We start from the raw sequence: 144,179 nt of genomic DNA, 5'->3' as shown, positions 1-144,179 counted from the left end.
CGCTGTTTGTATTCTTTGCCTACTCATTAGGCGCTTGCCACTACAGCAACTTGGGGTATAGTCAGGCTTACCTGCACGATAATTGTTTTACATCCGCATTTGGCGGGACTTAGGTAGTGGGGTCCCTGTTTGTGGTGCTCCGACCGCCATCTTGGGTGGGTGTTGACGCTTGGCCCACTTTCAGGCGCCATATTGGTCGGGTCTAGAGGCTCTAGTAGCCGGAAGCCCGCGCGGCGTAGTATCATAAATAGGAATGGGCGAGCAGGCGTGCAGCGGACGCGCCGTAGGCGCGCCGGAGGTGTGCCAGAGGTAAGCCCGTTTGCGCCCGTTCGCGTCCCGATTGCTCCCGGTGCGTCCGTCACATCCTCTCTCCAGTCGGTACACCCTCGGGAGGATCTCTGTGCCTCGCCGAGCTATACTGACTTAGGTAAGCTCTGTGTGTTGCCTCCATCTTCTCATACGACCCTCCTTTGCGGTCTGCTGAATGTTCGCTCTCTCGTTAAGCATCATGCTGAGATTGCCCTTTTAATAGAATCCTCAAATTTGGATATACTATTTTTAACTGAGACCTGGACAAAAGTGGACTGCGGGGTGGAGCTCGGTTGGGCCTGCCCACCGGGTTACCTCATAAGACACATTCCTTGAGTTTCTGGTAGAGGTGGTGGAGTGGGATACATCTTTAGAGACTCACTCTCCCTCTCGCAACTTGGGGAAAAAGAGGTGTTGGGGTTTGAGCTCATGGGTTTCTCTATAACGGCCCAGGGTGGTACTCTGGTAGCGGGTCTTCTCTGCTATAGACCGCCTTCTCTGACTACTTCGGCCTTTCAGTCACTGGTCGATTTGATCTATGACCTCTCAAACTCCCATGCTAGATTTATAGTGCTGGACGACTTCAACCTCTGGCCCTCTGGCCCGCAAGATTTGGCCTATAGAGAACTCTGGCAAGCATGTAGCAATATACAACTTGCGCAGCTTGTGCTGTCACCCACTCATGCTAAAGGACACACTTTGGACTTAGTATTTGCTGACAAGGAGCTGGTTGCAGTTAAGGAGGTCGTGGATCAATGCTGGACCGATCATGCACTGATTCTCATGTCTATCTCTCTGCCTGGAGGTCCGCTAAGTATAAATGGCCCGGGCGGGACCAAACTTAGTAGGCAATGGTCTCGCTTACTAAGGGAATCAAGCCTACCTACATTACTACCCAGAGCCTTTTCTATGGAGGACAATGTGGATAAGAGCTATGCCGCCTTCTGCCAGCAAATTTTGACATCATTAGATGAACTTGCCCCCTTGCGGAGGGTGAAGGATAAACCTAGGAGAGTCAATGCCTGGTTTACCAATGATCTTGGACAGCAGAAACTCCGCTGTAAACAGGCGGAGCGTGTCTGGAGGGGAGGATACAGGGAGTCGGATAGGGTAGCGTATAAAGAGGCCTTGCAGGAATACAAAGCCCAGTTAAGGAGGGCCAAAGCACAGTTTCTGGAAGACACCTTGGCTAAGGCTTCCAATAAGTCGCAGACCCTTTTCAAGCTAGTTAATAATCTAGCTAACCCGACCTGTGCAGTACCAGCCATCCCGGCCTCTCGGGAACTGTGTGACTCCCTGGCCTCTGCGTTTGAGGAGAAAATCAAGACAATTTTGAATGGACTCCTGGTTCCCAGTCCGTCCGCGTTCACATTGCCTCGCCCCTCAGAACTCCCCCATCATCTGGGTTCTGAGTGGGATGACGACAGGGAAGAGTCTCCTCAGCTGTCCTGTTTCCCTATCCCCTCCTTGGAGGAATTTTGCGTCCTGGCCAATGGCGTCTCCTCAGGTTCACCACTTGATCCAATGCCACATAAGATCTGGAAGTCATTCCAAGCTGAGCTGTTTCCCCCGCTCCATACCATCTGCTGTCAGTCGTTGGCTACAGCGTCAGTCCCAGACAGTTGGAAGTTGGCAATAGTAACACCTTTGCTAAAAAAGGCTTCTCTGGACCCCCTATGCCCGGCCAATTAGAGGCCTATTTCGCTTTTACCATTCGAGATAAAAATCATAGAGAAGCTGGTTACAAGAGTATTATCCAACTTCCTGGAAACCAACTCTTGTCTGGATGTAGCCCAATTTGGCTTTAGGCCGTCGCATGGTACTGAAACCGCCTTGGTCACCGTGTTGGATGATCTACGAACGCGTGTCGACAGGGGTAAGTCAGCATTTTTGGTGCTGCTCGACATGTCGGCCGCGTTCGACACGGTGGACCATACGGTCCTACTGAGCCGCCTTCGGAGTGCGGGAGTAATTGGGCTGGCATTAAGCTGGTTAACATCTTATCTCTGCAATAGACAGCAAGCTGTGGCACCACCACCATTTCGATCAGCCACACGTCAGGTGAACCAGGGTGTCCCCCAGGGGTCAGCGATCAGTCCGGTCCTTTTTAATTTATATCTTCGACCCCTAGTAAGTCTGATAAAGTCATTCGGCATGTCAGTCATCAACTACGCCGATGACACTCAACTGATTTTTTCTTTTGAGGGTAAAGAGATAGTGTCGAGGGACACCTTCCACCGTTGCATGTCGGCAATGGCAGAATGGCTGCGAGTTAACTCGCTTCAATTTAACGGGTCAAAAACTGAGGTCCTCCACTGTTCCCTAGATCGACTCCCCCGCCCTCTGCCGGATAATTTCTGGCCAACTTCCACCTTGGGCACAGTGACTGCCACAGAATCGGCTCGCAACTTAGGGGTTCTGTTTGAGCCTAGTTTGCAGCTCGATGCCTCTGTTAACAGGACTGCGGCGACTTGTATGGGCTTGCTTCGAGCCCTTTGAAAAATCTTGCTGTTACTTCCCTTGGGAGCCAGAGCAGAAGTGGTGCGTAGTTCCATTCTCAGTAGGTTAGACTACTGCAACGCACTGCTTCTGGGAGCTCCTAAGACTCTGATTTTTAAGCTACAGAGGATTCAAAATATGGCAGCCAAATTGGCTCTATCTCGCCCACGATCCGCATCTTCATCTGCAGCATTAGCTGACCTCCATTGGCCACCTGTCCAGCAGCGGACTGCCTTTAAGGCTCTATGCCTTGTCTTTAGGGCTCTGCACGGACTGGGACCAATGCCGCTCCAAAACCTCTTCTCCTGGTATCAAGCTGCCAGACCTTTGAGATCCTCCTCAGTGGCCCTGGTGACGGTTCCCAGGATTAACAGAGTGAGGATGGGCGGCCGTGCCTTCAGCTTCACAGCCGCCACGTTATGGAACACTCTACCTCTGGCGCTGAGGAGCAGACAAGATCTGATTTCTTTCAAGAGGGACCTTAAGACTCACCTCTTTCCAAGAGCAATGTAGTGTATTTCATCTGATGTATTGATATGGTCTCAGCGCCAGGATACCCTTTGGGTGACAGCTGCGCTTAACAAGTATCTATACATTACATTATCTACACATTACATTACATTACCCATAATATATCCAGGTATGGAACTACTTATGCAAATCAATCTGGATCTTTAAGTTGCCTGTTCCACAGAGATATCATGCTCCTTGTGTGCTTTATAAGCCCACACCTCCTACATCCTGGTAATTGTAGCGCTACTCTTTTATAGTCTTGATACAGGCAGCCTCAGCCATCTGTCACAGTCAGCACTCATACAATACTACATGAAGTGGGCTTTGGGTCAGCCCCCTACTCATCATCAAATGACTTTCTTGTCTTTCTCGGTTCCCTGTTTTTCATCGTATGGCTTTCATCTCGATTTTTGTATTTGTCCCACTCAATAACTATTTCTTCTTTACCATTGCTTTTGATTGGCTAGCCTGTATCTGCTAGCGACGTTATTGAAGAATTTCTTTCCTTTTTTTAAGTTGTCACTTAGCACTCCATGCAAGTGGGGTCCTGCTTCTTCCTCTGGCTCTTTCTGGCTACAGAGTGTGTTTGCAGCATGGCGTGATGCAACATGGCAAGCATCTTGGAAGTACAGAAAATAACAGGCATGCTTTCAAAATGGCTCCCACATTGCATTATGCCACATCGCACTGTTCAACATGGTGGCCATCTTGAAAGTGTGAACATGTTATTTTCTCAGTGTTCAAGAGTGCATATGCCCAGACCAAGATTCTACTGAGTGGGCAAGGGCTGCAAGTAGCTTTTAGAAGTGACTGTGGACAATTGAGGTAATCGACTCATCTTCAAAAAGAGTTGGGCTTGGTTCAGAGTTATTTATGTCAGTGCTTCTCCCTGTCTCCATGTGCTGCATATGCCACATTCTGTCAACAGAGAACAGCTGTTTGACTCCTAAAGTGATACATCAGCACACTGAGACCTGTTTTTCATACTGATCTCTCATTGGATAACAGGGATTAGTGCAGCATTCAGTCTATTCAGAGAAACTGAACTGGGGAAGAAATTTCGCCTATGCTCCTTAATGGATAAGGCTGAGATGCCTTTTCATGCGGTCTCACAGCAGCCACAGGGACTTGGCATTAACTGTGAGAGTTATTTTTGTTTACCACTGGTGTTCTGTGCCACAATATTAAGGCAAAAAGTGTTACAGCCAACAAATGATGGACGGAATGCTGACAATGCAAACATTTTCCCCCAGTCAAAAGATCTGGGTTAAATCCATCGCTCTTTTGCCTCTACGCCACCCCAGTTTGGACCCATCCATATGCAAATCATTCTTGACCCTGTGCCTCATGGGAACAGTCCAGGTCGAACTGCCAGGCCAGGTCCTCCCTGGACTGGAAAAAACTAAGGCAGTCATACTGAATAACTACATTTTCCCTTTTATAACCTGAAGCTTTCATGGTAGCAGGATAAAGGCATTCTCCAGGTTGTTGTGTGGGGCTGGAAACTCAAAATCAATGTGACTCAATAAATAACAGGTAATTATTTTTATATCCAAAAGCTCTTAACTTTCATAAAAGGAAAGGACTTTGCTTGCAGGTTAAGTAAAGTTTCTACATTTTAATCCCAGATAGATGTCTGAAACCAGAACTATCTAGCACCTTCTGGCCAGAGAGCAACCCTAAATAGTAATGCACCATCTGAATAAGTGACATGGGAACTAGTAATGAACCTGGCCTGTTTGACCAAATCAAAAATAATTAAATAATAAAAATATATAATATTAATTAATTAATGGGTAAAAAACAAATATGATATGGGTATGTATCTCTCTCAATATTTGTATACTTACTAGTGGAAAGAAAAATAAATACATACTTTTTTAGAATATCATAAAGAAATTAAAAAATATAAATATTTTATACCCACATATATCATTATATCCATATATCAGTAGATCAACACATCAATATTATATATGGTGATGAGTGTATGTTTATGGGTTATTTTTCCTATAATAGCGCATATCTGTCACAATGTGGAAATATGATTATAGAAATTGTATCTGAAAGTACTTCACAACTGAAATATTGGGGAGCAAATATATATAAAAAACATAATAATGAATGAAAACAAATAAAAGCCTTAATTTGCAACAAAAATAGAAAGACCGAGTTTGTAAATATTTTTCCATGCATGTACATGTGGGACTTTATCTAGTACAATTTCACATCTCCCGATTATTTTACATATGTGTATTATGTTAAAATCTCTATAAGTATACCTCTTATGTGTGGTTATATATCTAGATATTTATAAATTTGACTTCCACTGCAGGGAGAAAAAAATTACCTAATCTCCAAAAACCTCATAAAATCACGATGGGGCGTGGCTTCGCGGCAGACCAGCATGGTCGCTTGCTAGGGCTTCTTCTCAGCCCTCCTATCCTGCCTCATCGATCCGCCGCTCAGATCCGGTTCCCAGGTGCCACATTGAGAACCTGAGGGAAAGCGGTGCCCAACATTGTAACCCTGATCAACAACGGACATCGTGTACTGGAGATATCCTTGAGGCCCACGGCGAGGACAAGCCGGGACCTCGAGTAGTGGAGCCTGCCGTCCTTAAAGTTGAGGGTGCCGGCGTGCCCCTCCTCCCCCATCCCCGGGGGTCTGGGAACCAAGACCGCGAGGCTCAGCGATACCTCTGAACGCCCAGTACCAGTGGCGCTGCTGCCCCATATCTTCGATTGAGACCTGCTGCTGGGTGTTGGGACAGGAGGGGCTGGGCCGAGCCCCGACCACCGAATCAGTGTGATGTGGGTGGTTGTCGGCAGTACCATTGCTGCATCCTGCCATCGTGGTAACAACAGCCTTGCCATTCCCTACGCGAGCGATTACCTGCTGTGCCCGCAATCATCGTAGTGGTGCAACCCTTTACCGGCAAGCCGCCATGACATCATTCCAGTGCCACAGCGGCTATTGAGTGCGTTGCCTGCATTGTGAGAATTGCGGCCTCCGGTCCTGTGGCTTCATTGGCTTGGGCCACCCCCAGCATAGCGTGTTGTTTCCTGTACAGGCCAGTGGGGAACCCAGGAGTGCCTGTCCTGGTGTGGGCAGGCTAGGCGCCCCGTACTTTCTGCCCTGAACGCACCACATGCTGAGCCACTGCGCATTTCCCCCTTCCATCTATGCCCTCCTTTGATTCCTCCACCTGAGCGACGACACCAAACCTGTGTTGGAGAATGTCGGGAGACCCTGTGCTTGCTGGGTCTTGCAACGCAACATTTTAGGCCAAACGAGCTGTGCCTGTTGCAAGTGGCTTAAGGGGCTTTCACAACATGTGGAAGAGAGGTGACCACCACAAGAGGCTGGTTGGGGTACGTGAACTGTCTCCAGCTTGCTGGGCGCCCGTCCTCAGGTGCCTTCTGACTCATTATGCTGTGCTGACTTTGGTGGGGTGGCGACTCTGGCCGAGAGTACTTACCTTTCAGAGCATCCTCGGCCTACTAGCTCAGCCTTCATAATGTCTAACGCCAAAGGGACGAAGACCTCCCAACAGAGCATGCTTGACTGCTACACGTGCCCGAAGGCGGACCTACCCGACAGAAGAGGAGCGGGTGACAAGCAACATAGCGGTGTGGAGCAGGATCCCACTGAACCCACAATGAAGGACCTATTGGTGGCGATAACTGGGGTTCGCACATCCATCGATGCCCTATCATCTGAAGTTACTGTGATCAGGGATGATCTCGCCAAGAACAGGGAAAAAGTTAAGCAGTTGGAGTTCACCACCGCCAGCCTTGTGGAGGACACCTCGCAATTGCAGACTTATGTTAAAGAGCTCCAAGCGTTCTGTAGGTTCACAAGCCAAGCTGGACGACTATGGTGGGCGCTTGCGACGCAACAACATCCGCGTCCTCGGAGTTCTGAAAAAATCAGAGGGGCCGCCATGGACCTGTTCATCAAAAATCTGATCACCTCTAAGCTGCAGCCGAAGGGTCTGTCCAAGCTGTTCATGATCGAGAAAGCACACAGGGTGCCCGGGGGCCGTCCGAGACCGGGTGCCCCGCCCTGTCCGATACTGGCACGGTTGCTGAACCGTAGAGACAGAGACCCCTTTCTTTAAGCAGCCAGGGTCGCTCCTCCAGTCCAGCTAGACAATTCAGAAATTACCTTCATTCCCGACTTCACTCTAGCAGTTCAGATGCGTCGATGCTCATTCTTGGATGTCAAAAGACGGTGGTGGGACAAAGGTCTTAAATACGCCATGCTCTCTCCAGCTCGATTGCGTGTGGAGGAAGACGGTAAAACCAGATTCTTTGACTTGCCGGACGTGGCATCTGACTGGCTGGACACCTTGAGGACATCACCAGAGAAAAGCCCCAGCGACCATTGAATGGAAAGTATACTCTGATCGGATGGCCTTGGGTGGTTCCGGACCTTCCTTTCACTCCATGTTCTGGACTTAGCTCGTGGCCCCTCTATCACTCGAAGATGCTGTACTGGACATTAGTGCACTTAAGTACCTAATATCGATTGTTTTTGGCTTTCTATTCTTGTAATGCACATATAATCCATAAAGGTGGGCGGGGAGGAGTTGTTGGGATACTAAGGCCTCCCCCCACGTTCTTCTTTTAGTCATGTTGTTGGGCGACAGGCACTCTGCATTTTTATTAATGGGCAGTTCCGAGCCCAGAGTGCAGGGAAGCAGGGTGGGGGGTTGTTGGGAGGAATTGTTTTTTCTTGTTTCTCAATTTTTGCGTTATCTCGATGGTACAGTCCTTGTATACAACGCAATTTGTCGCACTTCACACGCATATCCATGGGTGGACAGCAGAACAAAGAAGTCAAAGTTCTAAGTTGGAATGTCAACGGGTTGGGGGACAAAATTAAGAGAACTGTGGTGTTACAATACCTCAGGAGACTTTCGCCAGACATTGTATTACTTCAGGAAACTCACCTTATAGGCAATGTATGCAGGGCAATGCACAGATGGGGATACACAATGGTGGCACATACGGGCTTCACGTCCGTCTCAAGAGGAGCGGATATAATGCAAAAGAAATCATTTCCCTTATCTGTCACATCCACCTATACAGATGATCGAGAGAGATATGCTAGGATCACGGGCACCTGGGAGGGCCGAACTATCACCTTTATGTCAATATATGCGCCCCTAGGTTACAAGCTGTAACATTCACTGACCTCAGTGCTATATTGCTAGCACTGCCTGATGGACACTTAGTGCTTGCCGGTGACTTCAACTCAGTCTTATTGGGCGCGCTCGACAGGCACCCTCCTCGCACAATACCCCTGGTCGCCCACGCTTTCTCTAGATTTTTAGAGGCAATGGGCTTAGTGGACGGTTGGAGGACTTATAATCCAGATAAGATACAACACACTTTTCACGCCGGGGTGCACAATAGCCTTTCCCATCTTGACTACATAATTGTCCTAGCGACACAAGTCTCTGATATCCACGAGGTCTGACACCTGGCCAGAGGTATCGCCGACCACTCCCCCCTATGGCTGCACATGGCCCTTAATTATATGCAAGTAGGGCATGTCATACTGTGAATCCCTGGTACCTCAAAAATCACAAAATCCGTAAAGACCTAAACAAAAAAATAGATAACTACTTTTTGGAAAATGAACATACCGTTGAGTCCCCTCAGGTGTTGTGGGAAGCTTTTAAAACCATAGTTCGAGGCCAAGCCCTCTCCCTAATAGCAGGTTAAAAAAAGGACAGGCTTAAAGACATCTCTGATGCTGAACAAGAGATTTACCGCCTCGAGCAAGAAGTTAACTCTAACGCCACCCCGGAATCCCTTCACTCACTCTGTCTGTGCCAAGACAAATACCAAGCTCTGGTCACTGACCGTGCAAAGACACTGGGGCAGGACAGACTGGGCCGCATATATGACTGGGGAGATAAAGCTGGGAAACTAGTTGCCTGGCTTGACAAAAAAGAGTTAGCCAGTAGGATTGTTCCAGAACTTAGAGGCGCTGATGGATCCCCCATAAAGACCCCCAAGACATAGTCAATCACTTTGCTACCCACTTTCACACATTCTACAGATCGGTGGCGCCCTACATGCAATCAGACTCCTCGGATCTTATCAGAGACATCTCCCTTCCCACACTCTCTGAGGCAGACCGAACATTCCTAGATAGTGCCCTCACCACCAACGAAATAGCACTGGCGATTCGAACACTCCACCCAGGTATGGCCCTTGGCCCAAACGGAATCCCAATCGACCTGTATGAGTTCCGTACTGATAGACTTGCCCCATATTTGAAATCCATGTATGAAGATAGCCTTGAACAAGGATCACTACCCAAGGATCAGGGAATTGCCACTATTGTCACAATCTATAAGGACGGTAAGCCCAAAACAGACTGCGCCTCCTATCGCCCCCTCTCCCTCCTACATGCGGAACGCAAAATCCTAGCTAAAGTACTCGCAAATAGACTAATCAAGGTAATAGGGGAACTGGTACACCCTGGCCAATCTGACTTTATGCTACACTTGAATGGCCCTATCTTTTCGCCGTCCTCGCAAAAATGGAATTTGGTCCGGTTTTCTGCTGATGGGTGTGCCTGCTATTTAGCGTACCTATGGCCCAGGTAGTTGTGAATAATAAAAAATCTGAGACGTTCATGCTCAGCCGAGGGACCCGACAGGGGTGTCCTCTCTCCCCTTTGCTATTCGCTCTGGCCCTCGAACCCCTTGCGGCATGGATACGTAAAGATGTAATGGTCCGGGGGATGCGATGGTCAGCGGACTGGGAAGACCGCATCTCACTTTATGCAGATGATATCCTTCTTTATCTCACATCCCCAAAAGATCCCTAATTGCAGTTTTTGACATCCTTGACACTTTTGGCAGATATTCCGGATTCCGTGTCAACTGGCAAAAATCTTTCCTATATGTCATCTATGGGGGTCCTACTCCACTACCCAGGGTCTGCCCCATACCTATAGTTTTCGGAGGGCTTCAAATATTTGGGCATATTTATTTCTCTTGTGCCTTCCTGCAGAGACTAAGAAGTGACATCAGGCATTGGAAGACACTCCCGCTTTCGCTGTTGGGCAAGGCGGCCCTTTTTAAAATGATGTCTTTGCCCCGTTTTCTGTACGCCCTGCAAAACACGGCTGATCTTGTCCCAAACGCGTATTTTAAAGAGATTGAAGGACTCCAGAGCGACCTCCTATGGGGTGGAAGACTGCGTATCGCCTTGCAAAAGCTAACGATCAATTGGTACGGCGGTGGCATTGGGCTGCCAGACATCAAAAGATACTATTGGGCGGCGCACCTTACGGCAGTGAACCATTGCACCTACGGCCGCCCTGACAATCTGGGTTACGGTATGGACCGCTGGCTCCCTCCCAACGGAACATTTACCCGTGCACTGTATTCCAAGCCTGACAGATACCCACTCACTGGCCCTACCAACCACACAGTTAAGATCTGGCACGCTGCAACCAAGTCTCTCGGCTGGAACAATAAGTTGACTCTTGCCACTCCCCTATGGGACTCGCAGCATCTGGGAGACTTGGGTAAATCTAAGGGTTTTAACAAGTGGGATCTGATTGGCATCTCCCACATTAGAGACCTTTGGAGCGCGGAGGGTGTGAAGCCTTTTACCACTCTCCAGAGCCAATACTCCCTTACTGATGCAGAGCATTTTTGATACCTCCAAGTCCGACACGCACTACAGGCATCATTGCCCTGTGGCGTGCCCCCACCGGACAGCTCCCTGCTAGAGGACATACTACTAGATGGGCATCTACCCAAAAAGGCTATTTCCCTTACCTATCGGAAGCTCATCAAGAACGAGGATTACCCCCTACTGTCACTAAGTGAGAAATGGATTGGAGATGGTATCGAACTGGATGATGAAACCTGGTAGACGGCAATCTCCTCCCCTAAAACTGTTGCTATCCCGGCACAGCTACGCCTAGTGCACCTAAAGATCCTTCACAGGATTTACCTAACAGGCCCCCAATTAGTACACATGGGTGGCTGACAGATGGGTCATGTAGGCGGGGTGTAAACAGATGGGCACTTTCATGCACATTATTTGGCATTGTGAACCAATCCAGGTATACTGGCGTGCAGTCCACACAGTCATAAGCGATACATTGGGGATCAAAATTAAGCCAGAAGCACCCCGATGCCTCCTCAACATCTGGGAACCGACTGACCTTAACATGCACACCACACAGTGGGTCACACTCGGTTTCATGATAGCCAAAAGGACCATAGCGCAGCTTTGGGGGGGCCTCGCATGTGCCTACGATTACTGACTGGGAAAAGGACCTGGACTGGTGTATGCTAAGAGAAAAAACTGTATATTTGGCCTGGGGTTGTCCCCGGAAATGGTCCAAGATATGTGCCCCCTGGAATGCCTATTGTGGAGACATCACTAACCCTCCCCATGACCCGGGCAGCGTTGACCCCCCGTCCTCGTGATTTCCAATGAATTATCCTATTGTAACAGCATGTGTTTCTTGAATCCACTGTACCTTAACAATTGCCCATAGTGGAACTGTGCCTGACATCGAGTTTGTTTAATAAAAATATATATTAAAAAAAACTCGATGACTCATCCTATTCCTTTTCCGAAATATCCCCAACATCCACTCTCTGACTCATCCCAAACCTCTATTACTACTAAGAACTCCAAAATAACCTTTTACAAGCTCCTCCCTCTTCTGTCCATCCTTTATCCTTTTAATCCAACTAACAGGCTCTCTGATACATTCCAAACCTCTCTTACTACTATGACTTTATAAATAATTGTTTCCAAACACTTCTCTCCTCTAGTGATCCTTGATCCTATATCATCTGACTGTAAACTCACATGTTAACTGCTCCCTCCACTCCCAATAACAATTTATATTTCTCTCTACTAATTCACCCATAATCCACCTTTGTTTTTCTGAGTAGTGTGCCGAAAAGCTCTTCAACTCCTCGTCAGGGGTAGTGAAGACTATATAAATGCAATTTCAATTACAATAACATTATAGAAATGAAGATTGATTCCTACAAACATATGCAGTATTTGCCCTTATGAAGTCTAATATGACAAGTCCTCATCATATCACTGTCATGCCAGAAAATGTATATGCGAGGGGATAGTAATATTAGCATAAAAGAATTGTTCTCTACATCGTCTATTAACCATCTTGCTAAATGAATGCCTGGCATGAGAACTGATCTTGAAGGTAACTTAATGTTTATCAAAGCTTTTGAGTAACCAGATTGAAGTATTTAAAAAACATTTGTACCATAATGACCACCATACTAAGAGGAGAAATAAGAATCGTTTATCTCACACAGCAAGTACTGAATCATCTATAAACACACAAGTATAATGAATGGATGATTGACAAAGGCAACATTTTATGGACGAGTGGATTTGAACACGCTCCCTCTACTATTCGACATTATGAGACTTTTCCATCTATGAAGCATTTATGTGCTATATACTAAAGTATGTACCTCTACTTGCAAAGAAAAATACTTTGTATGGATTAATAATTAATAGATTCTCTTTGGATTATTTTGGTTACTTATTTTAACTAAATGTTTTTCATATCCTCCTCTCTTCTCAAAGTACTTTATATTAATGATGATTCTTCATTAATTGTTTAGCTGTATGTGTAGTTCACACCTTCCGTTTTGTACTATTGCAATTAGTTAGCAACATACTTTTTTAAAATAATCGCAAGTGGTTAGTGATTGCCTTTTCTGTGCATGGCTTAGGCTAATGTCTTTCTACCTTCAATTCAGGCAGGCATATCAACTCTCCTCGTTAAGCATATATTTGGAGAACTCTAATAGAGTTGCAGCTTCAACTAACTACGCTACACATAAACTGTCAGAGTAACAAGGTAAAAGTGAATATCGCAAAAACTAAAATTGTCCCGTTTGGTAGGAAACGTATGGATCTTAAATGGATGATGGAGGAATCTTGACCACAAGAAGTTAATCGCTGCAAATGTCTGACTGTAATAGTTAAAAGTACTCTTTGCTGAAAAACCAATAGCGGGGTGACTTTTTGAAATGGACGAATTAATTTATTATAACACGCTTTATGCTGGGTTATTTCTACATTAAAGGTTTTTGCCAAAAAATAGATTCTGTGTTTTTGTGTGGGGCACCTCTAATTTGAGATAAAGTTGCCGATTCTAAACAATTTTAAAGGAAATGTTGGAAAAAGACCCCCTAGTTTGTGTTTCAATAGGTAACCAATTAGCAAGCCTTGAACTTAGCTTGAGATCTTTGCAGCATGCCAAGGAAGGAGCAGGTGTAAAAATCCTATTTTTTTGCTATTGAAAAATCAACTTCCATTACAATTTCATGCTACTAGAACGTGTGAGTTTCCGAAGGTCAACGCTCAAGAACATGCAGATGCTGTATCTAAAAATGATTTTGCTTACAGGTTATTTGAAACACCGTATGGTCCTCGTGCTTTGAAAATTAGTTTTAAAAAAAAAGTAGCAAAGCAAGTCTCCCTTTATAGTGGCCATAGACATGTTCTTAGGAAAGCACATTTACATCATTTGAGCTGTTATAAAAGGCACAGGGAGACAAGTGAGCATTTGCCATTTATTCTGAATGTTGGCATTGGTCTTTTACTCCTTTGAAGTGTCTTGGGAAAACGAACAAAAAGAAAGTATGCAGGATGCATGCAAGTTTATGTTTTTATAATGTTTTCAAATATCTGAACTGTTCCAAAAAGCAAGAGGCGTGGTCTGTTCTAATGAAACACTAAATTAACAATGTAATCTACTTCTCATTGGTCCCCAACTTCTACAATAAAGACGTTGAAATTGTAGCGTCCAACCAGCCGGGGTACCCGTCAATGACTACGCCGCACACAGCTTAATATTACACAGCTTTATTCATGTGAGTGTAATTGTGAAACCCACATTCTAAAACAAGCTTTAATTGCATTCCGCTCTGACACCTACATCCCAGCTCTACAGAGTCCATTGGGAGTAAAAAGAGTTCCGTCATAAAACTTGCAAAACAATACATCATTCCCTCTGTTAAATAATATTTTTTTTCCACAAATCAGAATATATATATATATATATATATATATATATATATATATATATATATATATATATATATATATATAAGTTGAAAAGATGTACTTGTACATACATATATGTGTATATTCACTGAAAAAACCATAGGTTTCAGGCCTTATATAGTTAGGAATTAGCATTTAAAAAAACTTTGAAATTCACTGAAAAAACCATAGGTTTCAGGCCTTATATAGTTAGGAATTAGCTTTTAAAAAACCTTTGAAATTCACTCCAAAAACTATAAGTTTTAGGGGTGTTATAGTTAGCTGGACATTTCAATCATACAAAACCATTGAAATTGCTCCTATATAGTTAGTTGTACTAACTATATTTCGCGCACCGGCAATCCACTGCTGATGATGTCACATATTAGATCATTCATGACATGGTCAGTGACATCACTGATGACATCTCAAATTACATCACTGATGACATCACTGATGACATCATCCAGTGAATGTGGTTTGCTTCGTTATTTAAATATGCATTATATATATAGCAATGTGCATTGAAGAATGAGTGGATATATATAAATACATATTTGGATGGAGGATTTAGTAGCAGTGTAATTGACTGTTTACTTGACCAATTTACAATGTCTCACTAAATATAGTGGATAGTGACTAAACTGTGTGAATATCTGTATCACTTTGTCAGTTGTTGTGTAAACTGATTCTACAGTTGGTTACTAGCTATGTGAAAGTCTATATTAGTTATTGATTAGTTAACTGAGTATTTGTATGGGAGTGTGAAACTGTGTGTGGTTCGGTGGGGGGTGTGTGACTGTCCAAAGATGTGTGTATAGTTGATTCAGTAGATATATGAAGTTAAAACTACATGTTCTAACAGTTTGGGTGAGTGAATCTCTTTATGGGTGTGGTGATGAGCAAATATATTTCTCAATGGTACATGTCCAACAAACTAGAAAAAGAAAAGGCAGTGTATGTGTCAGTTGTTGTATATAAATAAGTATACATAAGACTCAATGATTGTGTGAGTGACTGTATGGATAACTGTATACTTGTAATAATGATTTTTTAATTCACTAAGTATGACTTACTATCTAAATGAATATATGAAGTGGTGTTTGTAAGTAAGTAAGTAAGTAAATATGTAAGTATGATCCATTGTTTGCATAAGTGAGTAGGATGACTTCATATGTGAATAGGATGTGTGCTGTTGTTTAATGTCGATATACGTGTATAAGTATTTTTGATAGTGTTCTATTGTTCATTGACAGCATGTATGAGTGAATCTACAGGTAAGTGATTAGATGTGTGTATACATCTATGAATCACTGAGTGGATTTTTAGATTCTTGTATTGCTGTGACAATGGATTCAAATATGATACTCTGTATGATACTCTGTATTTTACAAAGAGTGATGAAAAACTTTTAATAGTGTATGAAAAGGTGTAAGTGATTGTCACGTGGGTGATGTCATCAGTGATGTCATTTGAGATGTCATCAGTGATGTCACTGACCATGTCATGAATGATCTAATATGTGACATCATCAGCACTGGATTGCGGGTGCACAAAATATAGTTAGTTGTACTAGGAGCATTTTCAATGGTTTTGTATGAGTGAAATGTCCAGCTAACTATAACACCCCTAAAACGTACAGTTTTTTGAGTGAATTTCAAAGGTTTTTTAAAAGCTAATACCTAACTATATAAGGCCTGAAACCTATGGTTTTTTCAGTGAATTTCAAAGGTTTTTTAAATGCGAATTCCTAACTATATAAGGCCTGAAACCTATGGTTTTTTCAGTGAATTTGCAAGGTTTTTTAAATGCTAATTCCTAACTATATAAGGCCTGAAACCTATGGTTTTTTAAGTGAATTTGCAAGGTTTTTTAAATGCTAATTCCTAACTATATAAGGCCTGAAACCTTTGGTTTTTTCATTGAATTTCGAAGGTTTTTTAAATGACAATTTTTAAATGTATTAATTGTTTTTTTTTTTATACTGATTTACTACATTTTTGCAGGCAGGTGTTCAGAGGGCATGCCCCTTTTTTACAACGTTCTGCAGCGCAACCCCTGGCGCGTTTGCAGAGGAGGAACTAATTCCCCTTGCATACTGGGGGTCCCTGGGGGGCAACTAGCCCACCAGGAGCCTCCAGTATAAGCCAGGGAGCTGCATTACAGAGAGGTGTAATGAGGCCACACCCTTTTTTACACCTCTCTGCAACGCAGCCCCCGGGCGTGTTTGCAGAGGGGGAACTAATTCCCCTTGCATACTGCGGGTCCCTGGGGGCCAACTAGCCCACCTGGAACCTGCAGTATGCACCAGGGGGGCTGCATTGCAGAGAGGTGTAATGAGGCCACACCCTTTTTTACACCTCTCTGCAGTGCAACCACTGGCGTGTTTGCAGAATAGGAACTAATTCCCCATGCATACTGGGGGTCCCTGGGGGCCAAGTAGCCCACCAGGAGCCTCCAGTATGCGCCAAGGGGCTGCGTTGCTTTGCCCCGGGGGCAGCGGTCCCCGGGGCAGTATGGGGGGGATTGTGGACCCCCACACTTCTTTATCACTATGCCGCCGCGATTTGGTCCCCCCGGGGGGTAATTTTTTAAAAAACAGACCAGGTTTTTTAAAAAAAAAATGTGGCCCTTTTTTGTCCTTGTGGGACCACCTGGGCAGGCCTAGGGGGTCAGGGTGTATCTACCCTGCCCCCTTTTTGTGTTCTTCACATTTGTTTGTCTGCTTTCTTGTGCCTCGGTCTATCTACACGCACAGATATACACATATATATATATGCATATATATGCATTTATATATATGTATGTGTATATATATATATACATACATATATAAACATATATAATCTGCATATCTATATAAATACAAATATAAATGCATGCATACATATACATATATGCATACATATGCATGTTATTTACATGAAAGTTTGAAAAACACTATTAAAAGCAAAGCTAAAAAGCCACCTCATTACAAACAGAATGGCTTTAACTTAAACGAGGGCGAGATCTATTGCATTTTCAATGCTTGTTTACTTTGGTTCCATCAAGAAGGCATTCAGATGTGTCACACATTTGCCATAAATTCTGAATGTTAGCACTCTAGTTGCTCATTATATCACTGTAGTAAAGCTACTGCTCACCAGGGAAGTCTGCTGCTGTTATTCATAGTGCATGTATCAGTCTGCATGTCAGAATGTTTTTAATGAAATAGAAGAGGATTTGAGAAGTCACTCAAAATGTGCCCTAATTTTTCTTTCTGAAGCACTAATCATACTTACTATGGCAAAATGAACCCCCTCATTTTGTTCCTTTTTCAAATAAATGTTTTCTGACTTACCACTTCATTCCAATCAAGATGGCTTCTGGTGTGCCAGTCTTTTGTCATAAGTAAGACTGTTAGCGCTCTAGTTGTTCTTTAGAACACTCTGGGACATTCTGTCATAGTTTATACTTGGGCTACATCTGGGTGCTATTTGGGCTACATTTGGGCTTTTTTGTCTCTGGTGGCCATCTTGGGAGAATGCATGTCAGAATTTTTTAATGAAATAGAAGAGGATTTAGGAAGTCACTCAAAAGGTGCCCTAATTTTTCTTTCTGAAGCACTAATCATACTTTCTATGGCAAAATGAACCCCCTCATTTTGTTCCTTTTTAAATCAAATCTTTTCACACTTACCACTTCATTCCAATCAAGATGGCTTCTGGTGTGCCATACTTTTGTCATAAGTAAGACTGTTAGCGCTCTAGTTGGTCTTTAGAACACTCTGGGACATTCTGTCATAGTCTATACTTGGGCTACATCTGGGTGCTATTTGGGCTACATTTGGGCTTTTTTGTCTCTGGTGGCCATCTTGGGAGAATGCATGTCAGACTTTTTTAATGAAATAGAAGAGGATTTAGGAAGTCACTCAAAATGTGCCCTCATTTTTCTTTCTGAAGCACTAATCATACTTTCTATGGCAAAATGAACCCCCTCATGTTGTTCCTTTTTAAATCAAATGTTTTCAGACTTACCACTTCATTCCAATCAAGATGGCTTCTGGTGTGCCATACTTTTGTCATAAGTAAGACTGTTAGCGCTCTAGTTGGTCTTTAGAACACTCTGGGACATTCTGTCATTGGGCTATACTTGGGCTACATCTGGGTGATATTTGGGCTACATTTGGGCTGTTTTGTCTCTGGTGGCCATCTTGGGAGACTGCATGTCAGAATTTTTTAATGAAATAGAAGAGGATTTCAGAAGTCACTCAAAATATGCCCTAATTTTTCTTTCTGAAGCACTAATCCTACTTACTATGGCAAAATGAACCCCCTCATTTTGTTCCTTTTTCAAATAAATGTTTTCTGACTTACCACTTCATTCCAATCAAGATGGCTTCTGGTGTGCCATTCTTTTGTCATAAGTAAGAATGTTAGCGCTCTAGTTGTTCTTTAGAACACTCTGGGACATTCTGTCATAGTTTATACTTGGGCTACATCTGGGTGCTATTTGGGCTACATTTGGGCTTTTTTGTCTCTGGTGGCCATCTTGGAGAATGCATGTCAGAATTTTTTAATGAAATAGAAGAGGATTTAGGAAGTCACTCAAAAGGTGCCCTAATTTTTCTTTCTGAAGCACTAATCATACTTTCTATGGCAAAATGAACCCCCTCATTTTGTTCCTTTTTCAATCAAATGTTTTCAGACTTACCACTTCATTCCAATCAAGATGGCTTCTGGTGTGCCATACTTTTGTCATAAGTAAGACTGTTAGCGCTCTAGTTGGTCTTTAGAACACTCTGGGACATTCTGTCATTGGGCTATACTTGGGCTACATCTGGGTGATATTTGGGCTACATTTGGGCTGTTTTGTCTCTGGTGGCCATCTTGGGAGACTGCATGTCAGAATTTTTTAATGAAATAGAAGAGGATTTCAGAAGTCACTCAAAATATGCCCTAATTTTTCTTTGTGAAGCACTAATCATACTTACTATGGCAAAATGAACCCCCTCATTTTGTTCCTTTTTCAAATAAATGTTTTCTGACTTACCACTTCATTCCAATCAAGATGGCTTCTGGTGTGCCATTCTTTTGTCATAAGTCAGCCCTCTAGTTGTTCTTTAGAACACTCTGGGACATTCTGTCATAGTTTATACTTGGTCTACATCTGGGTGATATTTGGGCTACATTTGGGCTGTTTTGTCTCTGGTGGCCATCTTGGGAGACTGCAGGTCAGAATTGTTTAATGAAATAGAAGAGGATTTGAGAAGTCACTCAAAATGTGCCCTAATATTTCTTTCTGCAGCACTAATCATACTTTCTATGGCAAAATATACCCCCTCATTTTGTTCCTTTTTAAATTAAATGTTTTAAGAGTTACCACTTTATTCCAATCAAGATGGCTTCAGGTGTGCCATACCTTTGTAATAAGTAGGACTGTTAGCGCTCTAGTTGTTCTTTAGAACACTCTGGGAAGCTGCAGTAGAACACAAAGGAATCAACTGACAGTCTCTGTCCTTGTTGGATGTACATGTTTTACTGAGAATGTCAGACTTCATTCTCACATGACTGAGAAAGATAATGTGAATTTACAGAAAATATGCTTTCAGTTTAGCTTATAGATCCCCTTCCAAACCACTGTGGGAAAAGCATGAGATAATAGTTTTCTTTCAAACATGATTCATGGCAGAAGGCTTTTTCACATGGTAAAATCACCCTAGAACACACCACAATTCCTAAAATGAGTATGGTACCATCAACAAATGATTTATAATGTAACTAACGTCCTAAAACCTTCTAATAACTGCAATGCTTTTTAATGAGGTGCTATCATGTATATTGGTCCCAAGATGGCTGCCAACACTTCTTGGATGAAGAATTAGAATTTTGAAAAATGTTGTTTTTTTTTTGCCTTGGGGATCCTTGTGGGACCCCCTGAGCAGGCCTAGGGGGTCAGGGTGCTTCTACCCTTCCCCCTTTTTGAGTTCGACATGTTTGTTTTACAGCTTTCCTGTGCCTCAGTCTACCGAGGTACAAGATGGCTGCCAACAATTTCTGTTTTGGAGTGTTGACAGACATTGGCAGCCAATCAGAATGCAGCTCGTACTCCGGAAGGTTCAGAGTACTGTAAGCTTACAGTAAGCTTACAGTTAGCTTATATAGATATATATGTGTTTTTGAAGTTAATTTTCATAAAAACCACTGGAGCAATTTTCACCAAATATAGAAAAGGCACTTCTACGTACCTGTCCCTACAATTTTGCAAAGTTTGGTGTAATTCCATTCAGCGGTTCGGGCTGTAGCCTTGTCTATTCGTCCTATGGAAATTAACATGGGGAAAACACGTTTTGGGACCCCCCTTTTTTCTCAGCCCCCGCATGACGAATCCCCCCCGAAACTTCCAGGGAAGAAGCGGAGCGGAGTTGGCCCAAATTTTTGAAAATTACACGCAAATTCCTCAACCGGCGCCAAAGTTATTCTCAATAGAATGTTGCGGATTTCCTATGGTAGCTAGGTCCTAACTATATATACCTACTGGCTATCGCCAGTAGGTAATATGCATGTATATGTGTATGCGTGTGTGTGTATATATATGTGTATGCGTGTGTGTGTATATATATATATATATATATATATATATATATATATATATATATATATATATATCAAGATGGTGAAGAGGTAACAGCAGTAACTGAGTTTTTCAGGAACAGTTTTCCTTCACCATTTCGATCAGAAGAGTGAGGAATCAAATGCCAAAAGGGAAAAGAGTCTCTGGTAACAAACTTTTCAGGACACTGGGAACCTGCTGTCCACCATGTGTCTCTTGGTAGGGCTGGGCGTAGTTCGCGAAGTAGCGCTACGCGTAGCTACGCGAAGTGCACTTTGCACACTGTCAACTACAAGTAGCACTACGCGAACTGCGTAGTACCCTGTTCGCACTGTGCAAGATGCCGTTTTCAATGATTGCACAGTGCGGACAATCATCCGGTACTGTGCAATCATTGAAAACGGCATCTTGCACAGTGCGAGCTGTAGTTTTCTGCTGCTCGAGTAGATTTTTACTTGAACGGCAGCTTTCTCAATGCGGACTGGTAGTTTCTCATTGCGAGCGGTCGCGAGCATACGCGACTACTCGCAATGAGAAACCTCGCGATCGGCAACTTGATGAAGAGGACCGCGAGCAAGCAAAAAATGACCGCTGCACTACGCTACGCATGTTTGCACTGTGCTACATGCAGTTCGCGTAGTGCGAAGTAGCGCAAACTTTTCATAGTACGCAAGCGTAATGTAGTGCTTTGCCCAGGGTTAATGGACAGTAGGTGGAAAGGTTCTGCATTAAATGGACCATCGTATTTCCTCCTTCACATTTGTCGGGCAATCACTAGATTTCCTCTCTTAAACTCAATGTTCTTCTTTGCATATCACCTGTTGTCTGGTCTTGCATTTTATGCATGTTAACCAAGTCTTTTGTACGAGCTGTGGTCTCATTACCTTATCCTTTTTTTGGTCCACTGTGGTCACTTGGTTGCCATTGCTCTCCCGAACATCAAAGTTGCAGGACTTTCGCCAGTGGTCGATGAGGTATTGAACGATGGGCCCGTAGAGTGGAATTCCATTTAGATTTTAAATTGAGCCTCTCAAGAGTTGCACGCTACACTGCTTTCTTTAGCCTACTAATAAAATGCTCAACAAATCAGTTGACCTGCGGCCACAAAGGTGTACCCTTCTGATGCTTTATGTTCAGATGCTCCAAGACATCCTTGAATTCCCACTTGTTAAATGACAGGCCATTATCAGACTTCAAAATGGCAAGAACATCCATGTGGCAAAGATGCCGTCTAGTCTCTCAATTACTTGTTTGTGATTTGTGGATGAGAGCTCTTCTATTATTAGAAAACAGGAGTACTCGTCCACAGTTACCATGAGATGATGTCCCTTTTCAAGTGGACCAAAGAAGTCAATGGCTATTCTCTCCAATGCATGCTTAGGGAGTTTTGACTTGTTAAGAGTATGTTGAGTAATATTTGTAGAAAGGCAGATGAAATCAAACTAAGTCTCAGAGAGCTCTTTTGGTGGCAACAACACCATGATGCTCCTTCCTGAGTTATGGACAGTTCATCTTTAACATTTTTGTATTTTGGGTATTCACCATCACTGGTGAGATGTTGGGTGTGTTGTTTCCATGGCTGATATGTAATTATATCTTTTAACTGTTCTATGCCACTATCATAGCAGTGATGATCTGGGCAAATGATCTAGCAGCTGCCGTTTTTGATTTTGCAATTAAATTAATGTAAGCTTCAGCTGTCTTGATTGGAGTACTCGGACCTTGTATTGCCACTCAGGAAAAGTAGTCAGCAGGGTTTTGTTACTTCCCTGCATGATGATCAATGGTATAATTGCACTCTTGTAACCACAGTTCAATGTGAGGAGGCAGCTGGCCTTTTGGATTGCAAAAGATAGTTAGCTCTGCTTAATGATCAGTTACCAGAATAAAAGGCTTTCTGTACAGGAATAGATGGAAATGTTCACAAGCCCTTACCAAGGCTAAACTTTCTTTCTCAGGATGTGAAAAAGCACATTCTGTCTGGGACCAACTTCTACTGGCATATTTAACAATATGCCTTTGAGGATTTGGGTGTCTGCTGTGCTGTGCAAGAATGCGATACAAAAGGGGATGATGGACGGAGCGTTTGACATAGCGCCTCCCCCGGCTGGGCTAGTGTCAACAACAACCTCTGTATGAAGTTTTGGAATGAAGTAGGTCATTTCAGCAACATTTTCAATGGCTTGTTTGATTTTCTTGAAATCTCTCTTGCATTCTTGTGCAGTGGCGGGTCCTCCGCTAAGGCTGAGGAGTGCCACACCACTGCTCTTTGAGCAGTGCAAAAAATAAATAAAAAATGATAATACCAAGATGTTATTATCATTTTATTTTTATCTGCGGACTCAAAGCCAAGTTAGGGCAGGTGGGGCTAGGCTCGCCGCCATCAGAGGGAGGAGGAGTGGTTTGCACTCTCTAAGTGCGCATAACGGTTTCGCCGGCCCTCTGGGGCGACAAAAGGGTTCCACCATGAAACTTGCAATCTAGTACAGTACTTATGATCTTGTTTAAAACTTGAAATGTTAGAATCTTTAACTTGTTTTGAATGTTTTTTGTATATGATCCATTCCGGTATTTCCGTTGATTTTTTTTAAACGTGGCTCATGATCTAAAGTATTTCTTCTCATTTCCCCATCCCTAATCATTTTTAATTCCTTACTAGATATTTTAACTGTGTATTGGATGCCTTTATCATAATTGCCTGATTCATTTTGCATATATTTAAATAGAGAATGTGGTCAGCTTAATTTTTTTGAATAAATGAATGAGTAAATGGGTGTTCATCCATCTTGAAGATTACTGATACAATCTACAAATTTGAATGAAAACTGAGGAAAAGCAATAATTGTGAACACATTCTTTATCCTGCTTTGTTCTGTGAAGTGAAAATCTTCAATATTATTAAACTAAAAATACAAAAAAATCGAAAATTACAACTAGTATATTTATTAATTGAATGTTTTACACATTCATATTTTTTCAAAAAGCAAACCTGTTGTGGGTAACATACTTTTCAAACAGAAAGTGGTTTACATTCTATAACAAATTTCTAGGCTTCTTGCACAGGCCCCTACCTGAGAAAAGTGTCACTTAAAAAGGCTTATGTATTTTTCCTCTTTGAAAGCTCCATTATTAATAATAATTATAATGGAATGAAAATGAAATTCCATGCCTCGTGTTCTCACCAGCAGCTTATATTTCCTCACAGTCCTCGAACGCTTCACTTTATTTAATGAAAAAAGGGAATGCACCCCGTTCACCACCAAATACGTATCTAAGCCTAGGTCCCATCACATATCCACAACCACCTTTCCATTCTGCATGGAATAATAATGATGCTCATGTAAAAGGGCCCAGGCCTGTGAGCTCTCGATACTCCCAAACACCTACTGCCTGCACGCTCAAAATAATGTTGTCGTTTTTTGAAACATAATATTGTTTTTCAATTATATAATCGTATTATTGTATTTACTTTTTATTTTGCACTACATTAAGACTCTGAATAGTAATATTTTATTTAAATGGTTTATTTTGTAACACATGCTTTACTCACGTTTGGTTTCAAATATATTGCTATTCTCACTTTTTCTAAATTTCTTTTTATATAATCGAAAATGACTTTTTAGTGTTACACTGTTTTCTAATATCACAATTACATGAATATTTTTTTATTTATTTATTTATGCTTTATTTTGAAATCTGGGAGGCCCTAAAATAACAGCGTAATAGGGTAAAGAATAGGTGCCAGGCCCCAAGTTGTGCTTAGAAGCCCACAGCTGAATCTGCCAAAGGTTGGGGTGCGGAACATCAAGGCTTGGTATTCTTGATTCCATCTCCTACCTCTTTAGTCCATCACAGGTAATGTCTGCTTCTTAATCTCACTCACACAGGGTCTCTTTCAATCCTGCTTTCTCCATCTGCTACTGTTTTTCTACCTGTCCCCTCCTACTTTTTTCACTTAGTATGTTTTTCTCTTGCGTGCTCTGAATCAAAATCTGTTGAGGAAAAATAAGTGCGAGTCCTCAAAAATGAGTGCAGGTGCACCGCCTAAAATTAAGCACGGCTTAAAAGTGTACCTTACTTCTGTTCATGAATCAAGAAATAGATGTTATAGTATATATAGATACAGAAGTGGCTTATTTTGTTACACCGATTCCTGAAATGGAGAAAAATAGTAACTTAGGACCTGATTATGATCCGGTCCCACCGCCATCCAGCCCATTAGATCCGACAGCCGCATTAGAATGCAGGCGGTGTAGTGTAGTTCCTATATTCCTAATAGGCTCTGCGCATTGGAATAATAAATCCTGTAGTTTAGACGTAAGACTGAGGTCGACTAGGTCTCTACGGAATCTATTAGACTTAATTGTGAGTGCCAGCTAGCTCAGAGGTCACTAGAAACTTTCCCGAATTCACAAGAAGGGATTAGTTTCTGACAACAGCATAAACATGATAACTTTGTTTCCCAAGAATAAGAAATCAATCTCTAGAGTCGCGGAAACAATAGATAGCTATTTTACTCAGTCATTCGTGCATGCTTTGTTCCACCAGAGGTGCTGAGAAAATAGAGAGACGGGTGTTTTCAATAAAAAGTATTTATTGAACAGTCTTCTTTCTCAAGCATAAGAAATGTACTGCTACAATCGTAATACTGGTAATAAAGTACAGAGTATATAATACGAACAGTATTATGAAGTAGTACTGTAAAAGCATGATATGGTTTCTAAGCCATAAATTGCCTTAAACCGGATAAAATACACACAGTGTTAAAATGATGGCTAAAAGTACTCAACTGGTGCTTCTAAAATACGCCTACCCCGGTGTACCTGACCTACGCCTAGCACAAGGGAAGAAGTAAGTGAGGAGTAGTTTAAGCTTTGTATTTTCTGCCAAGAATCTAATCAAGAATTCTCCTAGGGTCTAATCAGCTCCGTACCTTGGTTTAGAATGAAGGAGGTCTTGTATCTCTCTCTCAGGACTCGATTCCCCAGCAACCCGCAAGGGTAGCCTGGAAACACTGGAGCTGGATTTCTCGGCAGGAGAAAAGACAGAGTCTCTCAGTGCATCAGCTGGAGGGTCGGCTTCCTTCGGCACTTGGTGCTGCAGGGCGTCGGGCAAGTAGTTAGTCGATCTGCTCCAAACCACAGTATGTCTGCTTGGGCAAATCTAGGCATATTTATACTATGAAGGTGCCGAGTTTGACGTGTGATTGGACTTAATAACGTCATAAAAGACTTTGTTCTTCGAAAACTCCATGATTTCCTAGATAAATTAGTATTCAGGCAAGGGGTTGTCCCTAGCTGCTGAAGGCGGGTTTCTCTAAGAAATCGTTGCTGATTCTTGGAATAGTGGAAGTAGCCATGCCGTATTTGGGCTGTATAGGCTCAGTCTAAATATGGTAATGATTTCTTTTCCTATATAAGGATAGGACAATCCGTATCTATATAAGGGCATGAATCGGGAAAATTTACACTAGGGACCTAGATTCATTTACAACAGTGGAAGGAGCTCAGTTGTTGGGGAATGACTTGCGTCCGATAGGATCAAGGATCCCGTCAGGGCAGCGGTCGGAGTCCTACTACCTGAAAAGACAGCGGTGCCTACTCTGGCACTGCCGTAGGTATTAGGATGTCCATTTCCATCTGCCTTTTCATGGCTGTTCACCTGCCATGAAAAGGCAGGCAGAAAGTGACTTTGAGGGCCCCTAAAAGGATTCCCTGACCGTCCCCCATGGGGTCTGGGAGGCACCTTTGGTCCCCCCTAAACATCCCTGCACCATGGGGCAGGCCCCAAGTTTGAGGGAACCAGACCTGATTCTACTGTGCAGTAATTCCGCTTGCTAAAATCTCATGAGGCCTTGCTGCAGCAGCCAATCCACATTTCCCTTTTTTCCTCATGGGGGCATACCTACCTGAAACAACCTCTCCTTTCCCTCGGCTAATACCCCCACAGACATTTGCCACCTGGCAAGAGCAGATGATAAATGTATGCACTACAGCTGGGAATTCTGTGTGGATTTATGACAAGAAACATTGCCCTACATAGTAATTACTAATTTAGCCTGTATTTGTACTTTACTATAGTACTCTATTGATCTAAGTGTTTGACATCCTGTCGGAGAGGGAGAGTATAAGCTGGGTGTTGTTTGTATAACATATGATGTTGATTCCGTGGGCATGGATGATGCTGGAAAGTATGGTCATGTAGGTGTTGCACAAAGTGGGTCTGGGTGATGATCCTTGTGGAACTGCACAGATAAGATTGATAACTTTCAAGGAGAATGGGGCCTGGCTTACCCAGTGGGCACAGCCTATCAAGAAAGAGCAAATCCTGTAAAGTGCGGGACCCTGGGTGCAGCCCCTGTGCATTTGTTGGATAAGGATGGGCTGGGAGACAGTGTCAAGGGGGGAGAAATATCTAGTAGTATGAGGGCTGGGGTGTAACCTCTGTTCATGATCATCCAGATGTCATATGTGGCAGCATCACGGGTGGACTTTATACTGTGGTTTGGTCAGAATATGGATTGAGTGGTGTTAAGAAGGTGATTGTCAAAGAGGTCGATGGCTAGACATTTTAGTTAATTTTTTCCATGACTAAATCTGGGTAGGGTAGCAAGGAGATAGACTGGTAGTTGACTAGTGTCTTAGGGTCTGCTTGGGGAGCTCTGTGGAGTGTTACCAGGCATCCACTTAGCTGTCTGTGATTATTGAGTCATTCAGGATCAGAGTGAGAGCTGTGCTGATGTTATCAAGTCCTTTGATGAAGATATGGTGAGGGCAGGGTTCTGACAGTGCTCTGGAATGCATCAACTGTATGGTCGTTGCTGATTCTTGAGTGGTGATGGTGGGCCTGGTGGTCAGGATGGTCCTCTGGTTGTTGTTAGGGATGGACAGCAGTGCTATGAGGGTGAAGGGTCCAATTGGAACTCAATGTTTTCACAGCTTCTGGTTATCTTTTTGTTGAAGAATAGGGACAGCGAGGTGCAGAGGTCCTGAGAGGGGAGGTTACACTGATGGAGCTTGCTTCCCAAGAAGTGAAGTCTTTCACTATTGCAAAGATTATCTTGGTGCTGCATCAAGGGGCTCTGATTTGCTGATGGTAACATCTGGGTGGATTTGTAGGTTCTCTTGTTGGAGCTTAAGGCAGTTGGTTTTAATCCATCTGGTGAGTTGGGACATGCAGGCAGAGAAGTTGTTTTGGGTGTTTGCTGTTTTGTCAGAGAGGAGAAGATGAGCTGGTTGTAACCTACATAAGATAGAGTGTTGATTCCATGGGTGCGAATGATGCTGGTGAGTGGGGTAAGGTAGATGTGAAGAATGTGAAACTGAGCGAGTATCATTGTGGAACTCCAGAGAAGAATTTGGTGAGGGCAACATGAGAGGAGTCACCTAGGCATGGCCTGTAAAAAAGAGTTTGTTCAGAGGAGCACTGGTGTCTGAATGCTACAACTTGGCTCTGTTTCATGTGGTGGAGACATGAATGTCAACAGCTGTGAGTAACGTTACACTTGTAAATGATGAATAGCCAAAAACTGTAAAATTGCACAAACATTCAAGAATAAACATACTTGTTACTCATAAGTGTAGGTTACCTTTGTGAAAAGCCCTGTGAATAATCAAAATTAAAGGCAAGAGAAACTGAGAAGTCTGGTTGATGACATAAAAATTACAGACATTTATTACATAGTCTCTGCTTCAACACAGTAATCCAAAACAGTAAAACATGATCCATGACTTGCAGGAATGGATGAAGTTGATAGGTCTGGTCAATCAATCAATCAATCAATCAATCAATCGATCAATAATCTTTATTGGGCAAAATCTAAGGGCCGAAAAAACACATAAAATAAATACAACCTTCACAATCACAGCTGAAATGAAAATGTACAATCACTTAAAATATTAAAAAACACAGCTAATTTTGACACAATAATTTATCATTTAGGATGCATAATTTTTCCTTAGCTTAATAGCAGTGATAATATAGCTAAGTACAGGAAAACACATTTCTGGTGGAGCTCGAGATTGCAGGTATCCCAAACCTTCTTTGTGTGATGTAAAGTGCTTGTACACAAGAACAGAATGTAAAACCTGTGCTCATAGCGAGTGGTGCAAGGCGCAAAATAGCATAAAGTGCAAAGTGGATTGGGAGGATGTGTCATCTAAAAGACAATGCGAAAGAAAGACAACTCAAGGGGCTGCCACAGGGAAGGCAACTAGATGATTAAACATATTTAATCTTAACCTTGTCAGGTAAAATCTGTGCTGTGGGTTAGTAAGCCAGGTTAAGTAGGAGTTCCTGCCAGGGTCATTAAACATTTCCATATAGCTAATGATTGAATCCATGCTAAGAGCTCTTTCAATTCCCCTCCCCATCCTGTGTGAAGCAAAGATCTTTTTAATCATATCTTTAGTTTGAGAGCCAATTCTTGCATAGCAGTCAAAGAGGGTACTCAAGCCTAGATTGCGGAAGCTGTTTTTAATGTAAACCAACCATGGAATGGCAGACATGTTATTGAGATTTAAGCAGTCCTCAAGGACTTCCCTTCAGATATCAGTCTTAGGGTTCTCCATAACTTCACCCATAGTAGTAGATGAGCTATACCAATAACATCCTCTAAGTGAGTGTCTGATAAAACTTGGGGAAGTTTTAGGTATAGCTAGGAGTCTACACAAAAATGTGTTTTCTGATTCCTGTAACTTCCCTGGAGCAGTGCATCCCCACACTCCTGTACCCTTATACACCAATGGAAAATTACTTGCTTATATAAAGCTGGGTCCTCTCCTTGATTGGTTTATAGCCTTACATGTTGGCAAATCTGAATCTAGACCACAAATCTAGACACATGCTTGAAAATAAGTGAGAGCAGGCGATCTCCTATATGGGCTGCAAATTGGTGTCAGCACAAACCAGGGACAGAATAAAGGAAACATTGATAGAAACTGCACCAGAATTGGGTGAATCTTTAGTGCAATCTCACAATTGGGCAGTACTTATTGCAGTACATATTTGCGATGCCAAAAAAAATTACATGAAGAAAAGTACAAATTAAAGTCTGATGTGTGAAGAAACTTGCAGATGTGTGCCGTATGGCTTGAGAGCATATTGTGAGTAATTAATGCCACATGCACTTGGACCTCCAGTAAACACTCACAAACCAAGAGCTTTGCATGCTGAAAGCTGCATGCAATTTATGTTAAAAAGGGTGAGAAGCCAGCGCCATCACAGCAAAGTCAGCATTTTGAATGCATGTAACTGACAGGAAAGTGGGAACATACTTACTTCCAGGCATTGGTCTACTCATGCATAGGGAAGATCATTTTTCAAACTTAGAAAAACAAAAACAAAAATATTTTGAATATTTGAATTAATCTTAGCCACTAGTAATTACTATAGGCAACATGCCTGTCAATTATTTATATCTACTCAGTGACCACACATGCAAATCAGTCGTGTTCCTACTCCAACAGGAAAATTGCATCTCAACTTGCCACACAGGTCCCTTGCAGGCAGCAAGATAAGCAGCTTCAGTCTGCTTTTTAGGTTTCGCTGCTGTGCTTGAGAGATGTAGTATTTTCAATATAAACTTAAAGTGGACTTACATCCCGCATCTTCTCTTTCCTGGCTTCTAATTGGTTCCTGTGCGTACCACACACCTTTCCTCCATTTCTATTAGCTGTAGCATTTTTTTCTGAATTTTCCAATGCTTTTTCCTCATCTGCTTCTCTTATCAGTTTCCTGCTGCTGAAATACTGTTATCATTCGCTTTGGTGAAACTATATTTTTGTAATATTTTGGCTTTTACTCTTGCAGCATATTTATATAACAATTTATCACCTGGGGAGATTAAGTCATTTGCATAGAATCACAGGATGTTTTGCTGCACCACTGAGACTCGAACCTGGATCTTCAGCTCTCGAATCAGCAGCTCTGGCCACTGCGCCACATCCTCTCCACTCCCTTTTTATCTGTCAGAGAGCTCTTTCCTTCTCCCGGATGATGATTGATGAAAATAGCTCTTTATTCATTACTTAGGCAACACAATGGATTATCAATGTTTGTTGCCTTTTAGGCTTCATCCATGATGTGCAGCTTGAGCCCAATGGTACAGCGAGTTTGGGACCCACATCTGGGCATTTCTGTTGCAACTGGGGCTCCTCACTCAGGAAAAACAAAAAAGTAAGGGGTAAAATGCTTGATTTAAGCTCAGCCACTCAAAAATACTTGTGCTGCATTCCAATCCTGTGTTTTCAGTCTGCTATGCCACTCTAGACAGAGGTCAGCCATTCGAAAATCAGGTTGAAACCTGCTCCAACAGGAACAGTATTTTCTAAACTTCTGGGCCAGTTTCCTTATGGACAGAAACATAAGTAACCAGAGACTAGCTCTGGCCATTTTTGTAAGCAATGTATATGTGTTCCTCATCAATGTGGCTCCTACTGAAGCTATGTGAATCTCTACAGAACAAGTAGTAACCATTTCACCGACATAACATCACGCTACACATCCATAACAACTTAGGGCAAGCAGCACTTTGAGACTGGTTTATTAAACATCCTCCTCAAGAATGCTCAATCAACAGTCTGTACCTTTTTAATAGAATGTTTCTTCGCAAAGATATTCAAATGTTCATTTATATAATGTTCTTATGTAGTAGTGCTGCATTATATGGCATTAGTGCACTTTACAGACAACAACACAACAAAATACCACAACATATGAGAAGAGTTAAGTATTATATTACAAGAAACAAATGAGTAACAATAAAGCTACTTTTGAGTTAGGATGACTTATTTCAGTGGCTCTTGACCTGTGGTTGCTCTCCCAGGGGGGCTGTGACTGTTTAGAAAATTTAATATTATCAGCAGTCCGCCTCGCACCTCTTGGTGATCAATGAATGGTGGTACGGATCCCAGATGGACCCGGCCGATGCCGTGGGGCGGATCGCCATGGCGGGTACCTCTGTGCTTCATCTTCTATATAGCAGTGTATCACTTGATGCGCTCCATCCAGCGTGTCAGATAGTCATCCAGACATGGAGGCGGGTGGTTCGATCCACGGGTTGGTGGGGCAGGCTGAAGGGTACCACTCCTTTCTGGCAAATCACCCACTTACTGCCGGTTTCAACACTCGTGGGAATCCATGGGTGGGACTTTATTGGTATCTCCACACTTGTTAATATTATAGAGGGAACCACTCTCAAATCCTTTCAGGGGCTACAATCGGATTTTGATCTTCACAAGTCGCAGTTTCATCGCTATTTGCACCTCCACCATGCCCTGACCCCCCTGATCCAGCAGCTGGAGGCATTACCTAAGTTCCTTCCGTTGGAGAGTTGCTTATTGATGGGGAATATTGGGGCTCACAAAATCCGACAAATTTACCAGACACTCATCACACATACTAAGACCACTCTCCATAAAACACGGGAGGCATGGGCCGCCGACCTGCTGGCCCTTACAGACGATAATTGGGTCGAGGCACTGGCCAGTCCTCGATATGCAGCCGTGTCTACCTGATACAGACTAATCCAGTTCAAATACCTCCATAGGGTGTATTACACTCACCATAGGGTCTGGAAAATGAGGGTAATCTAATCTCCGATTTGTCTCCGCTGCCACGCGGATAATGGATCATTTCTACAAACGGTGTGGGGTTGCGTGGTGATTCGGCTGTTCTGGTCTGGCATGACGCCCTGCATGGGTCGTGTCCTGGGGTGGGATGTCCCGTTAAATCCCAGACTGACACTTTACACAGCACAAAGGACATTGGGTGGAATCTCTACAAAAGACATCTTTTATTTCTGGGCCTCACCTTCGCCAAGCATGATATAGTACAAAGTTGGAAGGACTTGTCCCCGCCTAGTGTCGCCACCTGGAAAAAGGCGCTTTACAGATGCATGTCTGCAATGGTTATAGTGTTTCAGGTGAGGGGATGCCCACAGAAGCACGGAAAGATCTGGGCCCGGTGGGCCGCCTACAGAGGTATCAAATTGCCCCCAGTGTCGCAGTCTGCCGCTTGTGACCCCATTGAACAATTAGTGGTGAACAACTTTTTAGTGTATCATTGCTAATGAAAAGTGGTTGGGAAATTCCTTGACATTTACTTGTACTGTTTCTTAAGTATGTATGGTGCGCTTCGGGAGGTGGGGGATTTTATGTTTCCTTGGTCTGATGTTTTGCAGGCTATTGGAGGTTTTGTATACTGTACCCAGAGATATCATTAGATGTGATTTCTTTGTACTTTTCTTGTTGGGCTCTGCCTATCTGGTACGCTGAAAATTCAATAAAATCTGTTATTAAACAAAATATATTATCAGCAGATCAATTGAGTATATACAAATAAAAAGCAAAACACTTTCTAATTGTGAATGAATTTAAAATTGAATATTACAAATTAAGTTGACATCTCTAGCCTAATTTGTGGGTGCACCATACACCCTGCAAACCATAGTATGGACGACTGTTAACCTCAGTTGAAGCACTAGAGCCCACCAACACAAAGAGAGGATACATTAAGAGCAAAAACAAAAGCTGATATGTTAGTGCCTTACATATTGCTTTGTACGGAGTAAAGTGGATCCCAGTAGGGCAAATCAAAGAAACACATGTAATTAAGTGCCAGCGGGCATTGACACACTTGTACACCAAACTATTTTGTTCAATATTATTTAATCATATTGAACACCAAGAAGATGTTCGCAAACCAGCAATAAGTCTAAAACAACGTAACAAACAAGTGCCCCATGTGGTGGGGGAGAAGGAGGGAAAGAGGGTATTGTGCATCCAGTGAGGATTGGGATAGTGGAAAAGGAAAGGTAGTGACAATCAATACATCACACGATTATTTAAATTAGAGCTGGCATTGCTCAGCCTTACAATTGAGTACTAATAAATACATTTAAATTAATAATATTGAACAAAATAGTTTGGTGTACAAGTGTACCAATAACTGCTGGCACTTAATTACGTGTGTTTCTTTAAATGGTACTTCTGGAAACCACTTTACTCTGTACTGTCCATTACCCAGGTCCCAGTGGCTTGTTGGGGTTACCCCCTTTTTTGTTGCATATTGCTTTGTCTTTTAGAAATAAAAAACTGAATAGCTCTAACCTTCCTTTAAAATTGAATTTGTAAAAAATATATTTTTGGGGAATTGAAAAAAATTGTTCTTCATTTGTGTTTTTGCTTGAAATATACTTGTTTCTGTTGTTGTATGTATTTATTTGATATTAAAATCATAGAATTTGCTCAGTGGGGGTCCACAGAAATGAAAAGGTTAAGAACTATTGACCTAGTTAGTTCAGGAATAACCTGACTTTTTATGTTGCTTTCCGAAGAACATGTGCTTAGATTGTTTATTTGATCTGATTCCAGAATGACATTGTCAATAATAGAAAACTTTGATTTTGTGCTTGGGAGGTTTTGAGCTTCAGGATTTCCGGGAAATTTTAGTCCTTGCATCTAAGTCCCCTTTGGCCTCCAGAGGGTGTGACTGAATCCATTAGGTGGGGAGAGTGCTTCAGATGAAGCCCTTGGTATGCCAGATTAGTGAATCTTAGGGGAGAGGGGTTGGCCTAACGGCTAAGGCGCTCGACCTCGGACCTGGGGATCTGGGTTCGAGTATCGGTAACAACGCCAAAAACCTCCTGTGATTCTGGGCAAATCACTTAGGGCCAGATGTAGGTAATTTTTATTTACCGACCTCTTAAATACCGAGTCACACCGACTCGGTATTTAAGAGGTCGGAAAATAAAAATACCGAGATGTAGGTAATTGCAGATGTGCAATTACCGAATCGGAAACAGTCGGTAATTTCCGATGTGGTAAATACCGACCAGTTAATGCCCATGCATTCCTATGGGCTTTGAAGCCCATAGGATTGATTGGGCATATACCGGTCGGTATTTACCACATCGGAAAATACCGACTGTCACAAGGGTGCAGGGGGTGTCACTTTGACACCCTCTGGCACCCCCAAAAGAGGCTCGGGTGCCATGTGGCAGGCATACCTGCCCTAAGGGCAGGTCTGCCTGTCATATGGCATAGGTGTGCATGCACACATGTGCATGCACACCAGAAACGGTATTTTACCATCAAGTAGTATTTGATGGTAAAATACCGATGTGGTACTGCTTGTGGGACTCAGAAGAGTCCCACCTACATACCAATTGTCCGGAATCAGTAATGATACCGACTCGGTATTTTACATACTCGGTAAATTTACCTACCGGTAAATTTACCGAGTCTGTAAATTACAGGGACCTACATGTCAAATTGCTTTTACCGGGTGGTAACGGCCGAATTCGGCCGTTACCACCCGGTAAAAGCCTACCTACATCTGGCCCTTAATCTCCCCGTGCCTAAAATGAAAGTGTGTCCTCATGTAACGTAACTGGTAAAGCGCTCTGATAACTGATTCAGTTCGGGTCTAGTTCGCGCTATATAAAACTCTGCAAAAAAAAACAAAAACTTGAATTTAATTCTGTCATCTGTGGGTTACCAGTATGTGTGTTTTAGTGCAGGTGTTACCTCCTTTCAGATAAGTAAGTGAAGACTCTGGAATAAGAGCAAAAATGGCATTACCAAAATGAAGCTTATAAATGACAGGTTCACAAGCCAATTTGAAGAAAACTCATGCTTGGTCTTTTTAGGGGCCCAAAGGTGATAGTTGCCACATTTGACTCTGTTGCTGATATGCAGGAAAGGAGAGTGGAGTCCATATTCAAAACAAAGCGGTCTGGAAACCAATTTTGGCTGATGCTATTTCATCTCCTTGTCGGTAAACTAAGGTAATGGTCGGTACACACCTTTTTACCACTGGATTATAAAAGCATGATCGTAGTGGTATGGTCCATTAAATTAATGTGCTGAGAAAGACACACATTGCAGTTCAGAAATCCATATAAAAAGCAGCTAAATCTTCTTAAATCTTCGAATTCCAATGTTTCTTTATTTTTCTTAAAACCTCGCAGACTGCGAGATTCAACAGACGACAGCTACAGATTCTGATAGATATTAGAGGATTTTTATGAAGAAGAGGTCTAGGTTATAAGAAAAATAAAAAAACATTGGAATTCGAAGACTTAGAAGATTTTGCCACTTGTTATTGACTGAAGCCCTGAAAAAGCGAAACACGTGTTGGCTTGGCTGTGTATGTTACGTTATTTGATGGAGAATTTTGATCAAGTGTATGAAATGAAGACAATTTTGAAATAAAATACGTTATATGGATTTCTGAACTGCAACCTGTGTCTTTCTCAGCACATGAATTAAAGTGGACCATATGGAGTATTCCCTGTGAGGCAAATCGGGAACTCAGAATCAGAGCCAGGCTAATTTTTTATTTCCCTTTTGTAAATTTATGATTGTAGTCATGGCAATGTATGACCAGTGGCAGCTGGCACAGATTAGAGTGGTGCGGTGGTGGGACAGGGTGGGATCAGGGAGGGGAGGGGGGAGTCGACAAACAAAGGGGTAGGTCAAATTAAATTTAAAAAAAATAAACCACTTACCTGCTGCTCGCTGCATCACCGGCTCAGCAATGTGGTGATTGCAAAGGAAGTGGTTTTTAATTGTTGTTATTTCATTTGCCCTTATCCGTCGTCTGTCAGTTGCCCCCCACCCTGCCCCATCCCACTGATCTTACCTGTGCCGGCCGCCACAGTGTATCACAAGAATGCTGGTGCTCATGTTTGTGTAGAATTTTGTTGTGGTGTTTTGTTGTTTTTGAGCTGCCTTATTTTTTTGTTGCATATTTGCAATGTAATGCTTGTGTGTTGTACAATGATTGTTGTTCTGCTTTCTGTTTTGAAGGTTTTGCTGTATTGAACCCTTATATAATTGTATTGCTTTTTATGTAGCTTTGTGTATGCAGTTGTGATATGTTCTGTTGTTTACTTGGATATGCTAACACATGTTGATACATTTACAGTGAAAAGTAACACGTGCTTTTAAAGTTACCATGATAAGCAACTATTTACCAATGTCTAAGGTGCTAAAATAGCAGTGCTCCAGCTCTTCAACTATTTATGACACCAAGGAGTCCAAGACGATAGCAGAGACTATATTTAGGTCTCGCGCCTAGCGATACATTGCGCAGTAGTGTTCGCGCAGCGAGAGACCTTTTGGCCGGGTTTTGGAAATGGACCTGGAAAATGCACACGCTCGTGTGTGTGATTTTACCGTTGCGGCCTGCTATTGGCCCTTCCCTGCGTGTTGTGTTGTAAAATAGACACCAATAGGCCAGAGGCGGGCGCATAGCTCTGCCCCTGGCCTATTGGTGTGTTTTATGCGCATTTCCTGCCATATGCTGTCAATTATCGTGCCCAGACACAGGTGCGATAATTGAAATCATATGGGCGGGCGCGCACCACTTGCGGCTTTGTTTTTTTTTTTAAAAGTGATCGCTTTCGGTTTTGCGAAGGTGGCATCGCTTTTTTCATCCCCAAGAACTTGCGTTTCTCCTGGATTCTTCCACTGTGGAGTTGTGGGTCGCAGTGCGTTTCTCCTCCATTCTTCTTTCGGTGTTGAGCTGTTTGCAAAGTATTTTTCTCCTAGATGGAGCAGTGTGCTCAATGTGCGTTTCTCCTTCTACAGATTGCCTGTGGTTGGCTCTTTTCGAGGAATGTTGCGGGTTGGATTTATTTAAATTTTGGGCTCCTGTTGAATGTCCGTTTGAAGTGTTTATTCGTTCGCGGTGCCTCGGCTCCCACTTGTCGCCAGCCCTCGGCATGTACGGTGCTATGGCCAGGCCCTGGGCCTCCCTGGTGGTCCGGGGAGCCCTGCTCCCAGCTGGAGCCCCATTAGTTCTGCCCCCAGTGGCCTGCGCGACCCTACTTAGATTGTTAGTGAGGTTAATTTGCTGCACACCTGCCCGGTAATCTCCTGCGCAGCTGCCTCTGTCCCTCGACCCAACCCACAGCCTTTTCACCAGGAGCATAGCCCTGATCTTCAGTTAGATGGAGCTTGTGCACCCTCGAGGTGGCCCCTTTGGTGCCCCGGCCCCTTCTGACTGCAGCAGAGTGAAAGCAGGCACAACAATATGTCCAATCATCTTTGTTAATTTCGGTGTGGACGGTCGGGGGCAGGCGTGGCATTTTGTCGCTATGATCACTGCAGAGGGGGAGTGCATGGTGTCTCTTATGTGTGGGGGTATCTCTTTAAGAATGGGTGAGTGCTTTAAGGGGGTATTTGTAGTGTATGATGCTGGAGGGCCAGTGTGGTAGTAGGGTGTGTCTATAGGTGGCGGAATGCAAGGTGGTTCCTTTTATCCGCTGAAGTGTAGGAGGTTCGAGTGGTGAATGCTTGAGCGTAGAGATGAGTGCAGGGTTATCTGTTAGTGCAGGGAGTGAGAGCAGGGTGGTGCCTGTAAGGTGTTGCGTGCAGGGGGGTGCCTTTGAGGCAAGCATAGTATATGCCTTCTAGGTAATTGCAGGGGTTGCCTGTGTGATTGGTTGCAGGGGGTGCCTGTCTGAGTGTGTAGACATACCTCTAGGTTAGTTTAAAATGTGCATACAGTAGGTGCCTCCAAGAGGGGCAGTAAAAGGGGTGCCTCGGCATAAGTGTGTGGGTTCCTATAGGAAGGGGGTGCAGCAATTCATCATAGGGAGTGGATGTGAAGGTTCCTGTTTGAGCGTCACACCCAGAAACACTTGCATGCTGATTGGGGTGTGCATTTAAGTGGATTAGTATGCCTGTTTGTGTGCAGGGTAAGTCTGGTGCCTGTTAGTGTGAGTGGGTGCAGCAGGTGTCGATGTGGTGGTGATCTAAGGGCTGTCTAGGAGGTTAGTGTAGAGAATGCCTGTTGTTGCAGGAGGGAGAGTGCAGGGGAAAGACTGTGGAGTGTGCTTGTAGCTGGCGAGCATAGAGGGTGCCTCTAGGGGGTAAGTGCCCGGGCTGGCTGTAGGTGAAAAGGCTGCACGTATGAGAGTGCAGCATGCTATTGTGTGCGCAGGGGCTGCCTGTGCAGAATTAATCTTGTGTAGGCAACAACCATGTCCGTCCACCTCAGCCGCAGTCAAGTTACAGACGGAGAAGGGAGGAGGCGGGCGAGGAGGTTGAATTTAATCTTCGAAGGCAACAGTAACATACAACGTCCTTCCTTCACATCTACCTTCTCCATGTGTACCTCGCTTTACACACTATTTGTTGCCACGGCCCCTTCTGACTGCAGCAGAGTGAAAGCAGGCACAACAATATGTCCAATCTTCTTTGTTAATTTCGGTGTGGATGGTCGGGGGCTAGCGTGGCATTTTCTCACTATGATCACTGCAGAGGGGGAGTGCATGCGTGCGGGGGGTGCCTTTGAGGCAAGCACACTAAATGCCATCTAGGATATTGCAGGGGGTGTCTGTGTGATTGATTGCAGGGGGTGCCTGTCTGAATGTGTAGACATACCTCTAGGTTAGTTTAAAATGTGCATACATTAGGTGCCTCCAATAGGGGGAGTGAAAGGGGTGCCTCAGCATAAGTGTGTGGGTTCCTATAGGAAGTGGGTGCAGCAATTCTCCATAGGGAGTGGATGTGAAGCTTCCTGTTTGAGCGTCACACCCAGAAACACTTGCATGCTGATTGGGGTGTGCGTTTAAGTGGATTAGTGTTCCGGGGCTGGCTGTAGGTGAAAAGGCTGCACGTATGAGAGTGCAGCATGCTATTGTGTGCGCAGGGGCTGCCTGTGCAGAATAAATCTTGTGTGCAAGGCGTTCCTGGTGACTGCAGTTTGTGCCTGTAGGGGGTGAGTGGGATGTGATTGTGTGTGAAGCGGGTGCTTTTGAAGTGAGTTACGACAAGATTGTAGGAGTAGAGCCCCAAACATGGCTATAGGGGTTAAGTGCATGGGGGTGCATGTGTGAGTGTAGGACTTCAGTTCATATTATACCTGTATGAAGTGAGTGCAGAAGCCCCAGTAGTGAGGCAAGTGTGAAGGTTCCTGTTGGCAGTGAGTGCAGGATGCACACATAGGATGGTATCTGGAAAGGGGTGGAAGTGAAAAGGTGCAACTATTGAGTGAGTGCAGAGGGTGCCTTTCTCCGTGTTCAGGATTTGCCTCGGTGAGTGCAGGAGGATGGGATGGAAATATGGTGGAAGAAATGCCTGTGTGCAGTGGGAGTCCAGTGCCTTTGTGCACAGAGGGTGAGTGCTTGGAATTGGTGAGGGGGGTGTTCTCTGTGAGTGGGTGCCCGGTGTGAGTACTCTGGGAATACCGGCAAGGAATGAGTGCTGTGGCCGTCTGTAAAGGATGCTTGTACGTTTTAAGTGCAGAAGGTACCTATAGAGTTAAAGTGCAAGGGTGCCAGTGTCTGTTTAAATGCTATGTGGATGGTTTTCCTGTGTGAGTAAGGGTGGGTGGTGTGCATATGTGTACAGGCACTGGGTACCTTTGTGTGTACAGGGAATGCCTGTCAATTCGTAGGTAGTGCCTGGAGGGGGGCAGTTGGGAAGTTGCTTGTTGGGACTCAGGACAGGAGTGCCTGTGTATGTGCCCTGGGGTGCCTCTGTGCTTGAAGGTTGTGATGAATTATCTCGATTTGCTATAGACGGGCCTGTTTGGAGACCACCCAGGCACGAAGGACTCTGTCATTCTGCCAACTGGAATCAGAAAACCAGTTGTACTGCAAACATTCCACAACCTACTGAATGCTTGATCAAGATCTGAAAGTAGGAATAAGATACTGAAGATTGCTAGAACGCAAATGATACATTTTAAAGATTTATTTTAAATCCTAGTTTAGTGTACGTGTTATGAATAGTTACACCGGTAAAATAGCTGCAGCAGCGAAAGTGTAGTAAATAAGAGGAACCACTCCAATGTGATTGCCATTATAAGTCTATAGCAACAGTACCCTCGTTCTGCTACTTGTAAGGGTTAATCTAATTCATTTGTTTTTAAAACCTGTAATTAAACATAAACACGCACTTTGAACGTATAGTCCTTGCTTACGATGAGCAAGGATGGCAGTAAAAGAGACTGCCAGCCTTGCTTCTCATAAGCATGGACTATAAGTACAAAGTGCTTGTTCGCGGACTGATGCAAATGAATAAAAGGCATTGTCATTTACAATGCCAATAGCTCAAACTTTAATAATGCGAGACCTATTGCATTGTAAATGCTTGTTTAAATTAGCACTTGCAGTATTCACTTCATGTGATACAGTCCAGCGATTTTATTGAGGGGGACATGGATGAGGGTACTCCTTCAATATTTAGAACAATAGTCGTTGAGGAATCCAATTTGTTTTTGTGCTCAGATCTGATCTTTAGGAACTCGTTTTTTGATGGATTTAGCATAGGCAAATTGTAAGACGTTAGAAAGATTATGCATTACAGCTTCTGGGACCATGAACTTCCAACTATAATGTAGTTGGCTAACTGTTTTAGACAAGGAGAGGTAGTTTGGTAGTTTAGCATACATGTATATTATGTTATGTTTAGGAGTATTCTATAGTTTCCAACCATAAGCAGTTTGTGTCAGGTGGTTGAACAAATAGAACATTTATTAACAAATAATGGTAAAAAAACCAGCAGTAGCTGTCAAAGACAAACAACAAAGGCAATACAAAACAGACTGGATTTCAATGCCCTAGTTTCTTTCAACAAACTTGTATTTGTAAATTTGAGAGACACTATAGTTATATCTGCAATTAGACATTATCAGTCATCCGATAATTGAATAAACTTGGAGACAACATTAATGAGCTACGTACCAATCGTGATCTCCACTGAAGTTAGTTTATTTTAGCTATTTATTCATAGAAGTAAATCACTTCTGTTTCCATAACCTTTCACAAACTTTCAACGGGTGACCCGGATCCTGCAAAATCCCACATCCCAATAGAATACCCATTTCATAACATCATAGCACTCTCCGATACCTGTATCAATTGGACTACCAGCATTAATTGGATCTTGAAAAGGATCAGGGTTCGCAGCAGGTGTACTGGGGTACATAGCCTATGTTCCTAAAAGTAAACATGCATGAGAAAGACCAGGGCAGATAGAATTCTCTTTGCTTGGAGTGACAGATTTCTTCCAGATTCATTTAAAAGCGATTCACTGCATATAGTTTTACCATGCATATGAGCTGTTAGGCAGTCTTTATGTGCATTTGTTGGATGTTTTAAAGAAGTACTATTTGGATAAAAGTTGCATTGAAATTTGTATTGGGCTCTATGGAGGGAAGACAAGTGAGGACGTGCTGAACCCCTCTCTTCTCTTCAGTCTGGCAGAACAGGGTTTGGCCAGAAAATATTGGTTACAGGATCCTTAGGTTTCTGAATATAATTTGTAATGTAATCCACAGATTTTGGCTTGCATGATTTTTACATTTTGGGAAAGTAGCCTTAACTAAGAGTGTACATTCAGAGAGTCAACTGGCTACTGGGACACACCAGTTTTCTTAACACCCCATCGGAAATAGTGAGAGGACAGTTGGATGAGTAAAGCGTTGCATTAGTCACAGTATTTACTTTTGTCAACATGTTTCTGTGGTTGAGCCTCCCTCTAGTTGAAACCTTCTTGTAGTATTCTATATTCCAGCAGATGCTTGTGAATATTTTCCTTAAAACACTTCTTTTGTATCGGCTGGAAGAGCTGATGATGTTAAATTAATTCATTATTTTGGTTAAGGGACTCAATAATGTATGGTGAGAAAATAACCCTGATCACTGCAAGGCAAACAGTTCCTTAGAAGAGTGGAGCAAAAACGGACTGATTGGAGCATAAGCAACGGTGTTAGTTAATTGAAGATGGGTGGGGACAAGCCCAGGCTGCAGGCTACTCTAAAAGGCATGAGTTGGGGGATCTATCAAAGCTCTAATGTCTCCCATCGAGATTTGGGGGATCCCTAGAACCTACTGGTGAGATTTTGGCAGTGCTTAATTAGTGACAGTGGTTACAGTCAGGGCACTGGCTTTCCTATTGGCGGACCGGGACTTATTTCTCAATATCAGACTGACTTAGAGAAAGAGAGAGAACAACAAAAAAGGGGTGAATGAAAGAAAATATAGTAAAAATGACAAAGGGAGAAATCAAGGAACGAAAAACACCCGTAAGAATGAAAAAGCAGACAGGAAGTATATGGTAGCAAAAGAAATAAGAATGGTGTGGAAACAAGGCTTTGCAGCCTTGGTATTTTGCAATTTGGCTAGCTTAGCCTTCAGTGCTACTCATAGTGGGCTCCTAAGAGCAATTTTGGGTCACTGCAGTTTTTAAATTTTTTACTAAGTACTGGATATGGGACAGAAACAATAACAATCTTGCAATGAGTTTGCTTGGCCAATAATCACAGAAAGTTTCTTTAGTCTAAATGTAGAAATATGCACTGATTATAAGGATTACTATTACAGATGGAGATTTATTACTTTTGGATCAATTCCTTTTTCTTTGATTTATCAAGTCGAAGAGTTGTAGTGTGTACAGAATCACAACTGATGTATGTTGCATTAGAATGAGTCCCTCTCTATCAGGGCACATTTCCTAACAAAAGAAACGGGGGGGACTAACCAAGTTAGGCAGTAAGTTAGTGACTTCATGGTGTGGGACATCTTGAGTGATATCACAGAAACTGGCATCATGGCCCATGACCTCACAGGAAGTGACATCATCAGAAGTGAGATTACTACATTTAACAAATAAAAGCTGATCAATAGTTTAAGTCTGTGAACTGTGGCGGTCCAAGCTTTTGCTGCCCAACGGAGGCCGTAACAGCGTTGGGGGAATCCAGCGTTTGATGTCCCACGTGACTGCAGGTGAGAGTGGGGTGGGTTGCCCGCTGGAACAAAACCTCGCCCACTTGCTTTGTAACTGGACTTGAGTTCCCTGCCTAAAGGAATTAATAGCTCATATGTGGATGATGTTTGGTTATTAATTAACTACAGTATGAAAGCCACTAAGTGCTACAAGCTAGGCATACAAAACTTGGCACCAAGAACTAAGCACTGTTTGTACATTGCATTAAAAATGTTAAAAATTATATATGTGAATAGCAAACCTATAATATTTAGTAACCTATCTATCAAAACAAGAGAGAGAAAGAGAGGGTGAAAGAGAGAGTGAAAGAAAGAAAGAAGAAAGAGAAAGAGAGAGAAAGAGAGAGCAAGAGAGAGAAAGAGAGTGAAAGAGAGAGTGAAAAAGAGAGAGAGAAAGAGAGGGAAAGAGAGAGTTAAAGAGAAAGAAAGAGAGTGAAAGAGAGAGAAAGAGAGTGAAAGAGAGAAAGAGAGCGAAAGAGAGAAAAAGAGAAAGAGACTCTTTACACATTTCCTCTGGGATAATCCTGATTGCTCCGCCATGCTACCAAGTGGGTGAACAGGGGTTATCTTGGGTGTCTAACTCCCTTACTCTGACTAGAGTGGAGGGTTCTGCATGGCTTAGGTGCATATCCTAGCAAACCAGAAACCCCATTTCTAACATTAAGCTACAGAGGGGCGCATGAAGCCGTTTTCAGTAATGCCATGCCACAAGCAGTGCCATTCTCACCTAGCTCCAGTGCTTCTGTGTAAAGTGGTTTTAATCACTTATTAACGCCACAAGCGCTGTTTAGGATTGGTGTCACTACAACGCATGCTTTTACATCGCATGCCTTTACAACGCGGTTTTTACATCGCATACCATTACAACGCATAATGCTTTTAGGCGCTGGATAGTGAATTATTTAATTTACTATTCCAACTCCAGTCCCCGTGGATAGCAGGGAAGGTGTTGGATAGTATATTAAATACATTCCCTATCCTAGAGCGCCCCCCAGCGCATTGCGTTGTAATGGTTTGCGTTGTAATGGTTGCGATGTAATGGTAGTGCGTTGTAAAAAATTCGTTGTAAGTGATGTTCCCCGCTGTTTATAATGGCATAGACCAACTTCCTAGCCCGCTCACTTACCCCATGCAGCTACCCACCACCCCTCAACACTCACCTCCCACTAGCCCCAATACTCCACCAGGGTGATGGAGATATTCAGTGGGTGATTCAGGAGAGTTGTGGGAGGTACTATGGTGTCTGTCGAGATGCCCAACACTATTCTGCCACGGATACTGCCTTATGGACATAAAAAGGTGGCCCCTGCTTCCGAATTGTCTTCACCAGTGATAACGAGGGAGCTAAATACACTTCCTCCCAAGCCAGGGCACTATCGAACAAAGACCGGCCCTGGGTGTACGGCCAGAGGCTGAGGGGAGCAGCTGGCCAGTGGTGTTTGCCCACATGGTGGTTAGGGGTGGAAGCTGTGGACCTTTCACAACACCATGAGCCTTGTACTGACCAGCAGAAACTGCAGACCAAGGCGAAAATTACATGTACAAGTGTTTGCGTTGATGTGTCATCATCGCTTTGCCAGCGACGTGCAGTGCCGCGCACATCATTCTTCTTGGTGACAGTTCAAGGTGCCAACTCGAGGCAGGAAGGGGCTGCGCCTCTGAACACTGCTCTGGGCGGTAACCATCCTTCACAACGCGGTCAAAATACCGTGGTGCCATTACGCCGCGTCTTTTACAACGCAAGTCGTTACCACAACTTGCGCTGGAGGGCGCTCTAGACTAAGGAATAGTAGATTTACTATTCCAACACCTTACCTACTGTACGTAGGCTGGAGTTGGAATAGTAAATCTTACTATTCCTAAGTCCAGCACCCTACAACGCAAGTCGTGGTAACGACTTGCGTTGTAAAAGATGCGTTGTGATGTACCGCGATCATTTTGATCGCGTTGTAACATCATACATCCCTCTGGGCAGTGAATACTTGCCTGCTTCACCTGGTCCAGTAGCTGTCTCGAGTTACAGTAGCCGGAGGGGGCGCCCTATGCTCTTGTTTGGAGCTGAGACATCAGAAAGGAGTGGGTGGGGGCGATAAGTGCCCATCAGCACAGTTCAGCCCCATGATTCTCTGCCCGACAGATGAAAGCGCAGCCAGGGAATAAGAGGGCAGAGAGTACCAGGGTGGTGCCACACGAGGCCCTAAACAGGCCACAGATAAGGGTGATAACAGGACACTTCTCATCCTGGGTATACTTCTAGGCAGTACTTCATTTGTTAAAGAAAGTGCCGGTACACGAAGCTCTGCTCAGAAGCCGACGGAATTCTACATAGGCACGGGGAATACCAAGGATGGTAGCCTCATCCACTACCACACACACCCAGGCACTTTTCTCGCTCTTACAAGTTTTTCCCTAGGTGATGGTTTTGTAGCCTTTCCCTCCCTCAGTCTTTCCGATCTGTGCATATTTCCCCTTTCTTGCACCCAGTAAACATCTGACACGGGAAATAAGTGCCAGACCCAAAAACAAGTGCCGGTGGCATGCCTGGCTCAAATTAAGCACTGTTTTTAGCTTATGTAAGGCACAAGACGGAAAGGTCCTGGTAACAAGGGCGTCAGATAGACGCTACTGGCAGATATTAGAGTGGTAGGTGGAGCTGGGACAGGTCCGAGACATGTTTCAACCTCTGTAGTAGTCAGTTCTTGCAGTAGTCTGCTGCCTTTGAGAAACAACTGCAGTTTCTGCTGCTGAAGTGTCAAAAGCATCGGCTACTCAGATTTCCGCTCAACCATTAGTATGAGTGCTTGGTTGGCAGCCAACGTGTTCTTCGCTGCATAGATCCTGTTTGCTTATTTGGTGTGCGAAAGGACGTGCAGCCCTCCAGATTCTTCACCACTGACAACACAACTATGAATGACCTCATCTCCCTTTAATTGCCTTCAACTTGCAGAGCGTCCCCGTTTTAACTAAAGCCCACAGTTACAGTGCAACTAAAGCAAGCTGCAAAGATAGTGAGGAATCTGCTGCCAGTGTGCAAAACATGCCTTAAAGCTGGTTTTGTGCGAGTGGGCTTGGTGAAAATGGGTCCCTTGCTGTATCACCCAAGACCAGTGCGTGAGGACACAACCTCCGCCCCGTCCAGGAGTGTCTATGGCATGCATTGAAGGGATGGGACCAGGAAACTGGCTGACAAACCTTGTGACCTGCAAAATTACCACTATAGACGTTAAAATTGAAACAAGCGTGGCCGCGCCCCCCCCCCCAAAAAGTTAAAGCGACACAAACTCTTATGGAGGTGGGGTGGAGGGGACGCGCCTTTGAAACCTGACCCAAAACAGATGGCCGCTGCGCGCCGCTGCTGGCTCCCAAGAGCAAAATGCTCTGGGAGTAAACTTTTCCCAAGAAGCTGGGACATCCACATGCCTTTGGCCAATTGCGTACTAAAGCCAGACGCACAGGACAATAGCATGTGAGCACCACATGCACGAGCTACTACTAAAGCTGAAGTGATTCCAGGAGGTCGATTTCCTAGAGCAGCGCACGGGCTGCTCTAGGTTAAACCTAAAAATGCAAGCAGAAAACTATATTTGGTATTCCATGGAAAACAATATTCCCTATGACAGAAAGTTATAACTGAATAGTCTGCACATATATTAATTCAGACATCATGGATCATGCTATATTGGCACAAGATGTTCAACCATTAGAAATGAATAATTAGTGAGACCTTTTACTTCACTGAATTCCAAATATGTGGAAAACATATGGTATCTTTGTTATGATGGGTAGTAAGATCTACCTTCCTAGACTGAGTATCATCCACATGGTGATGAGCAGTCAGCCATCTGTTAACATATGGCAATGGATTCTAAAGAGGAAAAGGGCCTTTGCCCTGGAGACATGACCCCCCATCTGCACCCTCTGTGAGCGGTCACTCAAAAATGACAAAGTCCACAGAATGGCAAACCCTGTAATCCTGCAATCCACTCACCATTGCTATAACAGTTGATGATCGACCGTATTGCACGCTGCCGACATATCTAACAAAATCAGCATTGAAGATCTATTCTTATATTTACTAATAAAACGTATTTTCTACTTTCCTATGTTTGGGAGGTGCCTGAAGGTGGGACACATTTCCTCATGAATTTAAGGTTTAACACAGTGCCTGATCCAGTCCAATGTGGGAAATCTGATTGAGGTATATTTCGTGGTATCCAGATTTTGGGTACACCATTCTGCTCCCATGGGTATCTCCTTGCCATGTTTGGAATCCATCCAGCATGCATGCAGACATTCTGAAGTGGATTGTGAAGCAAAAGGACAAGAAGTATATATGCCAACACTATAGATTTAGGCAGAAGACTTGTGATTCTGTAAGTTACCTATCAAAAAAATTGGCTTTTGTCAGTGTAAAACTTCCTTTACCCAAAGACTGGACAAACTATCTTCACCACCGGCCCACTCCACCAGGTATAGTATTCCATCAATCTAGGTGCATATGTCGATTGACTTGCCTGTGGCTTCTGCCTGCCACCTCGCTCCAACCACATGTGCCAAGATTTAAAGACAAAGCATTAACCTTTAATGTAAAACAGAAGAAATGAAGAGATGCCCATTGCTGGACTGCGCCCTCTGCAGGGTCACGCCCAAAGTTATAACATTCAAGCCTCTTATTTCCAAAAATGTTTTTGATGGCATTTAGGATTTCCCAATGCGAACCAGTGCTGAAGAACTTGTGCTCTCTCCTTTAAACATGGTAACATTGGCTTATACCCAACTGGCTCATTAAATATGTTTTTTAGTCCATAGTAAAGTGGTATCTAGGGCTTGCAAATTAAATGCTACTGGTGGGCCTGCAGCATTTATTGTGTCACCCACTAAAGCAGCCTTTTTAAACATGTCTCAGGCCTGCCATTGCAGCATGTGTGTGCAGTTATAAACCGGTGTTTCTACCTTGCAAAATAAACCTTTTGTCATGCATACAATTTTCTTTATAATACATATGTCACCCCTAGGCGAAGAAACTTATGCTAAATGTTTGCCTTTGCATGGATCCGTTCAGTTATTTTCAGGGGTATACATGCTCTAACAAAAACACTAATCACTTACATCACTAATTGTCTAACTCCCTCATCCATAATTCTTGAAAACAGAAGTATTTCCCTCAGACACACATTTCCATTCATTATCACTTCGATTAGAGTAAAAAAAAAACTCCAAATTAAATCAAATTATGTTCAGAGAACAGTGCAAGAGACATTTACAGAACCCTGTGATGAGCTAAATGATACAGGCAGGAAACTGTTCTTATTTCGAAACATTCCAGCTGTGCCCTGCAGCACATAATTTATAAGGCATGTCACTTTCTTGTGTGCACAAGGACCTATGCGCATATAGAACATTCAAGTATCATAGCTAGAGATTTATATTGCACACAATGATAGCATTGCAAAGAAAAGTATATGCTTCTTAATCCACTAGTGGAGTTTGTCGACAAGTCGGACTAATTTCTTATTTAACGTCAGCATTCAGTACCCCTTGGTCCTAATTAAATTAATGTTATGTTTTTTGTGGTTGGTGCTTTTAACTCTTCGAAAACCTACGGACTGGGGTCACTGAAGGGCAGCAGGACTGAAGAACCAAATTATGCGGCAAGGCTGACAAATTTGTAGAAAATGAAAGGCACATTATTTATGCTGTCCTACACAGGAAAACTATGTCGTGAACACAACCCTTTCTGCCTCCTAAAGTCGAATTGTTTGATTAAAACATGCACGACATCACAGTCGGGAGAAAACAAGCCAGCATGCACCCACTTCCTCTATGCTATCGATTTTACACATATACACTTTTACACAGTCTCAATGTCAGTAGCCGATTGTATCAGTTTAAGAATTGGCGAGGATGTGGCGTTAGAGCCAGAGCTGCCGACTTTACAACTGGGTCTCGGCGTCGGCTTAACATCCCGTGATTCTGGGCAAATCATCTGAAAAGGGGGGGCCCTCGGCCCCCCCGCCCGCATGGCGGCGCAGCGACCGCTTCCCCCCTTCCCCCCTTTGTGCCTCTCGGTGGTGGGGGTGGGCCCTTGGGCGCGACCCACCACCGATTGGCCGGCGACCTCCCTGACCCGGATACCAGTGTAGAAGGTCCGGGTCAGGGGGGACGGGCTACTGGAGGGGTGGGGCGGGGGGGCGTTGCCCCCCCCGCCTGGCCCCTTGGGAATAAAGAGGCGGGGAGCGCCCAGGAGACCCCCTTGTCCCTGGACGCTCCCTCACAGCACGGTGTGCCCCGCGCTCGGGGCTTCTTTGTTTTGTTAATTTTCTCCTTTCTTTTTGCAGGTTTTTGAGGGTGGCGCCGTGTCCAAGCGAGCGGTTTCGGAGCCACGTTGAACGGGAAGGGTCGCCGCCGCGTGGAGCCAGCCGGTTTTCTCAACAGCGAGAGGAGACCCGTCGGGGAACTCGCGGCGCCAGTGTCCAGATCGGCTGGGGAGCGTGGTACGGGCCGCTCGAGGCTCCATAAGGACTTCACGTGAAGTTTCCCCCCTTTTTTGACAGTCGGCGAGAAGGCCTGGAGTGAGGCGTGAGCACGGACCGATATCGCCGGCGAGTACGCAGGACTGGTCGGTAAGAGGGGTACGGGGGGCTGGCATTCATCGCTCCTGGTGGCCGCCGGGTGGGTCTACATTAGGTTTACTCACCCCTTACATAACCGGATAAGCCGGTGGTGTTGCGGTCGCCGTTGCATGGTGCCGAAAGCCCCCTGGTGGTGACCCTCCATCTGAAAGATACACAGTGGTGACATTAGGAGAGTAGGCAACTGTTTGTTGGGGTTTATCATGCCAGGGCCACGGGGTGGTAAAGGTGGGTCCAAGATGGAGGTGATGATGAGGGCCATGATGCGTGAAATGGGCGAAATTAAACAGCGGCTGGGGAAGGTCGATGAACTGGAAGCACGGATTAATGAGAGGCAGATAAATATGTGTATATTTATTCATTGTTATTGGATAACAGGGAAATGGAGCATGCTAAGACACTGAAAGAGTGGATGCACCCAAGTGAATGGAGGGCTCAGTGTGCTAGATTTAGGGTTGAGGAAACACTACTCAACTGGATCAAGGCTTTTGCGGTATTCACGGCTATCAAGGCCGAACGACCTCCAGATTTACAGGCACCATTGGCATGCTACCAGAGCAGGATTGTGGGGTGGAGTGAACAGTATTCTGGGGATGCGTGGAAAGGGTACAATTTGAATTTCAGGAAAGCATTAGAATTTAATCGATCATTAGCATGGGATACGGTGGACTCCATGTCATGGCATAAGCAGCTTTCCGATAATTCACCCCCCCCTCAGTTTTCCGGTTCGGTCAGGGTGTTCTCCGTGAGACCCCAACAGCCCTTTCGGCCCCCCCAAGCGAGTGAGGTACCTGGGAGGCTTAGGGCCAGTGGGCAGAGAAAAAGGGGGTGTGCTGGGACTTTAATAGGCGCACCTGCACAAGGGCCCCGGGCGCCTGTAAGTTTAGACATGCATGTTCATCCTGTGGTCACCCCTCACACCCAGAAACATCCTGCAGGTCCAAGCACGGGAACACGGGTCAGAGGGGAAGGGGAAAGCCACTGTAACACAAACCAGTTAGGCACCCCCACGCCAGTGGATGTGTTAGCAATGGTACCATGGTTAAATAGATACCCGGACCACGCAACGGCCACCCTACTCCAGGAAGGTTTCTCCAAAGGCTTTAGGATCCCTGCGGCAGGATACACAGGCAGCACACACTGTAAGAACCAACTATCGGTAAAACACAACCCAGCAGTGGTGGCTGCAAAAATTGAGAAGGAGTTATCTTTAGGCAGGATAGCTGGCCCTTTTACTGAGGTGCCGGTACCCAATTTTGTGTGTTCACCATTAGGAGTCGTTCCCAAAAAAGAGAAGGGGCAATTCAGATTGATCCACAACCTGTCAGCACCTAGAGGCGCGTCACTGAATGATGCCATTGAGGAGGGTATTTGTAGTGTTAAGTACGCCTCTTTTGACCAGGCGGTTAACTTATTGCAGGCCATGGGGCCCGGGGCGATGATGGCAAAGTCAGACATTGAATCAGCCTTCCGTCTCCTCCCGGTACACCCAGCGGATCAACATCTCCTAGGTTTTACGTTTGGGGACAGGTTCTACATGGATAAATGCATGCCCATGGGATGTTCTATATCATGTGCATACTTTGAGATGTTTAGCTCTTTTCTTGAATGGGCCATGAGACAAGCGACGGGCCACCAGCAGGTCATGCATTATTTAGATGATTTTCTATTCCTGGGTACGGCGGGATCTCAGGAGTGTGCATGGGCATTGCAGGAATTTTGCGTGCTCATGCGGGCTTTTGGTGTCCCGCTTGCGCCCGGGAAGACTGTTGGCCTGACCACCTGCTTGGAATTCCTCGGCATTGAGATTGATTCAGTAGAGGGATGTTTCAGATTGCCCAGGGACAAAGTGGACAAATTCAGATCAGCGCTACGTTTATGCTAACGCAAAGATAAGGTCACCTTGCAGCAATTACAAGAGGTGGTAGGGCAACTGAACTTTGCACTGAGGGTCATCCCTATGGCTCGTCCTTTCTCTCGCTCCATCGCCCAAGCAATGAAAGGGCTAAGGGAGAAACATCACCGCACTTGGCTGTCATCTGAGATTCGCCAGGATATGCTTATATGGATGGCATTCCTGGAGGATTTTAATGGCAGGGTGGTATGGCCCGGCCCTCCCGCAACATCAGCAGAGTTGGGCCTATGGACGGACGCTGCTGGTAGTGTGGGCTTCGGCGCCATCCTAGGGAACAAGTGGGTCGCTCAACGGTGGCCGGAAGTATGGAGAACATGGGGTCTGACCACTAATATTGGCTTCCTGGAACTCTTCCCAATATGGGTGGCATTGAAGGTCTGGCCCGAACACCTATGTAATCAATCAGTGGTGTTTTGGTCAGACAACATGACAGTGGTGGAATGTATAAACCAACAGGGGGCACGATGTCCTTTCATACTTCGTCTGATAAAAGAAATTGTGTTGCAGTGCTTAAGATGGAATGTAGTTTTTAAGGCCAAGCATGTCCCTGGTATTCTCAACAATGCAGCTGACTCCCTCTCTCGCTTCAAAATGCAGGTTTTCAGGGAACATCTTCCTACAGCAGACCCCTCGCCAGCGCCCTTCCCAGCAGTGCTTTGGCAGATTGGTGCCCCAGATTACAGGACCTCGTGGTTGCTAGCTTAGCACCCAGGACCAAGACGGCTTTTGAAGGGGGGTTTGTGTCTTACTGTGTTTTCTTGGGTCAGCAAAGGGAGGGGCTATGGGTGCAGGAAGACGGCTTTGCGGCCTATTTAGAATGGATGCATAAGGAAGGACGCTCAGTGGCAGCGGCGAACAGGCATAGGGCAGCGGTATCATTCTTTGCTCAAGCTAGGGGCATGCGTGATCCCACTAACACCTTTATGGTGCGCAAGGCTTTGAGGGGTTGGCGCCGTTTACAAGGTCATCATAAAGATAAGAGAAGGCCCATCGGGCTAACACGGCTGACGACTTTACTGGGCGCGCTGGACAGTGTTTGTAGCTCGGAGTGGGAGGTACTTCTTTTCAAAGCAGCATTCTCCTTGGCATTCTATGGGGCACTGAGAATTAGTGAACTAGTGGCAGGGTCCAAGTCAGACCTACAGGGCGGCGTACAAAGGGCGGGTGTGAGGATAAAGGAGGACACCATGTGGGTGACCATTCAGAAGTCAAAGACCGACCAGGAGTCACGGGGTCACACCATAGTGCTCCATCGGGCCCTTGCCAACCCTTGCTGCCCAGTGAGGCACGTGGAATTATTTCATGGACGGCTGGGGGGCGCGGCGGGCGGGGCACTGCTCTGTCACGCCGACGGTACGCCCTTGACTAAGTACCAGTTCAGGAGGGTATTGGAGCTGGTGGTCAGGAAAACAGGTCTTGACCCTAAAGAGTTTGGCTCTCATTCCTTTAGAATTGGGGCAGCAACAGAGGCGGTGGCAGGGGGCCTCCCAGTGGAGAGAGTGAAGAAAATTGGGAGGTGGTCCTCAGAATGCTACAAACGATATGTGCGAATTGACATGTTGTGATAAGATGGTACTCACGCCTGGTTTGTTTCCGCTTTCTTGCAGTTTCTCAGACCTGTTACGCAGGGGAGGAATTTGCCGTCGGGCAGCAACGACCTACATCAGCGCGGACCAACAATCAGGATAAACTCAGAAAAATTGTTTGGATTGTGGGTCACTCCTATGTGAGACGGGCCGAATGTGTTTTTATTTCAGGTGACCGTAAGAAGAGGGCTGCACAACTAGGGTTTGACATCTCATTCTTCGGGAGAGGGGGTTTATGTCTCAACCAGTTTAGGGACTTCTTCCAGGGGCTGTTGGCGCGCCGGCAATTCCCCCCGTCAGTGGTGATACTTCACCTGGGGGAGAATGATTTGGCCAAACTGGGGAGGCGCATTCTGATTGAAGAGATTATTTCAACTGCGGGGTGGATAGCCAGGACCTGCCCGGGTTGCACGGTAGTATGGTCGCAACTCATACCTCGATGGCAGTGGCGGGGGGGGGATTCGGTCAGGGCGTTGAATCACTCGGTAAAGAGGATCAACACACAGTTGGACAAGCTGTTTCGAGCCCCCCTGTTACAAACGATACCTCATGGGTGTATCTGGGGTGAACGGTATTACTTGGGGGATGGAGTTCACTTGAATGGAGCGGGGAATGTCTTGTGGTCTGATAATATCTGGGCCTGGTTGGAGGGATTTGCCAAACAGGCGCGTTCCTGAGGTAGGGTCTAGAGGGGGGAGGCCAGATCGTCGGTTAACAATGCTGGCCTGTGGCGGTAAGGTCATGACCGGTGAGCACATATTTAAGGTCTGAGGGGGCGGGCATCATCCTATGGAGGTTCCCGCCCAGGGGGAGGGGCCTTTGGGCCACTCCTAGAACTCCAGGGGCAAGGTAATTGATGCTTCAAAGGGGCGCGGGTCGGAGTAGTCACGCTTTCCTTAGGCTGGTAGCCACCCCGCGCGCGTATACTCATGACGTCACCGGATGGCGCAGAGTAAGGGCCCTCCTTTAGTGGGTAAATGGAGTTCACGGCGTAGACCGGGCAATTCCCGGGGCACGACTGCGCATGCGCACAGCTCTAGGTGAGGCGCAGCTTGTAGGACCTGACACCGGTTAGCGACCTTGCCATATGGCCAGAAATGTACAGAAATCAAGATGAGGATGTTAGATTCGGTTAGGGAACAACATGTATTAGAGTTTTGTTAAGGTTAGCCTCTCAAACTTGTTGACGATATTTGTATCTAATGTCCTGCTGATTTTTGTATAATTGTTGACCATGCAATTAAAACCTTTTTCAATTTCATATCTTAATAAATACGGCCGGGGGACTAGCCCCCGCCTTCCAAAAAGTAAAGAAGTCTCATGTCCACGTTTCTGGGTGTTGGGTGCCGGATTGGGGGGGGGCGGCAGCCAGTCGCTGACCATGTGAAAAGGGGGGGCCCTCGGCCCCCCGCCCGCATGGCGGCGCGGCGACAGCTTCCCCCCTTCCCCCCTTTGTGCCTCTCGGTGGTGGGGGCGGGCCCTTGGGCGCGACCCACCACCGATTGGCCGGCGACCTCCCTGACCCGGATACCAGTGTAGAAGGTCCGGGTCAGGGGGGACGGGCTACTGGAGGGGTGGGGCGGGGGGGCGTTGCCCCCCCCGCCTGGCCCCTTGGGAATAAAGAGGCGGGGAGCGCCCAGGAGACCCCCTTGTCCCTGGACGCTCCCTCACAGCACGGTGTGCCCCGCGCTCGGGGCTTCTTTGTTTTCCCACCCACCATCCCTGGAACAAAAGACTTGTGGCTTCACTATGTCTGGTTTGAGCGTAATTTTGCTAGTATACTGTTAACATGTCTTACATGCGTAATTGAACTTGATCGGGTCGGTATATTTTGATGATGTGATTTGGTTTAGGAATTTTTCCCCTTTTTAGCGAACTATGTGTGAAGTGCTTTTGCTTTGATGCCAAGTGTGTTTAGGCCTTTTTTCCCTTTGTAGCTTTACGTTGATGCTGTTATTTTTTAGCCAGTGTAGCTGTCCTTTAGAATTTTTTCCCATAGGTCGTCGTATTTATTAGGTATGGGGCATGCGGTAAGGTCATGACCGGTGAGCACATATTTACGGTCCGAGGGGGCGGGCATCATCCTATGGAGGTTCCCGCCCAGGGGGAGGGGCCTTTGGGCCACTCCTAGAACTCCAGGGGCAAGGTAATTGATGCTTCAAAGGGGCGCGGGTCGGAGTAGTCACGCTTTCCTTAGGCTGGTAGCCACCCCGCGCGCGTATACTCATGACGTCACCGGATGGCGCAGAGTAAGGGCCCTCCTTTAGTGGGTAAATGGAGTTCACGGCGTAGACCGGGCAATTCCCGGGGCACGACTGCGCATGCGCACAGCTCTAGGTGAGGCGCAGCTTGTAGGACCTGACACCGGTTAGCGACCTTGCCATATGGCCAGAAATGTACAGAAATCAAGATGAGGATGTTAGATTCGGTTAGGAAACAACATGTATTAGAGTTTTGTTAAGGTTAGCCTCTCAAACTTGTTGACGATATTTGTATCTAATGTCCTGCTGATTTTTGTATAATTGTTGACCATGCAATTAAAACCTTTTTTAATTTCATATCTTAATAAATACGGCCGGGGGACTAGCCCCCGCCTTCCAAAAAGTAAAGAAGTCTCATGTCCACGTTTCTGGGTGTTGGGTGCCGGATTGGGGGGGGGTGGCAGCCAGTCGCTGACCATGAGTCTCCCCGTGCCTACAAAGTGACCCTGTGTAAAGTAACTGGTGCTCATGTAAACCGTTCCTATACCTTCAGGGCGAGTTCAAGCTATATAAAAACTGAACTCATGAATACATTTATAATTCGGCGGGTGAGCAGCAACATATCTCTATATTTTAAATATATGTTGTGGTTTCTCTAAACATTGGTGAGATTAAATAGTGTACTGGTAATTAAAGAGTTTGCTACTGTGCCATAATTTAGACTAACACTGTCTGCGCTGCTCAGACGTAATGTGTGTTCTTTTCACGTCATCCGGTTTTCTGGTTCTTGATGCTGTTTATCACTGAAGCTCATTTTGCGCAGCTGGGCTGTTTTTTAGCAAATTTTAGGACTCCTCCGGGAGTTCCGCAGACTTGAGAAATGCATTTTTTGCTCGGTAGGCTCGGCAGAGGGTCCTGTAAAGAGTATTGCTGATGTGTTGTCTTAATCGCCGGCATTCCGAGAGTGGAATTCTCTCTTTTTGCAGTTGCAAACAGTGTTATGTTTGTAAAACGTTATGCCCCCCAATAGGCTGTTGGGGGCATAACGTGCTACAAGGTCATCTGAAAACAAATGCACTGATTAATTACCCCAGAGACGGCATATGGTGGGTGCATGAATGAATGATATATGGATGCAGGATGGTTGGGTGGATGGATGGATGGGTGGATGCATGAATGATGTATGGGTGGATGCATGAATAATGGGTGGATGCATGATGGATGGGTGGATGCATGACTGAATGATGCATGGATGCAGGGTGGGTGGATGGATGGGTGGATGCATGAATGATGTATGGATGTATGGATGGATGCATGGATGCATGCATGATGGGTGGATGCATGATGGATGGATGGGTGGATGGATGCATGAATGATGTATGGATGGATGCATTCATGGATGCATGCATGATGGGTGGATGCATGATGGATGGATGGGTGGATGGATGGATGGGTGGGTGCATGAATGAATGATGTATGGATGCAGGATGGGTGGGTGGATGGGTGGATGCATGAATGATGTATGGATGGATGCATGCATGATGGGTGGATGCATGATGGATGGATGGGTGGATGCATGAATGAATGATGTATGGATGCAGGGTGGGTGGGTGGATAGATGGGTGGGTGCATGAATGATGTATGGATGGATGCAAGGTGGTTCGGGCTCGCTCGCTGCGGTGCAATATGCAAATTAGTTTACGCCCCACCACTTTCAAATGTCACCAGCCGCCCCTGATAATGTATGCAGGGGGGGGGGCGTTCCCCCGCAAAAAGCCTTGTAGAAGTGACTCAGTGAAATATATGAGATTTCAATGCGTCACTTCTAGGACGCAGTTGCGTCAAAATCTTGTGCCTGCCTCACAGTAAGACTGATGCAGGCCCTTTCACATCGGGCTTGCTCCATGTGAAAGGACGCATTGCTGGAGTTGCGTCACTTTTGTGACACACTCAGGAAATGCGTCACTTTTGCGCTTACAGATACATCTGAAATACTGACGTATCTGTAACTCCTTGCAACATGATGCGTCATACATTAAATATGACGCATCAGATATGTCGCAAGGAGTGCGCACTGAAAAGTGACGCATTGCTGCTTTCACGCAGCGATGCATCATTTATCAGAAATGAGGCCCAAAGTGTCTTCTGGAAATACCTGCTGTTTTTAGAATAGTGTCTATGATATTACGGATCTTTACTGACATAACTGAACATTTCCATTACAACGAGGAATTCTTTCTACCAACTTGAATTATATGTGAGTAAGGATTTTGCTTCATATTGCGGAGAACAAAATTCCACGTCCATCAATGTATTGATACTAACTCTACTTTAGAAATTGTCAACACTTTAAAGGCCGGAATACAGCAATCAACATCTCTCAGGTGCCCAATGATCTTTTGCACAGTGACTGGAATGGTGTTGCACCCTTTTTGCAGCTATCTTCATAGCTTTTGATCCGACTGAACCTGAAAATAGTTTGTTAGATTAGCAAACTTAGCAGCAGGTGTTGGAATAGGAAGCTAGTGCACCCAAGACAGGTGTGTGGAAAGCGTAGCTTGCACAGAATCAAGTGATTCCAAATACCCTGTCTGTGGGAGCAAATGACGGTGGTGTGCTGCTCTTATTTGGTTATTCTCTTCAACATGGTTCGTGTTGTGCCAGAAAATGCACTGCTTTGAGTAATCTAGCAGTGCAGGCAATGTCCAGAAAAGTGCCTTACTGTAGCAGGTTGTTTTGAGAGAGCACAAGGGTAAGCCTTTGTCTGCGCTGAGCAAATCTCAAGACAATGTCCCCAGGTCCTTCAGTGACTGCAAAAACCCAACACAGGAGAAGTAATTTCATGTTATTTCCATCAAGGGTGATTTATCATGCCCTCTGTGGCTCTTCTGAGCTGCTGTGTTCTTAGAAGCATATTAGGATGTAGTGTGCTTCCTGCCAGCAATATGATTTAGGGCCACCTGAACGGTTGGCATGGCTCTTGTCATGCACATATGGCATCTGGTTCTCTTTCCGTACAGAAGAGGACTTTCTTCCTTTATGTACCACTGTAGTCTGCACCAACTGATCATTCTCTGTGTGACAGTTGAAAGGGAGATGCATAGGGCTGAAGTTCATCACCAAGACTGCCATTTCACTGCAAACACTCAAAAACGGGCCCCTTTTTCTAACAAAGTTGCAGTGGCCTGTTTATTTAACAGGTTGCAAAGAGACACATAGAACCTACAGTGGCAGGATGAACGACCTTTCGCTCTCTTCTTACACTTCAAGGTAGAGGAGCTCATGGCAGACCATTGAGAAAGGGACAGAAGTTCGTCCAGGGTGCCTATACAAGTAAGTCACCCCAAAGGAGAGTTCCTTTTTAGGTAGAGGACCTAAAGGCTGCGCTTGCGCAGTCTGGGGTCGGAGATTTAATGTCCTTTAGTAGCGCTTTGGAACCCGCCTCCCTGCCCTGTCTCTCCTCCATTGGCTGGCATCCTAAACGGAGGCCAGCCATTGGAGGAGAGATGCATCACTCCGATTTAGCCCCGTCTTTTTCGGATTTGGGGGCGTAAGTTTTGCTGTTCTTTAGACAGTGACGTTGTCTGTCACTCAAAACAGCAAAACCACGCCCCCGAATCCGAAAAATTCGGAAGCTGGCGGGCGCCATTTTTTCTCATCTGCGGTGAGGTGAGGATCGATCGTCTTATGCCGCAGGACCCTGCCGCCGCCTCTTCTACCCAGTCCCCCCCCTCCTGTCCCCTAGGCGCCCGGAGAGCACTGCTGCCGCCGGCTCCGTTTGAAGGTAAAGCACATGATTTTTTTTTGTTTCTTTGCTTCAGCGCTACGAGGCTCCGACGACGAGGGCGCTTGAAACACAAACATCGAGTGACGTCAGAGTGAACTTTGTTTTTATGCATTTACATTTATATAGCGCTTTATATAGCGCTTACTACCTCTAATGAGACGTTGCAGCTCTACCCGCGACACATTTTGTGAAGCCAGATCCACTCAATACAAGCATTTAAACAAGGTTACCCTGCAGGCTGGCATAGGTATGTTAGAGAATAAATCGTGAGACTTGAGTGGGAATAAGGCCTGCCACGCCCCGCAGCATCTGCGGGCACCTTGTAGCAGAGGATGTCGAGGAGCTCATTGTTAACACTCTGATCCCAAACCCGCCGGGCGTGTGGATCGGTAACCCACGGACGATGACATTCGGGACAAAGGTGAAAACATCGAACAAAGTATCGGAAACTTAGTATAAGTCTTGTTACAACAAGGCGTGTAGGCGAAACTAGGAGTAAACTAGAACTCGTAAAGAAAAGCGATGTGTTAAAAGAGAGAATATGTGTGCCGGGTTGAGCCGATGAATCCTCACCTTAGCTGAAATCCAGAGTCATAATGCATTAAAAAGACTCCTTTAACAGTTTCAAGAAAGAAAGAAAGAAAGAAAAAGAAGCGAAATGGTGAAAAGATGTGAAAGAGGAATGAGTATGGCAAGGAATAAGTATGAAAGAAAAGGAAACGCGAGGGAGGCAAGAGAAGAGGAAAGAGTTAAAGGAGAGAAATAATCATGTTAGAGAAAGGAAGAAAAAAGAAAGCAACAAAGAAAAAAGACATTAAAGCGACGGCAAAAAGTAGAATGCCGAAGGGTAGCTGATTGTTTTACTTTAATGGACAGAAGGCCGTGTTACAGAAAAAATAGGAAGGATGGATGGGTGATCTGTTGTTAAAGCCTAAACAGAAAAGCGCAGAGAGTGACAGTAAAAGCAAATGATAAAATGCCATTGCTTATGAATGTTCCCACAGTTACACCCCGGTGCCAGCGACCTGGCAGGCGACCTTGAGGGATCATCCGGACCACGGGCGCCTCTGGGTGTCAAACTGGCACCGCACCCGCAAAACCATTTTTTTAGGAGATGCCTTTCAGGTGAGACGGCCTTCTACGCAGATGTCGCATCTGAAGCCTGTTGGCTGTCAGTGAAATGAAGCAATGGGCTGTGTTTTACGGCATTCTGTGCTTTTTTGTAGCACTCCCAACATTTGACCGTCTGCGGAGGTGAAAAGGATACTGGTAAGATCATGTGATAAAGTAGCCTGTGCTAAGTAGAGCGCTACAGAATCGCAGGACGGCTGGCAAATGCTGTAACATAAATAACATATCCCTTAGACATGGAGGTGGGAGAACGAGGGCTTATCAGTGAAGGCATGAAGGGTGTTCATTATTGCTCTAGATACACCTGTGTGTGTGCTTATATGTGTAAAGCCTCTATTAGTGATTAATTAGTGAACATCGTATTGGAAATATTACATATTCAAGGCCCTCGGTTTTCAAAAACCACTTTTCATCATCAAAACACGGCAGCAGCGTAGCCTCGCTTGCAGCCCCCCCCCAATTACTCAGTCTTGCAGTAGCTAACTTGCTGCACTGGGTGTTTTGCCATTTCTCTGTGGTGCCTCGGCCCCTTGCACTATTCAGTGCCTTGAAGGCTGCATGGGGAGCCCTACCACCTCTATGGGATGACAGCACAGCCGGCTCACACTATTCCTGTCTGTCACAGGGCGACACGTTCTGCTAAAATCATTGCTTCTTCCGCAGGTTAATTACTTATCCCATGTGCATCTCGTGTGTGGGGCGAGGTCACTTTCTGCACTAGGGGTGTTGTCTGTTTTCTGGGGTGGCCCCACGTACAGAGCGCACTTCTATTGTATACACACCCTGATGCGCGAGCACACACTGCTCCCCTCGCTTCATTCATCCTTAAGTGTCAGGCACGAGGTCAGTTTCAGCTGCAGTGGGACTGTTGTCTCTTTTCTGGGGTTGCCCGAGTACAGAGCGCACTTCTATTTCACACACACTCTGGCGCGCGCGCCCACCGTGCCCCCTTGCTTCTTTCATCGTTAAGTGTATGGCACGAGGCCACGTGTTGCTTCAGGAGTGCTCTCTCTTCTTTGGGCTGACTGGAGTGATCCATGTTATTTTAGTGGAATGTTTGGGAGTAAGTTTGGTTATAGAGTTTGGTTTTTAAACCCCATGTTAAGGTTTTTTTAAAATGTAAGAACCTCTAAAATTATTAGTGCTGGATAAGATTGTAATTCCCCAACCTGTGTGTTTATCACTGCAGGATCAGCCACCCACTTAGCTTTAATATAGATCATTCTGTTTACACACACTAACAGTACCACAAACGGCGCTCTGCATTCTGTGAAGCCCATAATGACTGCCCAGATGTGTGGGAAATGTTTCAAATTTATGTGGAGACATAAGTAAATTCAGCTGAAGTAGTAGTGGAAACTAATATTATTGTTCTTAGGCCAAAGTCAGAAATGAGAAAAGTACCTCAAACTGCACTTAGTGTATTTATTTTCAGCATTCCTTAACCAAGCTTGTTGAAATGTGAAGACTGTCTGTCACGCTCACACACATCTCTCTAAGCTATAGTTTGAGTCTTGATGTCAAGGTCTCTGTATCCCACACACTTCCCGACCACAGAAAACTTTCATCAGGCCTCCTTTTCAATTTTGTACACATGCTGCTGAATTTAATAATAGGGAATTGAGTTCTCCTCCTAACACATACTGTGTGTGCCTAGTGGTATAGCTGTCATTAGTGCAAGCTGAGCAGTGATATTGTAACTCGGGTGACTGAAGACTCCCATTATGCAGTATAACCAAAGGGGATGTGGCCCATTTTTTAGGTCGAGGACCGAAACATCTCACTGTCCATGAAGCAGGAAACTTAATAAATCTTCGTGTCATGTAAACAAAAATCCACTTGTTTGAATTTGGTGCCATATATTTAGGTGCCAAATTATGTCTTTGTTCTCATTATATCAGAGCTCTGATAATAACCTCTACGAATGTGCCACTGGATTCAAGCTAGCCTGGCTGAAGAAGGGTGAAACCCTGAAACTCTAATATGATCTTTACCACTCTTGGAAAGGTTGAAAACGTTACTTCTGACAAGGGCATAGGTAAAAAAAAAGTGTGGAAAAGGTGTGTGTGGGGCTCTGTGTGTGGGTGGCTCTGTGTGTGGGTGGCTCTGTGTGTGGGTGGCTTTGTGTGTGGGTGGCTCTGTGTGTGTGGGTGGCTCTGTGTGTGTTGGTGGCTCTGTGTGTGTGGGTGGCTCTGTGTGTGTGGGTGGCTCTGTGTGTGTGTGGGTGGCTCGTGTGTGTGTGGCTCTGTAGGTGGCTCTGTGTGGGTGTAAATGCAAACGGTCATGCATTTGCGAGCGATTAAGCTATTGGCATTGTAAATGACAATGCCATTTATTTATGATTTGAAAAAAAAAATGTCATGAGCAATGCCAATAGCCCTACCTATAATAATGCCGAGACCATTGCATTGTAAATGCTTGTTTGGGATGGGGCATGTTAGTATTGTTTGAGGATAAATGGCAAGTAATTCCCCAAGAAGCATGAATAAAGCAGCCCATACCAGGCTGCCAGCTGGACCTCACCACAATTCTTATTCAGCTAAGGTTTCCAAGGCTCACCAAGTTCAATCGAGAAGAGTTTCAGATGATGGACAGAAAGGTCAAAATACTGTTAGAAGAAGTAACTGCAACCGAGGTAGACTCAGCAAATCCAGGTTTCTTAACCGCATCCACGCTAAGCGTTTTACCGCTGTGCGCTAAAGGCTCTGAATTACCGCGTTACATGACGAGCTCAGCTCGGCATGAGCGTGCGAGAGGCGTACCTCATGATGAGCTGAGCTCGTCATGAGCGTGGAAGGGGTTAAGTAATCTATTTTTGATGGTCAAAATAGACTCCTTACAGAGGAGAGCAGTTATCAACTTGAAAGAATTGAATAGTAGGCTAGTCTACCACCAGTTTTAACTGGAGAGAAGCCACCTCCTTTCAGATGTTTTACATAGCGTTTGATGTGTTTGGATCTGAAAGATACATATCTACTGGTTTCGACCTGGGACAGGCATCAGACAGATTCACAAATCTCTTGAAAGCAATGGTTTCCTTTTTGAGGTGCAGAGGAGTCAGATTGATCCTTCATATAGAGAACAAGTTGTTCATGGCACAGGACAAGTGAATGCTTCATCAGCAGGTGGTGATGGCAGCTTCCTTTCAACTGAATTTAGGGCTTGTGATCATTTGAGAGAAATCTGTCCTGAGTCCAACCCCAGAGATACAGCTTTTGGGATTCAAAACAGACTTAATTTGGGGAGTTTTGCGTTTACCTGTAAAAAAAATTGGATCAATCAGAAAATAGATCACGAAAGTGTAGGCCTTACACAGATTTTGCTAAGAGGTCTGGCCAGAATTGAGGGCAGTCTATCAGCATCAATCATCAATATATGGAATATTTCTGGGGCCCCTTCATATTTGAGCCCTACAAAGAAAAAGCTACTCCATTTGCAAAAAGGCCTCTCATATATGCGGACAGGGTGCCTTGAGCAATGGTAGACAGGAGAGAGCTGCAGTAGAGACTCAGTTACATTGAGTCCTGGAATGGCTGGGCCATTTTTGGTGCCAGACTTGGCATGGTAATAGACCCAAATGCTAACTGTTTAGGCTAGGAAGTACCTTGTGGGGCGGGAGGTGAGGTGGGGGAGTGTCAACATGATGTCAGTGGTCAGAATGAAAACAGACACTGTAAATAAACTGTTTGGCAGTTTTAACATGCTGTTCTTTGATGTTCACCAAGTCAAAATACAGTACTGTGTCCTTCTAAAGATAAACAACGTATTAGCAGTGTGGGACGTCAGTCATCTAGGAGGTACAAGAAGAAGGTGGTAGATTTGGGCTGTTTTGACAAAGGAGTACTGGCACTTTTACCGGCATCGGCAGAGTTTACTGAGGGTGGATTATCTGCTGATTCTTTACAATGTAGTGGTGGATTGAGATTTACATCATTAGTTTGAGGGAAATGGCCTGTACAACATGAGCTGAGCCAAGCATGCCATTTCAACGCATGCAGAACAACACTTAACTGAACCACGCATATGCCATAACCATCCATATGTCTTAACCACGCATATGCGTGGTTAAAGCAGTCAGTGGTCTAGATATGCAGAATTGGAAGAATCCACAGAGGATGCTCTAAGACACAGCCTGGCAAGTTGGGCTAGGGCTGGGTTTTGGGGGGTAGTTTTAGGGCTGGGGCCAGTATTAGGACTCAGGGCATGGGGTCACAGTAGTTTTTAGGACTGGGGACCGGGTTTTAGGGCTTAGAGCATGGGGGAAGGGTACATATATCTGTGGTGGGGGGAGTTTTAGGGCTAAGGTTTGGGGACCGGGGTTGGGATAGTTTTAGGGCTCAGGGTTGTTTTTAGCGATGGGGCTGGATATTAGGGCTCAAGGCGGGGAAAGGAGCAGTTTTAAGGGATTGGGATCAATTTTTGGGCTCAGGCGGGGCGACTGGGGTGGGGTAGTTTTTTGGGGCTCGGGCCAGGATTTAGGACTCAGGTGGATTAGAGCAATTGGAAGCTGCAGCTGTCATTAGTGCAACAACTGCAAGAACACTAGGCTCCATGCCAGGTGGCCTGTTTGCTTTTTGGCTGAATTTCAACCTGATGTGGTATTTCAGTCGGGGACCCAATGAAGTTCTGACTATAGGTGCATTCCTGCAGAGTTGGGAGACACAACTGAGCTATGCATTTCCTTCTTTGAGGATGACTATGAGGACAGTAGTATCTGCAGGTCTGATTTTGCTTACTTTTTGGTGGCCAATTCAGGTACAGTAGTTGGACCTTTTCGAGCTGTTGGTGGATTTACTAGTACTTTTACCTCACAGCCCAATAATTGAGCTGGTAGCAGTGAAGTGGAGCATGAGGTTGGTCAAGGGTGCAGGACGGATGTTGGAAGAACTCGAAACAGCGCAAGTACAGACCCCTACAGATAGCTCCTCCACAACCGGCCCAGGTAAAGACAAACTTTGCCCACTATACATCCCAGTACGTTCATGGTGAGGACACAGCTCAGGAATTGTCACACTGCAGAAAACTTGTACATAATATGGACAGAACCCGCACTTTAAACTTTGGTCAGGGCAGAATTCCCCCTGAATACACCCTGCACTGTGTAGTTGTAGTCACGCACACTGTCTACATACAGCTTTGTGCAGCCTGACCCATCCATCCCTGTTATCTGGATCCTAGCACCTGTAATCACCTCGTTCAGTAGTTTTACTCACAAACGCACTACTTAGTGCTGCCTGTCTCAAATTCGTCATGTACAAATTCCATACACACTATAGATTGCTTCATGTACACAATGCTGTGGATAATGACCACTGAAGCATGACCAGTGTAGCCATTACCGTTCTTAGTCTAACTGATTTGTAGATACTATCCTGTTCAGTTGATTAGACATGTGACTTTAAATATATGTCCCTGTTTTTGGGGAAAGGATGGAGTGAGCTAATTTCCACTGGTTCTTCCACAGTGAGAAATTATGAAGAAGCCGCTCTGCATCAGCTTCCGTCCTGTAGCACAGTAGGAAGTCTGCAGGATCCTCAGTCCTCAATCCAAGCTCCTTGAGAGAGAGAGAGTGAGAGAAGGTGTCTGGCCCTGTTTTGTCTGTTGTACTTGTCGTATATTCTGGATGAGTACTTATAATCTATCTTGCATCCATATTCGCTGCCAGCTTCTAGTCCTTATTCTACGACTAGCTTGTCCTGGTGGGTCATTGTAGGGATATATAGCTATTTAAACACTCTATGTGGAATGAAAGAGTCAGGTTTTTTACCATCTGCGACATTATAAATGTTAAAAACATATTTAAAACTATTTGAGTGTTGCACTTGTCAATCTTTGTAAAAATGTTAATCATGTTAGACTTGGTTTAGAAAATGGCAACTGGATTCTTTCCAGGAGGCTGGAATTTTGGTGCCTATTGACTAATGATGACGCCTGACATAAAATGGCCACCAATATTCCTCACTCTTTATCGCATGTGTTCTAGCTACAGTTCTCGATTCTCCTTTCCCTCCCTCTCCGGCACGCACAAGATGTGACAGTGTCATACGCTTATGCTGTTCATACTGTCACGTGACACCTTAACAGAAACAATGCCCCAGAGTTTGGTACGTTATTGTATGGATGATTTTAGATGTTCTGAGTGGCAGAGTGAGAGAAGTTATATTAGGACAGTGTGGCAGCAAGAGTACTCAAGAGTTATATATATGCCATTAGCTACTGTGCAATAGTGACTGCACCAGATTCACCAATAGGGTGATAGTGTGACAGATAATGTGTTACATTCACTGACTAAATCACTAGCAGTGCTTCGGTATTATGTGCACAGACTGAGTTACAGTTAAGGAGATAGTATGTTAGATAAACTCAGGGCCTTTGGAATTATCAAACATTAAAGGGATAGACTATGCATCAGGGTTGACTACAAAACATCTAGGCAGTGATAAGATCAGTGATATGGCGGAGGAGCGTCGCCTTCCACCCCAAAAAATGGCAGGAAAGGAAAATAAAACAATAGTAAACACTCACTTTATTTTTCCTTTCCTGCCGAGTCATGGGGGCGGGCCTGGAGGGTAACAGGCACTGAGGGGAGAGGTAGTGCACTCCCTTCACGGCACATGACGGTTTGGGTAGTGCAAAATGTGCCATGCCATGCCACTGGTGATGTTTGGTACTTGCAATTAAGAAACAAAACACATTTCCTTCACTCAGTGTTCAGAATTACAAGCTGCCCTGGTGGTCCCAATGAGGACTCATTTGAAGCTTCACGCCCAGTCACAGGTCCAGGAAGCGGGATACAGTCTTTCAAATGTCTCCCTCTCTCACTCGGTGTGCCAATTACAAGAATGGGCTAAGCAAATGGGGGATTGCATTTCCAAGAGATAGCAGCCCTCACCTGTGGGCTGCTTCTTCTGTTCCATATCCCAGGTTGCCTATTTCAAAGTGGAATACTCTGCTAAAACAGTTTCCATTGTTTTAAAGCTGAAAATGGATGATTATGAGTAAAATAAAGTGCCTCAAAAATGATGCTAAATTTCCATATTTGTGCAGCTAAATTTGCTAATCACCCACTTTGATCTAGCAGGGATAAAACCCAGGTTTTCTGGTTTCACATTGTCAATCAGCCACTAGATGGGTATCTCTGTCCCTCTCCTTATTTACATCAAAAGATAATGGTTTTTCTTCAACTCTTGGCACCGGTTATAGCGTGGGTGGCAAGCAGGAACGTGTGGCCCGTTTTGTACTCGGGGTCTAATAGGACCTCAAGCTGAGACAAAGCCAAGCATCTGGTTCAAGCTGGACTGACCTTATAGTGGCTTGCCTACCTCTAGTTAGCACATCTTGAACTGCATGCACACGCAGCCTTGTGAACACAGCACTAATCTTTCAAACTTTAAAAAATCCAACCAAAACATTCATCATTGCCCCAAACATTTGCAATCCACAATGCTTATCTATGAACAACCACACTGCATCTGATTTTCTAATATGGAGCAGGTACCAACATGGTCTCTGGGAACATACCTTGCCTCCACTCCACTGTACTCACTCTATGCCACTCCTCTCTTTGCCAATTTACTCCACTCTGTGCAACTCTACACCACTCCACTCTACGCTACTCCACAAATTTTTTAGCCATGCTGAACAGAAGCCATACTGGGTTACACCATGGCTAAAACACATTGGCAAAAGACAATAGCTCTTGTTTCATTTGCCCTTGCTACACAGTAGTATCTTGTTTACATTGCATAGCGGACGCTTAGTTGATATCATTACAAATAATGTTAAGATACTTCGTAAATTAGAGCTCCAGCTTTGGCTAGTCAGATAAACACGCCTGTTTCACATGTTCATGCTTTGATTAAGAGTGAGTTGTAATTTCTACTTAATGTATTTCTGCTGTTTGTGTTTAGAAGAATATTCCATGTTCTGGCCTTATCAGAGTGGGTATTGAGCGTAAATGCCTTCGTACAACATAGAACTAACTGTGGGAATGCATCATATTTGGGTCTCCCTGAAAGGGTATAGCTAAATTGTTACGTGTTCAAAGCACAGCTGTAAGAACTTGTTCAATACTGAAAATAATGACAGCCTGCCTGTCACCTTGTGCCAATTTCACTAGTGAAAAGAGTTCACTGTAGTATGCATCATATAATTCTACCTTAAGGACCCTGGGCTTCTCAGGAAACATTTTCAAATATGGGCCAATGATATTCCTTAGATCTTCTTCAAAACTGCTTTTATCATCCTAAAATACAAGCTTAGAACTGTTGGTGGCAGAGCCCTTAGGATTCGGGGAGCTAAATTATGGAACACCATTGTATTTGATTTGTGAACAAGAGCTATTCAAGTGCTGCAAGAAACTGAAAACCTGACTGTATTTTTCTGTTAGCAATGGTGTTTCCTACAATGTTAGTTTCCCGCACCTGATTAGCTCTTCTTTAATGCAGAGACCCCTCCACTGTGTATGATATACATTAGAAATAACAACAGATATATAAAATGTTAAATACTAATAGCCATTGCCAGTCCTTTTACCATAAGGAGCTGCGATACCTTCCCCTCCAGTTTTAAAGATCGGTAAACCTTTATTATTACTGCAAGTGCACCAATAATGCAGGACCCACAACATGTTGTAGTAGTGCTCAATTGCTCTTGGGGAGTAGGGCTACTTACACATATCGAAGACAGAGGTCTCCCATCTGTTTATTGTGGTGTAAAGCTAACTGATGGACTCATACATACATAAATACATGCAGAGATGACAATTCATGTTCGTCTTTCCCTGCATTTTCTGTTCTTAATCTATGTTCATTTTTAATTCTGTCAGATGGGCAATTCTGTCAGATGGGCTCATTAATTAATAAACACGTTTTGAATAAGTTATGCTAAGTTTTGAATATCTTTAATGCAATTGTCTTTGACACATAGGCACAAATATCGCGTGTTTACATTTTCCATGTGGGGCACACCCATAAATCCATTCTACTCTGCAAAGGACAAACATGTTAGGATCTGTTTTTAGGCTTTTAACTATCTGTTGTTGAGGGCCTACTGTGGACAATACTGATATTTACAGTAGGCTTTTGGGTCATCCCAAAACTCACAAATTGATTTATTTTGTTTCACTCTCATTTGCTTGCTTCTTATTCAATGGTTTTCCTTCCTCTTCTTGTGCATGTCCCACCTCTGTGGCATAACTTCTTTACAATCCTTTTGATTGGATGACTTGTATCCTTTCACTGCTCACATTCAGACAAATGCGTGTTTGTTTTGCCATGGAAGTATATATGTTTTCTTACTCTCTGCTCTGGATGCCGTTTTCCCTCTCACATCCCCATCCTTCATTGCTCTCTGTTACCCCTCTGCCGCTTGCCTGTCTCTTTCTTCCACCTACTCAGCTTTTATTATAATTATTTATATTTTTTCTTTACTGCTTAAATATGGAAATATATATATAAATGGATGCAGCAGCATGTGTAAAAATGTGTTGTGACACATGCACATAGATTTGTCATCCTACTGGGCTTCAGTAGTTTCATGCAGGATGCATGCAAATGTAGGCATTATGGCACATACTTTACATATGATTGAGCTTTTTATCTCTCTTTTTTGTGTGATGCTGCATAGCACTGCCTAAAACCTATTTTTGAGCAGCATTGGCAAAAAGCAGTAGCAAGCCAAAATGTGGGACCTTATGTCTTTGCCCATGCTTCTTTAACTATTGGTGAGAGATTTTACTACTGATTCCATGCCTTTCCTCCATATTTCGAGGGAAGCCCCTACTAAACTAATCCCATAGGTGTGCTTTGTTCTACTAATCTTTTATTGAGGCCTCCCTGTTCCAGAATGCACCACACCGATTGCAATTCAGACTATGCATAGTTTGCAACAAAAACACAATAGTCAGTTTTTTATGAACACTGCTGTTGAAATTGTGGAACTGCACTTGTATCAGGGAGATTAAAAAAAAAATAATGGTTTGGTTTGGAGTTTTAATAACTTCAGTTTCTTACAGATTGGGGAAGTTGGAAATCTTATAGTTTAAGGCAGCTTAACCATTGACTTCTGTGGACCCCCATTTAATCATTACTGGAACTCGTGGACCCCCACTGAGTCAATACTAGAAGCTATGGAAACTGGACAAAACATCTTCGATAATTTGAACTCGCAAAAGAATACACAAAAAATACAGAAAGGAGCGACTGTCAAACAATTACACAACGGATGAAATATTATACTGAATTTACCATCAATTTTTTTTTTTTCAAATCAACATTTTAAAAGGATGGCTGGATCTTTTCTGAATTCAATTGCTGCCACTCATCATCCATAATATATTATACCTATTGCACTTGCACCACTCCCACGAATCAATGTGAGGACACTAACAATTTCTTGTTTCTAATTTAAGATTCCAACACATATACAGAACGATTTCAAGCTTTCAGCTTTACATTTTGCTTCTTTATTAATATACATTTTATTGCCTATTAATATTATTTAATTTTCAAAGCTGTTGCACACCCCTAGAGTAGGATTTCCGGACACTAAGGGGTCCAAGGACCGCAGGTTAAGAACCACTGGTTTAAGGAACTGGACTATGGGATGATCCACACTTGAAGGAACTAAAGCTGGACTTCTGTTTTTTCACTTTGCAAGTGTTATTGCCGCGTTTACACTTCTATTGTTTAATAGTCGTCCCTAACTGTATTAAAACAATAAAAGGAAATCCAATAGGAAAGGAAGCCATTGAAAAGTCTAAGAAGTGCTTTACTTCCTGTTTTTTTGATCTGCCTCATTGTTGGTAAAATTTATGCTACCACTTAGACTATGAATTGATATCCTTGCTGCAGTTTCACATATTTTATATGTAAATATGAAACGCCCCGTTGCCAGAAATTTGTGTCATGCATTTGCAGTATTGTTTCATGTATGATGATGTTATCTGACACAAAAAAACAACTACAGTTCATTTATTTTTTCAGTTATTGTACTTCCACAGACACGCGTTCAACTAGAGCCAAATTTCGGGGGGGGTGGGGGGGGCTGAAAAATATTTCAGGTGGGGGCTAATTCTTCCGACCATAGACAGAGTGGCTGTAAGAAGGGATAGAAACACAACAAAAGCCTAATTTACAAGTTAAATGGTCTTTTAAAGACCTGTTAAGTATTCGGGTGTGGCTGCAATTAGATGGTCGCCAGCCCACAAAGCTGTGTGAGCCCGGACTGACACACAAGACGGGGGCTGAAGCCCCGTGAGCCCAATGGGTGTTGCACGCCTGGCCTTAGAGTACACACTGTAAGCACAATAAACTAAAGGCATGTACAGGAGAGCACAGATTATCAGTGGACCTAGCACCATCCATAAAAATACAGGTATAACTTTAACAATGTAATTGTATTGTATTGTAGCATTTGTATAGTGCTTACTACATTCATTTAGGGTAGGCACTGAAGCGCTTATCCACACAGATAGAAAACTACTACGTGTGGTGTGTGTGTGGTTCAGTGGATCTTGTTTTTGTTATTATGAGCCTGTATGGCAAGTGTTTTCAAGTCATTCGTGGTGACCATCAAAGTGTGGTTATCATGTTGTGAGATGCAGTGCCTAGCTGTGTTATGACAAAAGGTACGTGAGAGACAGAAACACAAATCGCAAATATTTTAAGGACTAACTAGCTGAGTCACAGAGTCAGTGTGATGCTGTGTGCCCATGTACCAAATGGGGGGAGGGAGGGTAACCAGAGAAGGCCCAGTAGTCCATAACTTGACATGCAACAGACAGTGATGTTGTTGAATGGATAAAAGAATACCAAAATGGCAAGAATGGGATTTAGTGATATAAGCAATAGCCATGCACCATTTTATTTTAGTTACGTATTTTTTATTTTTAAAAGGGCATTGTCTAATGCTGTACAAATACATTTCATGAAGAAGGAAGAATGTGAAATAGTGTAATCAAAACTGGCAACTTGAGGAGAAACTATACAAACTTTAAAAGACCTGGGGCCATATTATCAAGAAGGGCGATAACATTATCGCCGCTTTAGCAGCAGGAACCTGCCACTAAAGCGGCAATAAGAGGCTTGATAATATGCCCTAGAGAATTCCAATAGAAGCCCAGGTTCCGGTGTGAAGGACCACATACCTGGGCTTCTATGGGAATCGACAAGGGCATATTATCAAGCCCCTTCTCGCCGCTTTAGCAGCAGTTTCTTGCCGCTAAAGCAGCGATAATGTTATCGCTGTTCTTGATAATATGGTCCCCAGATTACACCTACTCCCGCTAGGCAAAAGGAAGCCAAAATATTGAGCACACGCTCTTGTCCCAATCCCTTTCCTGGCTCTAGATGGTTCTCAGAGGTGGATGAACTCAAATCAGGAAAGCCCTACTTTAGTTGTATCTTAGACTCCAACTAGATCACCCCGCACAGCCGAGAGTGAGAGCTGAAACGTTTGATAGTTTGCTACCCTGACTCCACAAAAGTGTATCAGTTTCTGACATTAATTACCCTTCCATACATGCTCAAATCTTTTCTTGGATCACAAAGACCCTTTCTAGTACCTCCTGACCTTTTAGAATTTCTTTGCAGAATAACTTTCACGTTCATAATTAGCAGTGAATTATATTTCAGGGTACAAAAGTGACAATGTGGGGAAATTAGACTTACTCTGAGCCCTTTATTAACGATGAAATATAATTGCAGCAAGAACAACAAGGAGTGCATGCTTTCTGCATCATAGCAAAAAAAACTAAGAATGAAAGCTAACAATTAAATATGTAATGAGTCATCTACGGTCCAGTGGACGGGGAGCTCCATCTAAAATCCCTATTCCCTTGCCTCATTTAGAGGTGTGGGAACCACAGGGATTTGGATGGCAGATCTTCGGCTGGATCTGTTGTTGAAAATCCTTTACCCATGGAATGGTCTGGCACTAGGGCTCCTACTCACAATGGCATTCTTTGCACTTTGTCGTGTGGCGCTACTTCTCCTGAATTTTTCTCCCTGGCACAGCCATGCAAAGTGCAGTTGCTGAGACAATAAAACAGAGAAATGGTGCTGATGCACACGGATAGGACTTCCTGCGGGTCAAGGAGATTGATTTTTTCATTTGCAGAAACAAACCCGGTGTTGGAGGTTTGTTTCTGAAAATCAAAAAACAATGCAAGAGGACTGCAACAATATGTCAGCCTCTGCATTTAGGTTCATATAAATTGAATTTGCTGCTCTGGTGGAGGCAATTTCAGCAAAGGCAGGCGGATAGCCATCTTTAAAGGTGCAGGGTTTTCAGTCCCAGGTGGCACAGAGAGGAGGACCTCTAATGACCTGGTAGGTTTGCATGCCACCCATTACCCCCTAAAGGAGTCCCATTATGTCTTTTTAGGTCTCGCCTGGCGAAAGCAGCGCGTGTGCTGCTCTCGCCATGGAGAGGAAATTTTGAAATCAATTCAGCCAAAGCTGAATTCATGCCGTCCAAATGGACAAAGATGGCTGCTCTCGCCATCACAAAGCTAAACAAGCATGCGTAGGGACAAAAAAATGCATGCGCATCTGGACAGCCGGACGCCATTTTTGTGCACAAGCGAGTGCATTTTTTTGTCCCTACACATGCGTGCTTTCGCTTTCCCAGACAGGCTGAAGGGCCCGGCGGCAGTGCTGAGGAATCCACCGCGGTGCGCGCAGCCACCGCTGGACCCCAGGAGCTTGCGCAAGACTTCTCCCAGCATTGATTGTTGCGGATGTCAGTATATATAATATTAAACATAGCTCGCCCGAATTGTCATATTCTTGGCTGTGAATCTCTGCATTTTACACTTTTACAATAACTATTGAAAGCGCTGCTCCCGGCGCCTCGAGGAACTTTACGTTTCATTTCTTTAAATACAGGTGAGCTTAAACCTGCGTACATTTCACGCAAGATAACTCCACAGCGTTTTTCATTTCTTGTAAAATTGCATTTATAAAGAGCGCTTAGTCCCCCCCAAAGAGGGACATTTAGAAAATAAACGATAAACTGTAAGCAGTACATTAATTAAAATAAAAAAGTAAATGGCTAGGTACGAAAATAGCGCCCAGAATACCCCGTGCTTTGAAGGACCACTCTGCCTGGGGTGTTTTTTAAACATTACAGCGGCGGCCTTCCTGGACTCTAGAAGTTTGCAAATGAAACTCCCATGACTATGTCCATTGTGGGCTTCCGCACTTAGGGGGCCGATTAGGATGGCGGTGAATCCGCATCCTCTGGGCCGGCGTGAGCCACCGCCAGCCTGGAGGATGTGGGTTCACCGCCGCGGCCACAGAAAACACCCACCGCCAGATTAGGATGGTGGTGGGATTGCGGTGGGACCAGCAGCGGACGCAGGTCCGTCCGCCGCTGATCCGCGGGGTGTGGAGGGCTATTTGGTGGCGGTGTCTGCAAGACACCGTCAGCCAAATTACGATGTGCATTGAAACATGCTTTTCCATGGTGGCTTTTCCGCCGTGGAAAAGCATGTGGTCTTTGGTGTTTGGGGGCCCGTTGCGGGCCCCCAGGGTGTCGGGGGGTGGGGGTGCACATGGGGGGTACCTATGGTACCCCTCAGCATTTACATGCACAAAGCTTTGTGCATGTAAATGTAAAACATGCATTTTTAACCTTGCGGCGGGTGCTGGAGGGACTGCCGCTGCCCCTGTGGATGATCCCTCCACCTCGGGTCCGTCCGCCATCCTAATAGGCCACGTAGTACGGTAATGACATGCTGTGCACTAAAACAGCAAGAGGGTGGCAGTAAGGGATTTTCTGTTGCACCACCTAGCTATACACAGAGATTCAAGTAGATTACTCTACATATGCTGCCCACCTCTTTGGTCCACTGCCACAGGACCATACAGATATAGACAAACAACAAGCAGATAGAGAGGCAGCAATAGAAATGATTATATAATGTATCAATACAACAAAACGAAACACGTATCCTTCATTGATATGAAAAAGTCCTGTTTTAATATGTCTTCTTGACAAAAAATTAGACAGCCAATATTCTCAATATAGGATGATCGAAGAAACAGCTAAGAAACAGCCAACGCATTTCGCCCGATACGGGCTTCCTCAGGGCAGGTTTTCAGATTAACTCTAATAACACTGGTTTCCAGATGAATAAATAAACACGCATATAAGCTTTTTGAAAAAAGTATCCAGTGCATGTAACAACGAAACGGAAAAAAGGGGACGTGACTTGGACACGGTGTGAATCCAAAAGATTCTTTAACCAACGTAATTCTGTGTAAATCTTCCTTTTCCTTCACTGCTAGTACTCAGTTCCGCGATAAAGGTGTATACTATGATAAGCAACACTCCCAGTAGGTCCTCTGTTTTTCAAAATGCCCCCATGTCGTCCTAGGTATCTCGACTCGAAATCTGGTTTAACAGAATAGGACTTTTTCATATCAATGAAGGACACGTGTTTCGTTTTGTTGTATTGATACATTATATAATCATTTCTATTGCTGCCTCTCTATCTGCTTGTTACATGCTGTGCACTGTACATGGTCCATCCTTAGAACATTTGTGAACACTGCTAAATTGGTCAATAACTACCAAATGTGAGATTGTAATATTTTTAGCAGACAAACATATTGTCCCTCGTTATGCGCTCTCGGAAAATATGGGGAAAATGAATAAAATGAGCAGGCTTCCTCTTTATTAATATACATGTTACTAAAGCTGTCCTTATGTGCTGCAACAGGGAGAAAAGCTAGAATATATTATTGTTTTCAACTATTCCACACATAGTAAAAGTGTAAAGGCGTCTAGTCTTGTATCACACCAGATTCACTTGAAAAAACTAAAACAAGTACTTAATGGATATTTAAGTTTGATATTATTTAAGTTCGATATTTAAGGAGAGTTCAACTCACCACACTTAATAATTAAATAGGTAATTATCAACGGTGTAGAGTGCAAAACAAAACGGTACAACTCAGTACACGAACATAAATGCACACACATTTGTAAAACGGAACACTCTTTTACGTGCACCTTAGTGTGAAAGTGTGCTTGCTAAACTGTAAAATTTGTATTAATTTCCGTCTTCCTGATTTAGAAACACATGCTAATGTGTAGGCCCTGTTCTAAAAGTTTTTAAATGGAACCATTAGATGAGTCCCCAGTTCGCTGCACTTAAAGGCCTTCTAAATAAATTAATTTACTCAAATCATTTCACCCCGTTTGGGAACCCCGGTATATGTCTGAACGCCCTCTGTTGTCCAGGTGTGGTAAGGGCAGGTGGGGAACAGTGCTGCAGGAAGAGGCATGGCATCACGCAGTTTGCGTGCAAACCTCCCTCCAGGGAGTAATTGCGCTAAAGGTATTAGTGTTTGTAAATAGCTCTGGGCGCTAACCTCTGGCTTTGCCCTGGTTTTCTCGATTCGTACACTCACACAGGAAAATCACACCATGTAGATATGCATACAAAGAAAACAAAGTAACGTCAGTTGATTTAATTATATTGTATATTTGGTGGGAAACAATACTAAATGCGAAGACGCGAAAATATGGACGTGTTGAACATATGTAAAAACTAGTAGCACCCAAAAAAAAGCATAAATGCACAGAAAATACATACGCAGATGTTCCGAGTTTCTCTGCACTGTTTTTTTCTTTTCTTTTTATGGGGGCAGGGAGAGGTAGGCTGCTTCTCGTCTTCTTCGACAATTGAAAAACAAGCATTAAATATGCAATAGGTCTTGACTTTTATTAATTTAAAGCAATTTACTTTGCTATACAATACCATTAGCAAAGCAAATGGCTTTAACTTAACCAAAGGCGAGACCTGTTGCATTTTAATGCTTGTTCTAATAGTTATGAAAGTCTTCACACTGTGAGGACAGGTTTGCCATCCTGCTCTTTTTGAATATTCTGGCTGGCCCTGTCTTCTCGAAACCTTCAAGCCCACTGAAGGTGCTCCGTATTGTTTTTGATTGATCCAAGCCAACGCTGGTTTATGTGTTCCATAAGGGCTACCCAGACCCGCTATAGATATTGGCTTCTGAGGCCCCATCACATTTTGGCATCTCTGCTGGAGGCAGCTGAAGAATATGTAGGGGCCTTTTCACCTACACTGATGGAAAAGGCTTCTACAGATCCTCTTTATAAAATCTGTTTAGCTTGAGTCTGTTCTTCCCCCGAGGGTTTACTGTGTGGTTGTATGATATGTGGTAATTTTGGATACTTTGGGGGTCATTAGTATGGTGGGCGACCCCCGGGAATCGGGACCGCCCGCAATGCTTGTGGCGGCCCCGCACCTACAATTAGGATGCGCCCACCACACTGACGGGTGCATCGCGCATTTGAACATTGCGGTGGGCGGTGCTGAAAGCACCGTCTGCCGCAATGCCACAAAGGTAAGTTGTGCCTTTCAATGCCTGCCATGTTGTACATTGAAATACAGGGGGGTACCATAAGTACCCCCATGTGCAGCCCCCAACCCCCAGAGTCCCGGGGGTCCCGCAACGGGCCCCCACAAGAAAACTCTGCATGCTTTTCCCTGGCGGCAATGCCGCCACTAACAGGCATGTTTCCGCCCTCATTGTAATAACACTGGCATTGTCTAACAGACACCGCCACCATATTGAACCCTTTTCCGCCCGGTCGACTGGGAGGAAAAGTGGCGGACGGTCTTTCCGTCCGCCGCAGACACCCCAGCCACCATAATGTGGCGGGGGTATTTGCTGTATGGATGGCAGGTGGAACACCCCCGCCGGGCCGGCGGTGACTGCCGCCGGCCCGGCTGGGGCGATCCGCCCACCATCCTAATGGGGCCCATAGTGTACGATAATCACTGCCCTCTTTGGGGACTCAATGCATGTAGCACAAGATAGAAATCCCCGCATTAAGGTCAAAGCATTCTTGGACCCCCCCTTCCTTGCAAGAGCCAAGCAGTGCAGTGTGAATGCAGTATGAATGCAGTGTGAATGCAGTTTGCTGCTGCTCCATTGATTTGAAGGGCTGCATACTGATTAAATATTTAGGCAGAACCCATACAGTACTTTGAGATTTTAACGTAAAGCTTTTGATTTGAAGTGCAGGTTTATAGGGTGAAGTGGTGAAAGGATGCCGTCTCACCGAGCTTTAACAGAATCCAGAGAAGGGCCTCACCAGGCTTTAACAGAATCCAGAGCAGGGCCTCACGAGGCTTTAACAGAATCCAGAGCAAGGCCTCACCGGGCTTTAACCCCTTCGCCGCGGGGCGTTTTCACCTGCTGTGCGGGGGGAGGAGGGCCGCGCACGGCGGCGCTGTGCTTTTGACGAGCTCGGCTCGTCATGAGGCACAGTGGAGCTGCACTCATGACGAGCGGAGCTCGTCACGACAACACCCGTTTTGGAACATTCAGCACAGCGGGGAAATTATCCCCGCGTGTGAACGTTTCAACGGTCATGACTAGCTCAGCTCGCCATGAGCACAGCTCAACCGTGCATGGAAAGTGTTAACAGGATCCAGAGCAGGGCACTGAGGTGAAGAATTACCCCATTTCTGTCTGTGAGGTTGTATGGGAGCCCCCTCCTCAACTAGTGGGGACACGCCCCCAATTGCCACTCTACTGAATAAATGTCCTTGTTTAAAGAAGCATTTTGTTTCTCACATCTGAAACTGGGGGAGGGGTGGGTGCACAGCTCTCTAGATCGCAAGAAAGCTCCAGTATCCCATTTTAACACAGAGTTCATGATGCTTCCATGCATGGTCTATGGAGCGCATGCCTAGCCCCAGTAGGCACAAACAGTAGCATTAACGTTAATGTAATCATTAATGCAAACATTAACATTGGCCTAAGAATTCACATGTGTAAAGTGACATTACAGGGCTTTAACATATGCTATTTGCAGATAACTATACATTAATGACCCGTGAACATGCGCAACAAAACCTGAAGCACAGGCAGTCAGATCCCAAAAATCTTTAATACTTTACATTATGATTCTAACAATAGCTCTGTTGCTGCACCACTATTAACAAGCGTTGGCAAAGCCATAAGGCATAGTGTTGATTTGCAAGCCTTTTGATTTTGTCAGGGCTTGTTTTATTCTGTTAGTGTTTTTGCTAAATGTTATCGTTGGGCAAGCTGCTGGGCCCTTGCCAGTCTGTGACTAACAATAAAAATTATTTATTTTGTATGCCGTAGTTCTTTCTTCATTTTTGTAAGACATCCGCACATAATGAAGCAGGGCCACTCGTTAAACATCAAAATAATGTTTTTGTCTCAAAAAAGCACACATTGATTGCCACAGTAGTCCTTGACACTGAAGAGAACAACTGGTCCAAGGATTATTTCTTGAATTCTGTATGCCAAGTATTTGTTTCTTGGACCTAGCTGCAATGCTTCATGGCTGGTTCTGTTTGTTGCACTCCAGGGAGGGATCACTTAGGCGGCTTCTGAAAAGGTTTTGGCATTAAACCATGGGAAAAAAACTGTTTTTTTTCAAAGCACTCTTGTTATGCTTTACAGACCTTAGTAATGAGCGTGAAACACTGACAAGACTGGTTACGTGGCCGATTAAAATTGGCCTACAAAAGGGCAATTCTACAAGTAATTCATAAAATGGATAGAGATCACTGTAAAAAATGAAAACGCTATTAAATCGTAGAAAACAACTCTTTTTTGATTTTCTGCTGGAAAGTAAGAGTAGAAAAGTCATATTTCTGTTGAGAGCAAGAATCCTGCCATTAAAATCTGTCGCAGAGGCTTGGATAAACCTTCCATATGACAAATGAGTGTGGCATCTCTGTGAAGCTGAGGTTCATCATGCGTTATTTAATTGCTCTGCCCTAAAAGTACTTCAAAGTATGTTTTTAGGTTCTCTGTTAGGATAGTATTTGTTAAAATCATCGAGTGATGTTCGCATTTATATGAAGTCTCCTCCTTATGAACAAGTCTGTTGCTGCATTTTTTTAAAAAAATTAAGTTTTTTAAGTTTTGCCATGGAAATATTGTATATTTTTGTATTGGGGAGACTCCGGTATTTGCACCGTGGGGCCAAAGTGCTGTCCCTCACCTCTTGACTTGCGCTTCAGACCCTAGCGCCTCTGTATCCCCGCCAGCGCCGTCGCTGCCAGGACACCGCAGCGCGGCAGCCGGGATAGGGAACCACATTCCCCAGGAACCTCAGCGGCTGGACGCCGCCTCCACCAATCAGGGTGCGCCCGAAGGCGCTTGAAAGGAAGGACTGCCCTTGGGGGAGCGGGAGACTCCGGTATTTGCACCGTGGGGCCAAAGTGCTGTCCCTCACCTCTTGACTTGCGCTTCAGACCCTAGCGCCTCTGTATCCCCGCCAGCGCCGTCGCTGCCAGGACACCGCAGCGCGGCAGCCGGGATAGGGAACCACATTCCCCAGGAACCTCAGCGGCTGGACGCCGCCTCCACCAATCAGGGTGTGCCCAAAGGCGCTTGAAAGGAAGGACTGCCCTTGGGGGAGCAGGAGACTCCGGTATTTGCACCGTGGGGCCAAAGTGCTGTCCCTCACCTCTTGACTTGCGCTTCAGACCCTAGCGCCTCTGTATCCCCGCCAGCGCCGTCGCTGCCAGGACACCGCAGCGCGGCAGCCGGGATAGGGAACCACATTCCCCAGGAACCTCAGCGGCTGGACGCCGCCTCCACCAATCAGGGTGCGCCCGAAGGCGCTTGAAAGGAAGGACTGCCCTTGGGGGAGCGGGAGACTCCGGTATTTGCACCGTGGGGCCAAAGTGCTGTCCCTCACCTCTTGACTTGTGCTTCAGACCCTAGCGCCTCTGTATCCCCGCCAGCGCCGTCGCTGCCAGGACACCGCAGCGCGGCAGCCGGGATAGGGAACCACATTCCCCAGGAACCTCAGCGGCTGGACGCCGCCTCCACCAATCAGGGTGCGCCCGAAGGCGCTTGAAAGGAAGGACTGCCCTTGGGGGAGCGGGAGACTCCGGTATTTGCACCGTGGGGCCAAAGTGCTGTCCCTCACCTCTTGACTTGCGCTTCAGACCCTAGCGCCTCTGTATCCCCGCCAGCGCCGTCGCTGCCAGGACACCGCAGCGCGGCAGCCGGGATAGGGAACCACATTCCCCAGGAACCTCAGCGGCTGGACGCCGCCTCCACCAATCAGGGTGCGCCCGAAGGCGCTTGAAAGGAAGGACTGCCCCTAGCGTCGCGGGACGCGAGCGGGACGCCCGGGGCGAAGCCCGGGCAAAGGGCGGGCCCTCTACGGCCCTCAGCGGCACGAGAAGGACGGGGACGGGCCAGACCCCTTGGGATTTCAACTAAAGAAGGTACAGTGTCCATTCCCGTTTGTTGAAGAATTAAGGCCATCCTGTTTTATCAATTTCAATACACCACATACAGTATGACTTCCAAGGGGGCCTATCCCATCTTCTTCCAAAAACATCGCCCGGACCAGGAATTGGACATGTCCACCCAGAGCCATCTGACTCTCCTCACCATTAGAGACACAGATTCCGATGACTGCCGTCAACTCCTAGACCCAATTCAAACCCTCCCACAACCCTCTGCCAGGACAAAAAAAGTATCTTATTGGGAGGAATTAAATGCCTTATGCGGGACAAATTTTATCCCAGTTGTACCCCCTTCCCCCGTAAAAGACCCTACCATCGACTCCTGTGCGGATAAACATTGTGAGACATCCCGATCACCGAAGGAGGATAGCAGCCAAATTATTGGACTTACACAGGGTCACTGTGTAAAAAGGAAGCACAACGAAACAAACTGTACCGATTCCCCATCGCCTGTTATTATTTCAACCCCATCCAAGGCGCACACTGGAACATTGGAGAGTGAAGTAGCATCCTCCTACCTACCACTATTGCCCCACTTTGAATCGATGTTAAGATCTGTGCTATCACCCCTGCTTGACCAAATTAACATCTTAGGGGATAGGTTGACAAGCCTAGAGGCTATTATTAAAGCCAATTCTTCTTCATCTGCTATATCTATTTGTGCCCCACCTCCTACTGTCCCCAAAGTGCCTTTCATCACCAAAACTGTCCCAACTGTAAGTACTAAAATCGCCCATACAGCAGTGCGATCTCCTAAGAGAATATCTTCAACTACTCCGAATATTCCTTGTAAACCTGGGTTACCTAACTCCTCTAGTACTAGAGCAGAACCTAAGAGAGCAGCTTGCATAAATTTGCCCCCAGAAGCAGCACCCTTTGTGCTTGTTCTTGCAGGAGTACCTCCACTTGCCCACGGGAAACCTGAAAGCCACCAGGACCTATATCACAAAGTCCGGTTTTGGCTATCAAAAAATAGACCCCTCCCACCCAATAAAAACGGTGGCATCCTGAGCGTCAGAAGGGTGGGTTGGTTGGGGTCATCAGCCAAAGAAATTCCCGGGGACCTAATTTTAGTTAAATTTAAGGACAGACAGACAGTCCCCTACTTACGATCCTGCAAACCCCATGAAAAAGATGGCTCCATTTCCGTTTGGGATCTGCATGATTTCTACCCGAGTTCCCCACACATCCCCTTACCAAGATCAATAGCCCCACGTAATCACTTGTTAGGAAGGGATTCTATCAATTATTAACTTTCTTACTCCCTATTAGAACAGCTCTAGTTATGAGAAACCGGCAGCAAAATGTTTATGTAAATTAGTATCATGTAAATATGTACCGTGGTTTTATTGAAGTTTGTATTTATTTTCTATGGATGTATACTTTTATGATTTCTTTGTGAAATCGAATAAAGTTTGATTTGATTTGATTTGATTTGTATTGTGCTTTGCTGGCCTGAGATGCACTTTAGATCAATAGAAATCTGACTTTACAAGATGATTACTAATCATTGCGAAAAATTAAAAAAACTGCTTTGGAAATATCAAGTCTCTTGCTTCTTTTGCCTTCAACCAAAAAGGGGGACAGGTAGCCCAAGCCTGATAAATATTAAGCAAATGGACAGCTTGCACTTTCTCCCCGGAAGAAACCCTACTTTAAAATGTAATATGTACAGATCCTGCCTTTCAATGTTCCCTTGAGATAGGGAATATGCTATGGAACTAGTCATCATCGCTCATTTTCCTGATTGAAGAAGAGGGTTTAAATCCTTCCTAGCAGTTACAGTGAAAACAAAAATGAAATTGCAGCAACTGCAAGATCTACTGCCTTCATCATGCAAGTTTATACTGTCTTTCTACTGTTCATGATGTGTAGTAAAGATTTGTCCACAAAAAGGGGATTTGGGAAAAAGGCAGGAATACCTAGCACCTGCTTTGAATAAAAATATGTATATATAAGAGCAAGGGGCAACCCAGTAACCCTGGGTCCTGGGTAATCAAGTAATAAAGTAAAACAGTGGTCCCTCAAAGGGAAAATGTGAACCTCTCTTCCTTGGAAAAAATAGTTTTATTCAATATGCTCAATAACAGAAAGAATCATTACAAATGTATATACAAGCCAATTTGAAAGTCAAAAGGTTATCCCTGACGGTTCAGCAGCGAAGTGCAAGTAAAGTAAGTGAGTGTAAAGTGCACTGGCGTTACACAGGCTATGTACATCAATAGTGGCTGATTCAGGATGCAAAGGTGGCTGATACACACTCTGACACAGTGAAATGCTGTAGGATCCAGCATTTGGTCTTTTGTGTAGTTCGACCAATGTAGATACGGTCACATGGGTACTACACTAATGTTTGCCAAGGAAGTAGATGTTCCCACTTCCCACTCGAGGGACCACTGTTTTGCTTTATTACTTGAATAAAAATATTGCATCCACTCTGGAGGCTCAGGATTAAATTGCAACCTTGACTCACGAAAGGCCCAATCGCGGTCCACTGCAGCCATTCAGTTAAGACTGCCGGTCTAATGTTGAAACATTCCAAAAAACTAGATTGGCTTAACAATCACAGTGCCTGGTATGGTGCTTGGTAATTGTCAACATATTTTAAATAATAGGAATTAAAGTAACTCCTGATGAGACGTGCCCATCTTCAAGTAAGCCCAAAATGAGGCAGACTAAACCTCTAGTGAGAAGTTGCGTTATTAGCAGGCTTAAGCTGAGATGGCAGGAAACCAGAAGAGACAAGAAACCTCTAACAACAAACATTTTAGAGCCAATCACAACAGACAGAATGGAGGAAATAAAATAAGTCTCAGTCAATGGAGAATAACAATCATCACTTAAGCCTTCTCATTTCTGAACCAGCTTGAATATAAGGGGAAAACAGCTTATGTCTAAACAATGAGGTTGTGAATGGCACATACCTGCATCCTCACCTTGTGCTGTACACACTGAAAATAACAACAAATAATGAGGAGAACATTGTGATGTACTGCAAAGATGATCAGAGGTAAAAGGCCAAACATCCTAGAAAACTCAGCAAATAAAACATCCCTTGCTACAGATACTGGTAATCAGGTGACCTGCCATGGGTGAGAGTAACAGACCATCCATACAATTTGTGAATACTGAAGATGGTGGTTATGGCCCAGAAGTAGTCTGTGCAGAGTGATTCTTCTTTACTGAAGAGCTTTGCGTGTTAGCCTGCTACAGAAACCCCTCACCTATGATCATGTGCTTTGTGTTGCTACCTTCACTGGGAAAGCATGGAGAGTTATAAAGAACTAATACATGAAGTTGAGTGTACTCAATAATCTATAAAAAATACCAAATTGAATAATTGATATCATCGATTGTTTTCTGTCACGGCAAGATTCTGCTTAGATGAGGATTTCTCCTCCACTATCCCAGTCCAGACACCACAGAATGGCAACGTTAACTGGTGTGGCAACCAAAGGTTACAAACAATCGTTCGCACTATGTGAGGAAGACTATTTCGCACAGAACAACCAAAGTTAAAGTTTATTACACCTGAATTCGTTGGAGATGCTTTAGTAAGAGCATTGCTGCATGACCAGCTCCTGACCTAAGCTGAGAAATGTGACACACAAATTAAAGTATTGAAGTGATTCATCAAGGAGTTTCAAGTGAAACTGTCGATATGGCTCCTTTCAAATGCCTTGCTGCTGAAGTCCATTGGTTAAAAGATGAACTTACACATTTTCACGAGGTTTAAAAGAGGAATTTTAAAATTTCATTCTAAAATGTTTCCATGCAAAGTCCTGAATAATTGTCAAAAAGGGTGAACCAAATCAATTGAAATTACATTTTAATAAAGATTTAACTAACAGTTTGCAAAAGATTGAACCCAAGTAAGTTGAGATCATTCAATGTTCTTTAATCTCGTTGAAGATCATAGGGAGACAGCTTTTATTGTCAGAATAAAAGTAAGAAGGTGGTGAAATGTTCAAGCATACCACCAGAAAATGCTCAGGCACAGTGTTAATTATGGGTAATAAGACTAAGCAATAAAATTACTCCAGTCCTGTCTTGTGGATCTATGCAAGAAAACATGTTTATTTTGACGTTTAAATTGTAGAAAATGCATTTTGCTGCTGCAAATGAAATTGATTCACAATTTGTACATGGACACGATTTATCACTGAAAGTAAAATTGAACTCTGTGAAGGGGAGCACTTTAGATGGAAACAAAAAGATTCAGCTTAACATCAATAAAAAAAGAATGATTTAACAGATGTAGTCCTCTTCATTATTAGATAAAACAAATATGTTATTATAATTTGAAGATCCATGTTTATTTTCCCTACAAGGAATATGGTGAATATGTTTACAGAATAAATATAAGATGCGTAGCATCTGGATTTAATGGAACACTGGCACAAAATAATATTGAACTGAGACCTGCAGACATTGTACAGCGAGAGGTAAATTATGTTTTTAGTTTTAAGGAAGCACATAGGTGAAACTTCCATAGTGACCTTTTGACTTTGCACATAATTTAGGACCAGGAAAGCATATCCTGTATGTGAAAGTGTAAGCATTACTTGAAAAGGTTTTAAGGTGTGTATGGAAGGACGTCTCAAGGAAGGAAACATTCAAACCTCAATGCTGCCTGCTGGTGTCCACACCTGCTTTTAGAATTCAAATATAAAATGTAAACGGCTGATATCAGAATGCAGAGAAAAACCAGGACTTGTTGAACAACTTTCACGCGCATTGGAACAGCTTCTCACCTTTTTGTAACCCACAACTTCTCCCTTCATCACATTTCCTCTTTTTATGCATTGGCTTCCCATTTTGCTACCTCCTGATTCGTCACTGGGCTCTGTTATCCATGCTCTCTTCCAATTTTCCTTTTCCCCTCCTACCTACGTTGCTCTTTCTTTGGCTGTTCCTGACATATCGACATATCTCTTCTCCTTTCTACCTCTCCTTTGACACCTTTTCTCTCCTATGACTTTCCCTTCACAACTCTCATGTCTCTCTCAATCCAGCATGAGTTTTCCTAAAAAGGGTGAAGTTCCATTTGGCCAATATGAGGTGATACAATTTTCTGGATAGTCTGGTGAATCACCATAAAAAATTGAGTGTGTCGGAACAATCACTTTAAATTTACACTTTCCTGCACCAGGAGTCAGTGCATCCATAATCGATTACGACTGGTTTATTCTCAGGAGGTAATGTAGTTGACTCCATCGACTTTGGAGTTCTTGAAGCTTTAAAATTGTATTTTTTGTTGTTCCGAGCATTAATGCATTGCAATAATCCAACTTCACACTAGTGATTCTCCTTGCTGTGGTTGCCCTATCTGGCCCATCTAGGAATGGTGAACTTCTGTGTAGTAGATTGAAATAGTAGTTGGCGATGGCAACAACTTCATTTGTCAAAGAGCACAACCAAGTTTTTTACTTAGTCCTTGAATGAGTTGACAGTGTCGCCCAGTTTAATAGTATTGTTCATCGGGCTCTTTTCAACACACAGTCTGGCCCATCCAAAAGGTGCTCTGTATCTTCAGTATCAAGGTACAGTATTGTCAAGCATCAACAACCGTATACTGCTAAGGTACTGTTAACCACATGCTAAGGAAAGATAATCTAAGCGTTATAGCCCTAATTCTGAAATTGCACCCAGAGTCATGTGCCAATTTTGGCATTGGTGGACATAAAAGCATCACAAAATGAGTGTTGAAAATTTTCAAACATTCACCTCCGGTCAAAGATCTGGCTTTAATTCATTGCTATTTGCTCACCACGTCACCCTATTTATTTATTTGAAAAGTTTTATAAAGCGCGAACGTGACCCGAGAGGGTATCAGAGCGCTGTACAAAGGAGCAGAAGCAAAAAGGATGAAAAGTTACAACTGCAAAAAGTAACTTAACAAGCACACATATAAAACAGGAGCAGCAACCTGCCACATGAGTCGAGTAAAGTAACAGAACAGCACCCAAACTTATGGCGCATGTATAGTCACAAAAATGTGCTACACTGAATGAGATATCAAATAATAAACTCCAGTTTGGACCCAGCCTTATGCATATCAGTCTTGACCCTGCTCCCCATGAAAGTTAAACATATGATGTTGATTAGAGAGGCCTGCGAATAAATTTTAGCAGCTTCCTCCAGGATCTTCATTGATAGAAGAACATTAAACAAAATTACCAACAAGAGGTGGGTTCCAGCAGGTTCAGGGGTGTTTTTTTTCCAAAGTTCACAACATGCGTTCTTTAAAATGGACACAAATCATGTGGGAGTCAGGGAACTCATCCTCCCTGAACTAAGTTCACAAAGTCAGTCTGAGTCGGGATTGGTCGGGACTCAATAATCCTGAACTGATCATGGTGAAGACTGACCTAGCAAAGTGTCAAGGGGCTGGGATAATATCTAAATTAACAAAGCTTAAATCAATATGCGCTAAACACCTGTTGTTTGTATGTGTACATTTAAAATGTTGTTCTTCAATAAAAAGATGTATAAAAAAAAAAAAATCCTGAACTCATTAGTTTCCAGCCCTCTATTAAATTAGGAGTCAGGTCCCACCATGTCTTCTAGTCACCACTTTGCTTGCAGCCATGGTGACCCTGAGCCATAATGAGGCTATAGGTTTAGTATGTGGATTTACATGCACTATGCAAAAGAGTGAGGATTTTGGAGGGGATTTCTGAATGGTACCCACCCTCTATATGCATAGTGCACATGTAAAAGCAGTGGAGAAAGGGAATGGCAGTACGTGAGTGGTCAAAGGGTATAGTGAGTCCAAGTAATCCCCCCGGCCCTATCCTCCTCTTCTCATTGGATGGCAGAGGCCTGTGAGACAGAAGTAGCCATCCATAGAGGGTAGAAGGAGGAGTCTCTGTTCTATGACTCCTGCCAATATCAGCCATCCAATGAGGAGCGATGGTCCTCATCTGGGTGGGACAATGGTAATTTCTTATTTACACAGGTAGTTCTCCCAGCTCGGCAGTTCTAGCACCATGATCCTCAACCTCTATGGAACAAAAAGGCAGTCCACGGAGGGAGGGTTCTGCTATTTGCTAATAAGTTATGCTCTGGCTGTACGTGCTGAGAGTGCGCATATTACGTGTGCATGTGTGAATATGTGTATGCTCTACTGAGTCCATGTGCTTGTGTGGTGAAGCCTGTGTGTTGTTCATGGATCATGTGTGGGGAAGTATGTTTGATGGAACATTAGTCTGTCCGTGTGCCTCTTCTTCTGCATACGTTGCACGCTTATTCAGCGAGTTGCAAGAGACTCCAGCTTTCTATCACATGAACATATAGGGGTAGTGTACATTCCAGCTGTGATGTAAGCAAAAGAGAGACAGGCATTCACAAGCAAATGGGGACGTAGTTGTGCAAAGCGTGTTTCAGTAATTTTCTCACCAGCCCATATGCATTGGTTTTTATTTTTTTCAAGTTACTACAGGCTCAGTACTTGTCAGCCTTGTAATCCACTTGTCCAACATGTGGGGAAATGTTCAGCATGCGAGTTGTGACATCTTCATGTAAATAACTAAAATAAGAACTATTGAGTATGCTAGTTCCATTAAAGATATGCTCAAAGGTTCTTTTCCATGATTGAACGATCACAGGCAATAGTCGTTTGTAATGCAATCGCCACTGTACAATATATCAACACAAATTCTAAAACAAAGCACAGTTTTTACTTAGTTGTATGTCAGAATAATTTACAAAAAGACTCTGCTACAAACATATAAAAAAATCAATAACAACAATATTATGAGGATACGTATGTGTATTCTTGCCTTCACCTGACAAAGATAGTGCATGGTGGGGGGCTGGGCGTACACGTATCTTAATAAGATATTACTTTACATTTAAAAAATCCTTTGCAATCACCTGAAAAAATAGAAAGATTAAAGTAGAGTTATACGTGTCTGCTAATATTTTAAAAATGTTTTAAAAACCACAAAAACACTGAAATTCACCATTTATACATAACTGACATAATTATACCTTGCACCACTATGATGCACTGTTCATGATGTCACATATTACTGAACTGATGACATATGAAATCTGGGGCGATAGAATAGACAAGGGCAACTGAGCCTCAACGGTGTTGATTGAGGTTGTTTGCCTCTATTGTTTTGGGGTCTGTCCTACTATGGCTTTGCAAACCGGGCCAAGTACAACCCTAACCTCACTTGACTCTCAAGATAGCCAGGGCCAGCAGTCAAAGGCTTCTCAGGGAGATAGTGTGTGTGGGAGTAAACCAACAGACACAATACATGGGAATGGCAACTACAGTACTGTGATCTCACTGATGTTATGTTATGTTAAAACTGAATTTCTAAAGCGCACGTACACCGAGGAAGGTTTCATGGCGCTAATTTGTTTGAGATCCAAGCTCTAGAGAATGGTTCAGAAGGCCTGTCGTAAGAGCCAAGTTTTTAAAAGACTTCTAAAGTCAAGAAGATTAGTGCAAATACGGATTTCAGAGGGAAGAGAATTCCAGAAAGTGGGAGCCAGGGAAGAAAACCTGGCACAGCCGGTGCGCCTTGACTTGAAATGAGGGGTACACAATAATTTGTTGTGAGCTGAATGAAGATTTCGTGTAGGAGCATGTTTGATGATCATGTTGTTGACAAATTTCGGACTGCTGCCGTGAAGTGACTTAAAAATAAGACATCCAATCTTAAAAGCACACGGCTGGACAACCAGAAGCCAGTGTAGTTGCTTCAGGGGAGGGGTGATATGCTGTTGCCTGGGTGGTAAACAATCAGACGTGCAGCCTGATTTTGTATTATTTGTAGACGTTTGAAAAGATAAAGAGGGATGCCAAAGTATAATGAGTTGGCATAATCGACATGGGACATGACCATGGCAATGATCACCTGGATACGGGTGTCATGGGTGAGAAATCTGCAGATCTTTTTTATTTTACGGAGTTGAAAAAAGCAAGTGGAGATCACCAAGTTGATCTGAGGCTTCAAAGTGAGGTCCTGACTGATAACCACACCAAGGCTTTTAGATGAGCTAGAAGGGACGGGAGGCTCACCCAGCTCCCTAGGCCAGATGTGTGGTTCCCATGGGTTCCTGGCGATGCCACCTGTTAAGACCAACTCTGTTGTGTCCGGATTGAGTTTTAGATGATTCTTGTTCATCCATTGACTGATGAACAGCATGGTGGATTGAAAGGCATAGACCGATTCCGGGGAGTTACTTATGGAAAAGATAAGTTGGAAATCGTTGCATAATTGAAGGTGCAGAGTTTGCGCTCCTTCAAGGCTCGGACAAGAGGGAGGAGGTAGAGATTAAACAACAGAGGAGAAAAAAAAGAGCCCTGAGGGACTTCACTTGAGATTTTAACTCTAGGGGCAGTGAACTGGGCAGTGCGAACCGCCTGAGAACGGTTTTCCAGAAAGGAACTGATCCAGCTTAAGGCAAGGCCTGAGATTCCCGCATCCCTCGCACGGTCGACCAGGAGGGAATGGTCGACCGTGTCGAAGGCCGTGGAAAGGTCAAGCAGGACAAGGGCCTGTGGGTAGCCACTGTCAACCTCACTGCGCAGAGTATCCAGGACTGTGAAGATTACTGCCTCTGTAGAATGCGCTGGGCGGAAGCCCGCTTGATGGGAATCAAGGAATTCAGATTCCTCCAAGAAGTCTGTAAGACAACTTGTGGCATAGGCTTCCAAGATCTTTGCTAAATAGTGGAGAAGGGAAATTGGGTGGTAGTTAGTAAAAGTTAACGGATCGGATCCCACCTTCTTTAAAAGGGGGACAACAATTGCCTCTTTGAAGGTTGCCGGAACAGTGCCCTGGTACAGAGACTCATTTAAAAGATTAAGAGCAGGACTAGGAAGGGCAGTATAAATTTCCTTCAGAATACAAGGAGGGCAACAATCAGTGGGAGAACCCGATTTGAATTTTGAAAGATTTATGAGAGTGTGCTCACATTTTGCAGAGAAATGCGTGAAAGTGCTATGGTTAAGAATAGAGTGAGGGCTGAGGTCCAAAGTTTGACAGACCGGGATACTGGATTTGATTTTGTTGATTTTGTCAATGAAAAAAAGATTCAAAGCATTACAAAAGGTTTGTGATGGGGGAGGCTTACACGAGATTCTGTTGGGGTTAGAAAGCTCATTCACAATGTGAAAGATCTCCTTTAAGCGGTTGGTTGCTGACAAAATTTTGGATGAAAAGTGCGCTGCTTTGGCAGTTAAAATAGATTTTTTATAAGCTTTCAAAGAGTTTAAGTAGACTTGTTTGTCTCCGAGTTTATAGTTACTTAATCACTTTCTTTCCAATTGCCTTAAGGCAAGTTTTTGGTGTTACAGCTCAGTAGAAACCCATTTCTAGGCATCATGGCATCACGGAGGCATGAATCTTCCTGAGAGGAGCAAACCTGTCACTGGCAGTCAGTAACCAACTGGTTAACTGTGCATCTGCGAGGTTTATTGAGGGGTTGCTTGGAGGAGGCTAGCTGGTGTGAGAAGCAAGGAATTAAGGTTTCTCGATTTTATTCCAGTTTCTGCAAGTGCGACAAGCAAGACTGGGGTGATTATTCAAGAAATTCATTTGAACAGTGAATTTAATAATATGGTGGTCGGACCGGGTACATGGTAAGACTGAGGTGGGAGACATAATGAGATTAAGAGTCCAGACCTGATCAAGAATGTGTCCCTTAATATGCGTGGCCATGGATACCTGTTGAATTAGGTTTAGTCGAGAGAAGCTCAGTCAGTTCAGCCGATTGGGGGGCACCAAGAATGTAATCGGCCCAATAGTTGAAATCACCAATCAGCAGAACCTTCACATAGTTGGTTACCAAATGAGCTACCTGTTCACCCAAGAAGTGAGGAAAGAGAGGCATCCTTTGAGGAGGCCTATAGAGTAGGATGCATACCAAGGGGGCAATATCCGATTTAAATTCAAATTTAATCACCAGGTTGTCCACTGAGGATAAGTCTAACGGGGTTAAGGCCGTATAGTTACAGTCATGGCGCGTGATGACCACTACTCCTTTGCCGGCTTTCCCCTGTGGACAATTAGCCTGAATAATGTGATAATCAGAAGGTAAAGCCGCAAGGATATCAGGGGATGATTCCTGGGATAACCAAGTCTCAGTAAGCAGGAGAAGGTCAGGCTGCTCGAATTTCAGCAATAGAAAGATATCCATCTGATGTTTAACCAATGAACGGGTATTCAAATATATGACAGAGAGCTTCCGTTCGTTGTGAGCGTGGCCGTGTTGGATCTGAGATGATGTCACGGTTCGCGGCGTTGCCGTGGCCGGCCATTCCCGCATACACACACGGGAGGCCGAAATACTCACTTCCGGCCGGAAGTCGAGTACCCGGTCTAGTCCCGGGCAGCAAAGCACCAAAGCACTTCCGGGGGAAACGCATAACCAGCGCGTTTCCCGCCGGCTTGGTGCTTCGGATTCCGGATTCCCGCTTGCCAAGACCTGCCTGTCCAGTTCGGAGATGAGCCGCGCTGGAGCGCTGCTCGGCTGTCACGTCAGCCGCCCTTAGGAGCCCTCTTAATCCTCGGCTGACATTAAGGAGGCAAGCCGCGCTGGAGCGCTACTTTGCCTCTAGACTGCGCCATTAAGGAGCGCTTGTGTGTTCCTTCTCCTGGGGTTTCCAGGAAAGTGCCAGTTTTTTGTTTTTTTAACCCCTGATGCGCAGGAGCGCCTTGTGGGTGTTTGTGGACCTGGATTGTGTTTTGGGGTTTTCTACTTACGGTTTCTTACCGCGCAGGAGCGCTACAGGGAAACAACTTTGCCTACAGACTTGTTTTCAGCTACACGCGCAGGAGCGCTTCCTTTTTGTTTTAGCTTGGGTGAAACACGCAGGAGCGCTTTCTTTAGTTTTGAACTTGGCGGTAACGCGCAGGAGCGCCTTACCTTCGCTATTCACAGCCGGAGCTGTTCTCATCTGGGGACCTTCCTTCCCGGGAGCATTGGTGAGTCCTCAAGGGGTGCCAAGGTCTGTGTGTGTATGTGGGGGGTGGTTCCTTTTCGGGTCTGATACAGTCTCTGATCTATCTTCTTTGGTTTCCAGTTGACACCGGGACGCCCCGCCAGCTCCACGCCATCCTTAACCTTACACCCTGGCTCCCATCCCTGCGTCCATCTCATCCCTGCTGGGTATTGTCTTCCACGAGGGTCAGGTGGGTACAGGGACGGGTGCTCTTGTCGTCTCTGCGGAATCGCGTCACAAGCAAAGGTAAGACTTGTGGGGCACCCTGACAGATGAGCCAACAGTCTGAGCACGGCTAAACTCAGAAAAGGTGGTTCTAAAAGCCAGGATTCCTTGTTCCACTATGCTAGAATAGGTAAGGCGATTGAGCTTGGCTGAGACTGAGTGAAGTGCTATCAGCTCACTATTAGTGTAACTACTTTCCTGAGCATAGTGACAGGCCCCAGGTCCCGGAAAGGGCGCCGCCGGCGCACACGCTGCATGCAACCGCTTCGCTCCCGCGCTGCAACCAGCATGAAGTAGCCAGTGGCAGGCTTAGCTCCGCCCCCTTTCGCGCTGATTGGCTGTTGAGTGGGCGTGACAGCCAACAGCAGCTGGTCGAGAAAGATACATAAGGGTGAGTGAAATTCAATTGTAAAAACAACACATTTCCCAAAAATAGCAGCAAGTTATTCTAAAAGGCAAGCGGTTCCGCAAACAAGTTCTGCGAGCAGGGATGTTAAAACCAGAAACCTGCTCCAATGCGCTGCGACCGGCATGAAGTAGCCGGTGGCGCCTTAGCTCTGCCCCCTTTGTGCTGCTTGGCTGTCGAGTGGGCGTGACAGCCAACAGCTGCTGGGCAAGTAAGATGCGTGCGGGTGAGTGAAATTCAATTTTAAAAACAACAGATTTCCCAAAAATAGCAGCAAGTTATTCTAAAAGGCAAAAGGTTCCGCAAACAAGCTCTGCGAGCAGGGATGTTAAAACCAGAATCTTGCTCCTGCGCTGCGACCGGCGTGAAGTAGCCGGTGGCAGCCTTAGCTCCGCCCCCTTCGCTCTTATTGGCTGTCGAGTGGGCATGACAGCCAACAGTAGCTGGGAGAGGAAGATGCATGCGGGTGAGTGAAATTCAATTCTAAAAACAACAGATTTCCCAAAATAGCAGCAAGTTATTCTAAAAGGCAAGCGGTTCCACAAAAAAGCTCTGCGAGCAGGGATGTTAAAACCTGAAAACTGATGATATTCATTAAGGGGCCACACCACCCTTCCTGTGTTTGTTCTCCCTACTAAAGGAGATTTGTAATTACTAGAGTCCTCTATATATGGTGGCCATACACATGGAGGAGAGGAAGTGGCTTAACAGCTAAAGCGGCTGACTTTGAAGCTGAGGTACCAGGTTTGAGTCTGGCGGGAGGCTCAAACATCCTGTGATTCTCGTTTCCTCTACGCCCTTCATAACGTCCCTTCCCGATCCCCAAAGCATATTTTAAAGCAATACATTTGGAACTGTTGATCCTACTGTGGGATGGCGGGCCTGCACGAATCATGCTCAAGAAATTCATTTGGGTTGGTACGATGGGGGCTTGCAATGCCTGATGTGCAAATATACTATTGGGCCACTCAGTTAACTACTGTGAATCAATGGGTGTACTTACCTGACGGTGAGTCCTCAATTAAAATGGACCGGTGGAGAATGCACTCAGATGGATATTGAAGAGCCTTGTACGCATCCCTCGGCGAACCTGGCCACAGATTCCCACAACCACCACACTTAAAATCTGGCAGGTGGCACAAAGGGCACTGGGCTGGGAGAGTAAATTGACACAGGCCACCCCCTATGGGATTCAGAAGTTTTAGCAACACCGGAAAGATGCCCGGGCTTCGATAAATGGGATCCAATAGGCCTCTCAAAAATTGGGGATCTGTGGGTCAGAAGTGTGATACTCACATTTGCAAACCTCCTGAAAAATTATGAGCTAGCAAACTTGGAATTTTTCTGATATCTACACATCAGACACGCATTACAATCTGCAATCCCCAAGGGGGAAAAATTCCCTGAATACATGCCACTCGAGGACCGTCTCCGCGACGGGCACATGACACTTAAAGCCACTTCCCTCACATATAAGAAACTGACGAACAATATGCCAGACACACTCCTACAGCTGCGGGATAAATAGGCACTGGATGTCAGGGAACTTGACGAGGACGAGTGGATGGAGGCGTCAGCCTCACCAAGAGAAGTAGCATTTTAGGCAATGTTTAGGCTGATTCAGCTCTAGACGCTACATAGGGGTTATTACGCCTGTAAAACACTTAAAAAAATGGGTAGACTTGAAAATAAACTAAGAATTGTCATTGAGGGTGTAACCCAAGAGTAACCTTTTTCCATACCATGTGGGACTGCCCGGCTATACAGCCTTACTGGAAAACAGTTCTAGCCAAAATGAATGAGGTATGGGAGACAGAAGTTGCCCCTATGCCAAAATGGTGCTTCCTAAATATTTGGGAAGTAGTGACACACAGAACAATGGGGAAACTCTGGGTGGCGTTGGGTCTGATTGTGGCTAAAAGAAATGTAGCTCGTAACTGGGGGTTCCACTGTGCCTCAGAGACTGGGAGGCAGATATGGACATATGCATGATAGCAGAAAAGGCAGTATTCTCCAGCAGGGGCTGCCCCGGGAAGTGGATCGTGGTCTGGAGCAGGTGGAACGAGGTGCGTGGTGAGTTGTGCCAGCCCCCAGCTCCTATCGTTGAGAATAGGACGAGAAGTAGTGTAGGGTCCAATTTAACAGAGGCTGGACTTAGGCAACAAGATTGGGCTGCCTAGTGAGATAGCGCACTAGTTTAGCCGCATATACAGGGATATACATCAAAGGAAAAACCGGTCGCAAATAGGCAGATTCTCAGAATCTGCCCCTTTCTGACCGGTATTTTTGCACTTGGGCTGCATCATCCCAAATTCAAAAATCGCAATTTAAGGAATCTCTAAATTGCGATTCCTTAAATTGCAAGGAATCCCAAATTTAGATCCCTTAAATGCAATGCATTAAAGTAAAAAAAATAGCGATTTCGCTAATAGGAGTAGCAAATTACCATGAAGTTGAACTTCATGGTAAATTGCAAAAACTTTTGTGCATTTTTCAAAGTTTCATGTTGCACACACACATGCCCCTAGGGCATGTGTGTGTGCAACATATGTGCTCAGATCAATTTCAGAGGTGCAACAGGGTGTTATTTTGACACCCTTGCACCCTTGAAATTGCATGAGCAATTTGCGAGTACCTAATGGTACTCGCAAATTCCTCATGCAATCTCCAATTCAGTCCTAAGGGCCTGGAGGCCCATAGGATGGAATGGGACAGCATTCCTTAATTGAGACTTGCAATTTCCGAGTCGCAATTAAGGAATGTGTAAGAATCGCTATTTTTATAGTGATTCCTACATGCAAAGGCTTTTGCGATTCCTTAATTGCGATTCCTTAATTATCGCAAATTAAGGAATCACAAAAGCCTACGTTGATGCATGTGCCAGAAAGTCAGTTCCCAGAACCAAACTGTATTGTATGATTGAAATTCAATTTATAACTAATGCGTTTTATTGAAAGTGCCTCTGAATCATTGAACTGCTGTAATGTACTGGCTTTGAGACCTGATCCACTGCAACAGTTAATTATGTTGAAACTAAATGTTAATAAAAAGAATTAAAAAACACATCCTGTGATTCTGGGCAAATCACTTAATCTCCCCGAGTTTAAAAAAAAAAAGTGAATGTGTCCTTCTGTAATGCAACTGGTGCTCATGTGAAGCGCTCTGATACCTTCGGATTAAGTTTGCGCTATATAAAACTACAAAAAGAATTAATTAGAAACAGGTTAATAATATTTCAGGTTACCTCACAGATCAAAGGGGTAACTCAGTTCAATTTCTTTTCCCTCTTGCGTTCAAACAACTTTTGAACCTACATGACAGACTCTTCTGGTTGGAATGCAGACAACATGCAGCGCTGCTGAATTATGTCCCATTGTTGGAAGATTACACAAGGACTAATTCGGCATGTTTCCCTGGGTCGGCCTGATACTAGATCCCACCCAGAAATAGCTGCCGGAACCAAAGTCCAGCAGATTCTCTCTACTTTCAAGCAATGCAGGGTCCATTTCCCCAACTCCTGCCACTGTCTCCACACTGATGACTATGGACACCATTTCCTCCATCTCATCCAGCTCCTCCTGTGGTGCTGGACTCCCACCTCCAGTCTGCATTCCTGCCTTCGTGTTGTTGCCAAGTTTCTGCGTGGTTTTGTGCTTCACATCATTCCAGCATCTGTTGACCTCTTCCCTTGTCCTCCTTAGCACTCCAACTACATTCACCTTGTCCACGATGGACTGCCATATTCCATGTTTTGTTGCCAATGACACAGTGGAGGTGACGAACAGTAGTTGATGGTGTTCTATCACCTCCGTTGTCAGGATCCTGCTTTCCTGTGGACTGAACCTTGTCGTCCTCTTCTTCTTCTCCTTGCCCTTCCCTGACCCTGAGGTCTCAGGCTGGTTATCTGTGGGGCTTGTGGGGTTCTGGTTGTCCTCTGTACTTGCTCTGGTTACCTTCATTGTGCTTCGCAGTTGTTTTGATTTTGTTTGTGTTTTTTTTTCTACTTTTGTAGTGATTTTTCCTGCCTGACGTGTGTGAATTGCAGGCCTGGCGCACATTATCGGTAATTTTTATTATCATGGTTGGGCCCATAGCAACTTTTTTCACGTTCGGGTTTAGATTTTTATCGCCATCCCGGTGATTTTATCGTGGACATTTGATACGTTATCGTGAATCTATCGCATGTTGCTGCCGTGTTGTGAATAAGACGTTAACACTGAGTTATTTTCACCCGATAGACGGCGATATGAAACATTGCGTTAACTTATTTTGTCGATTATTATCGCACCTTCTTGAGAGTATCCCCCAAAGTGTAGCCTGAAAAGGGATGATATTTACAAGTACACATAAAGCGACACACGGTGGCTTTATGTGTGCTTGTAAATATCACGCAGCAGATTACGCCGCCGGTGCGTCATGCAAAGTGACGCACCAGCGGCGCAAGGTGCTTGTAAATAAGCCCTTAAGAGTTTATGCAGGATTCTTGCTAGAAGGGAGGGTGTGCTTATAGTTGCACACGCATGAGAGGACAGATTAAAAGGGCGCTCCTGAATGCTAGTTGCTGCTCGTTGGATCGCCGTTAGATATGATATCGTTCATGCCTACAGCAACCGTTGATCTTGGGCACGAGCAGCTTCTAATGCGCAAAGCTTCTGTCATGGCTGGCTTCCTTCCCTTCCCCCCAGCGGCGGCTCCCTCGGAGGCAGGCAGCAGGCAGGAACTGCCAGGGCTCGAGTTCCAGTTAATGGCCGGCGCATCCCGGACACATGCGGTCACACCTCAACCTTCCGCTGGCCTTGCATCCTGTGCTGCCTGCCCTGGCATCTGAGAATGATCGCCCCTCTGGGAAACCCAGCAGCCCTGCAAGCGCAGCTCGGTGCCGCGGCGACCTGAGCGCGGAGGAAGCTGCAAATGCATGTATCTGTGGTAAACAGTAAAGATAATGCGAAGCAGGATTATGTGTATGTTCCAAATCTCACACCTGAACTGTGCCTATCCATCTTTAACAAATACAACAGAAAAAAATACACTACTTTCATTATTTTATGCTAATTTTAGTTTAATGCATTTTCTGTATTCGCTACGTCACCGTGAGTTAAATGTGTAAGGTGATAGAGTCCCCGTAGCCCCGTTCCATCTTAAAGTCACGTGTTCTTTTTCTGCGAGCTACTACACTCCCTCGGGCCGTGCAAGTCAACCAAATGCTAAAAACAGTTAGCTGCAAATTTGAAATTCGCTATGATTATTAACGAGGCAGATAATAACGCTACAATGGAGTGTCTTTGCAATTTTGGGGGGTGAGTTTTTTGTTTACTTCCTGAGAGATAAATCGTGCATATTTTGAATCTGTACATGTTTAACTAAAATAAACACATTTAGAATGTGTCCACATCACAGAAAGAGCACATGTTGTCTCGTGTCCGAGAAAGCAGCTCAATGTTGGTTCTGTGTGGTTAAAATAGACGCAGAACGACAAATACCAGCAAACACGGAAGAAATACGGCCCCATGTACACTACTCAGTCAAGTTGGGCGATGGCTCGTTAAAAACAAATGCAGCATGAGCTCCACTTACTTGCCCTGTGGTTTTACAGTGGCAGAAAGCTGCGTTGAAGGAGATCACATTTAAAATAAATTGCCTGACATTTGTGGTCGAGAGAGGGACATAGCGTGATGGCACAGTAGTTCCTTGAGGTTATGCGCCTTAATGACGCTGCGTTCCTCGACACACTTCCCCTTCACTAACAGACAGTATTTCGCAAGATTTATACATATGAATGCTAACCTGCAGGTGCTCGCCCTATTGTACCAATATAGCTTTAAACCGTTGTTACCTTAGTGTGCGCATAGATTCTCAGTCTACTAGCGCCACCTACCGGACAAAAATTAAAGAGCTTCGATATTGCCATCATACAGCGCCCATCTCAAGCTATTTTTAACCGAACTCTGGTCATATTTCCATGAGAAGAACACTGACCTTTTAACTCAGATTCCTGTTCGGCGATTTTTCGTGTAAGAGCAAGGAACTTCGGAAATGAATTTCCCATAATTTGCCCATGACCGCATGTTTTATTTTCGAGGTCCTCCTTGAACATATCTCCCCCCCAATGGTACCTATTACATGCCAAAATAATTTGATTACCGTAGGATATTTTCACCATTTGCTGAGGTCAGTGTATTTTTGTACTTTATGTTATTTTTCTTTTTATGACTTTTTAACACTTCCTAAAATGTTATTAGAGCACTTTTGTTTTACAAGGCCACAAAACCTTCGGCAAGTTGTCAGAAGTTAGTTGTGTTATTGCCCACTGATATACTGCAAGCAATACAATAATCATGCCCAGAAATGCATCCAAGGCTGGAGGGATTATCATCTGACTTAATGAATAGCTCGACAGATGCGTTAAACCGATTATGATTGCGGAAGATGTCGACAGTACAAAAGTTGGTGGAAGAAAACGCGCTTATAAAAAAAAAACTCTGCATTTTTTGAACCTGCATGATCCAGTTGGTCCCGTATCCCTTTGACTGTGTACGAAATATAGTCACCGGGTGATTCCAGGAAGCATGCAGACTTGTGGTTGTAGCGCCCCATCTGCTTGGTTGCTGTAACGACATTGCATGCACATTCTGTTAATTTTTCTTTACTTGCTCATTTTGACACATGGCTGTTTCAAGACGGATGTGTGGGCTGAGCTTTTTTTTTTTTAATAATTTGGTGAAATATTTTGAAAGTTTAACATATCACGTGCAGGCGCAATATGCCTCCTTTTTGCTATGAATAGTGAATTAATAGCTGACTCGGTATCACAGACTGTTATTCCAGATAACCTCTGCGGATGCGGAAAGGCTGCAGACTGCCAGCCTGTATTAACCCCATGTTAACACCGTTACCGGACAACGGACCAGGCGCTAATCAAGGGCCTGCCTCTTAACATGGGTCTCCATATCGCACACCAGCTCGCGCTATTTCCATATATATTTTTTATCTTTGAGGTTAATGATATGTTGTGCTTTTCCTTCTTGTCTGGAAAGGACCATCACCGCTAACCAGTGCTTAATTTGTAAAAATGAAGAAGTGCCAGAGCGCTCGTCAGGAGCCACTGCTTCTTGCTCCAGCAGTGCCCCTGCCATGCTGCCAACGATAGTAATAACACAAGTACTAACCACCACGCTTCCATAAGTGTGACAATTCGGACTATTTCAGGCCCACAAAGCTAAAAGAATGGCTTGGGTAGCAGGTAAAAGCCAATTTTAATGTTTATTGAATCAATAAATTACCTGTTGATGTGGTCATCTATAAATTAGCCAGATGGCGCCCCCTTGTGGCAGCTATCACAAGCACTGGTGCTGAGAATTAATTGCTGGTGCCGAGCACCTGGAAATCCCCGGCTCAAATTAAGCGCTGCTGCTAACCCACAATAAATGTTACCTCACAAACTTCTATCCATTTGGCGGACAGTTAATAAAATGCACGACCACCTATTACAGTTTCAAACATTAAACATATCAGTTGACATATTAGAACCAAAAGGACGGGAGTTGCAGGAGTGTCTACAGGACTTCCAAATAGCAAGCAACATAAGGATAATAATTTGAACCCCTTGATGTCTTTAGTGCCCCTCTCCCCCACCTAATATCTGATCTCTACCCCAAAGGACAGCTTGCAGTCTGACCATCTAGATAATGCCCCTTCTGTTCCTTTTGTCCCATTAGTTTCGAAAAAGCAAAATATTTAATGTTCAACACAAGTGATGTGGGCCAAAAACGCCCAAAAAAAATAATACAAAGCCAATAGGTCTCGTTTTTAAAAGACGTTAGCTGACCCTTTTTGCTTTGCCAGTGCTTTTTGCAAATACTGAACAGTAACAGTCAAAAAAGGTTGTTGCTTATGTCGAACAGCAACAGCAAAATTCACAATCAGTACCAGAGTACGCATGCGCATGTATGAGTCATGAGCTGTGACAGGTACAGCGTGATTGCTTACACTTGAAGATGCTTCATTAGTCATGCACACATAGCTTTATAATGCTGCAGATGCAATTTTTAAAACTTGTATTTTACTGTTCGAAGATGGCGCAAACCCATTTTGTAGCGGCAAATTAATCAATATATAAAAGGTGCAGCCCAGTAGCAAATTGCAACTCTTAGCATGTCGGGGAAAAATGAAAAAGAAAACTTTAAAAAACAAATGAGGTGGAGGAACAACAGAGAAACAGGGGGGAGCAAGTAAAAGCAACATAATGGCGTGGTGGAACCGAAATGCCTTAATACAAATACAAAACAGTAAGAAAAAGGGATCAGGAGAGTGAGAGGAGCTGAGCAGAGGGAAATGATAATAGGAAAAAAAGTCGAGCAGGATGTGGAAACAAAGGATACCTTGTTGGAGGTTAGGAAGCAGCAAAGAGACCATAAGATGTGAGTGTGGAAGCCACACATAGGAGAGAGCAGGAAAACACATGCATTCGCATGGAGAGCTGAAAGGATAGAAACAGTTGTTTCCCGAATGTAAGCCCTGGAAAGATACACGTCATCCATCAAATCAAAAAGATGGTAAAGAAGCTATGCTCGTGGGGAGGGACAAACAAGAAAAGGAAGGAAAGCCACTGAATAAGAAGTGAGATTGACAAGAATGTCAATCAAAGGTAAATACTGAGTTGACACAACGCCCACTGTAAGTATTAATACTGTACACAATAAGCCTTCCAAAAGCAGACAGCTAAAGCTGCCTCTAGGCAAGACCCCAAAAAGTGTTGATGCTCCTTCTCTTGTACATGCCTTTAAAAAGCATTGCACTAGAGGAACATGTTTTTTGGGCGAGGATCAGCAGCAAACTGCAGGTGGAGAACTTCGGTTGGATTGGGTAGTCTTGCAAAGCTGGCGATGAGTGAGAGCAGCAGTTATACATGTAATAACTGCAGAAAGCTATCTGCTCCAATGTAAATATATCTGTGCTCTGAATTGAGAAGCCATCACATTCCGTTTCTACTATATAGTATTTATTAAAGAAGAGTGTTGCCATTTGAAGCAGGGCATGGCAATGGCCTGTACAGTTCTTTGAGAGTGATGAAATAGTCAGGAGATTATCTCTAATTGGGGTTGGGTACATCCCAAGAAGAGCCGCCAAGATCCTTTATTAGAGGCATGACCTACACAAGTTGCAAGAGGTGTTAACGTGTTACCAATAGCAGGTGAGTCTGATCACCCCAAGGCCTAGGGCATTTGGGAAGGCAGTCTTGCACCAAATGACTTCCAATTTGATCTCCTTGTATTGACTGCTGAGTGCCCCCTCCCCCTCCCACGAGAGGGGGGGGGTGGAAGGAAGATGAGCATATTAAACTGTTTAACAGATTTATATAAGTGCACGTTCTGCCATCAGCATAGCCATAAAGCAGTAGTTCAGGTATCTTCACCAATTTATAACAATGCTACTCAAATGCATGATGTTACAACGCATACATTTACAATGCATGCCTTTACAATGCAGTTTTTACATCGCAACATACTTTGCAAGGCATACATTTACATCGCATACCACTACCATTTTTTAAAAACTACTCATACAACGCATTCCATTACATCGCATTATACCTTTACAATGCATACCATTACATTGCATTTACGGTAAGTGTTGGATAGTGTAGGGGTAACAATTACTATTCTAACTCCAGGGAGTGCAACAGTAGGGTAAGTGTTGGATAGATTAGGGGTAAAAATTACTATTCTAACTCCAGGGGGTGTAACAGTAGGGTAAGTGTTAGATAGTGTAGAGGTAAAAATTACTAATATAATTCCAGTGCGTGCAATAGTAGGGTAAGTGTTGGATCATGTAGGGGTCCCATGCGTTGTAATGGTATGCGTTGTAATGACATGCGATGTAGTGTCATGCGTTGTAGTGACATGCAATGTAATGGATGCGTTGCAGTGACATGCGTTGTAAAGGATGTTGCGATGTAATGCCTGCGTTGTAAATGTAGTGCGATGTAATGGTTGCATGTAAAGGTTGTTTCCCATGCTACTCCACCATCATTTGACACTCCGCAGTCATCCTGCAGAACTGCTCCAGGGCTACATGAAGCACTCTAGGCCCTGAGCAGAGTGGACCTGTCTGCTGTTGGTAACACTGCCCTACAGCTGTGGTCTCTGTGCTTGGCTTGGCCAGGGGGTGGGTGATGGCGGCTGCAAGTGTTCTACCCATGCACCAGCCCTCGAGCCAAATGCTGCAATTCAGGGGGAAAAATGGATACATTATTCACTTAGTAACCTCCCCTTTAATGCCATTTCATTGGGAAGCACACCTTTGGCAGAGAAAGTCCTCTACTGCATGGTATAATGTTTTACATTCGAGAAAGCATCAGGGGGAAAGGCAACACCATTACAATCTTTAGTATTAATAAATAACCAGACTGAGCCATGTTCGCCAAGCTATATTGGCCCTAGTAAAAGGCTGGTTCTGCATGAGAAGATATAACAGCACATGTTCATCTGTAGGAAGGGTGATGCTCTATTTAAATACAAATTAAATGTGCTGTTCACAAAGCAGCTACAAGCAAGGGTGACGTGCATCCCTGAAAAGTGTATTCTGTTGTACTGAACTGGTCATATAGTGCTTTCATACCCCTTTCTATGAGAACTAGTGAGCAGCTACTCAGTTTGTTAGGCATGGTTGGTAACATGTTGGTTTGTTGCCTATGAGTATTATGTTTGGGGGCCTGCATCCGGTTCAGTAGAATGCTTCACTCATGTTGTAAATAACTTGTGGCAGTGCTTCAGAATTAAGAGAGGCCAAGTTATATGGGAGAGACCAGGTCACATTTGCATATATTTACATTTCTTGCCTAATTAGACATTCCATTTTAAGAATTTTGTGGGTTTGCATTCTGGAACAACAAGGGGTTCAGAAGCGAGAGCGTGAAGTTTATGTGCTTTAAGTGTAAATTAGGCAGTGCAGGGAGCACCCAATGAGAGTTGCAGCATTTGTTTTTTTATAGTTACATAGCACTTTAAACCTCGAGGTAGACGCCTAAACCCTTTAGGTAAGCACATCACTTATTACTCAATGAAAGTGGTACATATTTTACCTACCTCAGAAAGATGAAACATTCAATGCACCTAAACTCTGCTTTCAAGTGAAGAGATTAGGCTTGCTGCCTCCTCACCTCACTAAGTTCAGTTTACCTCCCGGCCAATGAGAGTCGCAGAATTCACTCAACATGCGCCACGTTGTAGATCATTCAGGTGCTGGCGACTAAGAGCAAGACCACTGCTACACAGAGTCCCTAAATAAAAGGTTTAAATTAGATTATTTAACTTCAGCTGGTTTACAACCTTGAGTAAGTTACCCCTTCACACCAGCTGTTCTAAGTCCAAGACACGTGTTTAGCCCTAAATGACATTGGGAGACCCGGCTTCCCTCCACCAAGTATGTAGTCTATGGTGGCCGCACAGGCGCTCCGAGGACCAAGTACCTTGAGGCTCACCCGGGAGGATGCAGCATAAGGAACTCAGCCCCAGTAAATTAGAGTATGGGGCCAGCACAGGAACAGCAATGGTGTGGCACAAGGAAACCAACAAGCGCCATCGTAAAAGTGTGTATGGAGCTCATCTATGAGTGGAGATGGTGAAAGACAAGGAAATCAACAGGTGCCCCAGTAAAAGGGTCAATGAGGATCACCCAGGACGGTCAGGGTGCAACTGGAAGTAAGGGGAAATACTTTTTATGTTATGGTTAGATCTTTAACGCTCAGACATGGCTTGTTTTTGTCCCAAGAAGGGAGCTGTCCCTGGGCAGGTTTTTGGAGACATCCTCGGCAGGGAATAAATTGTCCCAGTAATTGATTCCACAATGGCACTGCTTCTGCTAGAAGTAATTGGATAAGGCAATGTTATAACTTCGTTTCGCAGGGGGTGTTGCGGGAGGGATTGCAGAGGTGTCGTAGAGAAATAAAAAAATAAGATTTAACTTTCCTTTCTGCTTACCTTTAACAGTAACAACATTCCCTTTCCCTTTCCCATGGACCCATGGGAACAGCAACCAATCTACAGTAAAGAAAAAAAACCTTATATTGTGGTAAATTCTAGAAAACACCATTTGGCCCCTGTCCTGTTTGCTACAGGTTATTTAATCCTATCTTTTATCTCATTTCCAGTTTGTTTCCAGTTCGTGCTGCTTTGTTGGATCAAATACATTGTCTTGTCTTTAATGTACATATTTCATGATCACATTCATTGCATTATTAGCTCCATGCTGCTTCTTGGTAATGGTTTTCTGCTTCTGTGCTACGTGCGCTGCTAGGCTGTGCCACTTAGATTAGAATAACTGTACCGACCACATAGGCGTGGGTTGAGGCAGTGTGTGGGTTGGTGGTGGTGAATTTCCAGATCAGTTTAGTTTCCTCTGGATTTTGCAGTGCAGGCATCCTGGCAGTCTGCCCCACTTCCTCATTCATCCTTTGTCGAGTCTCCACATGTGTGCATTGCATTGCAAGCTGTGCAGCTGTTTTTTATACTGACTCTTCAGCTGTTTGGTGTGTCAATTGTATTGCCCTGATGGCTACCTGTAATCTTCATAACTTTTAGTTCAATTTGTCCTCGTCCCAGTCATTACTAGTGAGGATTGTTACCTATCTCAAAGACAGGAAACAAAACATGTGTGTGCTAATGTACCCCACCCACCCTCAGCTGAGTGCTATAATAAGTTAGTATTCCCTTATCACATCCTGTTATCCAAAGCCCTGCCAAAGTCCTGGACTTAGAAAGCGTGGGTGGGTCATAATTACTGGAATAAGGACAAGTGGAACTAAGAGTAAGATTATGGGTAAGCAGTCAGGGCATTACCTCTATGGTCTTTATTCTCATCCCAGTCATTGCTTGTGAGATATAACAAAGCAATAAAGTCCTTTGACAAAAAACAAAACATGTTCACCAAAATAATGCAATGCCCAGGGATTTAATTGCAACTAACGAGTGACCAAAATCTACTATAACAGTAGAAATCTTGCAACTCACAGCCTTGCAGACTGCAACACACCAAAACCAAAGTTTTCTTGTCTATGTTGTAGAATCTGAAGTCTATAATGTCTCATGAAAGTGTGTTATTAGGCACAATACCGGGCCTGCAAATCTCTTCCAATGAGACACCCTGGACTTCAGCCCAAGAAGCAGCAACACTCCTGGTGAACATTTTAGCATCTACCGTTGTGGCTATTCTTCTAGATTTGAATAGTCAAACCATTATATTTTTCTTGGTCCATTCATCAAAAGTCATTTTAGAAGCCTTAATGTCTTTCCCAGGCAGGCGACTCTTTTTCTGAGTTCTCTGGAAAAGTTAAGATAAATGGATAGAGAACACATGACATCCAACAAACTCTCTAACGTTTCTTCAGAAGAAGAGGAAAAGAAATGAAAACACGAAGGATAATCTCCTGATAAGCATGACATATTGAATTCGCATTTGGCAAGACATTTGGATGATATTTCAAGATCACAGCATCATCCAAAAACTTTAAGAAAGGAGGACGACATAAAAGAACAGACATTTCTCTCAACATTGGTACTAAGTAATTACCGCAAAGAACATACTTTGAAAGACAGTCATTTAAGATCAGCAATGCCCAGTGGTTCAAACGCAAACGACTGTAATTTTTTATGACCTTCAAAGAGGAACTGACCAAAGACAAATAGGATCAGAAATATAGAAACTTTTAAACATGGCAGAAACTAGAACTTTTGCTTCTTTCATTGATTTTGCACACTCACAAAGCCTTCATCGCAAACCACTGCAATTTAAGAGTAGAAAGAGAAAGACTCTTGTTAAATCCATCTAGTAACATTTGAAGAATTGCAGAGGTAGAACAAGACAACGATGACAGATTGTGGGGTGAACACAGCGAATCAAAATTGGCCAAATGTCTGTAATAATACTTGAGAGTCTAAGGTCTCCTAGAACCTTGGACCACATCTATTTAATGTGGAGACAGCTCCCATTTCAAGAGATTCAACCTTTAAACCTCCAAACTGATTAGTGAGTTATAAAAGAAGTAGAAGGCTGTTCATCTTTAAAGGAGAAGGTATGTGACGGAACACCCAAGGAGGCTGAAGTGCTCTCTCTTTGAAAAGTGGAAAGCAAGTTCTTCTGGGTCAAAAAGTAAGAGCTGCAATTACGTGAGGTCTTTCTTGACGCATCTTTAACAAAAATCTCTAGATTATCTGAAATGGGGCAAAAGCAGACATTAGCTTTTTGGCCCATTTCAGAACCAGTGCATTTACCCCCAATGCTCCCTCTTTCAGAAACCTAGAGAAAAATATTGGGAGAAGGGCACTTGTTCTGTAAGCAAAAGGCCCATGCAAGGGATCACAAACTTCCTGAAAATCTTTGGAAAGGTCGATCTGAACATCGTTAGGTACTGGGAGGAGGTAAAAACTCTACATATTGACCCTCTTCTATATTGTCCAGACCACTGATGTGCTCTTCTAATACTGAGAGTAGATGTCTCTCTATCCAAAGAATTGGGACTCATATTACCTTATTCAGGGACTGCGAATGTGTACTGCCTAGTTGATTGATATAGGCCACTAAACTAAAACTGTCCAAAATATATGCCAACAAAGAAGACAATCACCCTGATTGTTACTAGAAATGGTGAATACATGCCTGAAACATAATATTTTCTTAATCAATGGGGACATTTTTAAACAAATCCAAGGCACTGCCACAGGTTTTTCATTTTTTCTGTGGTACGGGAACCTCACCATGGGTTGGTGGGAAAAGTAGATAGCCTGGGGAGAACCATACGTAATATATCTAAAATGATGTGGCTTTGTTTTATAGGCAACCTGTTATGATATGAGATGGAACTGAAGAAGAGTTTAAAGAATATCATATGAAACTTGACAACAAAGACCCTAATCTGAAGTTTAAACTTTATATTGGCTCAGTGATAGTTATCTTTCTGGACTCTGAAATTTGCATGAAAAACAGTGAAATTGAAACAACCCTGCAATGTAACCCATCAGCTTTGAACAGTTTATTACATGGGGAGAGATTTCATCAAATAAATCTCAAAAGGAACACACTGAAATGTGACTTCTTAAGATTAAAAAAAAACTATTCATCAGACAAAGAATTTGAACACTAAGCTCCATGCTGCAGCCATTAAGGAAGGTTCATGGGAGACACTATCCAAAACAAACCATTGAAAAAGGCCTGAAGAGAGTGAGAAAAAACAATGCCATGAGATTCTAAATGAAAATCCTGAACCTGCCACACAATAGGGAAATTAACCGATCCGATTCATAGTAACCTACTGACCGGACTTCCAGAAACTCAAAAGAATATTACACAAATATTGGAGTGTTCTAAAGGATGATGAAACATTAAATCAAAGAATAGGAAACCATCTGACCAGAACACTGAGGAGAGCTAAGAGCATCAGGGACATACTGCTGCACAGTCACTTTTCAGACCCCATGGATCAACCAGAATAATGGCACAATAGAAAAGAGTTGTAGAAATGCAAATCCGGCAAGGCCTTCAAAATTGCAGTCAATAAAACAGACTTTTTAACAACAATAGGAAACCAGACCATAAACTGCTGAATAACATGCACAAGCAAATGTGTAGTTTACATTATAACATGGCCCTGTGAACTACAATATGTGGGAAGTACCACTTGTCAACTCCAGAAGAGAATTTTGGAACACATAGGGGTGGAAACCAATGAAGATCACAGTTATGTCACAGCCACAGTCAGGGAAGCAAAACATGGGGGCAGCTAGACCCAATGAGTCATTATGCTACAGCTCAAGTGGAAAAACACCACAGAGGTGGAAACAGAGTAAGAATCTTGAGATAATTGGGGGTAAAAGTTTATAATCATGCTCAGAAACTCATGGCCCACAGGAATGAATAATGATGAAGAACTGTTTGTGGAGCTTGAATAACCGCAACAACAAGTTATCATAAACATCGCAGTCGTTATGGTGTAACACATGAACAACAATAGACTCTCTCATTAGAGGGTAAGACCACTAGAGCAAATCAAAATAGCAACTGCATGTGAGAAACAGCATCACCCAGAAAGCTAATCATTGCAAATATATATGGAATGAAGTAGGAGGATAGGCCAATGGGGGGTTTGAATTCAATCAACAAATCGTACATAACACCGGATGAGAAAAACGACAATCCCAATAATTCCACTCCAAATAATCACAAACAGAGGCAACAGATTGGAATTATTAAGAAAACACAAAATAACTGTACCAAAGCAGATTCGGAATATAAAAGGTGTTTATGTGATTGAACCCGAAAAACATCTTTGACAGAGAAATGATGTGATTATTAGCAATCCAGAAGGAAAACAGTTGGCATCCACAAAGAGGACTGGGATAAACATGGAAAGTATACATCCCTACGCAAGGGAAACTGCAAACCCTGCAATTACATTCGTGGTGACCACCAAATGAGGTAATAAAACTGAAATTGAGTCTGGAACACAGCTTGCAAAATTCAAATCAATTAAAAAGCATAAATAACAACTTATCAAACACAACTTTTGAATTGCCAGTCCCTGCACATGCACTTCACAATGATGACTACATCTCCCAGAAACCTGGGCAATTAGGGCACAATAGACATTGTGAGGTGGACAATAAAGGAAAGGGAGAATGGAATCGCAAGAACCTGCTTGTGATAAAGACAGGGCTCGAGTCGGGGTACCACACAGGTGGATGGCGTCCCCCACTTAATTTACCGGGTGGACGCCGTCCCCCCTGCCAAACAGCCGGACTTCACTCTTTGGCCTCTCTGGGTCGACATCGGAACTCACAGCCAGGGCCGGTCAGGCCATAGCGGGCATCCGGCAATCCCCCGGTGCGCCGCACAGGTGGGGTCTGGTTTTGGGCCCCTGGGGGCCGTTTTTGTTACAGGGCCGTTTTTGCAGCATAGATGCAAAATCGGCCCTTTACTAAAATAGGCCGAAAACCGGCACCGGCAAAGAGCTCAGCGGCACCTCCAACCCCCCCCCCCCCTCCGAGTGGGGAGGGGGTCCGGCCGAGCACTTTGCCAGGGCCAGTTGTGGTTCCCAGTCCGGCCCTGCTCACAGCACGCTGCTCACGCGCTGACTTCTCAGATGCAATCACATCTAAGGGGTGAGCGAGGGGAGGCAATGAGTCTGATGGTGGAAGCCACCTTTCGTGATGTCACTTCCTGTCGTGACATCACTTCCGGTGACAACGTCTCCCCACTTCTTTTTTTAAGACTTGCGCCCTGGATGAAGATGACAGTGGAAATGTGTAGGGTTCTGCATGCACTTTTTGTTATGGCTTACAGAATATATTATGCATCAATACAAGGTTTTTGCACTGTGGACTGTGTGTTTGAATTCTTATTAAAAAAAAGAGGAATTGTTTCGAATTATACATGTATAAAACACATTTTCCGACGAGCTTGATTCGCATTAATTGAGGGGGAATTCTTACCATTTCTAGGCGCTCTCAAGAAGAAAGTAATGAGCAAACAGAACAGCGGGCCAGCAGCAGCGCACGCGAGAAGCAGAGCAGAAGCAGAAAAGAACAGCATCCAACAGTTACCAGGCAACAAAGGGAGACAAACAGCAGGTGCACGATGGTGAGTGAAGCCGATTTCTCCAAACAGCATTCACCCGGATCAAATTAGAGACTTCCTATTTATAACTCACATCAGACACGAGCCTCCCACCCTACGAAGATCACTAAGACCGACTTCTATTTTATTACAAGACCCTCAGATCTTTTGCAGCAGGCTAGTCACGGTGCACCCGGATATCCGCACACTATTCTGGCTTGTTTCATTATTAAAATCTGAAATCAGGCCTCGAAACCGTACAATGCCCGAAAGAGAAAATACAAGCCAGTACGAGGAGATAGTCCTTTGTTTTGAAAGGGTGGTAGTTAGATTGTGACAGGCTCGGGCACATTCGGCCCAGGTCACGTGTGTCCAGTGGGCGAATGTGCTCATTGCGCGCGCTGAAACGCATTTGGCATTTCTGCGCGCGCAATGAAATTCGTTCTATTTAATTATTTACATTACTCCGATTGGCCGAGCAGGAGTTTACTACCTCCCACACTCCCCCACGGCACTCCCTCCACGAGCCGCTACTGTGTCCGTGATAAAAGTATTCTGCATATCTTTCCCAAAACTTCCACTTTTAACACCACTGGGTTTTTATAGAGCTTTATTACCTGTCATAACCCACACCGTCTGCCTGCAGCTCTCTGATGGGGGATTCCCAACCGAATACAAAATGGCCAGTCACGGGGAGAATCCACATTTTCGACCATTCTTTGACCAGGAGGTTGTGTAAATAGATACTACACATGCTTAAAATCACTGGCGATAAATGAGGGTGCTTAAAGTCAGAGATGAGCATGACCACCAAGCCCACAGTCTCCCCCTTTCACTACTTCCTATAACAGTGGTGGGCTCTACTTAGTCTCCAGATCTTTTGTATTTGTTCCATATCTCCTTGCATCTAATGTGGGTGGCATTTTGAAATGTAGTTTTCCTGTTGTGGGTCTGTACGACAGGTATCCAGTTTACAAACTAGGCTCTTCCTTCTTGAGAAGGTGTTATAAGTCAGTTGCAAGTAGAGTTTGCATATGCTGTCACACTGAGTTCTCTACTGCTGCATCCCTAAATGTTCGAATTCTGCTTTCTTGGCGAGACTCTGCCCAGGTCATGCCCTCTGCCATTGCTTTAAATGGGATGGGAAAGACGGGAACTGTAAAAGGGGTGTGGACCAGGCCCGGCTCCAGGAATTTTTAATTGGGTGGGCCAAGGACGCATTTGGGTGGGCCACTGCGGGCTCGATTTGTCGCATATATGTCTAGGCAGGCCTGCTTCAGGGTCCTCCTTTACCTCTTCTTAGTCTTACAAGGCCCAGTAAAACTCACTCTTTTCCAAATCTCTTTTTAATGTTATCACTCACAAAAAGTGTTTTTTCTATGTAATGTTCCTTTGATGGGAAGAGGAGGTTTTTGAGGTAGGAGTATCAGGCAAGTGACACTTCTCTGGCTCCCTCTGTGTGAGCCTTCAGGGAGAATCCCTCTTCATTACTACCTCCACCTGACCACGGACTCTTCAACGCACTCCCTTACAAGCTTGATTAGCCACTATTCCTCTCCAGTGCACCTTATCTCACAGATGACTTTGGGCCCCGTCCCATGTCAGGCACCATCTCCCGGTAAAAACATTAGTAAAATCCCCTTCATACTTAAAACATTGAATAGAGCAATAAATATAATTAGCACGCACTTTAAAGTATGGTCCACAGTGGCCTTTATGGCCCGACTGCTAATTAAATAAACAAAAACAGAAAGGCCATGACAGGGCCGGCTTCAGCGCTGATGCAAAAGTCTTTTTTGGCGCTGCACCAAAAACCTCTTTCTCCATAAATACCTTTACTACCACCGTTCCAACAGTGTACCTCATCCATCCATGCCCCCCCCTATTGACCTCTTCCTCGGATTCCCTCACTGCCACACGCCACAAGTGCCCCTCATCTCCCCATAGCCCCTCCCCTTTATGACCTCCTCCTCGGATTCCCTCACTGCCACCCTCCCCCAGTGCCCCTCGTCTCTCTGTAGCCCCTCCCCCTCATGACCTCCTCATCAGACTCCCTCAATACCACCACCCACCGGTGCCCCTCATCTCTCCCTAGCACCCCCTCCACCCCATGATCTCCTCTTCGGATTCCCTCACTGCCACCCTCCACCAGCGCCCCTCATCTCTCTGTAGCCCATCCCCCTCATGACCTCCTCCTTAGACTCCCTCACTACCACCCTCTACCAGTGCCCCTCATCTCTCCCTAGCTTCCCCCTCCACCCCATGACCTCTTCCTCGGATTCCCTCACTGTCATCCTCCAACAGTGCCCCTCATCGCTCCATAGCCCCTCCCACTACCTCCTCCTCGGATTCCCTCACTGGCACCCTCCACCAGCGCCCCTCATGTTTACGTATGCCCTCTCTCATATGCATTTAATTTGTTGTATAACGCTGCTCATATCAATGTAGTGTGTGTCAGTACTTTACACCACGCACACACTTACAGAGACAATGAATCATGCAAGTATGTAAATCAGTCTACAGGGAATGTCACATAAGCCAATGAGGATTTCAAGGTGTAGGAATCATAGGTCATCCATTCTGGTGGGTAGTATATTTTAAGAGGGTTTGGTCTGGGGAAACACAACCTTAGGATTTAAAGAGTATTCCATGGGGGTCAGCTTTACTGATAAAAATGTATATCTGCCCAAACATACTCATTTTAGCAACATTAGAATAATGAAAAGACTAGGGAAGTTCTAACTATATCACAAAACAAAAAAAGCGAAGATCTAATTATACCATTCATGTTTGTTTGCAGCTCTTTGGTGGCAGTTCATTGTTCACTGCCTTTTGTTAGGATTGTAACTTCTGAAGTAACACAAGGATCTCTGTGACAAAGGCAGTAACCCACTGAGCTATCCACATAAAATACAGTGCGTCTGCATTTAAAAAATACTAACAGACAAACGATTGCTCTAAAGCAGGATCATTAATCACCAACTTTATCTGGGCATTGCCATTTTGTATTGTTTTATTGTTGACCAGCATCGGCTATGATGAAATGATAAAAACTGTTTAAATGAAGCACATACGAAGTATGTGTCCTGCTGGGCCTGTGCAGATTTTAAAAATAATTTTTTTTGTAACACATTCTCTTACCTACTCCACTAGTCATACTTTGTGTCACAGCCTTATGTGATAAGCAGCTGCAGGGGTCAGGGGGTGACTAGGAATAAACAGACCACTTTTCCCCTGCGCTGCATAGAAAAAGAAATAGAAATATCAACGCAGCAGGACACGCAAAGGTTACCAAAGGTTACCGTTGTCAAAGAAAGGATTTGTCCCCTTTCACCATGCAGAGATGAAGGGGTGAAAAAAGTAAACAAAGCCTAGTTAACATGTTAATGGTCTTTTAAAGACCTGTTAAGTACTTTGGTGCGGCTGCGATAATCTTAAACTGTCTGTGTGTGTGCGCCCGGCAAGCTGTGTCCCTGGGCTGACACGCACGACCTGTGTGTCGCACGCCTGCCTTCAAGCCCTCACTGCGAGGGCCAAGGCTCCTGTTTGGGTGGGCCAGGCTCATCTTTGGGTGGGCCGGGCCCACCCGGCCCACCCGCTAGAACCGGGCCTGGTGTGGACTAAGAAATCCTCTCAAGAGCCCCTGGAACTCAGGGTCTAATGCTTGTGAAACACAATCCTGTGTTTGACAAAATAATATTCTTATTGACAAAGAATAACCAAATCATCAGGCAGCAACAGGAGCAATTAAGCAGCTAATTAAGTGATTAAGGAATTAAGAACACAATGCAATTCGAAATGTGTTGTCTTATTGTTATGTGCAGCTGAATTACTCGTGTTTAATCAAGCATACGAATTGATTCGTTATATTTTCTGCATACAAATAAAAAAAGAGTCAAGGTATGAATTTAATAATTTATATAGCACTCTCATCCTTAACCATAAGCAATTAAACTATTGACAAGGTAAAAGTGTCCCCTGGACTGGTTACTAGCTAGCATATTCTGTAATGGAATAGCATTTTAGGACTTGGGACTCTATGGTAAATAATAGTATCCACCATGGTATTTCTTCCGAGTACCAAAGTCACTTCCAGTAAAGTCGCTTTACATCTCCAGTGTGTGGCAGAGACACCGTTATTCTTCAAATGGTGAAGCGGGCACCATAGAGCCTTGTTGATTGTAGTTTTGAAAGTCTGGCCTTCATACATATTTGAGCTATCTATTTGTGAAAGGCCCTGTGTGGACCATATCAACATTTATAGGGGGCTTAGAGCCTCGCCCATTGCTCACAGTTGATTGGCTTCACTGACATAAACATTTGCCTGCTTCTTGCTCAAAGGCTTGCCTTCCTCTTCTTTGTTTGTCTCTCTCCTGCAGCAAACCCAAATTAGCATCCTTTGACTGTTTGACTTGTAGCCTTCCACTACTCACATTTAGGGTACTACTTTTTCCATTTCAGTTAAGCACTCAATGAGACTGTATGTGTTTCCTTGCTCTGTCCGTGTGATTCTTTCCCTCCTTTTAAATACCTGCACCCGTTGCTTCACCTTAAGACCCCCTGTCATTCCTTCATTGCTTCCCTACCTCTCACAGCCCTTGAAATCAATATTTTAATTTTACTATTTTTGGATGGCCAGGCAGCTGCCATTTGCTGTGGGGCTGATGTGCATTCAAAAGAGTGCTTTAATGTGCCAACATTGCTCCCTCACTACTTGCCACTCACGATCCTCGCATGCACCTCTGTTCCTCTCTAGCCCTGGGCAAAGCACTACGCTACGCTTGCGTAGTTTGCGAAGTTTGCGCTACTTTGCACTACGCGAACTGCACTTATCACAGTGAGAACACGCGCAGCAGGCGTAGCGTAGTGCAGCGGTCATTTTTTGCTTGCTCGCGGTCCTCAACGTCAAGTTGGCGACCGCAAGCAAGCAAAATGACATCCCGGTGAGACTTTTCCTCGTTCGCGATCAGCAACATCAAGTTGCCGATCACGAGCGTGGAAAATAAACCTCCCGGCGAGATTCTCAACGTGGGGAGGTCAGGTTTCTCATTGCGAGTGGTCGCATATGCTCGCGACCGCTCGCGATGAGAAACTACCAGTCCGCGTTAAGAAAGCTGCCGCTCGAGTAAAAATCTACTCGTGTGGCAGAAAACTACAGCACGCACTGTGCAAGATGCCGTTTTCAATGATTACACAGTGCCGGATGCTTGTCCGCGCTGTGCAATCATTGAAAACGGCATCTTGCACAGTGCGAACAGGGTACTACGCAGTTCGCGAAGTGCTACACGTAGCTCGCGTAGCGCGAAGTGCACTTTGCGTAGCAACGCATAGTGCTACTTCGCAAACTACGCCCAGCCCTAGAACCCTCCCTTTGTGATCATTTAAACATCTTTTTTTTAATTTTACATCTTTTTGGTGACCTCAGCATCTACCATTGGCTTCCGGGCTGCTTCTCTATCCAAAAGGCGTTTTCACACAAATTAAATTTAATCGTATTTATTTACTGATCTAATTGGAGTCCACAGTCTTTGATGGGTAAATAAAACAAGCAATGGCAAAAGCAATAGGTCTCACCTGTTTGACCTATTTGATTTGCGAATGGGAGTTAGCCACTCTGCACAGCAGCTGTGATGCCGTGCTATGCGGCTAAAGTATAAAAACAATAAAAGCCTTTGACATGGCCACTGGCTTCATTTTGTAAGCATGTGCACCACACATGTGTGTGCTTACAAATTGACAGGCACTTTTTGCTTCTTAGTTACCAATCCATGTTGGATCAATAACTAAAAATAAAACGTGCAAAAGCGTTTTATTTTAATTGAGAGAGAGCAGGTGGGGGTAATGAAATCAACACGGGGAAAGTGAGGGGAACAGTGAAACAACCTGGGGGATGACGAGGGTTGAATGCTGAAGTAACATGCGGTAGCTTGTGGTGTGCCCCAAAGCAACATGGGAAGGGACACAAAAGGAATGGGGAGAGAGCAGGAGAGGATGTGAAAACAAAAAAAGATGGAGGGCAGTAGCTAATTAAACACAATGGTTGGGGAAAAGCAACACAGTCTGTGCAGGTTGGGAAAACAATGGGGAGAAACACATGGGCTAGTGCAAAAGGGAGGGGAGCGGGGAAAAGCAGTTGGGCAACAGACAGCAAGATGGAGTGCAGCAGGAGATATGTGCACAAGGGAGATAGCTTGAAAAAACATGGACTGTAATGGAGTGCTTAACACACAAAAGACAAAATGTGCTGCTTGAAAAAGAAGCGTGACAAGGAAGGCCAACCAATGGTAAGCAATGGACGGGCTCCAAGTTCTTCTATGTTCTAGGTAAGGCACAATAATCTGACAATAGACAGCGCATGCACTGTCTAGTATGATTGACCAAAAAAATACGAAATTGGAGCTTGTATCATTCCATAGATGCACACAGGTGGGGTAACCCCTATAAATCATCAAGCAAGCGCACACCTACAAAATGACACAGTCCCCAACAGCAGCCGCATTATCGCAGCTTTTTTCTCTTTTCTTTCTTTTTTTGCCAGTGCTGCACAGCATCAGTGTTAGACCTGGCATCATTGGCGTGGGTCTCCATTCCATTTTTCACTTTTGTCTCCTCTGTTTTTGCTAGTGTTAGATGCTCTGGGCGAAGGTGCAACTGCCATTCAGTGCCACAGCGCGAATGCTCCCTGTGTAAATATGTCTATGTGAATTGGTATGTCCATGATTGGCTCATTTGGTTTGCCCGTTAGTCCATAGTAGTGTGGCCTGTGCGTGCCCAGGGATGGTAAACCAAATACAGCTTGTGGGTCTGCAGCGCTGTTTTGCGCCACCCACAGAAGCAGCTGTAAAGTGTGTCTCAGACCTGCCACTGCGGAGTCTGGGTGCAGTCCAGAACTGCCATCTTGGCTGTGAAGTGCACACACATCCCAGCCCCTGAACCTTCCCTTGGCATCATGTAAGTCAGCCCGATGGTAGGGTGCATTGTATGTGTAAGGTAGGACATGCCTTGGTGTGTGTAGCATGTCCTGGTAGTGAATTACACCCAATTCCGTTTTTCACTACTGGAAGGCTACCTGTTCTCCATAGGCCAGAATGGCGAGTTTGATTATTACATTCTATAATCCAAACTGACCCGAGGAACATGGTAGAAAAACAAATTTAGTATGCCTGAGTTCAGCATATTAAAATACATCTTTTAGTAAAGTTTATTTTTCTATTCTGTGTTTCAAAATACCCCTTTTAGAAAGTAGGTATTTTCTTGCCTAAGCCTTCCAGTGTGCTCTGCTGCTATGTATATTGGCTGTCTGGTTTTGGAGGGACAGGGCAGGCTGAGTCAGAAATGGGTTGAATAGAGAGATCTGCATTTGGAGTATGGGGAGGGGTAGCTCCTTGACCTGAATAGGGCTGTGCCTGGCAAGGTGAATGCTGGCTCCACCTCCTACTGTGCATCTGACGGCAGACCCTGTCTTTCTGAAAGGAAGGATGCAGTCTGGTAAGCAAAGTGCTCCAGGATTGAGCAGAACTGGTTCTGGCTGGGTTCAGTGACTTGTGACTCTTTAGAACAAAGACCTTTGGGGTAAATACCGGTGCCCAAACCCCTACAATTTGCATTGCTCCTGGATGTCAATTCAAACCTCTGTCCGTGTAACTAAGGAATCTGCAGGAGTTGGACTGCCCTTGTGCTTGTGTGCTGTTTCTGGGATTGGCCTGCAGTGGTTACCAGTGGACTGGAAGAAGAAGGGAAAGGACTTTGGAGAAAACTTTCACAGATCTTGCAAAGCAATCACCCAAGGGCTAGAAGCGAGCTAGCCTTCTGTTGAAGTCTCAGGCACTTCAGACTTCACCAACAACCTCCTGATTCCTCCCAGTGAGGATTTCTATCTGCAGGTGAGGCTCCTGTGAGTTCCAGGACCTCTAGTTCTATTACAGAGAAGAGAGTGCTGAAATTGTGGCTAACGCATGTTTGCGAGCCGTGGCAGCCGAGAGCGCCGTTTTGGGAATTGCACTGCCGAGTGCTTGCAACATTGAGATCATCGCTAACGCACGCTTGCGGGCTGCCACAGCTGAGAGCGCCACCAAGGATCATCGGCATTCTGCCGCTGAGTGCTCGCAACATCAGTTCCATCGCATCGCACCAGGATTGTCTCTCCCCAGCGGAGGGCCATTTCCTCGCATCACAACCTACTCGCACACGCAACAGGATCGTTGCCTCGTCTCCTCCCTCGTGGCAAGGATTTATCGCATCAACGGCCTACTGTGAAGAAGTTGTCGCCTCATCTCTGCACGCATCAGCAGATCGGCGCATCGTCTTCTCCCTCGTGGCACGGATTCATCGCATCACCGATCTTGTGTGCAGAAAACCATCGCTACAGCTCCATTGCGACATTTTGTTTGTTTTGCTCCTAAATTCAGGTACTTTGTAAGTAAGAGGGTCGCAGAGACCACTGCTTTAAACTAAAATCCTTTTTGCTCACCTTGAACTATTTTTGCAGCATTTCAAAAATAATCTTATTGTACAGTATTGTGGCTTTTTACCATTATTGGTCTTGTGTTAAGTCTATATATAAAGATACGTATTTTTTATAACTACTTATGTGGTGTCCCTTTGTAGTGTTCTTCACTGTGTTACTGTGTACGGTCATAAATGCTTCACACACTGCCTCTGAGATAAGCCTAACTGCTCGTGCTACGTTACCACAGGGTTGAGCAGGGGTTATAAAAGGGTGTAGCCCCCTTACTCTGACTTGGGACGAAGGGTTCCTACTTGGACAGTGGCCAGCCATTGCCAACTAGAAACTCCCATTTCTAATAATCAGCAAAAAGCATTTACAAAGCCACTATGCCAACAAGGCACTATTTTTAGCTTTGCAAATGCTTGTTTACTTTACGAGCAGTCAATCGTGACAGCCCCTGGCCCACTTGGAGCTCTGCACTCTGCCTGTGCTGTGGTGGTTCTGCCTGAATACAGTGGCAGAATTAGAGAAATGGGAACTGATGACAACCACAAACCCCCTGGCCCTAACACCACATCTGATTAGGGCCTGATTTAGAGTTTGGAGGATGAATTACTCTGTTACAAACGTGATCAATATCCCACCAGTCATTTTACAAGTGAAAATGAATATAATGCACTTGTAATAAGACAGATGGGATATCCGTCACGTTTGTGATGGAGTAACCCACCTGCCAAACTCGAAATCTGGCCCTTATTTTTTTCCGGGCCAGCAGGGGACCAAAATCCATCCTCCAGTCACACTCTGAGCCAAGAGTCACTCTGAGTCTAGAGTTTTGGCTCTCACAAAGAGTCTCACAGGTCTCAGTAAAATGAAGTGACAAAACTGGCAACAACCCCATCTCTCCCTCCCTGCCCTGCAGTTTTAACTGTATACACAACTCTCTTAAACTTTGTAGCCAACTGCTCTTCAACTGTCTGCACTCATGATGAAAAGTGAATGCTGTGATGGAAAAACAACTATCTATTTAGAACATGTATTTCTACTGGACCAGATGTTGACATTTTAAATAGTAACTGAACATATAGAACATATTGATGATGTTTGGTTCCAGTTGTTTTTTTCAACCAGGAGATTTGCCAACTTGCCAAAAATTCATGTTTAAGCTTGAATAAATGTTTTCTTTAATTTTATGAGGTGTGTGTTAACTCAGAGAAATATTAGTAAAGGATGCAATTAAAATTCTGTTTATCAGGGGAAGCCCTCTAGTTCTACTATGTATTTGCATAACAGAGTGAATGAGCATGGATTCCAGAGAGTCTACAAAATGTGTGTATCCAATGGAAGTATCATTAAAAACGGGATTTCAAGATGTGCTATAATTGCTACACCCTGTAGGTTTTTGCCTATAAGATTTTCAGCAGGTAAAACTTGAAAATCTAGAGACATTTGTGTGGAAAACAAACTTCAACAATTAAGTGTTGTTGGACTCTACCAGGGGCACTAACAAGTGTGAATGGCTTCAAACCTTAGTTATAGACCTGAGCCTCAGATGAGGGTTTATAACAAGGGTGAGGTCATTTCACAACCATTATAGCTTGCAGCAGAAGCGCTATTAGACTGTTAGAACATCCCACCCATGGAGATTAGAGTGATCTAAAATGAATAGGGAGAAACAAACAGACAAGCATTGCAATGTTGGAGCAGAATCCCTGCATCAGATATTAAGGGGCACTTCCTGGTGTTCAGTGGAGCTCTCAACATTTCAATGTACTAACCTGAGTGTCAAACCTCGGAATGAGGGAAAACACAACATTACTGTGTTATCTCACATGATGAAGTGTAGAACACAAACTAATACAGAAATTTTGGAGACAGAACTGCACCGTACAGTACTCGTATCTACTAGGTATGATATTACCACACCGCAATACCGGTCAGCAAAGAATGAGGGCCTAGATTGAAATCTACTGAGAAACAAAATGTGCAGATGGGTATCAGCACTTTCCACATAACCAAAGTTCACAAGAACTAAAGTATAATCATGACACACCTCAAATAAGACATTGTATTCCCGCAGTACATACAATCTACCCCCAAATAAACCCCCAAAACTCACTTGCAAAATAAAGCAGAATTTGTGCAAGAGTAAAAGCTTCCTCTGGGGAGCTGTTGCTCATTATTATTTTTTATTTCTCTCTACATCTTCGTAGATTGATGGTAACGATCTTATTTTTAGGTTTATCCTAAATTGGACATTGAAAGACAGCTAACAACTGTTCTTTGGAATGGAGTTTCAGATACTTTGGAGAGGCAAAAAGCAATCAGTAGACAAAATGGCTTATTATATAACCCACACCACAACTGAATTGCTTTAGATAGCTCTGGGGCGCTTAGAGTGTGCATTTGATGTCTATGCCCATTAGAATCACTGGACAGAGAAAACTGGGACACTAAACACATACAGGCAATGTCTGCATGGCAGCTTTTAGAATTTTGGGGACAATAGTGAGTTGGATAGAAGTAAGCTTTTTTAGATTCTACCTCCTATTATTGCTAAGGAAAGACCAGCCTCAAGCCGCTAACGCTCCCTGTCACACACTTGTAAAGGATGACAATCTCTAGCTGGGCAAGATCTGACTGGGTTCAGTTCCATTGGATCTATCTCAGGATAAATATTTAATGACAACAAGTACCAAAACAAAGATTCCATAATCTAGAAACACTCCCCCATGGTGAGTTTCCTAAATAACATTTAAAGACTTTGCCAATGAATCCCCAACATTAATAGCCTCTACAATTAATATTGTGTTTTTCCTTCATGTCAACAGTAAACCTACCCCAAACCTGTTCCCTCAGCCCTCTAATTTACCTTTTCTACCGCTATCCCTAAAACTAAGTCCACCCTAACCTTCTCCTATTCCTTACAAGTCATGCCTACTTTACCTTTCTAATCTTCTCTTGTCCCCCTAACCCCAAATCTAACCCTACCAGTGCAATTAAATCTAACTTTTTCTTAAATCTCACAATAAAAAATGACCTAATTCTAATCCTTACAAGAATCCATATCCAAAACCTAAAGACAATGATTATATATATACATGTATATATGTATTATATGCCCGGCAGAGAAATAATTCACCCTGGTGATTCCCGCAACCAAAAAGAGCCAACAAAATAACAGATGCATTACCATATGCGAGGATGGGTCACTGCACCGACATCTGACTTTTCTGTTTTATTTGTTTTGGTTCTTAAGTGCGGGACACAGTGCACAGTACCCGAGGCCTCGTGGGTGGCGAGTATAGCGACATGTACTATCGGAGGAACTTTCCCTGTCTGCTTTCTATGATCACGACTCCCAGCCAATGAGGTCACTCGGATGTTTGAAATATCAGCCCCGCGAAGAAAGCAACTCGACACTTGCAGCACTGACCTGGCACTGATGAGGCACACGCCGAAACGCGTCTGCCAGACGCTGTAATTGTGGACATCGCATTCAATGGCAATTGTGCACCGGAGGCATTAAATTTCTGTTTGACAACCTGAGCATGTGTCAGACCTGGTTTTATGAAATCAGGATTGGAGGAGTATGGAGATGCGGAGGTCGGCTCCGCTGACACTGACACGCCCCTCGTTCAGGAGCACCGCAAAAATAAACCAACAAACTTTGGCTTGAAGTGCTTGGAAGGCACATTGCGGCGCCCCCCCAGCCTGGAGTGTCTTGAAGGAATTGGGGAGAGGGAGCAGGCAGTCTGCCTGCTTAAAGGAATGCCCGGCAGAGAAATAATTCACCCTGGTGATTCCCGCAACCAAAAAGAGCCAACAAAATAACAGATGCATTACCATATGCGAGGATGAGTCAATGCACCGACATCTGACTTTTCTGTTTTATTTGTTTTGGTTCTTAAGTGCGGGACACAGTGCACAGTACCCGAGGCCTCGTGGGTGGCGAGTATAGCGACATGTACTATCGGAGGAACTTTCCCTGTCTGCTTTCTATGATCACGACTCCCAGCCAATGAGGTCACTCGGATGTTTGAAATATCAGCCCCGCGAAGAAAGCAACTCGACACTTGCAGCACTGACCTGGCACTGATGAGGCACACGCCGAAACGCGTCTGCCAGACGCTGTAATTGTGGACATTGCGTTCAATGGCAATTGTGCACAGGAGGCATTAAATTTCTGTTTGACAACCTGAGCATGTGTCAGACCTGGTTTTATGAAATCAGGATTGGAGGAATATATATATATATATATAAATATATATATATATATATATATATATATATATATATATATATATATATATATATATATATATATATATTCACTGAAAAAACCATAGGTTTCAGGAGTTATATAGTTAGGAATTAGCTTTTAAAAAACCTTTGAAATTCACTCAAAAAACTATAAGTTTTAGTGGTGTTATAGTTAGCTGGACATTGAAATTGCTCCTATATAGTTAGTTGTACTAACTATATTTCGCGCACCCGCAATCCACTGCTGATGATGTCACATATTAGATCATTCATGACATGGTCAGTGACATCACTGATGACATCTCAAATGACATCACTGATGACATCACTGATGACATCATCCAGTGAATGTGGTTTCCTTCGTTATTTAAATATGCATTATATATATAGCAATTTGCATTGAAGAATAAGTGGATATATATAAATAAATATTTGGATGGAGGATTTAGTAGCAGTGTAATTGACAGTTTACTTGACCAATTTATAATGTCTCACTAAATATAGTGGATAGTGACTAAACTGTGTGAATATCTGTATCACTTTGTCAGTTGTTGTGTAAACTGATTCTACAGTTGGTTACTAGCTATGTGAAAGTCTATATTAGTTATTGATTAGTTAACTCAGTATTTGTATGGGAGTGTGAAAGTGTGTGTGGTTCGGTGGGGGGTGTGTGACTGTCCAAAGATGTGTGAATAGTTGATTCAGTAGATATATGAAGTTAAAACTACATGTTCTAACAGTTGTTTGGGTGAGTGAATATCTTTATGGGTGTGATGATGAGCAAATATATTTCTCAATGGTACAGGTCCAACAAACTAGAAAAATAAAAGGCAGTGTATGTGTCAGTTGTTGTATATGAATAAGTATACATAAGACACAATGATTGTGTGAGTGACTGTATGGATAACGGTATACTTGTAATAATGATTTTATAATTCACTAAGTATGACTTACTATCTAAATGAATAGAAGAAGTGGTGTTTGTATAAGTGTTTTGCTAAGTAAATATGTAAGTATGATCCCTTGTTTGCATAAGTGAGTAGGATGACTTCATATGTGAATAGGATGCGTGCTGTTGTTTAATGTCGATATAGATGTATAAGTATTTTTGATAGTGTTCTATTGTTCATTGACAGCATGTATGAGTGAATCCATAGGTAAGTGATTAGATGTGTGTATACATGTGTATACATCTATGAATCACTGAGTGGATTTTTAGATACTTGTATTGCTGTTACAATGGATTTAAATATGATACTCTGTATTTTACAAAGAGTGATGAAAAATTGTAATAGTGTATGAAAAGGTGTATGTGATTGTCACGTGGATGATGTAATCAGTGATGTCATCAGTGATGTCATTTGAGATGTCATCAGTGATGTCACTGACCATGTCATGAATGATCTAATATGTGACATCATCAGCAGTGGATTGCGGGTGCGCGAAATATAGTTAGTACAACTAACTATATAGGAGCAATTTCTCCTGAAACCTATGGTTTTTTCAGTGAATTTCAAAGGTTTTTTAAATGCTAATTCCTAACTATATAAGGCCTGAAACCTATGGTTTTTTCAGTGAATTTGCAAGGTTTTTTAAATGCTAATTCCTAACTATATAAGGCCTGAAACCTATGGTTTTTTCAGTGAATTTCAAAGGTTTTTTAAATGCTAATTCCTAACTATAGAAGGCCTGAAACCTATGGTTTTTTCAGTGAATTTGCAAGGTTTTTTTAAATGCTAATTCCTAACTTTATAAGGCCTGAAACCTATGGTTTTTTCAGTGAATTCAAAGGTTTTTTAAATGCTAATTCCTAACTATATAAGGCCTGATACCTATGGTTTTTTCAGTGAATTCGCAAGATTTTTTAAATGCTAATTCCTTACTATATAAGGCCTGAAACCTACGTTTTTTTCATTGAATTCGCAAGGTTTTTTAAATGCTAATTCTATTAGCGGATAACGTTTTTATATATTAAAACGTTTTTTAAATCTCAAATGCCTGCTTTGCTAACAGAGTTTTTAAGCACAGGCTCTTTTGTCTCTGGTGGCCATCTTGGGAGATTGCATATCAGAATTTTGTAATGAAATATAAGAGGATTTGAGAAGTCACTCAAAATGTGCCCTAATTTTTCTTTCTTCAGCACTAATCATAATTTCTATGGCAAAATGAACCCCATCATTTTGTTCCTTTGCAAATTAAATGTTTTAAGTGTTAACACTTTATTCCAATCAAGATGACTTCAGGTGTGCCATACTTTTGTCATAAGTAAGACTGTTAGCGCTCTAGTTGTTCTTTAGAACACTCTGGGACATTCTGTCATTGGGCTATAGTTGGGCTACATCTGGCTGATATTTGGGCTACATTTGTTTTTTTTTGTCTCTGGTGGCCATCTTTGGGCTACATTGGGCTACATTGGGCTACATTTGGGCTCTAACATATATATAGCCCAATGTAGCCCAATATATATTTTTTCAAAGTTAATTTTCATAAAAACCACTGGAGTACATATCTTGAGACATAGCAAAGGCACATCGGGCTACCAGTCCCTACAATTTTGCCAAGTTTGGTGGAAAACCATTCAGCCGTTCGGGCTAAAAGTGAGTCCAACCGCCCTATGGAAATTAACATGGGGAAAACATGTTTTGGGACCCCCCTTTTTATCTTGGCCCCCGCTTGACCAATCCCCCCCAAACTTTCAGGGAAGGACCGGAGCGCCGCGAGGCAAAGTTAAGGACAATTTCAGGAAGATTCCTCAACCGGCGCCAAAGTTATTCCCAATAGAATGTTGCGATTTCCCTATTGAAAACAATCCTGACTGTATATACCTACTGGCGATAGCCAGTAGGTAATATATATATATATATTTATATTCACTGAAAAAACCATAGGTTATAGACCATATATAGTTAGGAATTAGCATTTACAAAACCTTGAAAATTCACTGAAAAAACCATAGGTTATACACCATATATAGTTAGGAATTAGCATTTAAAAAACCTTATTTTACTCACACAAAACCAATGAAATTCCATATATAGTTAGTTGTACTAACTATATATCGCGCACCCGCAATCCACTGCTGATCATGTCACATATTACATCATTCATGACATGGTCAGTGACATCACTGATGACATCACTGATGACATCTCAAATGACATCACTGATGACATCACTGATGACATCTCAAATGACATCACTGATGACATCACTGATGACATCTCATTTGACATTACTGATCACATCACTGATGACATCATTCATGTGATAATACGATGAACCTCTTCAGACTCTATTATAACCTTAGATACACTCAGTGTAAACAGACACTCACAGACTGTCACTCATCCATGGAGTTACTTACACACCTAGTCAGTCATGCAAAGAATCAATCACACCTCCATTTTCACAACTATACAGTTATACACACCTTACTTATTCAAACATATACTAAAACATATTTACTCACTTATACAATCCTGGATACAAGTTCACAATGATCCATACAGCCACTCACACATTCACTGGCTTTTATGCACAGTTATTTATATATGTCAACTCTCACATGTACTGTATTTTACATATGTACTTACTTTGACATGTAGCACTGAGATATCCATTCACTCACCAATACACTCATGCACACAGTCAACCACCCATCCAGCTGTTTCCACATGCACTTTTGAACCCATACATCTATGCACAGAGTCATACACCTCCCAGCCACCCACACACACACTCAGTCTCCCATACAAATGCTTGGGCAACCAATCAATAACCCATATAGTTACTCATATAGCTACTAATCAACACATGCAGCAGTTTACAGAAGAACAGACATAATGATGCACAAATTAAGACAGTTTAGTCACTAACCCATGCACTCAGTGAGACACATTTAACCACTCACTCATACAGTCAGTCATGCACCTACTAAATCCTTCATCCAGACACTTATACATCCACTCATTCTTAAATATGTAAGACATATTTTAACTTTACAGAAAAATACAGTCACTGGATGTTGTCATCAGTGATGTCATCAGTGATGTCATTTGAGATGTCATCAGTGATGTCATCAGTGATGTCATTTGAGATGTCATCAGTGATGTCATCAGTGATGTCACTGACCATGTCATGAATGATGTAATATGTGACATGATCAGCAGTGGATTGCGGGTGCGCGATATATAGTTAGTACAACTAACTATATATGGAATTTCATTGGTTTTGTGTGAGTAAAATAAGGTTTTTTAAATGCTAATTCCTAACTATATATGGTGTATAACCTATGGTTTTTTCAGTGAATTTTCAAGGTTTTGTAAATGCTAATTCCTAACTATATATGGTCTATAACCTATGGTTTTTTCAGTGAATTTCAATGGTTTTTTGATAGCAAATATCAAAACCTTTACAATGTATTCTTCTTTAAATCGAAAAATATTTTTTACATGTTTTTAATACAATTTTTTTTTAATTATTTTTATTGTTTCGCTCCCGGTACGCGAACCGGTTAGCTTCCCGTTAGCTCAATTCGGAGCCGCGACCCGGTCCGCGAACCGGTAAACGTTCCGTTTGCGCAACTGTCGCGTTAGAAAACAACATCGTGACGCGTCGCGTCAGCATGACATTTCGCGTTCTCGCGTGTTACGTCATATGACGTGCTACGTTAGCGTACCCGGAAGCGCAGCGGTACGCGAACCGGAAGCGATCCGCGGCGCGGCGCCGACCGCGTAACGTAAACACAGCAGGTCATGTGACTCGGTAATAACACTTTTCATTGGTTCATTTCACTTTTGGTTTCCTAATGATGTAATACTAGGTCATGTGATCTAAAATGAACACTTTTCATTGGTTTAGAACTTTTGCTTTTCCCAAATGATGAAAACCCCTCCTTCTTTCCTCACTCTGACTTTCATCTTGGTGAGAGAAAGACCCTTTATTCACATTGTGACATGGCTTCATTAGTAGCTTCAGCTGGTTCTAACCCACCACCTCCACCAAATCCAAAGAAGAGAGGACCACCTGCTGAAGTAATTTTACAACAAGAAGAGGAAGAACAGGAAGAGGAGGAAGAGGAGGAAGAGCCAAGGTTTTTGCCAGAGGAGCCCAGGAGGTATAATCGAAAAGAGAACTACATTTGGCAATTCTATAAATTTCCTGAGGGGCAAAAAAAAGTAAATGCACGCTACGTGTTTTGCCGTATATGCGGTGATAGACTGTCAAGGGGAACTGAAAAAAAATACAGTTACGGCAATCACACTATGCATCGGCATATGAGTAGGTGGCATCCTAATAATTATAGTGCTGCCCAGCTACGTGATGAGCAACAAAATCCCCTTCCGATGGCAAGAAGATTGGTTGTTCCAGAGGTGTCGGGACCAGAGGCGAGGGAGATGATCCCAAACATTCAAATGTTGTTTGGGCACGTGAAGCAAGTGTGCGTGCACTGCGGCGATTTCATTTGCTACAGGGAAAGTAGCATCATTTTGATTATGAGAGCTATTCAGAATCATGTTAATGTTTGTCCGAAACGCCCCAAAAAATAAATTCTTTTTTTTTTGTTGCTCCTGTTGAGCCCTTTACAATGGATCGTTTTTGTTTCCCCCCCCCCAAAAAAAACCAAAAAAAATATAAAAACGTTCAGAAAATACAAAAAAAGTAAAAAAATGTTCAAAAAATACTAAAAAAAATATAAAACAACAAAAACATTAAAAAAAAAGTTCTTTTCAGAACTACCTCCCCGTTATAAAAAAATTGGTAGAATATTTGGAACTCTGCCAACCTCTATTTCTCTTAGTTCGCTCCCCGGAGCGCTACCCGGTACGCGAACCGGAAGCTAACCAAAAAAATTATTTTTTTTAAAAAAGAACAGTAAGTATAAGGGAAGGAAACAGACAGTTATGTAAAAAGAAAGACAGCTCTAGGGAGTAAACAAGAGATACTGTTACCCACAATCCACTGCTGATGATGTCACATATTACATCATTCATGACATGGTCAGTAACATCATCAGCAGTGGATTGCGGGTAACAGTATCCTTAGTTTACTCCCTATAGCTGTCTTTCTTTTAACATAACTGTCTGTTTCCTTCCCTTATAGTTACTGTTCTTTTTTTAAAAAAATTTTTTTGATCAGTCAGAAACAGTGACATTAATAGAAACAGAGAGAGTGAACAAGAGTGAAGAACTATGGTCCTCCTCAGCCACCCTCAGAAAACCAAGGGGGTCAAGATACATCTACCGTGCCCCCTTCTACCCATTCTGAACATTATTTGCCCTCCATCTTGTATCTTGATTCGACCGAAACACAAAATGGTGGACTCCCGTAACGCTGCTGGTTTGCGAACCGGGCCACTTCCCGGGAAGCGGTCCAAAAAAAAAGGTGGGAAAGTAATTCACAGACACTAAGAGTAATAGAGACGGAGTGAGTGAACAAGACTGAGGAACTATGAGAAGAGAGGGACTGAGAAAAAGAGTGGAAGGAGTTGAGTAAGTAGGTAATAGAGAAAGGAATGAGGAAAGTAGCAAAGGCAGGAAACTGAGGGTTAAAGAAGTGAAGCAGTGGAACTAATAGTAGGTGAATGTGATAGAAATGTAACGAAAAGAGTACAAAATATTTACCTTATAATTGCTGTTAAATTACTCACTTTTTGTTTTTATACTTTCAATCTGTGAAAGAGAGAACCAACATTTGAAAAATATTAAAACATGTATTTAAAAATTACAAAAGACAAGGGAAAAGATTGAAGGACAAATAGTTTTTCAACAACTTTGACACTGACAGAAGCTTCTGCTTCTCCAGGCCCCCTACACAGTCCTAAAGATATACATTTTAAACTAACAGTATCTTGATGCAGATGAAGTGAGGCCTATCTTAAAACATGGTGCATCTTTTGCATTGCTCTTGTTTCAGAAAAGTGTCGCTTCAGGATGCCAATAACATGTCTCCTATCCAGAGGTTTGTTTGAGGTGAGGCCTACTCAGAGTTCAAGATGAGATTTACACTTGTTGAAGTGTACAGAGGAGATAATATCTGTGAAAGTCTACCAATGAAGTGAGTCATGTCCACTGCACTCTTCAACAAAGTACAAACCTCCTATGTTTCCCTGGACAGACCTAAACTTGATCTGCACAATGTGATTCGTAATGATAGGAAACACAGGTGATGTAATTGAAATACGTGCAATTTATTTTGCTCATTTCTCAATCACATCACTTGCGTTTCCTTTGCTTAGGTATCTCATTGTGCAGATGTAGTCTAGCATATGAAAGAATACGCAGAAGTGCAGCACTGTATGCAACACCTTTGACACTTACAGAAGCCTCACCTTCTCCATGCCTCCTACACAGTTCTACATGTACATCATAAATGCAAACAGTACAGAATTAATTATACATGTTAAATGGTTTATTTTTGCTGTTCTCAGAATGTATCAAATTTCACTAAAAACAGTGACTTGAAGGTATTCATCATGCAACAGCGGGGAAAAAAAAACACAATCAAAATGATTGTGTTTAAAAAACCCATACAACATCAGAAATCAAAATTCAGAACTCCTTAAAGTTAACTTACTTTCCATGAAGTCCAAGGATGTCCTATGAACAGCTCACACTCTTTTGTGCTGTTATTACTTTCAGCCCGCCACTTTCTGAAAGAAAATCTCCATCGTTTTTAAAAACACGTTACATCGAATAAATGACTTCTTGCTCTCTACCACAAGTTTCCTCAAGGCCAAATCTGGTCAGAGCCATTTATAACTCTTGGATTTCTTGTAAGCCAATCCCGTCATTTGGAATTTCCGCAACTTTCAGAATTAAAATGTTGAAGATCATTTTCACAATCCTGGAATAGTAATATCTTCCCCTTCTTGCTCAGTCATGTTCTACATTTCCTATGACACTGATACTGCTTACTATGAAGCAGACTTACACTACCTCTATGACTACTACAATTATTTAATTCTCTACATCACTTTTAATCACAAAGCAATGTAAAACAGTAGACAGCATTGCAGACTTACATTCCCTCTACTCCATGTTTTGATTGGCTGCTTCAATTAGCTTATAAAAAGAAACAGTTTTTCTGAACTCATTCAAAGTGCACATATTCTCCATGATGTCCAGTCCTATGGTTAGAAGTTATGTCTCTGAAATACACTTATCCTCAAGGCCAAATTGTGTAGGAGCCATTAGAACTTCTTGAAATTCCACAGAGCACATCCCGAGATTATTTCCCTAAAATTTTGGTTTTAAAAACACCAGGTAAGAGTTTTTAAGGTCATACGGCAATTTTTTTTTTGAAAATTAAAACAGAATCATTGCAGAATGACCAGCCATTTCTAGACTTTAAATAAGCTGTGTAATGTCCTGATGTTATTGAAGGGCCATCATGATATATAATTGCTGCAGTTACAAAAGTCCTTCCTGATATTGACAACTGCGAAGCTACAAAATTTTTAATTAAAGTTGTCAATTTTGTTCCATCAGGCCTACATCGTTGGAACATTAAAATGACATACTGGCCATATGTTCGTATAAATAATGTGGACATCATTTCAGATTTACATTGGCTACACTCCATGTTGTGATCAGCTGCTTTTACTAGCTTATTAAAGGAGACTGATTTACTGTCTGGCAAAGTTAAATATATAAATCTTTCTGAGTCTACACTAGTAGTACTTGATACCATACAGTTCTCGCAGTCATGCTGCCATTGATAAGAAAGCCCAAACAGCTGATCTACATCTACACCTTCAGCATGTAATACATCAAGCATGTACATTAAAAACTCCTGACAATCTTGCTGAATATTTTGAGAGAATTGTGTTTGGCCTGAACATCTGTCTAACAGATTTCGAATTTCAGACACACTTTCTATGTTTCTTCTATCAGTGCTACATTTCTCTAACACAGAATTTAACAAACTGCAAAATCTTTGATCAGAATTGACCACAATCTCTTCTTTTACATTTTCTAGAGAAAACAAAACATTAACCACTACATTAGCATAGCAGTTGACACCAGAACTGTTTTCAAACTGAAAACCAACAACATCTTCAACAGAATCCTTTTTGTTTCTGCTTGTAATTTTAGGTTCATTGACTTTTTGTCTTTTTGCTACAACCTCCCCAGTATTGTTCTCATTTCTTCGTTTCCGGCCTACCACACGTTTCTCAAACAAAGGATACTGAGGCAAATGTGGCGCATACTCTCTTCTTAACCTATTGTATTCCTTAACACAATCTAGATCCGCACAAATGTTTGTGACATCACACTCAATCAAGTACAATCCCGATAAACTTCTGACTCGTGACAATGCCACATATGCCATACCCTCCTTGAACACAGAACTGCCAATATTCACCAATGCACTGTCTACACTTAAACCTTGCGATTTATGGATTGTCACCGCATATGCCAAGCAAACAGGAAACTGCTTACGGCGAACATATAAGTCTTTTCCAAGCAAAAATCTAGCAGAACAACGACCAATTAGCTGTACTTCCTCAATGCCATCAAATTTAATTTTTAAAAATTCAATTCCATCTCTATTTCTGTATTTCACAAAATCAACAACATTACCCATTGATCCATTTACCAGACCTCTTTCAACATGTAAATTCCTTCTTAAAATTATACGGCAGTTCAAGCACACATTCAGTCTTTTCAAAACCTGCAGTTTTAGATATACTCTTCTCTAATGAATCCAATTTTGTTTTCAGATTCTCAGACAAAATAATTGTTGATCCCATATGCTCTACTCTATCAATAGCTTTCAGTTTCACAATCTCTTGCTTTTCTAAATGCAACATTTTGTTGTTAAATTTGGCACATTCTGCAAGAGTTGGCATCAAACATATTCCAGATTTCTTCTCAGTAATTTTCTGAAAAATATTCTCAGGCACAACATCTTGTTCTGGATATAAATTTGACAGTAATCGTGCATGTAAAGCTTCTTTCCCATGCTCGGTCACTTTTCCAATTCTAACATCTTGTAGAATAGTCTTGTAAACTTCATCCTTCGCCTGACGCATATTTTCATGCAGTTCAGCATAATTGAAGTTTAACCATATATTGACGTTGCCAATGCTGCCTAGGCACTTCCTGGTATCTTCATGGGTGAGCATTTTGAACACAGGTTGCCCTTTCACTGGTGTCAGCTGCAAAAGATCTCCGAAAACAATGATGTGTTTGCCACCAAATAACACATCATACTCTGTTTTGAGAACTTCTTGCATCCTCAAATGCACAAAGGCAAGCATGACATTGGAAACCATGCTTACTTCGTCAATGATAAGAAGTTTCGTTTTCCTCAAGATTCTTGAAACTTCAAAACAAGCATCTCCAGATAGCTTGTGATATTGTAATTTGTTGTCATGCTCCACTGGCAGCATCAGTAAACGATGTAAAGTAATCCCTTTAATATTATGTGCTGCCAGTCCAGTTGGAGCAGTGACAACACAAGACAGCGATGACTCTGTCCTTTCCTGCAAATAGCATGATATTGCTTTAATGAGGAAACTTTTTCCAGTTCCCGCTTCTCCACTCACGTACAGTCGGACAGGCTTCAACGACGTACATGAGCACTCTTTCTTATCATGACTTAATCCATGATCAATTTGCATGGTAACTTCGTCATATATTTTCCTCTGCTCAACGTTGAGTTGTCTTTCCAACTCTTCTAAGTTAACCGCATCCTCCTGAGCATGTGCCATGGCTCTTTCCACTTCATTCATAGCAGTGGCAGCTTCATTTTCGATAACAGGTCCTCCTAGTGGATCCTGACTCAATGAAGCAGAACTCTGACTGTCCTGAGAACTGTCTCTGGCAATCTCGGCTGCAATTGTTGCTTCCTGCTCAATTTCCGCATTCAACATTTCTACATATTTGGGAAAAGCAGGACATTCTATGGTCTCCTTGGCGGCATTGAAAGAGTCTTCGTAACAGAGGAAATCTCCAAGCAGTTCCTCTTCTGCATGCCAAGGCTTGAAAAGTTGCAAAAGTGCTAAATAGAAAAACTCCTTTTTTTCAGGAGATTCGCCACTCAATTTTCGATGGTTTACCAAGTGGCATTTTCTTTGCTTGACCAGACATCCCTCACTTCCTATTACAGCATACACTCCTTTCTCAGTATCTTCTTTGATGTTCCTCTTGAATATGTAATTTTGCAGAACCTCATACAGACAAACATTCTCGAGGTGACTGCTTCGATTTGGATAATATGTATCCAACATGTTTGTCTTCAAAATGTCGGTACTGTTTGGCTCCTTTTCCGCCAAATACTCAATTTCCCGCACAGGTTTGAGAACTCGATTACGCGTTGCAGCAAGACCAAGACTCGCCCAAACGATACTCCTGGACTTGGCATAGAGACTTGCTGAAGACAACCGGTCAGAACATTCGTACGCTCCGATTTCTCGATGCGACAACATCTTCAGACTGAAACTGTACAACTTCTTGCTGAGGCTCTTTTCATGGGAAATGTCCTCCCACATATCCTTCAATTCTGTCTTCTCTTTTTTGGTGATGTAAGACGTCACATACCGAGCCACAGCCATACAGTTATCAGCCACAAACTGTATATCCATGTTAGCATTCCACATGGACAAAATCACCGGGTTGTAGTCGTTGATGTACTTGGACTCTTCGTTCCTCTTCAAATTGTAAGTGTTTTTAGGTGATTTCTTCATGACATTGTGTCGCAGCGAAGACATCAAACTGTTTACTCTTCCTTTAGAAATCACCGGTCGTGGAAAGCCGAAACGACATTTAGTGTAGAACTTGTCTTTGTTTCGGAATTTACGACGGCAGTACTTTCCACATCGATGGCTTTGGAAACGCAGAACTTTTTCTCTTAGGCTTTTCTTCTCCTTTGCGTTTGGAACAGCACACGTAGAATACTGTTGGATGAAACTCATCACTGAGTCTTCTGGATCCGTTCCAAATTTAGGTGCATCCTTGATCCACAGCAACATATGTATATGAGGAGCACCTCTTGCTTGGTACTCTTTTCTCCAGAAGAAATCCAACACCTCTCCAAGAGGTGGATTCTTCTTATTCATGATGAAAGACATCATAGCTTCAAATCTATGATTGAAGTACCTACATACATTGACTGGATCCAAAGAGCACAGTTCTCCGGGTGTCTTGAATTCGATGTTATCTACGTTAGCATTTGCCTCTCGTAGAAATTCAAGTAAGTCTTCCCAGCCATACTCGGCACAGCTCAGAGTGAGGAACCATGTGGGAGTACCTAAGTTCCTCAGCATACATTTTAAATCACCATGACGACGGTACCAGTACTCATTAGTACCACGCTGACACGCCATGAGATTAATCAGGTGAGAATCCAAAGTACTATCTTGGACATTGACTTTATCCATAAAGTCACTTGCCGAGATGTTTTGCATGTGTATACCACTTTTCAAGATGTGGTTCACTGCATATGACAGTCCAGACAGATCGCTTTCAAACAGGAGATGAAACAAATAAGGAATGCATTGTCGAAACCTAGCATCTCCTGCATACAATCGCAAAGTCCGGTATTCAGAAGCAGGAATTTGATGAGGTCGCTCATCATATCTTCCTCCCTGACCTGTTGGAAAAAGCTGTGGGAAACACCGAGCTTCCAAACTTTCCTCCCAAAAACTAATGGGACTCCCTTTGGCTTGTTTCATTTGAAACAACTCAATAGCATTCCCCATGACTTCCTTGGAATGCAAAGGATGAACACTATAATGTTCATATATTTCTTCACTAGTAGAGGGTTCTACTTTCTCAATTTGACCAGCACACAAATCGCTATCCTCTTCCTCACTTACTTCCTCTTCTGCAACATATACATTCTTATAGTATTTATTATTTTTTTTCAAATACAATGTTGCCTTTTTAACTTTCCTAACATCTACTAAATCTTGCCATATTTTCTTATTCTTTGTCGGAACCCCATTAACTAAGATAACCAGAGGTTCCTCTTCCACTTTTTCTACTCCAATTGTGTTAATGTTTTTCTTCAAATCTAGAGGCAAATAAACAACTCTTCCCTTTAATCCTCTCTGTAAATCTGATGGAGGCAATTTCCCTGTCTTTGGCTCCATTCTTACAATAGCCTGAAAGGGATGGATACTTTGAATCAAAATAGATTCATAAGTATTTAAATCCTTCAATTCAGAAAGAATCTCAACCAATTCCAGATTATTATGAACTGCTCTAGCAGGCATCTGGTTTTGATTTAATTTGCAAGAACAATAAGTACACACACGTTGATCCAATCCCAAATCAAAACAATTTTCTACCATCAAGTATGTTGCAAAATCCTTCCATTCACTATTATTTTCCCTTTCACTTTTTGCATATAAATCCACTAACTTAGTCTGATTCTTATAATAAGTGCGTCGACAACACACACAAGTGAAATTAGGCCTCTCACTTGATTTCACCTCAAACGTCGCAATTTCCCTCTGGAAATTATCTGTACTGGAAACCTGTACACTATCTTCCACATGACCCTCTTCTTCTTGCTCAATTTCAACATTCTCCTCTTTACTTCCAAAGTAACAAAACTCAATTTCTTCACATATATTCTTCACATCTATTTCAGAACCATGCAAAAGAGCAGCGCATAATTGTTTAAGCATAATTGCTGGACTCTTAGCATAATACAACATTCTAACTAATTTCCTCACTTTGTTATGATGCACTGCTAGCATCCTGAAATGATGAAAAACACTCTGGCATACTCTCCTGGAAAGACAAGCCAGTGAATGTCCATGCAAACCTGTCACTTCTCTTACTCTGCAAGGATCTAATTCTTGCAACAACATCATTTTCTGCTTCAAACTTTTCTTATTAAATGACCGTACAAAATCACAAAGCAAATTGATGGAATCCTGTCGCACACTGCAAATACTACTACACTTCCAGGTGTACACAGGACCCTTAGCACGTCTTCCTAAAACCTCATTACCTAACACCTCTTCTGCCTCTGTTGTCACAAGTTTTTCTTTTTCAACTGGACAACCATCTTTCACTTCATAAGCACGACCACTGGTGTCAACTGCATGCACCAAATCATTATCCTGGAAATAACTCTCCTCATTAAAAAATGCCTCACAGCTTGAACTATGCATCCATTCTCCAGAAAAAACTTCACAAAAATTACTACGATTAACTATTCTCTTCCATCTACTATTTCTTTTGAAATCAAAAATTGCCTTGTTTAGCTTCCTAATTCTATTGATTATCAAAATAAATAACTTACGTTTAATTTCAAATGCCTGATCAATAACTTTCTCAACTTTTTTTTTTGTCTTATAAAAAACCAGTTTCTGTTGACCTTTCTTAATATTTTTTAACAAATTGCCAATTATCCTGTTCCGGAACATTCGTTTACGAATCTCCCTAAACTGTTGTTTCCTTCTACTATCATGCACAGAGTTATCTCTTGCTCTAGCAGTAACATTTTTCATTGGCCTTTCCTTTCCATTTGATTTCCTTCTCGTTTTATGGACTGAAACATTTTCTGTAGTAATATTTTTTTTACTACACATATTTCTTATAAATTGTTTTGTGCTCTTACCCGGTGCTTTCTTCGTGACTTGACAAATCTTTTTGTTAGAGGACTGCTGCGTATTTTTTTTCACCTGCTGTCTTTGACGTTTTGCAGCCTTTATCTGTCTTTCTATTGTAGGCATGGTGAAATCTTGAAATGATCTGCAGTTGAATCTGTGGAAAAATATAATAAATAATGTTATTAACCATTATTACCAAACAGTAAATCAGTAACAGTGATCAAAAACTTAACACACTACTTGACATTTTAATTAGAAGATTTTTTAGTCGTTGGCAAATTTACAATACAGAAATACCAGAAAAGAAATGACATTTATATTTATGTTACCTATGCTATTTTATATGTGAATCTGATCTAATTTTATGAGCATATTTTAATATTTTATTGAAGACACTACACATAACCTGCTTTTGAAGGTGTCTTTATTTTTAAATTAAACGGTTTACCTTTTTACTTTTTATTAATTATACATTTTAAAAATAAATGTTTATATTTCCAAAGGCTCAAGCAGGTCAGCTTCCCATCCTATATCATATAATTCGGACAAATCTGCATCCTCATCACGCTCTTCTTCATCCTCAGGATTTAAATCATCCAAGGGATCAACATCCACTGATGTTTCAATTACAAGTTCAATGATGAGGTCAAAATCAACTGATTGCAGATTGTCGCTCATGTTGAGGTTGTCTTTATCTTTAAAGAAAGAGAACAACAATGAGATGTTGCAGAGTAAGAGACAAATCTCACAGATTATAATAGTAAAATTGTTTAACAAGAGTAACATTTTGCAGCTATTATTTAGCCATGTCCAGCGATGCTGAGCAGGTGAAGCCTATGTCTAATTTTTCACTGAACAGGACTCATCTCTTCTTAACCTTGGATAAGCCTCACCGACTCTGTGTCCCCTGCACATACTTAAATGTAAAGGGGCAGATTTATGTTAAATGGCACATCCCCAGGCATGCACCAGTTAACGTGCACCACTGCTCTGCCACCCATGGTGTGCCGCATTTACAATCAGATAGGAGAAACCTGCGTCAAAACCCTGCGCCTGCTTGAAGCAGGCATAGGTCTTGACGCAACATTGTGGAGATGGTGCACCCCTGAGCCTTGCTGGAGCTGCATCGCACTTGCGATACAACTCCAGCAATGCGCCACCTTAACGGCACAGATGCGTCAAGCATCTGTGCCGTTTTTGCCCCATGCTGCACCGCATTGTAAATGCAGCACACCATGGGTGGCGGAACAGCGGCGCAAGATGACTGGCACATCCCTGGTGATGCGCCAGTCATCATAAATCTATCCCTAAGCTTCTTATCTTGTTAGAGATGAACTGCCATATGTATCATCAAAATATTTTGCATTTCCTAAATAGCGAATTTTAAGGAATAAATAGCGATTCTTTACCATTCCTAATTTGCGATGAGCAAATTGCTAATTGCAAGTTACCCATTCATTTCCATGGGCTAGGAGGCTCATAGGAATGAAGGTTTAATTTGCGATTAGCAATTTGCTCATCACAAATTAGGAATTTTTTCAAGCGTGCAGGGGTATCTCAAGAACACCCTGCTGCACCCCTGAAAAATAAATTTGGGGGCATATGGCGCACATACATTTTAACAACATTCCTTTACCTCAAAAACGATTTTCAAATCATAATTTCAAAACACTGCACATGGGAAAATTACTTAAAATGTCCTTAAGACACACAAAAGCGTTTTTTGATTGCCTTTGCAGCATGTTTGTATCACTTTTAACATGGCTATGTAACACAAACATTCAAAATCTAAATTTGCCATGCACAGGTGGGAGCATATTTACAAGCAATTTGCGCCACAGACAAAGGTCTTACACTAAAATGGGAAAAATAACATCAGGGACAGTCAATTGCCCTATAAAGAAGCATACACCATTATGTCCTTGTCATAAATTTAAAAACAATTCCTTTTCCCCAAAAACGATTTTCAAATCATAATTTCAAAACACTGCACATGGGAAAATGACTTAAAATGTCCTTAAGACACATGAAAGCGTTTTTTGATTGCCTTTCCAGCATGGTTGGGTCACTTTTAACATGGCTATGTAACACAAACATTTAAAATCTAAATTTACCATGCACAGGTGGGAGCATATTTACAAGCAATTTGCGCCACAGAGAAAAGTCAGGGACAGTCAATTGCCTTATAAAGAAGCATACACCATTATGTCCTTGTCATAAATTTAAAACCAATTCCTTTACCTCAAAAACGATTTTCAAATCATAATTTCAAAACACTGCACATGGGAAAATTACTTAAAATGTCCTTAAGGCACATAAAAGCGTTTTTTGATTACCTTTCCTGCATGGTTGGGTCACTTTTAACATGGCTATGTAACACAAACATTCAAAATCTAAATTTTCCATGCACAGGTGGGAGCATATTTACAAGCAATTTGCGCCACATAATTCATAATTTTCTCCTTAAAGCACACTATTCTCTAAATTAAAGAAATATTTTCTCACCTTAGCAAATACTTTGAGTTTGAAAACAGTCTCAGAAACACACCAATTTGTCTTCAGCAGAGCAAAAGGTATGCACTCCAGAGTCTGCAGCTATCAAAAGCACAGAAATGCTGTAATTCTTCACACATATTTCTCATGTCACCCAATCAAAACTCTTCCCTCACTTTTTTTCAAATGAAAACCCTTCCCCCCTCTGCCCTTTCTGTCTTTTCTGCATGGCAACCACCTCTTGGAAGACTTCTGGTGTTTGCAAGTTCACACAACTTTGTTGCAATTGAACTCTGAACTCTCAGTGCACCTGCATATCCAGTGCATTCTTTCATTTAATGATTTTTTATTGACCATTCAAAATACATCTTTCAAAGAACACATCCGTGCACCCTAACTTTCTGTTTTCAGCAATCAAAATCCACCAATCACTGTTACTGCTTCATGAACACAGAAACTCCACAGTTTTTTTCATTTTAAACTCTCATTTTTTCAACTGCCATTTCATTGCCACACTTCATCTGACTGCAGGAGAACCTTCTCTCACCATGTTTTCTGTCTGGATTGTTGGACATAGTTATATTCACTGGGCTCAAAGGTACGTTGAAAACAGGAAATTACCTAACCTCAATTTACAAGATGTGGAAATTAAGTGGTTTGGCCACAGAGGATTAAAATGTCACCAATTGATACCATTGGTGAAAACCTTTATGCATTTGCCCAAACCTGACCTGTTAATTGTGCACTGTGGAGGTAATGACTTGGGCACTTTGACTGGTGTAGGTCTGGAAATGCTTTTAAAGGACACCTTTGAGCAATTAATGGCACTTTTTCCTCAGACTGCCTTGGTATATTCAAATATATGCCAAAGACAGAAATGGAGGTGGTCAAACCAATTTTGTCCACAAATTGAGAAGTCGAGGAAGCATGTAAACAAATCTGTTTCAGCTTACATGAGAGACCATGGAATGGGCTCCCTGTACAACAATAACTTGTGTTACTACATGCAAGATATCTACAGAGGAGATGGAGTTCACTTCTCAGATGAGGGCAACAGAGTTTTCACTCTGAATTTAAGAATGTGCATTGGTACCTACTTATAAGTACCTAGATGTACCATAAACCCAAAAGCTCTTCTCAGAGCTACCCTACATCTGATCACTCACAATTATTATTTTACTCTAACATTTTTCACTAATTTCCAACAAAGTACGCTCCCTGGGGCGCTACCCGGTACGCGAACCGGGAGCTAACCTCGCGAAATTTTTTTTTAAAATGTTTTTTTTTCGCACATATAAGCCTCCTCAGCCACCCTCAGAAAACCTAGGGGGTCAAGATAACTCTACCGTGCCCCCTTCTACCCATTCTGAACATTATTTGCCCTCCATCTTGTATCTTAATTCGACCGAAACACAAAATGGTGGACTCCCGGAACGCTTAAGGTTCGCGAACCGGGGCGCTCAACGGTTCGCGTACCGGCTCGCTCTCTGGGAAGCGCACCATCAAAAAAGGTGGGAAAGTAGTTCACAGAAAAGCCACTGGAGACAATTTCACCAAATATAGATTAGCTCATACTACATACCAATCCCTACCATTTTCACAAATTTGATTGGAATTCCATTTAGTCATTTAGCCTGTAGACCTCTCTAAATACCCTGAGGTAAATTACTTCACAAAACACATCTGAAGTGTTGGAATTGACAACCAATGAAAATGTTACTTTCATTTTCTATTTTTTTTACCTGACATTTCATTGGTTATATACCTGAATATATATAAAGGAAGAGAAGAAAACACAGCCATTTTGACTACTACTTCTTGCTGTACATTTCAATAGTATTTTCACTAATTCCTTCAACTTCTTTCTAAAGGTAAGTTTTTATTTTTAAAACTGAAGTATATTGTGCAC

This window comes from Lissotriton helveticus, chromosome 3_1, assembly GCF_964261635.1.
Source record: "Lissotriton helveticus chromosome 3_1, aLisHel1.1, whole genome shotgun sequence".
Taxonomy (NCBI): domain Eukaryota; kingdom Metazoa; phylum Chordata; class Amphibia; order Caudata; family Salamandridae; genus Lissotriton; species Lissotriton helveticus.
This window is presented reverse-complemented; position numbering follows the sequence as displayed.